This window comes from Elephas maximus, chromosome X, assembly GCF_024166365.1.
Source record: "Elephas maximus indicus isolate mEleMax1 chromosome X, mEleMax1 primary haplotype, whole genome shotgun sequence".
NCBI classification, from domain to species: domain Eukaryota; kingdom Metazoa; phylum Chordata; class Mammalia; order Proboscidea; family Elephantidae; genus Elephas; species Elephas maximus.
In genome coordinates, this window is record NC_064846.1 from 48,116,038 (window position 1) to 48,260,216 (window position 144,179).

Consider the following 144,179-nt stretch of genomic DNA (forward strand, 5'->3'; position numbering starts at 1 on the left):
CACTTAGGTCCCCCACGGCACTCTTGGAGCTCAGAATCCCAGAAAGTCCTTCATGAAAATGGTTCCTTCAGCTTTTGGCTCTATCCTTCTCCCCACTGGGACTCAAATGGAAAGAGCCAATCAGTTCTCTCTCTTCTTCCATGTGCCCCAGCAAAAAACAACAAACTAAAACTAAATTATCACTCCTGCTTCAGCCCAGATCCCAAAGTCTCCTTGGATATAGACTTATGCAAATATGTAGAGGAAGGGATAGGGGAAATTGTCATTTAATTTCTCTCAGACACAGTTCTGGCACTAGCTCCAGCCCGGCTAAGACAACCTCATACACATATAATAACACATAGGCTATATTTTTGTGGAGACTGGCAGCATAGTGGTTAAGATCTCAGCTGCTATACAAAAGGTCAGCAATTTGAATCCACCAGCTGCTTCTTGGGAACCCCATGGTGCAGTTCTTCTCTGTCCTATAGGGTCACTAGGAGTTGGAATTGACTTGACGGCAATGGTTTGTTTGTTTGTTTGTTTTTAATTTCTATTAGGCTCCAAAAAAAAAAAGTTTTTTTCTTTTTTTTCTGGGGTGAGAATAGGAAGAGCATATCAGAGGAATGAAACAGTGGTATAAAGAGAACCTACATTTCAGGAGAATTAAATGTCTGAAGAGTCAATGACTCCCTTTATTTTTCTTTCTTACTGCTATCTTTCATTTTTTTTCAGGTTTAATTTCAATACTGAGCCAACCTCTCTTGTTCTTTCCTTTTTAAGACTCAGAAGAGGATAGAAATTAGTATTCATGGCTGAACAACCACTAGGTAAGATGGTTTTTCATCATAAGATGATATGGAAAATGATTGATGACGTTGAGTTTGGCAAACCTCTTTGCCTTAAATTAATTCTATTTCATATCTGCAACTGAAGCCTTCTGTTCCATAAATCAGTGGAATATCTTTCCAGGGCACAACAGCCTTAATATGAACACAGTATCACTCTCAGACTATTATTACTGCAACAGTGATGAAGTGCAAGTAACCCTCAGTCATCTCAGTATGTAGATTTTCAAACTTTCTTTTTTTAAAGGAAAAAAAAAAGGTCAAATTACTCTCCAAGTCTTGAAGAATTTAGAGACTTGATTTGTTTGATAGTGTTACCCACAGGAGAAATGATATCAAACCCCACTGCAATTGGTATGCTGTGACTGGTCAGGCAAAAGTGGAGAGGAGGAAAGTTCTGGAAGCTGTAGGTGAGGACTCAGGAGATCTTAAAGTCATAAGAAGTATTCTTGAATGCCAAGAGTTGCTGACCACACAAAGGAGAGCCTGGAGATGTGAAAATATTGTAAAAGGTGGAAAGTGCTATAATGAAAAATCAAATGGCTAGACTGGCCAATAGCAGTGGCTCTCGATTGAGGGAGATTTTGCCACCTAGGGAACATTTGGCAATGTCTGCAGATATTTTTCTGAAATAAAGTTTTTATCTTAGAATAATATTTTAGAGTTAACAGAAAAAGTTGCAAACATAGAAAAGAGTTTCATATGCCTCTACTTAGTATCCCCTATTGTTAACATCGTACATTCATACAATACACTTGTTACAATTAAGGTATCAATATTGATACATTATTATTAACCAAAGTTCATACTTTATTCAGATTTCCTTAGTCTTTACCTAATGTCTTTTTTCTGTTCCAGGATCCATCCAGGATATCACATGTCATTTAGTCATCATGTCTCTTCAGTTTCCTCTGGGCTGTGCCAGTTTCTCAGACTTTCATTGTTTTTGACAACCTTGACACTTTTGAGGAGTACTGGTCAGTATTTTGTAGAATGTCTCTCAATTGGAACATGATGTTATTCACATGATTAGACTGGAGTTATACTTTTTTTTGGTATAATGGGGTAGACCATAGAGGTCAAGTGCCATTTTCATTGTATCATATCAAGGATACATGCAACCAACATGACTTATCACTGATAACGTTAACCTTGATCATCTTTCCAAAATAGCGTTTGTGAGGTTTCTCCACTCTTTGAAAGCAAGTCACTATGTGCAGCCCCCATTTGAAGGGTGGGGAATTATGCTCCAGTTCCTTGACTGGGGAGTATCTACATAAAATTATTTGGAATTCTTTTGTATGGGACATTTGTCTCTTCTCCCCCATTTATTCATTTATCCAATCATTTATCTACATCAGTATGGACTCATGGATATTTATTGCAGACATTTTTGATTGTCACGAGGGGGCAGGGAAGGCCACTACTGCTCAACATCCTACCATGCACAAGACAGCCCCCCACAACAATAGAATTATCTGGCCCAAAATGTAAATAGTGCTGAGATTGAGAAACCCTGTTCTAGAGCCTCTGATGTTCTATTCTTTTAGGAGATATTACAACTGGAAATGCAGGTCTAATTTTATAACTGAAGTAAGTGAATAAATGTGTTTTCAGAAAACTTTGTTAGAATGAGTAATTCCTTTGGTGTTCTGTAGACATACCATAGGTTTAGTTTCTCTAAGGCTTGGTATAAACAAAATGAGCTGGAAAGTCGAGGCCGCTACCCAGACAATTCTAATCCAGTGGTATCCTCTACCCACAACCCTCTTATTGAAGCAAATTTTGGCTCGATGTCTACAGATTGGCAGTCTGCAGTGAATGAATTTACTGAATATTTACTTAGCACCAATGTATAAGTTCCAGAGGCAGAGAAATCAAGGGAGGCTTTGGAATGAGCATGGAGGTAGGGAAGAGGAATGTAAAAAGAAAACACCATTTCTTCCAAGGTCTACCTTCTCTACATCATGCCCTTTCACTTCCTTGCCTTGTATTATAATAATGATTCTCAACCAAGGTCAATTTTGCCCCCAGAAGATATTTAGAAATGTCAGGATATATTTGTGGTTGTCACAACTGGGGTTGGGTGGGCTACTATTGATTGGCATTTAGTGGACAGAGGCCAGGGTTGTTGTTAAACACCCTACAAAGGCATAGGACAGTTGCCCACAATAAAGAATTATCTGACTCAAAATGTCAATAGTCTGAGGTTGAGAAACCTTGGACTAGAGGGAAGGAAAACAATCTTCTGGGTTGACCAAATTAATTTCTCACAGCCAAATTAATTTCTAGATGAAGTCAGAAAACCAGTCTTGTATATCCCCTTTTAACTGTGCGTGTATTTTACCAATGCTTTTAATCTACTGCTTTGGCCAGATTATTGTTGGTCTGCAAAGACATTTCAGCATATAGGTACACTTTGAATAAAAGCAAGCTCCTTAACATGGCTTATAAAATCCTAAAAAATTGGACCCCCCTACCCCACACCTCTCTTGACTTCTTTCCATACCTCTCCACCCTTGGCTCTCTATGATGCTTCCAGTCCCACAAGGCCCAAGCCCAGAGTGGCTTTATGACTTTTGCACTTGATTATTCTTCTGCCTGGACCACTCTTCCCCTAAATCTGGGTATCATTGGCTCCCTTTCATCATTCACGTCTCTGCTTAAACGTCAGCTTCTCAGAAAGGCCTTTCCTAATCACCCTAGCTAAAGTAAACCTCCACACAAAATACACTCTTGAGATCTTATGTTGTCCATAGCACTTATCCCTTCTGGTGTTATCTTATTTATTTGTCTTCTACATTAACATAAAACTCCCTGAGAGCAGTGACCATGTCTCTTTAGCTGAACTCTCTCTCTGTAGTGCCCCACACCTAGTCTGGCACAGAGTCAGAGCTAAATAAATGTTTGTTGGATGAATGAATGAGTGGATAAATGAGCTTTGGAGTAATACTTTTTAAATTCTGGAAATTCTGAATTTGTAGGAAACATTTTCTGCTTCTTTAGCTTCTTAAGGATAAAAGGAATAAAATTTCTTTTTAAAGAACCACTTATAGTTTAATGCCACACCATTCAAGAGCACACTGCCAGTTACTGTCCAGTCAATTCTGACTCATGTTGACCCCATGTGTGTCAGAGTAGAACTGTGCGCCATAATTTTCAATGACTGATTTTTTGGAAGTAGATCACCAGGCCTTTCTTCTGAGGCACCTCTGGATGGACTCGAACAACTAACTTTTCAATTAGCAGCTAAGTGTGTTGTTTGCACCGTCCAGGGACTCTTAGGAGTGCACTGTGTATTATATAAATTTGGTTAGATCATAAAACGATTTTGTTATTTTGCATGTAAATGAATAATTTATTCAAGTAATTAGGAATTTATTTAGATTTTTTTTTTAAATAATGAAAATCTTTATCCTAGTTTTTGCCCATTTGAGAAAAACAGGAAAACCCTTAAGGACAGATGAAAGCATCACTGCTATAGTAAAAGAAATGAAGCTCTTAAGACTTAGGTGTTAAGACTTAGGGTCATAAGCAGAAAAAGAAAACATTCATTCTTAAAAAATGAGTGAAAAGAAATGAGTATGAAAACCTTACTGAACATAAATGTTACCCCAAGGGAACTCGGTCTACTCAGTTTTATTTTCTGAGAGATGACTGTCAGCAGTTCCATCTTTGACACTTTGTTTCACCAGCTTCTAAAAATTGAAAGTTTACGATCTTTGGTTTTGAACTTTCAATGTAGATTATTTCTTATTTTAGGAAATTTGCAAACTTTCAGAGTTCCTTTTACATAGGGCAGAAGATGGAAGGATCAGAAGCAATCAAGAATGAAAGCCTGAGCTATTCTTACAAAATTATATTCCGCAGTGCCCCAAATGCCTTCCTGGCCCCAACCCCTAAGGGTGTTGCATGTTATGCAACACTGGAAAAATACCTTTCTGATATGTCTTAAAATTGCCTTGATTATTTTCTTTTTTCTTTGAACATTTTGTTGTGATTTAGGTAGAAGTTTACACAGCAAATTAATTTTCTATACTATAATTCACACACGAAATTTTCCATGACATTGGTTGCAATCCCTGCAATGTATCAGTACTCTCCCCATTTCTGCCCTGGGTTCCCTGCTTCCCTTCCTCCTGTTTCCCTGTCCCTTCCTGCCTTCTCACCTTTGCTTTTGGGAGAATGTTGCCCTTTTAGTCTCCTATAGTTGATTGTTGGAGCCTTGGTGGTGCAGTGGTTAAGAGCTATGGCTACTAACCAAAAGGGTGGCAGTTCGAATCCACCAGCTGCTCCTGGGAAACCCTACGGGGGCAGTTCTACTCTGTCCTACAGGGTCGCCATGAGTCGGAATTGACCAGTCAGCAACGGGTTTGGGTTTTGTTGATTCTTCTATGAAGCACACGCCTCACTGGTGGTATTGTTTATTTTACAGGCCAGTCTATTATTTGGCTGAAAGATGGACTCTGGGAATGGCTTTAGTTCCAAGTTTGAAGGGTGTTTCAGAGCAGTAGTCTCAGGGGTTCCTCCAATCTCTATTAGACCTGTAAGTCTGGTCTTTTTTATTAATTTGAACTTTGTTGTACGTTTTTCACCCATTCTAACCGGGACCTTCTATTGTGTTCCTGGTCAGAGCGGTTGGAAGTGGTAGCCGGGAACCATCTAGCTCTTCTGGTCTCAGGCTAGAGGAGGCTTATAGTTCATGTGGGCCATCAGTGCTTTGGATTAATTGCTTCCTTGAGTCAGGGCCTTGATTATTTTCTAATACAGTTAAATGAAATAGCAGGAATGTCAAAAGTGGCAGGTGGGAAAAAATGGCAGACAGGAAGTAAGGGACACACCTGTAAATGGAGCAAGCCTACTATCAACTCCGTGCATTCCTTGAGTAAGGAGGAGGTTACAACCTGGAATGGACCTTAGTGGAGGGGTAGATTGAGCACATGCAGATAACCAAAAATACACTGGAAATGTTTCCTTTTTTTTTCTTTCAAGAATTACGTAAAAGAAAAGAAATCATCTTTCCCCTCAAAAAATCCACATGCTTCCTCAGGCACATTCCGCATAAATTGAGTAGACCATATTTTCCTGTTTTCCTTAGATACTCCTGATATTTTTTATCCAAACAATTCAAAGCACTTTCATAATTGTGGTTATGAACTTGCAGTTAGATTATAAAACCTCTGGGAAGTTAGTATGAGGTAGGTAATGTGGCAAAATAGGATGAGTATTGAACCAGAGGTCAAGGAATCTGTATTTTAGTCCCAGTTCTAAAATAATTTGTTTTGTAACCCTGGACAAATGACTTAACTTTTTGGAGGCCCAATTTCCTCATTCGTAAATAAATAGTTGGACTCTAAATGATCTTTAAAGTCCAAGTCGCTTACAGCTCTAAAATTCTATTTGAGAAGTTCGTGTTACATGTGCAGAAATTAAAACTGTTACCTCAGTTCAAACCTGGATCAACAGAACCAGTTTAAAAAAAGGGCGGGGGGGGGGCCCAGGGACATATGCTTCTAAGTGCTGAAGCCATGTTCCTCTTTGTATACTGGCTAAGTGCCTCATTACACTTGTACGTATGATGCTTTGCCCTCTGCCCAGAGGTTTCTTAATCTATGTTTTGCAATGTGTGTCATAGATGTTTGTTTATCAAACATAGTACAACTGATTCATACAGGACACAGCGCTATTTTCTACTCAATGCCTAAACATTTTTCTTCTCCTGAACTTTTCCAGCCTTTCACCCCATAACTTCTGTGACCTCAAATGAGGAAACTTTGATTCTCACTTATTCTGATATATTTCCTTTTCTGTGGGAAGATACTAGATTTTGAAACACCCTTTCCTCTCCCCCTTTCACTTCTAAGAATAGTTAAGTTGTAACTAATGGTGAGGTGATTCTGGCCTGCTATCATAGGAGTGCCCCTCTATGCCTTCTAACATAGGCCTCCAACTAGCTCTGAGTCATCTCATTTGTCTTTAATGAGGAGTCAAGACCACAATATCTACCTGGGAAGGGTTATATTACATTTAAGTATAGCATAGCATGAGTTTGTAGGATTAATCACGGGATTTAAATAAAAAGTCAGTGGAAAGGGTGAGGCTGGTCATCTCAGTTGAGTGTAGCTGACATGGCCATCACCTTGTTATTTATTCCCAGTTTTAGAGCTTTTCTCATTTTAAGAACTGTAGCGGATAAAAACTCTGTTGAAATTCACTATTGCAGAACTTTATCAGGGAACAGATCTGATCATTATCTGAAGACCTGTTTTGATATTTTTATTACCTCTTGGCTATTTATTTTCTGTTAATTTACAAGTATACTTTGCATTAGTACACACAGATTTATGTTCAAGGATCATCATAACAACATCATTTATAATACCAGAAATATTTAGGAACCAACCTAAATGTCCCACAGACAATAGGTTGCTGTTAGTTGACATAGAGTTGGTTCAAACAATAGGGGACAGGTTAAATAGATTACATGATATCTACATACTAGAATATTATGCAGCCTTAAATTTTATGTTTTTAAAGAATATTTAATACCATGGGAGAGAGCACATGATAAAATGTTAGGTTAAAAGAACCACACAAAACTATTATATAAAATGGCCAATTTGTGGGAAAATATACGTAAGAAAAAACTGGTAAGCCTGTATTTGTCCTACTTAAGGATAGCCTGTGCATACCTTTTTTACTGGTTAATTCATCCCTGGGTAGAACTACGGATTTAAAAAATTCTTTATATACTTTTGGTGTTTTTTATATTTTCTGCAATGAATAGTTGTTGCATTTAGAAAAAGATATCAAAGCTCATTAAATTTTTTAAATGAAAGCAAATTAAACAAAATGAGATAGCATTTTTGTTTGTCAGATTGGAAAGATTATAAAAGATTAATACTATTCAATGTTGGCAAGGATGTGAGGAAGCTGGCACTACTATACACTCTGAGTAGGAGTGTAAATTGATTTGGCCCTCTTAAAAAATAATTTGGCAGTAACTTTTAAAATTTAAAATGCACAGACTGACCCAGCATCATTTTCACTTACAGGGCTCTGCTGTAGAGGAATGCTTGAACAAATACACAAAGATATACACACAGGGATATTCATTAGAACACTATTTGTATAAGTGAAAAATTGAGGGAAAATCCTGAATGTTCACCAGGAGGGATATAGTAAATACATTATGATATATACATACTATGGAATACTGTGTTGTTGTAAGGTGTCATCAAGTCAGTTCTGACTCATAGTGACCCTATATACAACAGAACGAAACACTGCCCAGCTCTATGCCATCCTCACAATTGTTGCTATGTTTGAGCCATGGTTGCAGCCACTGTGTCAATCTATCTCATTGAAGATCTTCCTCTTTTTGCTGATCCTCTACTTTACCAAGCATGATGTCTTTCTCCACGGACTGTTCCCTTCTAATGTTTCCAAAGTACCTGAGATGAAGTCTTGTCATTCTCTCTTCTAAGGAACATTCTGGCTGTACTTCTTCCAAGGCAGATTTGTTCATTCTTCTGGCAGTCCATGGTATATTCAATATTCTTCACCAACACCATAATTTGATGGCATCAATTCTTCTTTGGTCTTCCTTATTCATTGTCCAGCTTTCGCACGCGTATGAGGAAACTGAAAATACCATAACTTGGGTCAAGTGCACTTTAGTCCTCAAAGTGACATCTTTCCTTTTCAACATTTTAAAGAGGTATTTTTGAGATTTGCCCAATGCAATATGTCATTTGATTTTTTGACTGCTGAGTCAGTCGGTGTTGGTTGTGAATTCAAGTAAAATGCGATCCCTTGACAACTTCAATATCTTCTTCATTTATCATGATGTTGCTTATTGGTCCAGTTGTGAAGACTTTTGTTTTCTCTATGTTGAGGTATTATCCATACTGAAAGCTTTGATCTTCATCAGTAAGTGCTTCAAGTCCTCTTAGCTTTCAGCAAGCAAGGTTGTGTCATCTGCATATTGTAAGTTGTTAAAGAGTCTCCCTCCAAACATAAGATTGTTAATGAGTCTTATTCCAATCCTAATGCCAAATTCCTCTTCATATAATAGAGCTCCTCGGATTATTTTTTGTCTGATAGCCAATACCAGTCCATTTCAGCTCACTAATACCAAAGATATCGATCTTTATGCATTCCATTTCATTTTTGAGGACTTCCAATTTTCCTAGATTCATACTTTGTACATTCCACATTCTGAATATTAGATGTTTACAGCTGTTTCTTCTCATTTTGAGTTTTGCCATATCCACAAATGAAGCTCCCAAAAGCTCTATTCCATCCATGTCATTAAGGCTGACTCTATTTTGAGGAGGCAGCTCTTCCCCAGTCATATTTTGAGTGCATTCAAACCTGAGGGACTCATCTTCAGGCGCTATGTCAGACAATGTTCCCCTGCTATTCATAAGGTTTTCACTGGCCATTTTTTTCAGAAGTAGACTGCCAGGTCCTTCTTCCTAGTTGGTCTTAGCTCAGCTGAAGCCTTTCCACCATGGTTGACTGTGCTAGCATTTGAAATATCAGTGACATAGCTTCCAGCATCACAGCAACACACAAGCCACCGGAGTATGATAAACTGATAGACATGTGGTGGATTAAAAAAAGGCAATAAGAGCCAAAACACGACCTTGAGTACATGCTACCTGAATTTGGAGACCATCTCAAGAAGAGATTTGACACATTGAACACTAACGACCTAAGACTAGACGAGTTGTGGAATGACGTCAAGGACATGGCACATCAAGAAAGCAAAAGGCCATTAAAAAGACAGGAAAGAAATAAAAAAAACAAAACGGATGTCAAAAGAGACTCTGAAATTTGCTCTTTAATGTAAAGTAGCTAAAGCAAACGAAAGAAATGATGAAGTAAGAGTTGAACAAAAGATTTCAAAGGGCAGCTCAAGAAGACAAAGTATTATAATGAAATGTACAAAGACCTGCTAGTTAGAAAACCAAAACGGAAGAACATGCTCAGCATTTCTCAAGCTGAAAGAACGGAAGAAAAAGTTCAAGCCTCGAGTTGCAATTTTGAAGGATTCCGTGGGCAAAATATTGAATGATGCATGAAGCTTCAAAAGAAGATGGAAGGAATACACAGAGTTATCGTACCAAAAAGAATTGGTCGATATTCAACCATTTCAGGAGGTAGCATATGATCAAGAACTGATGGTACTGAAGGAAAAAGTCCAAGCTGTAATAAAGACATCAGAGAAAAAACAAGGCTCCAGGAGTTGACCAAATACTAATTGAGACGTTTCAACAAATGGATGTAGTGCTAGAAGTGCTCACTTGTCTACATCAAGAAATTTAGAAGTCAGCTACCTGGTCAACCAACTGGAAGAGATCCATATTTGTGCCCATTGCAAAGAAAGGTGATCCAACAGAATGTGGAAATTATCAAACGATATCATTAATATTACACGCAAGTAAAATTTTGCTGACAATAATTCAAAAGTAGTTGCAGCAGTACATTGACACGGAACTGACGGAGGGTCAAGCTGGATTCAGAAGAGGACGTGAAATGGAAGGTATCGTTGCTGATTTCAGATGGATCTTGGCTGAAAGCAGAGAATATGAGAAAGGTGTTTAACTGTGTTTTATTGACTATGCAAAGGCATTTGACTCTGTGGTTCATAACAAATTATGGATAACATTGCAAAGAATGGGAACTCCAGAACACTTAATTGTGCTACTGAGGAACCTGTACATAGACCAAGAGACATTTGTTTGAACACAAAAAGGGGATACTGCAGGCTTTAATCTCAGGAAAGATGCGCATCAGGGTTGTAATCTCCTCCTACACTTATTCAGCCTGTATGCTGAGCAAATAATTTGAGAAGCTCGACTATATGAAGATGAATATGGCAGCAGGATTGGTAGAAGGCTCATTAACAACCTGCAATATGCAGATGACACAACCTTGCTTGTTGAAAGTGATGAGGACTTGAAGCACTTACTGATAAAGATCAAAGACTACAGCCTTCATGGATTACACCTCAATATGAAGAAAACAAAAATCCTCACAACTCAAACCAATAAGCAACATCATGATTAACGGAGAAAGACTGAAGTTAAAGATTTCACTTTACTTGGATCCACAATCAACACCCATGGAAGCAGCAGTCAAGAAATCAAAGGACATACTGCATTGGGCAAATCTGCTGCAAAATACCTCTTTAAAGTGTTAAAAAGGTGTCACTTTGAGGACTAAGGTCCGCTTGACCCAAGCCATAGTATTTTTAATCACCTTATATGTATGGAAAAGCTAGACAGTGAATAAGGAAGGCCAAAGAAGAATTGATGCCCTTGAAATATGGTTTTGGTGATGAATACTGTATATACCATGGACTGCCAGAAGAATGAATAAATCTGTCTTGGAAGAAGTACAACCAGAACGTTCCTTAGAAGCAAGGACGGCGAGACTGTGTCTTACATACTTTGGACATGTTGTCAGGAGGGATCAGTCTCTGGAGAAGGACATCATGCTTGCCAGAGTACAGGGTCAGAGGAAAAGAGGAAGACCCTCAACGAGGTAGATTGACACAGTGGCTTCAACAATGAGCTCAAGCATAACAGCAATTGTAAGGATGGCACAGGACCGGGCAGTGTTTCATTCTGTTTTACATAGGGTCACTATTAAGTTGGAACAAATCTGTCTTGGAAGAAGTACAGCCAGTGCTTCTTGGAAGCAAGGATGGCGAGACTTAGTCTCATGTACTTCAGACAAGTTATCAGGAGGGACCATTCCCTGGAGAAGAACATCATGCTTGGTAAAGCAGAGGATCTGCAAAAGAGAGGAAGACCCTCAAACGAGACAGACTGACACAGTAGTTGCAACATGGGCTCAAACACAGCAACAAATGTGAGAATGGCGCAGGACTGGGCAGTGTTTCGTTCTGTTGCATATAGGGTTGCTATGAGTCAGCACCAACTCAACTGTACCTAAAACAACAACAGATTGAATAAGTATAGAGAAAGGATACAATTCTGACCCACACCTTTCCTGCGTTTAAACCACGCAGTATCCTCTTTTTCTGTTCAAACAACTGTCTCTTGGTCTACGTACAGGTTCTTCATTAGCACAATTAAGTGTTCTGGAATTCCCATTCTTCATAATGTATCCATAATTTGTTATGATCCACACAGTAGAATGCCTTTGCATAGTCAATAAAACACAGGTAAACATCTCTCTGGTATTCTCTGCTTTCAGTCAAGAACCACCTAACATCAGCAATGATACCTCGCATTCCACATCCTCTTCAGAATCCAGCTGGACTTTCTGGCAGTCCCCTGTTGATTTCTGCTGCAAACATTTTAGAGTTATCTTCTGCAAAATTTTACTTTCATGTGATATTAATGATATTGTTTGATAATTTTGCATTCTGTTGGATTCCCATTCTTTGGAATGGTCACAAATATGGATCTCTTCCAGTCAGTTGGCCAGGTAGCTGTTTTCTAAATTTCTTGGCATAGGCAAGTGAGTGCTTCCAGTGAATCTGTTTGTTGAAACATCTCAATTGGTATTCTGTGAATTCCTAGAGCCTTGTTTTTCTCCAATGCCTTCAGTGCAGTTTGAACTTCTTCCTTCAATACCATTGATTTTTTTTCATATGGAACCTCCTGAAATGGTTAAGCTGTCAAACAATTCATTTGGTATAGTGGCTGTGTAGTCCTTTCATCTTCTTTTGATATTTCATGTGTCATTCAATATTTTGCCTACAGAATCCTTCAACATTGCCACTTGAGGGTTGAATTTTTTCTTCAGTTCTTTCAGCTTGATAAATGTCAAGTGTATTCTTCTGTTTTTGTTTTCTAACTCCAGGTCTTTGCACATTTCATTATAATACTTTGTCTTCTCAAGCTGCCCTTTGAAATCGTCTGTTCAGCTCTTTTACATCATCCTTTCTTCCATTTGCTTTAGCTACCCTACTTTCAAGAGCAAGTTTCATAGCCTTTTCTAACATTCATTTTGGTCTTTTCTTTCTTTCCTGTCTTTAAAATGACGTTTTGCTTTCTTCACGTACGATATCCTTGAGGTCTTCCCACAACTTGTCTAGTCTTTGATCATTAGTGTTCAGTGTACCAAATCTATTCTTGAGAAGGTCTCCAAATTCAGGTGGGATATACTTGAGGTATTATTTTGGCTCTTCATGGGCTCGTTTTAATTTTCTTCAGTTTCAACTTGAATTTGCATGTGAGCAATTGATAGTCTGTTCTGCAGTTGGCCCCTGGCCTTGTTCTGATTGATGATATGGAGCTTCTCCATTGTCTCTTTCCACAGATATAGTCGATTTGATTCCTGTGTATTCCATCCAGTGTGGTCCACATACATAGTCGTCACTTATGTTGTTGAAAAAAGATAAGTCATTTGTCTTGCAAAATTCAATCATGTGATCTCCAGTGTCATTTCTATCACCAAGGCCATATTTTCCAACTACCAATCCTTCTTTGTTTCCAACTTTTGCTTTCCAAAACCAAAAAACAAACAAACAAACCAACCCATCACTGTAGAGCCAATTCTGACTCATAGCAACCCTATAGGACAGAGTAGAACTGCTCCATAGGGTTTCCATGGAGCGCCTTGTGGATTCAAATGCCGTAGTTTTGGTTAGCACCCGAATCCTTAAGCACTATTCCACCAGGGTTTCCTTCGCATTCCAGTCACCAGTAATTATCAATGCATTTTGAATGTGTGTTTGATCAATTTCAGACTGCAGAAGTTGGTAAAAATCTTGAATTTCTTCATCTGTGGCATTAGTGGTTGGTTCGTAAATTTGAATAATAGTCTTATTAGCTGGTTGTCCTTGTAGGTATATGGGTATTTTCTTATCACTGATAGCGTACTTCAGGATAGAACTTGAAATGTTCTTTTTCATGATGAAGATGATGTCATTCCTCTCCCATTTGGCATTCCCAGCATAGTAGACCATATGATTGTCTGATTCAAAATGGCCAATACCAGTCCATTTCAGCTCATTAAATGCGTAAGATACTGATCTTTATGTGTTCCATTTCATTTTTAACAACCTCCAGTTCTCCTAGATTCATACTTTGTACATTCCACGTTCCGATAATTAGTGGACGTTTGCAGCTGTTTCTTCTCATTTTGAGTCATGCCACATCAGCAAACGAAGGTCCCGAAAGCTCGACTCCATGCGTGTCATTAAGGTCGACTCTACTTTGAGGAGGCAACTCTTCCCCAGTCGTCTTTTGAGTGCTTCCAACCTGGGGGCTCATCTTCCGGCACTATATCAATGTTCTGCTACTATTCATAAGGTTTTCACTGGCCAATTTTTTCAGAAGCATACCACCAGGTCCTTCTTTCTAGTCTGTTTTAGTCTGGAAGCTTAGCTGAAACCTGTCCACCATGGGTGACCTGCTGATATTTGAAATACCCAGTGGCATGGCTTCCAGCATGACAGCAACACACCAGCCACTATGGTACCACAAACTGACAGGTGTGTGGTGACATCAATGAACAGATGATATTAAAACTATGAACTAGAACCCGTGTTTCTCTTAAAATGCTAGAGATACTTCTGGAATACTATGTAGCAGTAAAAAGAAAAAAAAAGAGTGAGGTATAATTAGATAGCTACATAAACACACAATGACATGGGATGACGTTTGTGGCATATTATTAGGTGAATAAAGTAGTTTTGTAGAGCAATATGTATACTATATTCTCATTTAGAAAAAATAACTACAGGCATACAGATGAGGAGGCTCAGGTTCAGAACGAGATGCTGTAACTTCGTCTGTGGTTTTCTAAGTCCAAAGCCCATGTGGTTTTCTAAGTCCAAAGCCCATGTGGTTTCCATCCTGCTACTCTGCACTAAGCGGCCTCCCAGTGGCTCTAATAGTTGAAGATTCTGAGTAAATGGCATGTAAAAATTTTGTTGTTATTTTACTTGTCCTTTAAGAATCGGAAATAACTGAATATTCTTGTATGTGAAAAGGAAAGAGTAATAAAACGCGATTTAAGGTGAGCTATTTTGCTGGTAACCCATCCTCTTTCCTAACAGTACCAAGCTGGAATTACTACAGAGCATGTGCAAAAAATGTGCCAAGGATAACTTTATTGCAGATTTAATGGCAACCACAGCCCATTTTACTTGCCTCTGACCTATAAAACCTGGAATCCTGTATAATATGAATATTTTGTTCTTTTTTTCCCCCTTTTGGGAAGGTTGCTAAGGAAATTTACAAGGATAATGCTGGAGGATTTTATTTAGAGGGGAGAGGAGTTAGGTTTATAAAGGACTAAAAATGAGTTTAAAGAGAGAAGCTGAAATTAAGTTCCATTAAAATCCTGCTGGGTTTTGATCTGGATCACACTGATTTCATAGATAATTTGGAGACGAATCGACTCTTTACAATACTGTGTCTTCCCATCCAGAAGTGTTATGTGCCTATATGCTTTCCATTTGTTTTGGTCTGTCAATTAATTTAAAAACCTGTAAGCTGTGCTGGAATTAAAAGAAAGATTTGAAAAGATTAAAGAATCATTTCTCCAAAACTAACATTTAGATCTAGCAACTATGCCTTTGACCATTTTTGAAAGGACTGGCTTAGGTTATTATTTATGTTCACAGTGAGATCATCTTGTGCCTAGGTTTCTGATTTCAGCAGTTGTTTCAGACACACCACTGAAGACAATATTTGGCCTGATTATTGGGTCTACAAAAAATAAAGTTTTGTTAATAACAAAACCTAACATAACTTGTCTATGCAAATATTATTATAAAGTCCTGCTGCTTGTAGTTGGACCACAGGAGGAAATTATTATTGTACAAACCTGTGAAGTATGTTTAACATGAAAAGGCTTATTACACAGTCAATGAAGAACAGTTGTTTTCTGCCCTTCCATAAATAACTAATGCCAAGAGCCAGTCTGGCTATCTGTTTCGGCTTCTAGTTACCAGAGAGTGAAAGGGGTGAGGCCTAAATATCAGTGCCTGCTTAACAGAGCTGTATTTAGCTTTGAACAGTTTAATTGTCACGCTTTCAGTAAGTTCTAGGGTTGTACTTTGAATTTTTCAACTGCATTGCACGTTTCCCTAACTTTTCCATTTCTGTGTTTATATACCGTTTCCAATTGGATTGGCAGTTCTGGGTAGGACGTATTACCAAGGGAACATCATGCTGTGGCAAGCGTCCTGGTCTAGGAAGAGTCATGAGTAGGAGATACAGGTTCTGCTACTAGTGAATTGTGTTGAGTGGACAAGTCCTTTAACCTGCATCTGTTTAGTCTTCTGTAAAAAAAAAAAAAAAAGGGAGGACAATCCCCTGTCTTCCTAACTAGTAAACAATGATGCAAATGTTCTCTCTAAAATGTCAAACAGCTGGCTGGGGGAATGTTTTGCTCCGGGGTAGTAGTTCTGGGAGGAGCCCTGGTGGCACAGTGGTGAAGCCTTGGCTGCTAACTGAAAGGTCAGCAGTTCAAACCCTCCAACCACTCCTTGGAAGAAAGATGTGGCAATCTGTTTCCATAAAGATTTATAGCCTCGGAAACTCTAGGGGGCAGTTCTCCTCTGTCCTATAGGGTTGCTATGAGCTGGAGTTGACTCGATGGCAGTGGGTTTGGTTTTTCGGCAGTAGTTCTGGAGGGTTTCTGATGATGGGAAACTAAACGAGGTTTGTTTGGACCCTGAAAAAGAGAAAAAGGAGAAGCTGGAAATAGTGTAGATACACTTGGTTTCCTTTTTGAAGATGTGGTTCTTCTTTCCTCTTCTACCTGGGTGTGGTTAAATGTGGAGGAAAAGGTGAGATGTGGTAGGTGATAAAGGCAGCCAGAACGGTGCGCATTAATGAGTAGCTTATGGGATAAAGATCTGGAAAATTCAAGTAGTTTCTTATCTGATTAAAAATACACACACAAACAAAAACAGCTTCAGGCTCTAGTGATTTCTTTCCTTTGTTGTTGCTGTCTTGTGCCAACCAGTTCAATTAGACTCCTGGCGACCCTGTATCTGTTGAGCAGAACTGCTCCACAGGGATTTCTTGGCTGTAGTCTATTTTAGTCCTTACAGAAACAGATTGCCAGGCCTTTTCTTCCTTGGTGTGGCTGGGTGGGTTCGAACTGCCAACCTTTCGGTTACCTGCCAAGTGCAAACCGTCTGCACCACCCAGGGACCTTTTCTTTTCTTTATACTTTGTAAAGTCAGGGAAACTTCAGTAAGACGAGGACTCCGTGTTCGGAAGAAATTATCTAACTGAAAACGTTTGGGCTAAGAGACTGATGGTAAAGGGAATTGACAAAAGTACTCTTGATTTACAAGTTTTTTTCATTTTGATCCAACAAACTGATATATGTGCTACACTGGTCATTTGTCTCTGTTTTATTCCACAACTAGATGCTAAGTTTGCTTATGGCAAGGATGATCACCGCTTCAATTTCTTTTGTATTATCCTACTAGACATGGTGGAGGGCAGTGGTGCTCTGTATTCTGTAGGTACCCAGTGAATTATAGCTGACAAATGATTACTTATTTCTGGTATTACAGCAAGATCTCATAAAATAAGTATAACAATTAAACTTGTTGTTTGAAGTCCTGAACTTTCTGGGTCAGTCCTGAAAAAGGATGTTGCATGATTGCCACAGCAATATTTATAGACATACTATATGCAGATGTGTGGGCCCTGTTGGCAATTGGATGAGTAATCCAACTTCAGAGTAGTAACACACAAAAAGCTATAGCTCTGTGCTCTTAAATTGTGGGCTTCAACCACTAAAGTGTCACCTGGGATGATTATTAAAAATCAAATTTCTGAGCCCCACTCAGACCCGAATTAAAATATCTGGGGGTCATGGCTCCAGGGACCCACATTACAACAAACACTCCAGAAGATTCTGACACATACTAACGTTTAAGAATTTCCTAATTTAAGAATCAAATCTGAGGTATACACACAAACACACACAAATACACATATTGTTGTGTGCTGTTGGGTTGAGTATGACTCACAGTGACCCCATGTGACAGAGAAGAACTTCCCCATAGGGTTTCCTAGGCTGTTATCTTTAAGGAAGCAGATGGCCAGGTCTTTTCTCCTGAGGAGCCACTGGTGGGTTCAAACTGTCCACCTTTCAATTAGTAACCTAACGCTTAAGCATTGTGCCACCAGGGCTCATTCATATGCTATACATATATACATATGTTATAGTTGTTGTGTGCCGTGGAGTTGATTCCGACTCATAACAACCCTATAGGACAGAGTAGAACTGCTCCATAGTGTTTCCCCGGCTGTAATCTTTATGGCAGTACATCACCAGGTCTTTTTTTAAGAGGAGCACCATGGGTTCAAACCACCCACCTTTCGGTTAGCAGCCAAACGGAACTGACTGGACAGCAACGAGTTATATATGTACACACATATACTGTATGTACATATGCACATATTTGTTGTTGTTTCCTCTGGTAATTCTATGGGAAAATGGAAAATAGCAAGTTATTAAATAATGCAATAATAAAGAAATTTTCATAGAAAAAAAAGAGGCATCCGAGGTAAAGTGAAATGAAATGTCCATTACCAGCAGGAAGCAGCAGCTAGTCCACCATTATGCATCAGGGCACTGGAGTGTGACTTCTTTTGGTAATATATTCTTGGCAGCTTGTAGTGGGTCATTTGCAATTATGGTCCCTTTTGAAGTCCTGAGGCAGTTCGCTGGAATTTAATTTTTAACAGAGCAATTTCTTGAATCTTGGGAACAGTATTTGTAGGACCGGTTCATAAGCAACAATCAGGGCCAGTAAGATGTCACAATTCTGCTTTGACTTTTCCTTTTGAACTGTAGGCTCTTTTTACCAATCCACCACCGTGGAAATGTAAGGCATGAAGTAAAAACTCTGCATCGTTGTGATATTTCATTAGTGGAAGGGACCGGGGTCTTAACGCAGGGAGAGGCAAGATAAATGGCTCAGATGCAACAGCTCGGTCTTCAAGGAGCAGGATGCCTTTCTTTGGTCAAAGAGTGTTAAGATCTCTCTCTAAAGGAAGAGCAATGAAATCCAAAGATGAGTATCTATAAAGGGCGGCTGGAGGATTACCCGAGGGTAAGTTTCATCCTGGGGTGGAGTCCTGGGAACCCAGTACAGGTGCGGGATTGAGGCCGTTTTGCGCCTCACTGAAATGAGAGACAAGCGTGAGAGATTCCGAAAACACCCTTGATAACATTGCAAGCAGACCAGCTGAGGCGGCTCCAAAGCCGGACAACAACCTGCGGCGGCGAGCCCGCGGGGAGCCGTTAGTCGCCTGGGCTCCACCGCAAGGCGCCCCTCCCTGGCCGCTCGAAGGGGGCTGGGCCCCGGCTTTTCGGGGGGTGACGTAGCCGGGAAAGCGGGGGCGGGCGCGTGGGTGGGCCGAGTCCCAGTCCGCCAGCGATTCGGCGGGCGCAGCCACACCACCGCGCGCCCCCGCTCCGCCCGCCCCTCCGGGCGCGTCTTTTCCGGGCTCGCGCTGCGCCTCGCCCCGCCTCTGCCGGCTGCCGGGTGCGTGCGCGCTGCTGCGGCTTTTTCTCCGGCCTCCGCGGCGCGCCCCACCTCGCCCCAGCGATAGCGGGCACGCGGATCCTTTTCGGCAGCTTCCCGAGTGCAGGCGCCGGCTGGCTGGGAAGACGTGGTAGGCAGCGCCTGCGGTGAGTAACCCCAGCTGGTGAGGCTGTGGCCCCGGCATCCTTGCCCTGTAGCTTTCGGGGCCCCGCAGGGGCCATCGTCTTACACCTGAGCCGGGAGGAGGTTGAGTGGGCATTCCTGTTCCCCAAATCGGCTCGCTTTCTTCTTAAGCCCGGGCGGTCTGCCCGCCTGCCTCAGCCAGGGCCGGAAAGAACCCCGAGGTCATCCTACCTTTTCCTTTGCTGGGTTCTGGGCTCCTTTAGACCCTGGCCTCCCTCTTCCTGCCGCTCCCCGATGGTCCTGATTGGGGTACTGTGCTTTGCCAGGACCCTTTCAAGAGGAGCACCTCAAGTGCTTGCCAGACCTCCAAACGACCTTTAGGGCGCCCCTGGACCTCAACTCCATTTTGTCCCCTCCCAGTCTCTATCTGAGGGATAAGTGGTCGCTCTTGTCCTAGAAGCATCTGCCCTCGACTTTGAGGGATGCTCTGCCTTCCTTATCATCTTCGCTTCCATACGTTTAGGTATGTTAGAAAACGGCTGGGTTCTAGCAGAAGCATGGTCTTATTTTTTCCTGTTCTTTCCATCTACATCCTTGCCTTCAATGGGTGCTGTATATTCAGTATTAGCTTTATTCACTTCCTCTTCCTTTCATTTGAGTGCCTGAGAAGAATTGTGGCTGATGTCTATAGCACATAGAAAAATCTAGGAGAATATGATTCATTGCTTAACCCTATCAAGGGGTTACATATTTTAAATAAGACGTCATATCTCCTCATCACTCCAGTATCTCCTCCAAAGGCATTTTTTTAACCCTCTTGAAATTAATTTGCTCTTTTCACTTAAAAAGAAAAGTCAACGATTGCTCAAAGAAATGGCAGCGAGATGCAGAATAAGAGTAAAATGGTATTTGAGTGAATTCTTTTGAAAAAGTAAGCATTTTGCTTTATTGGTTAATGGTTTAATCAACGCCTCAGTTTCTTCATCTGCAAAAATGAGGATGTTGGGCTAGAGCACCACTAAGATTCCTTGTAGTGTTCTGATTCTAGAACCTCTAAATTAACGCTTTGTAACGTGTTGCAACATAACGGAGGTTTAACCTCATTAAAGTTTTATTTCCAGATTGTCGCTTGAAGTTTTTCTGTAATTTTGCTTCTAACAAGAAATAGTTTTAACTGTTCTTGATTGGCAAATGGAGGACAGAACGCCTCGAAGTACCCTTAGTGAGCATATCAACTCAAGATTTTGATAAGACTAAGGCTGCTTAAATTATAAAACAGCTCCTTTTTGATTGAGCTGCTAAAGGGTAAGGCATGTAAGACTCATCTTAGAATTAAAGCCTTCTCAGCCACTTAGATGGGGATGAAACAGTAGACTGCCATTTTAGTTGCATGATACAATCAAGTATCTTATTGTCCTGCTATGAGAAGTAATTTAACATCTACCAAAAAAATCCATGGAAGGTGTAATGCCACAATCGAAAGCTTAAGTAAATTCAGTTTATTTAGAAAAAGAAATCCCTATTTAAAACACAAACACACAAGTGTTTTAGATTAAAAGGTATATTTCTTTGCTTGAGTGTTTGGGTAGGGGCGGGGTAGATGAAGAAAGGAGAGCCTTACCCAATTCACTGAGAAGAGAAATGGATTGGGACTCTGGAGAGGCTCAGGTTCCAGTCCCAGCTCTAGCTAGTTGTGTAACCTTGAAAGACTCACTTTACCTGTCTTAGTTTTTGAATCTGTAAAGTAAGCGTCTTGATGGTTGGACAGAATGATCCAGAAATCCCCCAATTACAAATGTTATATTCTTATACTGCTTTTATATTGTTAACTTTTGCTTGAAAGTGAAATGTGTGCATTACCATGTGGTTTTTAAGGTTCATGACGTTTAGAAATTTGTAAGGGAATGTGTATGTACCGCCTTATAACTAATTGGCTAGGCACTTTAAACGAATATGCAGGCATCATTCATTCATTGACTCTCATTCAGCTTGTTCCTTTACCAAGTGCCAGGCCTTTGGGATATCACCATTAGTAAGACTGTCCCTACCCTATGAATTTATAGTCTGGGATGGTGGTGATGGAGGTGGTGGTATTGTGGAGAAACAGATATATATACAGTTTATTAACAACAACAACAGTCAAATCAGAGACATAAACAACATCCTGGGGAAGTTAAGGCTCCATAAGGGAGGGGGAGATGATTTTCATTAATTACAGCCTGTAAATTCTGTTTTTGGTATTACTTTTTTTTTTTCTTCTTCCTTGACTTCTCAATTGTTGAGCCTTTAACACAAAATTTCCACTCCTGCCACTGGCTGGTCTTATCTACCTTTTTTTTTTCTTTTTGCTTTAATTTTTTTTGTTATGAGATTGTAGATCCTAACCCTCCTGCCCCCTCCCCCATGGTAACATCTTGCATAACAGTAGTACAGTATCACAACCCGGATATGGAAATTAATCCATCCATCCACTTTATGCAAATTTCACCAGGTTTACATGCACTCGTTTGCATGTGTGTATTTAGTTCAATGCATTTTTGTCGAGTATGCAGACTTATATGACCACCACCACAGCCAAGTTATAGAATAGTTCCATCACCACAAAGATCCCTGGTGGGTTGCCCTTCTATAGCCACGGCTATCGCCCTCCCTCTCTGACTCCTAGCAACCACTAATCTATTCTCCATCTCTATAATTTTATCATTTCAAGAATGCTACGTAAATGGAATCATATACTATGTAACGTTTTGAAACTAGATTTTTAAACTCAGCATAATTCCCTAGAGATTTGTCCAGGGAACATCCTGTATCAATAGTTTATTCCTTTTTATTGCTGAGTAGTCTATGGTATGGGATATACCACAGTTTGATTAACTATTCACCCTTTGAAAGACATCTGGGCTCTTTCCAGTTTTATGACTATTATAAATAAAAGTCCTAGAAATAATTGTGCAGGTTTTTGTGTGAACGTAAATTTCTACTTCTCTGGGGTAAATCCCCAAGAGTTCAGCTTCAGGGATGTATGATAGTTGCATGTAAGGGACCACCAAACTGTTTCCCAGAGTGGATTATACCATTTTATATTCCCACCTGCAATGAATGAATGATCCATTTTCTCTGCATCTTTGCCATCAGTTGGTTTTGTGACTTGTTTTTGTTTGTTTGTTGTGACTCATTGTGATAGGTATATAGTGATATCTCCTTGTGGTTGTAATGTGCATTTCCCTGATGGCTAATGATGTTGGGCATGTTTTCACATGCTTATTTGCCATCTGTATATCCTTTTCAGTGAAATGTATCTTCATATCTTTACCTATTTTCTAATTGGGTGGTTTTCTAACTGTTGAGTTTTGAGAATTCTTTTTTTTTAGTATATCTATTTTGGGTTATATCTGTTTTTATTCTATATTTGGTAATAATGTTAATTTTAGTGATGGAAAATTCAAAACTGTTGTCCTTCACATCCAACACAATTTTTTTTTCTTAAAATGAGGTATCATTTATGTACCATAAAATTCACCAATTTTCAGTGTACATTTTTTTAAACTCCCTTTTCCCTTCCCTCTCTCTTATCCTCTGGTAACCACTAATCTTTTTTTGTCTCAACGGGTTCACCTATTCTAGATATTTCATGTAAGTGGGATGCTATGGTATTTGTCCTTTTGTATCTGGCTTATGTCACTTAGCATAATGTTTTCAAGGTTAATCCATGTAGTGGCATGTATCCGAACTTCATTACACTGTGTATCTGTATAATACTCCACTAAATGTACATACAGTCATCCCTCGGTATCTTCATGGGATTGATTCCAAGACCTCCACGTATACCGTGATTTGCGCATGCTCAAGTCCCTTATATAAAATGGCGTAGTGTTTGCGTATAACCTACACACATCCTCCTGTATGCTTTAAATCATCTCTAGATTACTTATACCTAATACAATGTAAATGCTATGTAAATAGTTGTTACAGTGTATTGTTTAGGGAATAATAACAAAAAGAAAGTCTGTACACGTTCAATACAGACTCAACCACCGTAGGCCTAACTACATAGTACACATCATATGTGATGCAAACAATGCTCAAACAACGAGTGCTGGAGAGATACTGAGGATATGTGAAATGGTGGGAGGCTACAGCTGGGTGCGCCTATATATTACGTTCTTTTAAATTTTCTGAATATTTTCAACCCGAGGTTGGTTGAGTGGTTGGTAGGATGTGGAACTCGCAGATATGGAGGGCTAACTGCATCACATTTTGCTTATCCATTTATCTGTTGATGGCACTTGGGTCGTTTCCACCTTTTGGCTATTGTGAATAATACTGCCATGAACATTGGTGTACATGTGTCTGAGTCACTGCTTTTAATGCATTTTGAGAATTCTTTATATATAATTCTAGATATTAGTCCTTTGTTCGATATGTGGTTTGCAAATATTTTCTCCCAGTCTGTTGCCTGTCTTTCTATCCTTTTCACAGGGTCTTTCGCAGAGCAAAAGTTTTAAATTTTGATGAGGTACAGCTTATCTGTTTTTTTTTTTTTTTTCATGGATCATGCTTTTGGAATCAAGGGGTGTTATGTACTTTTTAAATTTTAATTTTACTCCCTTCTGCTCTGTATAACACCCAGTGTTTCTGTAAACAATGTTAACATCCCTCACAGAAGTATTTTCTCTTTCAACAATCCTGGACCTCAAATGTATCCTGTGAACAAGTAACCTTGATGGTTTAGAGTGTGAGTACATACTTATACATGGTCTAACTACATTAAAATGGCTGCCGTTCTTTTGTGCCTTTAAAATATAATGTCTGTCTTATCAGGCTGTCAAAATAGAACATTCAAATTAATATTTTAAAATTAAAGAGACAAATACTGTGCCAAGGAAGTTTTTGGTTTCACTTTCTAAATTAAACAATATTTTGGCAAAACTGTGTAGTGGTTTAAAGAGATTTCTGGTAACTAATCCAAGGTACAAATTTGTGTTCTCGTGTAAGTATACTTTTAAAAAGTCTATTTCTGTATTTTGAGTAATGAAGTTATGAATCGTGACCATGTATTCAGTGGGCTTTTTCTACTTGGTTTTGATTGTCAGAATAATGAATAAAAGATTGTTGAATTTGACTGGGTAGATGGCATATTTTTTTTTTACAGTAGTTACTTAATGTTCATTTTAACTCTTTTAAAATGTTAGCTTTAAGGTGACTTCCAGTTTTATATTTTGAGAAGCATCTGTGCTTATAACATGAGAAGAACTTAGAGACAAAGGCTAGTGGTTAATTTTGAGAGTATTCATTTCTGTAATGTGGTCAAGTACCACATTATAGAAATTTTTTCTTCTCCAGGGAGTGTGACAGAGACCTTAGGCCTGCAAAGCCTCTTTACTACTGGGCTCTTTTAAAAAGTTCACTGACCTCTGAGATGAGGCAACCTATTGTGACAAAGGAAACTTCAACTTTACTTTGATATTTAGTACCATTTAGTTACATTTCCATGGGATATTTTGTTTTAGAAGAGTATATTCATATTCTTACCTAAGTCATTCATTCAGTAATTGTGTCTATAAGACCCTGTAGTCTAGGAGCAGTATTAAGGAATGGATGGAGACTTGGGAATGTTGTTGGGTTTTTTTTTTTTTTTTTGGTTAAGTGTGGGTTATTTCAGTGTGAGTGCAAATTTACAGGTATGACAAGTTGTAAGATTCAGAAACAGACCTATGCAGTTGTGATGACAGTTCTTTGGAGATCCAATTTTGAGCCCGAATGATAAGAGAGCCAAGCATAGCAACATTATTGTTCCTACTCCTGGAACTGCTATGTGATCTTTAAATACATGGTAGGGTGGCAGCTACCCTTTTCTAAAGTTAATACCTTCGAAAGTAAGAAGTGTTGTATGATCCTATCAAGCTGAACTGAGACTCTTAATTTATTATTCTGTTGGCACAGCTTCCTTTTTTTGTAAGTTAGAGGTTGACACTTTGGTTCTTTTAAATGCTTAAGTGTAATGTCTAAGTGGAAATTGAACTAGGATAGTTGACTATACATTTGGAAAGAAGTGGATCCCCACCTCACATCATACAAAAAAATAAATTACAAATGCATTTTTGAAAATCTAAATACATGTATTTTTAAATGTCTGGAAAACACAGGATACCATAATAAAGTTAAAAATTCAAGTAACAGACTGGGGGAAAATAGCTTCTACATATGCAGTAGAAGCTTGAATTGACTTCTACTTAACTGACTCACACGATTAAATGATATTCTTCATTTCCTTTGTAAAATACACTTTGTACTGAACACTTGTTATTAGTAGGATGTTCTCCAGTATGCCAGTGTTCCTGTGTACCCACCAGTAGAACAGATGTTTTTTATTACCATCTTAGTTATCTAGTGCTGCTATAACAGAAATACCACAAGTGGATGGCTTTAACAAACAAGAATTTATTCTCTCAAGCTTAGGAGGCTAGAAGTTCGAATTCATGGTGCCAGCTCCAGGGGATGACTCTTTCTCTCTCTTTCAGCTCTGGGAGGAGGTTCTTGTCATCAGTCTTCCCCTGGTTTAGGAGCTTTTAATTGCAGGGACCGCAGGTCCAAAGGACACGCACGCGCTCATGGCTCTTCTTGATTGGTGATAATGAGATCCCCCTGTCTCTCTGCTTGCTTCCCTTTTTTATATCTCAAAAGAGATTGACTCAAGATATAACCTAATATTGTAGATTGAGTCATGCCTTATTAACATAACTGCCCCTAATCTTGCCTGATTAATATCATAGAAGTAGGATATACAACACATAGGAAAATCACATCAGATGACAAAATGGTGGGCAGTCACACAATACTGGGAATCGTAGCCTAGCCAAGTTGACACACATTTTTGGAGGCACAGTTCAATCCATAACAATTAATAAACTTGTATGTATATGCTGGTTGTACCTGTCTTTGTGAATAAGTAATTTCATATTTTGTAACCTGATTAAATATGAGTAGGGGAGAATTAGAGGCCTTCTGTACTGAAAATTTACAGGTGAAATGATATGTCTGGGATTTGCTTCAAAATAATACTGAGGGGATGGAGGTATGGTGTGAGTAGGGATATTGAAGAAACAAAATTCAGTATGTATGGATAACTGTAGAGCCTGGGTGGTAGATCCATTAGGTTCATAATAACAAAACAAACAGTGTTTTAGAGAATTGATGAATGCTAGTTGCTAAAAAAGTTAGTATTGTCCAATTAGATGCGGGTAAGACAATTATAAAAGATTTGTGTAAAAGAAATATAAAAATCTAGAAGGACCCTGCACTCACATTGCTTTGCAAAGTTCTTTTAATTTCTTTTCCACTTTGAAGTCCTATCCTAAGAAATTTCTTTATAATCAGTGGGCCTTGAGTCAAAGAAAAAGGTTATGACCTTTTGGCTGTATACCAAAAGTTTGGTGAATGAGTGTACATTTATAACATTGAACATCAAATGAAATGTTTAAGTCATGCACATATTTTTTATGATTGTTCACCTTAATTGACCTTTTCAATTAACCAGCAGTTCCAAATTACATTACGAAAAAGGGCTTCACTGTATAACAAAAAGACTAGTATATAACAATACATGATGAAGCTCCTACAAATCAGTAAGAAAAAGATACTTATTAGAAAAAGTGCCAACACTACCTGATTTTAGAACCTGTTATACCACCACAGTAGTCGAAACAGCCTGGTACTGGTATGACAACATATACATAGGCCAATGGAACAGAATTGAGAACCCAGATGTAAATCCATCCACCTATGAACAGCTGATGTTTGGCAAAGGCCCAAAGTTCATTAAATGGGGGAAAAGACAGTCTCTTTAGCAAATGGTGCTGGTATAACTGGATATCCATCTGCCAAAAAATGAAACAGGACCCATACCTTACACCATACACCAAAACTAACTCAAAATGGATCAAAGACCTAAATATAAAATCTAAAACGATAAAGATCATGAAAGAAAAAATAGGGACAATGCTAGGAGCCCATGGTATAAATAGTATGTAAAGTGTAAATAACGATGCAGAAGCACCAGAAGAGAAACTAGATAACTGGGAGCTCCTAAAAATCAAACACACTCATCAAAAGACTTCACCAAAAGAGTAAAAAGAGAACCCACAGACTGGGAAAAAATTTTGGCTATGACATATCCAATAGGGGTCTAATCTCTAAAATCTACAAAATACTGCAACATCTGAACAATAAAATGTCAAATAATCTAATTAAAATGGGCAAAGGATGTGAACAGAAAACTTCTGTTCGCTGAAGAAGACATTCAGGTGGCTAACGGACACATGAGGAAATGGTCACAATAATTAACCATTAGAGAAATGCAGATCAAAACTAAAATGAGATACCATCTCACCCCAACAAGGCTGGCACTAATCCAAAAAACAAAGTAATAAATGTTGGAGAGGTTGTGGGGAGACTGGAACACTTATGCACTACTGATGGGAATGTAAAATGGTACGATCACTTTGGAAAACAATTTGGCACTTCCTTAAAAAGCTAGAAGTAGAAGTACCATACTATCCAGCAATCCCACTCCTGGGAATATATCCTAGAGAAATAAGAGCCATCACATGAATACACATATGCACACCCATCTTCATTGTAGCACTATTCACAATAGCAAAAAGATGAAAGCAACCTAGGTGCCCATCAACAGACGAATGGGTAAACTATGGTACATGCAATGGAATACTACGCAATGATAAAAAGCAATGATGAATTCTTGAAACATCTCAGCACATGGATGAATCTGAAGGGCATTATGCTGAGTGAGACTAGTCAGTTACAAAAGGACAAACATACGAGACCATTATAGTAAAAACTCAAGAAGAGGTTTAAACACAGAAAAAATGTTATTTGATGGTTACGAGCATGGGGAGGGGAAATCACAAACTAGATAGTAGACAAGGATCAACTTTCATGAAGGGAAGGACAACGCACAATACAGGGGAAGTCAGCACAACTGGACCAAATCAAAAGCTAAGAAGTTTCCTGGATACATCCAAACACTTTGGAGGACAGAGTAGCTGGGGCCTGGGGACCATAGTTTTGGGGGCATCTAGGTCGATTGGCATAACAAAAGTTTATTAAGAAAATTTTCTGCATTCCACTTCGGTGAGTGGCGTCTGGGGTCTTAAAAGCTTGCAAGCGGCCATCTAAGCTGCATCAATTGGTCCCATCCCACTTGGAGCAAAGGAGAATGAAGAAACCCAAAGCTATAAGGAAAATATTAGCCCAAGAGATTAAAGGGCCACATAAACCAGAGACCCCACCCTTCTGGGACCAGAAGAGCTAGATGGTGCCTGGCTACCACCAATGACAGCCCTAACAGGGAACACAACAGAGAGTCTTGGACAGAGTGGGAGAAAAGTGTGGAGCAGAACTCAAATTCACATAAAAAGACCAGACTTAATGGTCTGACAGAGACTGGAGGAGCCCCCAAAACTATGGCCCCTGGACGCTCTGTTAACCCAGAACTGAAACCATTACTACAGCCCATCTTCACACAAGGAATAGACAAGACTATAAAACAAAAAATAACGTACATGAGAAGTGTGCTTCTTAGTTCAGTCAGATACACGAGATCAAATGGGCGGCTCCTGTCTGAAGACAGGATGAGAAGGCAGGAAGGAACAGGAACTGGTTGAATGGACACAGGGAACCCGGGGTGGAAAGGGGGGGGTGTTGTCACATTGTGGGGATTGCAACTGATGTCACAAAACAACGCATATAAATGTATGAGAAATTAATTTGAGATGTAAACTTTCACCTAAAGCACAATAAAAAATAAAAAGTGCCAAAGGGTTATGAACTGGTATTTTCCAGAAAAAAAATGCAAATGGTAAATTCACATGAAAAGATGCCCAAATTCACTCTAGTCATCAGGGAAATGCATACCATTTTTTACGTGATATATTGATGAAAACTATAATATCAACTGTTAGCAAAGAAATAGGCACTTTTATACATTGTTAAGGAGCATGTAAATTTCTATATAACTTTTTCATAGAGAATACTAAATCCTCTCATTTTCAAATGTGCATGTATTTTGGCCCGGCAATTAGGAAACTATCCTAGGGAAATAGCTGCACACTTGTGTAAAGGTGTGTACAAGGCTACGCTGCAGCATCGTTTATAATAGTGAGAAGTTGGCAGCAACCTAAATGTCCATCAGTAGGGGACTGATTTAAATAATAGGCTGTATTATGGAATACCTTGGCGCTATTAAAGGAAAAAAGAAAAAACTTCAAATTGACTTATATATACTAATGTAAGAATTCCAAAGCATGATATTAAGTGGAGGGAAGGAGAAGTCGGAGAATAGTATGTATATCATGATTCCACTTATCTGAAAGACCAAAAACTATTGTGTTTATGGATGATACAGAAAAGTCTGATACACAGCAAGAGTAGTTATCTCTAGGGGAAAAGGGAATGCTGTTAGAAAAAGGGAGTGTAGGGATACTTTTATTTCTTACCTTACAGTATTTTATAGTATATTTTTAAATTTATAATTTTTGTTTTGATAGTAATTATGCAGAATAACATGAAACATTTGCACACTGGAAGATACTTAAAATAGGAATTCTTCACTGTGCATTACACAGTGGTACTGTGCTAGAAATCTAGTGTCTTGTGCTTAGTAAGCACTCAGGACTTTTTTAAAATAACTTTTTCCCCCATTGTCAAAGTACTCTATAGTTTCTAAATTTTCTATATTGGAAATATAAGTATAAAGGAGAATAAAAGCACCATAATCCCACACCCAGAGAGATCTATTGTCAACCTTTTGGTATGTATGCTTTGTGCACGTGTTTGCACGTATATGTACACACGTGTATACACATATATCTTTCTACAAAAATGGGATCTTACTGTGCACACTGATTTGCAGCTTGTTTAACACTGTATTGTGAGTATCTTCCTTGATCAGTAATTCTGAAAAAGTGGAAAAAGACATCTAGTGGGAAAAGAGCAACACTGCACCATGTAAATATAGTGCTCTGGTTAAAATAACTGGTTTCTAGGGCAAAGTATAATCTTTAAAGGAAAAAAAAAGTCATGGTCACCAACAATAAATAACCAAGGAATTTTTAAGTTCTTAATGTTGAATCATCTCAGTACTGCTTTGACTTTAACTATGAGTGTATTATTTAAATTATAGTTACTAGTATAAATACAATGTCTTAAAGTGTCATTAGGAATCATTTTGGGTGAAATTTGGTTTTAATGAAGATTTAAAAACAACCTGTTTTTTTTTAAATTTACTATAAAAAAAACATTTCCAGTGTTCTTACTGTACATCTGAATTTCCATCTTGTATCATTTTCCTTCAGCCTGGAAAACCTTCCTTATCATTTTCATAGGGTACACATACTGAGAACACATTTTCTCAGCTTATATAAAAGACAACCTTTTTTTCATTAATACTTTAAAAGCAAATTGAATGTTGAAATAAAAAATAATAACAATGTATTTTGGGGCTTATAACTTATGTAAAAGTAAAATATATGACAATGAGAGCACTAAGGACAGGAGGGGTGTAAATGGGACTACATATTTTGAGATTCATATGCGTTAAATGGTATGATATTACTCTGTGTAATGTGTTTAATCTTTACAACTAAAAAATGATAGTATAAAAAGCTATCATTAAAAATGTTAAGAAGGAAATAGAATGAAATTAAAAAAATACTCAACCCCCCCCCAAAAAAAAGGGATGGGATAAAAGGAACAATGTAACAAAAAACAGAGGGAAAAAATATAAAGCAAATAGAAAGAGAGTAGACTTAAACACAACCAGATAAATAATTCCGTTAAATATAAATCAATTAAATGCTCCAATGAAAAGACAGATTATCAGACTGGGTAAAAACTGTGAACACCCAACTATACGCTCTTAAAAAAACATTAAAAGAAAAAAAAAACAACCTGTACAGTGCAGTGACTTCCTATAATATGGCCCTTCTAGCCATGGTCTTGTAACTCCCACAAAGTGTTTGGGTGAGACTATGCAAAAATAAGGTGCTTGTGGCCCACCAAGGGGATTGGACTACCTGCTAATTCAAATAGGGTACATGGAACCCTTGTGGGGGTAGGGCTAAGCAGATAGAGTGTATGGAATCTTTGTAGGGGATTTTCCAGTTTTGCGATCAGCTAGGCTTAAGGGCAGCCAATCCCAGAGGTTATGGGGGGAGCCTGACTACCATCAAGAAGAGCCAAAAGTAGATCACATCCTTTGGACCCAGGGTCCCTGCACTGAGAACCTCCTAGACCGAAGAGACAGAAGGAGCTGCAACATTGGAGAAAGCACAACGTGGTAAGAAGTGGTGGTAAGCATGGCAGAGCCCAATGGCAGAGAAAAAGCAGAACCAGGAGAGTGGCATTAGATGGCACAATGGGCTTACTGGTCTGTGGAGCGAGGCAGCTACAGTGGGCTTGCTGACCCATGGGGTAAGAGAGCTTGAGTGCCTTTGGGCAGAAGACTTGCTGGTGGAGTGGGGTGCCCCCAGTCACTTGTTGGTGGAGCTAAAAAGCTTTCTAACACTTGCCCAAGCAGGGTAAACCCGTTAAAAAAAAAAAAACTGTTGCCATCGAGTCGATTTTGACTCATAGCAACCCTATAGGACAGAGTAGAACTGCCTCATAGAGTTTCCAAGGAGCGCCTGGCGGGTTTGAACTGCTGACCTTTAGGTTAACAGCCGTAGCACTTAGCCATAGCCGAGTAGCGTAGAGCCCGAGAACTAGGGCCCGGCGGCAGCAGGCAAGAAGTTGTCCTAATCAAAGAACTGTATCCTGAGTTGTTCTTGTGACTTCCAAGTTGATCCTGATCCTGAATCATAAGCTAATACTTCCCTAATAAACCACATAATCATGAGTATAGACTGTGAGTTCTTTGTGGCAACTGAATTATTGAACGAAGCAGAGAAGTAGAAAGTGCTGTGGGAGGGACAGTGGCAGAATTGGTTAAAAAAAATGGTTGGAGGGTATATCTGTATATCTGACCTCCACCTCATAGGAATCTGCCTTAGGCTGATGTTGGTGGTAATTCTCCTCCCCCTGAAATTAGGTGAGGAGGTCTGATGCTGCCATTTGTACAACCTGAATGTTTTTTTTTTTTATTGTACTTTAGGTGAAGGTTTACAGAACAAACTAGTTTCTCATTAAACAGTACACATATTGTTTTATGACATTGGTTAAAAGCCCCATGACATGTCAACACTCTCCCTTCTCAAACTTGGGTTCCCTATTACCACCTTTCCTGTTCCCTCCTGCCTTCTATTCCTTGTCCCCTGGGCTGGTGTGTCCCTTTAGTCCACTTTTGTTTTATGGGCCTGTCCAGTCTTTCGCTGAAGGGTGAACCTCAGGAGTGACTTCATTACTGAGCTGAAAGGGTGTCCAGGGGCCATACTCTCCGGGTTTCTCCAGCCTCTGTCAGGCCAGCAAGCCTGGTCTTTTCTTTTTGAGTTAGAATTCTACATTTTTCTCCAGCTCTGTCCAGGACCCTCTATTGTGATCCCTGTCAGAGCAGTCAGTAGTGGTAGCCAGGCACCATCTAGTTGTATTGAACTCAGTCTAGTGGAGGCCATGGTAGATGTGGGCCATTAGTCCTTTGGACTAATCTTTCCCTTGTGCTTTTAGTTTTCTTCATTCTTCCTTGCTCCCCAAGGGGTGAGACCAGTTGAGTATCTTAGATGACCGCACACAGGCTTTTAAGACCCCAGACACTGCTCACCAAAGTAGAATATAGAACATTTTCATTATAACTGTGTTATGCCAATTGAGCTAGATGTTCCCTGAGACCATAGTCCCCACAGCCCTCAGCCCAGCAGTTGGGTCCCTCAGGGAGTTTGGATGTGCCTATGCAGCTTCAATGCCTTTGCCTTATACAAGTTGTGCTGGCTTCCCCAGTATTGTCTACTGTCTTACCCTTCACCAGAGTTACCAGATATCTGTCTATGTAGTGTTTTTCCATCCCCACCCTTCCCATCCCTCTTAGCCATCAAAGATTGTTTCTCTCTGTGTGTTAACCTTTTCATGAGGTTTTACAGTAGTAGTCTCATACCATACTTGTCCTTCTGTGATTGACTTATTTCATTCACCATAATGCCCTCCAAATTCATCCATGTTATGAGATGCTTCACAGATTTATCATTTTTTATCGTTGTGTAATACTCCATTGTGTGTATGTACCACAGTTTGTTTGTCCATTCGTCTGTTGATGAGAATCTAGGTTGTTTCCATATTCTTGCTATTGTGAACAATGCTGCAGTGAACATGGTGTGCATATTTCTATTCGTGTGACAACTCATTTCTCTAGGATGTATTCTTAGGAGTGTAATTGCTGGATCATATGGTATCTCTATTTCTAGCTTTCTAAGGAAGCGCCATGTCATTTTCCAAAATGGTTGTATCATTTTGCATTCCCACCAGCAGTGCATAAGAGCTCTGATCTCCCCGTGGCCTCTCCAGGATTTGTTATTTCCTGTTTTTTTTTTTTTTGATTCTTGCCAGTAATGGTGGGGCGAGATGGTATCTCACTGTGGTTTTGATTTGCATTTCTGTAATGGCTAGTGTCACAAGGATTTCCTCATGTGTCTGTTGGCCACTTGAATTCTTCTTTGATGAAGTGTCTGTTCATTTCCTTTGCCCATTTTTTAATTGGATTATTTGTCTTTTTGTTGTAGAGGTGTTGAATTTTATTGTAGATTTTAGAATTAGACCTTTGTTTGATTTGTAATAGCCAAATTTTTTTCCCAGTCTGTAGGTTCTCTTTTTACTCTTTTGGTGAAGTCTTTTGCTGAGGATAAGTGTTTAATTTTTAGAAGATCCCAGTTATCTAGCTTGTCTTCTGGAGTTTGTGTGTTGTTGGTTGTGGTTTGTATCCTGTTAATGCTGTGTATTAGGGCCTCTAGTGTTGATCCTGTTTTTTCTTTTATGAACTTCATAGTTTTTGGCTTTATATTTAGGTCTTTGATCAATTTTGAATTAGTTTTTGTGTATGGTGTGTGAGGTATGGGTCGTGTTTCATTTTTTTGCAGATGGACATCCAGTTTTGCCAGCACCATTTGTTAAAAAGACTGCCTTTTCCCACATTTGATGGACTTTGGGCCCTTGTGGAAGATCAGGTGACCATAGGTGGATGGATTTACATCTGGGTTCTCAGTTTTGTTCCATTAGTCAATGTATCTGTTGTTATACCAGTACCAGGCTGTTTTGTCTACCGTAGCTGTATAGTAAGTTCTGAGGTTAGGTAGTGTGAGTCCTCCTACTTTATTTTTCTTCAGTATTGCTTCACTTATCCAGGGCTGCTTCCCTTTCCGTATAAAGTTAATGATAAGTTTTCCATCTCTTTAAAGAATGTTGTCAGTGTTTGGATCAGGATTTCATTGTATTTGTAAATTGCTTTGGGCACAATTGTCATTTTCACAATGTTAAGTCTACCTATCCATGATATCCATGGTATGTTTTTCCATTTATGTAGATCTCTTTTGGTTTCTTGCAATAGTGTTTTGTAGTTTTCTTTTTATAGGTCCTCTACATCCCTGGTTAGATTTATTCCTAAGTATTTTATTTATTGTGCTTTAAGTGAAAGTTTACAAATCAAGTCTCATACAAAAATTTATGTACATCTTGCTATGTAATCCTGCCTGCTCTACCCCTAATGAGACAGCACACTCCTCCTCTAGTGTTTTATTTTTTTAGGGGCTATTATAAATGGTATTGTTTTTATGATTTCCTTTTCGTCGTCTCTTTATTGGTGTATAGGAATCCAACTGATTTTTGTATATTTATCTTTTATTCTGCTGCTCTGCTGAATCTTTCTATTAGTTCCAGTAGTTTTCTTGTAGAGTCTTTTGGGTTTTCTATGTATAGTATCATATCATCTGCAAATAGTGTCAGTTTAACTTCTTCATTACCAATTTGAATGCCCTTTATTTCTTTTTCTTGCCTTATTCCTCTAGCTAGAACTTCCAGCACGATGTTAAATAGGAGTGGTAATAAAGGGCATCCTTGTCTTGTTCCTGTTCTCAAGGGGAATGTTTTCAGCCTCTCTCCATTAAGAATGATGTTGGCCATGGATTTTGCATAGATGCCCTTTACTATGTTGAGAAATTTCCTTTTTTATTGTGAGTTTTTATCAGGAATGGGTGTTGGACTTGTTGAATGCCTTTTCTGTGTCAATTGAGATGACCGTGTGATTCTTTTTTTTTTCCTTTTATTTGTGTAGTGGATTATGTTGATTGATTTTCTGATGTTGAACCATCCTGGCGTACCTGGTATGAATCCCACTTGGTCATGGTATATTATTTTTTTGATAAGATGCTGAATTCTGTTGGCTAGAGTTTTGTTGATAATTTTTGCATCTATATTTATGAGAGATATTGGTCTGTAATTTTTTTTTGGTGACTTTGCCTGGTTTTGGTATCAGGGTTATGCTGGCTTCATAGAATGAATTCGGCAGTATCGCTTCCTTTCCTATGTTCTGAAATAGTTTGAGTAGTATTGATGTAAGCACTTCTCCAAATGTTTGGTAGAATTCTCCAGTGAAGCCATTTGGGCCTGGGCTTTTTTTTGGTTGGGATTTTTTTTTATTACCTTTTCAGTCTCTTCTCTTGTTATGGGTCTGTTCAGATTTTCAACATCATTTTGAGTTAGTTTGAGTAGGTAGTGTGTTTTTAGAAATTTGTCCATTTTTTCTGGGTTTTTAAACTTGTTGGAGTATAGTTTTCCATAATACTCTGTTATGATCCTTATTTCAGGTGGGTCAGTTGTAGTAGCCCCCATTTCATTTCTTATTTGGGTTATTTGCATCCTCTCGTGTTATTCTTTTGTCAATTTGGCCACTGGTTTGTCGATTTTGTTGATCCTTTCAAAGAACCAACTTTTGGTTTTTGTGATTCTTTCTATTGTTTTTCTATTCTCTATTTCATTTGTTTCTGCTCTGATCTTTATTATTAACTTTCTTCTGGTGGCTGTGGGCTTCTTTTGCTGTTCTCTTTCTGTTTGTTCAAGCTGTGTAGCTAATGTTTTGATTTTGTCCCTTTTTTGATGTGTGCGTCTATTGCTATAAATTGACCTCTGCACACTGCCCTTGCTGTGTCCTAAAGGTTTTGGTATGATGTGTTTTCGTTCTCATGTGATTCTAGGAATTTTTTGATTCTGTCTCTGATTTCTTCTATTACCCAGTGGTTTTTAAGCATGGTGTTATTCAGTTTCCATACAATTGATTTTTTTTTCTTTGCTCTTTCTGTTGTTAATTTCTGCTTTGATAGCATTGTGGTCAGAGAATATACTTTGTATTATCTCAGTGTTTGGGATTTTGTTGAGGGTTCTCTGTGGCTTAAGATGCGGTCTATTCTGCAGAAAGTTCCATGTGCTTTGGAAAAGAATGTACTTTGCAGCTGTCGGGTGGAGTGTTCTATATATGTCTATGGGGTCAAGTTGGCTGATTGTGCCCTTTAGCTCTTCTATATCCTTGTTGAGTTTCTTTTTAGATGTTCTGTCCTTTACGGAGAGCGGTGTGTCGAAATCTCCTACTATTATTGTGGAACTGACAGTTTCTCTTTTCAGTGCTGTTAGTTTGCTTTATGTATTTTGGAGCCCTGTCATCGCGTCCGTAGATGTTTATTATGCTTAAGTCTTCCTGTTGGATCATCCCTTTTATCATTATATAGTGCTCTTCTTTGTCTTTTAAGGTGGGTTTTGTTTTAAAGTCTGTTTTATCTGAGATTAGTATTGCCACTCCTAATCTTTTTTGGTAGTTATTTACATGATATATATATTTTCCATCCTTTGATTTTTAATAAAATTACATCTTTGTTTCTAAGGTGTGTTTCTTGTAGACAGCATATTGATGGATCCTTTTTTTAATCCATTCTGTCACTCTCTGTCTCTTTATGGGTGCATTTAGGCCACTTAAATTCAGTGTAATTATTGATAGGTGTGAGTTTATTGCTATCATTTTGTAGTGCTTTTTTTTGTGGTGCTGACATTTTCTTTGTTCCTCTTACTCCCCTATGCTGAATTCCTTTTGTTGTGGATTTCTTTTGTTTTTGTAGATTTTGCTTTAATTTAGATTTTATGTTTTTCTTCTTTATTTTGATAGATAGTTTTGTTAACTTTCTTTGCGGTTACCTTGAAATTTACCCATATCTTCCTAGGTTTAAACCAGTCTATTATTACTGGGTATTGCCTTGCCTTCCTCTCCATTAGAAAAGTTCTATACCTATGCCGTTTATTCCCTCTTTTATTGTTCTGATGTTGTCATTTACAGGTTAAACTCTGGTTCCCTGTTGCAATTGTTTTGGTTTTGGATAGTCCTTGAGAGTTCATTTCCTAGGTTGGTATCTGGCTGGTACAATCTTGCATCCTAGATTCAGGCTGTGGTCTGATGTTGTTTGTTCTCAGAACAAAGGACTCCTCCCTTTAATAATTCTTGTAAGTTTGGTTTGGTTTTTACATATTCCCTTAATTTCTGTTTATCTGGCAGTGTCCTAATTTCACCATCATATTTGTACGAAAGTTTTGCAGGGTATTTTATTCTTGGTTGACAGGTGTTTTCTTTCAAGGTTTTATATATGTCATCTGATTGCCTTCTTGCCTTCACGGTTTCTGCCAAATAATCAGAGCTTAGCCTTATTGCTTCTCCTCTGTATGTGACTTTTTGTTTTTCTCGAGCTGCTCTCAGGACTTTTTCTGTCTTTGGTTTTCACAAGTGTGATTATGATATGCCTTGGTGATTTTCTTTTGGAGTCTGTCCTATATGGGGTTCGTTAAGCTTCTTGGATGGTCACCTTTTCATTTTTTATGGTATTAGGGAAGTTTTGCGTCAAGAATTCTTCAGTGATCCTCTCTGTTTACTGTTTTCTCCCCGTTCTGGAACTCGGATCACTCGCAAATTTTTGCTTTTCATTGTATCCCACATAATTCTCAGGGTTTCTTCATTTCTCTTCGTTCTTTTTTCTGATTTTTCCTCAGAGTTATATCCAAGTGTTTATCTTCAATTTCATTGATCCTGTCTTCCATCATTTCAAACCTCCTCCTCAGCCCTTCTGTGACACTGCCCATTTCTGAAATCTTGTTATTTATCTTTTGGATTTCTAATTGTTGTTTTTGTATGATTTCTAGTTGTGAATTTATTTTGGCATTTTCTTCCTGTATTTTCCTGAATTCTTCCTTTTTTTTTTTTTTTGGTCTGTATTTTCTATGAATTTGCTGGCCTATTCCTTGAATTTATGTATTTTTTCCTCATTTTTGTTGCTTTTTGCTTCAACCCTTGGACAGCTCTGAATATTAGAGATTTGAATTCCCCATCAGGTAGTTCTATTGCCTTTTACTGGAAAGTCATCTCGTGTTTTATTTTGGATGTCTACTGGAACCATTCTGTCCTGTTTTTTTTAAAATATGTTTTGATATTGTCTGCTGTCTTCAGGACATTCTGTAGTTAATTTTTTTGTTATTGATTGTAGATTTCTTTGTTTCGTCCTGCTTTTTCATTTTATTTGGTTATGTCTGAGCAGGCGGGCTGTGTGTACTTTGTTGTTTACTCATCTGTGGTCATGATACTTTTCACCTCCTTGTCCAATGGGCAGGGCCAGTCACTCAGCTGTGGTGCAACAAGGCAGGTCCAGCTGAAGGGGAGGGGCTGGGATGGGTTGTTTTGGCATGTACTAGGGCTGACAGGGTGGGCAGGGAGTCAGTGCTGGGCAAGTTCCAGTAGCCCATGCCTGCGCTGCTCAGGGTTGTGAAGTTCAGTGCATGGTGCATCAGGCAGGAAGGAGGAGGGGGGAAGTTTTGATGTGTGGAGCTGATATAGATACGGGAAAGAGGAGAGAGAGGAGAGAGAAATAGGAGCCAAAAACAAACAAAAAAAAGTGTGTTAAGGGAGCTAGCTGTTGGAGTGGAGAGATGAGAAACCGAGAAATGGAGAAAACAAAAAGAAAAAAGTGAAAAAGAAAAAAATATCTAGATAAAAACTTGGAAGGAAAAAAAAAAAGAAAAGCCCCCAGTGTTCCCACCAGTGCAGCTGTAAAAACCAGGGATGTGGCTCCCAGGCTGCACAATATAGCCTGGCTAGAGGGAGTATAGCTGTCACACAGCACCATGTATTCAGGATACAGGAAAAGAATGTAAGTCAGAGAGACGAGAACTGAGAAATGAAAAGAGTCAGGAAGGAAAAAGGAGGGAAAAAAAGGTCCCCAGGGATCCCACCTACGCAGCTGTGCAGATTAGGGGAGTGGCTCCTAAGTCTTGCAGTGCAGCCTGGCTAGCAGGGGCTCCCAGGCCCTGGAAAAAAAAAAAAGTGAACGAAACAAAACAAAGCAAAAAAAAAAAAAAAGCCTTGGGGATCCCATCAGTGTGGTGTCACAGACTTTGAAGAGGAAGCAAAGATGGGACGTGGAGCCAGGTATTAGGTGGTGGGAGGCAGGGAAGAAACCAAAAGAAACGGAGTAAAGCAACAGCAGCAACAGACAAATGACTGTCAGGTAGCTGGCCAGTGTGGGTGGGGCGAATCCAAGTGGCTGGGGGCCAAAGCAGTTGCCTCTGGGCCAAGAGACTGTGGCCAGTGGGAAGCAGTGGAAGCCGTGGGGGGAAGGGTGGGGGTTAGGAAAGAGTATATCACTGGTTGCAGTGATAATGCAGTGGAGGGGGGAAGCATGGGAAAATAACTGTTTTCTCTTAGATATTCTATTTATTACCTTTAGTATATGCTTGAAGTATTCTTAATACTATAAAAAAAGCAATGATATGGTTTTAAAGGCCCATTCTCCTGGGGATACCTGAGTGAGGAGTCATCAAAGAAAACCTGGAGAAATGGTCAGAGCTGGTACTGCTGAGATGGTGATCATCTTCTGTGCTCAGAATATGTTAGTCATTTCTGCTTCTCAAATCAACTGAGAGCTGAAAACTTCCTCCAGACAGATATCACGAACTTGGTAAATGAGCTTAAAACTCAGTTGTGACTTTGAAAAGGAAAATGAGCACTAATATCACATGGAATGTACACAAAAGCTAACTCAAAATGGATCAAAGACCTAAATATAAAATCTTAAATGATAAAGATCATGTCAGAAAAATAGGGACAATGGTAGGAGCCCTTATACATTGCATAAATAGTATACAAACCATAAGTAACGATGCACAAATACCAGAAGAGAAGCTGGATAACTGGGAGCTCCTAAAAAACAAACACTTATGCTCATCAAAAGACTTCACCAAACGAGTAAAAATAGAACCTGGGAAAAAAATTTTGGCTATGACATATCTGATAAGGGTCTGTCTAATCTCAAAAATCTACAAGATACTGCAACACCTCAACAACAAAAAGACAAATAATCCAATTAAAAAATGGGCAACGTGTATGAACAGACACTTCACCAAAGAAGACATTCAGACAGCTAACAGACACATGAGGAAATGCTCACGACAATTAGCCATTAGAGAAATGTAAATCAAAACTACAATGAGATGCCATCTCACCCCAGTAAGGTTGGCACTAATCCAAAAAACAAACTAACAAATGTTGGAGAAGTTGTGGAGAGATTGGAAGTTTTATGGACTGCTGGTGGGAGGGTATTATGCTAAGTGAAATTAGTCAGTCACAAAAGGACAAATATTGTATGAGACTACTATAGTAAGAACTCAAGAAAAAGTTTAAACAGAAAAAAAGCATTTTTTGATGGTTATGAGGGTGGGGAGGGGAAATCACAAACTAGATAGTAGGCAGGGATCAACTTTGGTGAAGTTGATCCTTGTCTCCTGGACCAAAGCAAAAGCCAAGAAGTTTCCTAGAAAAAACATCCACACACTTCGAGGGACAGAGTAGCTGGGGCCTGGGGACCACGGTTTTCGGGGACATCTAGGTCAATTGGTGTAACAAAGTTAATTAAGGAAATATTCTACATCCCACTTGGTGAGTGACTTCTGGGGTCTTAAAAACTTGTGAGTGGCTGTCTGAGATACATCGATTGGTCCCATCCCACTTGGAGCAAAGGAGAATTAAGAAAACCAGTGACACAAAGAAAATATTAGCCTATAGGACTAAAGGAACGCATGAACCAGTGATGCCACCAGCCTGAGAGCAGAGGAACTAGATGGTGCCTGCTACTACCAAAGACCGCCCTAACAGGGAGCATAACAGAGAGTCCCAGACAGAGCAGGAGAAAAATGTAGAATAGAACTCAATTTCGTGTAAAAAGACCAGATTTAATGGTCTGACAGAGACTGGAGGAACTCCTGAAACTGTGGTCCCCAAATGCACTGTTAATCCAGAATTGAAGACATTCCCGAGGCCCACTCTTCAGACAAAGATTAGGCAGGATTATAAAACAAAAAATAATACATATAAGGAACGTGCTTCTTAGTTCAGTCAGATATACGAGGCCAAATGGGCAGCTCCTGTCCAAAAACAGGATGAGAAGGCAAGAAAGGACAGTAACTGGTTGAATGGACACAGGGAACTGGGCGGGGGGGGGGGGGAGGGAATGGAGGAGTGTGCTGTCACATTGTGGGGATTGCAACTAATGAGACAAAATATTATGTGTATAAATGTTAGTATGAGAAATTAACTTGAGCTGTAAACTTTCATCTAAGGCACAATTAAAAAATATATATATCACAGGATAAATCCAAGTAAAAAGGTGCTATGTTCCACATGACCACTGAGGATACTAAGTTGAAGAAGTAGTTTTAAAGAATAGTTCAAAAATCCTAACTTTACTGAACTGTAGGACTGGACAGAACTAGCCGTTACAATTGTCAGATGAATATGTTTCCAACAAATACAGTAAAGGAGAGAAAAGCTGACCAGAGATAATGGTGTTTCTACACCTGGAACCATAGAGACCTGTAGGGTTTGGTCAAAGGTAATTTGCAAGGTTAGTGTGTTGTTAGATGCCATCCAGTTGGCCCTACTCATGGTGACCCCATGCAAAACAGAATGAAATGGTACCCAGTCCTGCACCATTATTCACATGACCAGTTGGGGATCAGACTGTTGTGATCCATAGGGTTTTCATTGCCTGATTTTTGGAAGTAGATTGCTAGGCCTTTTTGCCTAGTCCTCTTAGCCTGGAAGCTCCACTGAAACCTGTTCACCATCATAGCAACATGCAAGCCTGAATTTACAGACTGGTGTGCAGGAAGTGCCTTGGCTGAGAATCGATCTCAGGTCTCCTGCATGGAAGGCGAGAATTCTACCGCTGAATCACCAATGTCCCCTAGGATGGCCTAAAGTCTTTGGAAGAATATTTGGAGTTCAGAAAGTATCAGGAACCAAGGCAAGACCCAAAAGGCTTTCAAAGGCATCAGGGTCCCCTCTGTACTCAGGCGGTTCCTCACTGGACTACGTTAGAATTTCTGTGACACAAGTAGTTTCCTTAACCTAGAAACTTGAAAAGGCAAGGTTCAGACCCACTGAGGAGTTCCATGTTGGTGAATAATTACAACAAACTGCAGATGGGATGCTATGTAGTGTTTATGTCCTCAAATAAAAAGAAATGGCAGCATTAGCATATTCATTCAAATTTAGTTTCAAGTTACATATTTTTAAGCAAAATGACCCAACTCCTAAGGATGTTATGCAACTCAAATTCACCACAGAATTTTTGGGACTGCTTTACTTGGATTTTGTTTTTAGTGTCAAGTATAAAGGCCAATCATTTTATTTGGAAGCAGGTTTTTAACATTCATGTATGTGTGTGTGTTTACAGTAATTTTGATCATCAAGATATTAAGCATTAAAATGTTTATAAGCAAGTAAAGGAGCCCTGGTGGCACACAGTTTAAGTGTTCAGTTTCTAACTGAAAGGTCAGCAGTCTCTCCACAGGAGAAAGATGTGGCAGTCTGCTTGCATAAGGATTGACAGCCTTGGGAACCCTAAGGGGCAGTTCTACTCTGTCCTGTAGGTTCGCTGTGAGTTGGAATCCACTCAACGGCAATGGGGTTAATAGGCAAGTAATTTCCTTTAGGAAATATCCCCCAAATAAATTACTTCTTTACAGGTAGTATCCCTTGAAGTACAGACTGTTTTAGAGGAGATAACTGCAAAATGAAAATCTTCATGATGAATCCACCTCCTCCTTTTTTATTTTGAAATGGAGCCCACTTTTACAGCTCAGCCATATCTTTGTATTCTTTTGGGGACTGAGTGGGTAGAGCTGAATGAGGGATGATCCTTGGTCCCAGGAGTACAAAATATTCAGTGGAGTTAAAAAGATACACCAGCCCTGCCAGCAATCTTGAATCCTAACTCCGTGGGGTCACCCTTGAGCTGCTGCAAGCGGAAGTACTCCTGGGAGAACATCTCAGGGCTAGGATAGCTCCCCAATCCCTGTCTCATCATTGTGGGAACCTACATTTATGTCATTGTTGTTTGGTGACATGAAATGTTTTTGTGGAGTAATTGCTCTGTGATTGCAAGGATAACATTTAGTAAGATGGAAGATGTGTTCCTGACACAAGTTTCAGACAGCTAATCTTTTCCTGAAAACTCCCCTAACCAATCCTAAAGATCTTAGTTTTTTGATGTTGTTGTTTTAACTTCAAAGGGAGAAAGTGCTGGCTTACAATATTATTTCTAATTGTCTTCAACTGAGGAAGACCACTAACCCTCCCCCTTTTAATTGAGCTTCCCCTTGCTTAGGGAACTGCCAGCAGGAAAGAGGAGGTAGATGCTATATTAGGACATTACCAAAGGTGAGGGAAGTGGCAGTTGAATTTATGGTGCATAGCCAGAGTGTACCTTGAATTTTGAAAACTAGGACTCTCAAGTCCAGTCTGTGTTTAAAACATATAGTGTCAAAACAAATTGTAGCCTATGAGTAATCCTTAAGCTAAGTAGTATATCAAGAAGCCCTGCAGTGTTTAATTTGATAACATCAGTCTAAAAAAAAATCTGCAAAATTGAGTAAAAATTCAACTTGTCTTTCTTTTCAAAGCTGGGATCATTGTTATATAACACTTAAATGTTAATGACTAATGAAATGTAAGCAACTCATTTTTGAAATAGCTGATTTTTCTTGAAATATTTTTTTCAACCTAAAATCAGTTTCTCTAATTTGAATCATCCCCAGCTAATATAACACTGAGGTCATTTTATTTGCTCATTCTAGATGTTGTAACATTTTGTCAGGAACTCATGGCAAAATGTTTCTTTTGCATTGGGAGGAGTAAATAGGAATGTGTTTAGAATGGAACATCATCAGTTCTTAAGTATGTTGACTCTTCTGATGACCATTACTTCTTGTATTAAAGGAAATCAACGACATTTCAAAGTTGCACAGTTATTATTTGGGTTGCATAAGATTGTTCTGTGCAACTCTCCTCTGAAAGTTTAGAATTTGTGTTGAGTTAGGCACTTGGCCAGGGCTGGGGCTCTGTTCTGCTATCGTTAGACCTTTCTTTTCCCTTGCTTTCACTGGCACTGCCTCATTGCTGCTGAAAAGATCAGGATGTTGCCTGGCCCTGCCACCAGGCTCTGAACCTCAGTGCCTTTCCCTTCTACTTTTAGACATAGCAGCCCTGGCAACCATAAGACGGGAATGTTGAAGCCATTTTATAATACCTTTTCTTATTATTCTTTTTTTTAAAAATTGTGCTTTAAGTGAAAGTTTACAGCTCAAGTTAATTTCTCACAAACATTTATATACATATTGTTTTGTGACATTAGTTGCAATCTCGACAATGTGACAGCACACTCCCCTTTTCACCTCAGGTTCCCTGTGTCCACTCAACCAATTCTTGTCCCTTCCTGTCTTTTCATTCTGCCTCCGGATAGGAGCCGCCCCTTTGGTCTCATGTATCTGATTGAACTAAGAAGCACACTCCTCACATGTATCATTTTTCGTTTTATAGTCCTGTCTATTCTTTGTCTGATGAGTGGGCTTCGGGGTTTTAGTTCTGGGTTAACAGAGCGTCCAGGGGCCATAGTTTTGGGGGTTTATCCAGTCTCAGTCAGACCATTAAATCTGGTCTTTTTACGTGAACTTGAGTTCTGCTCTGTCCGGGACTCTCTGTTGTGTTCCCTGTTAGGGCTGTCATTGGTGGTAGCCAGGCACCATCTAGTTCTTCTGGTCTCAGCCAGATTTTTTAAGAGTAATAAGAACAAAGACACAAGGAAAATATTATTCTTAAACAAAAAAATCTGGCCAGACACTGACACATAACCATCAGAGTTCAAGATGTATGGTGAGAGAGAGTATTGCTTTCAAAACTGTCATCTGTGTTGACCTTAATTTTGCTTCTGAAGAAGAGTAAGCCACAGATTGCTCCCATATATATGAAAAAAACAAACCACCTTCTTACCTTGTTCAGATTGGTTTCGGATGCTTCAAGGAGGATTGAATTATAGCCTAGTTTGAAGATGATGTATTTTAGGCTAAAAAAAAAAATTTTTTTTTTAATTCACAGACGAGGAAACCCTGGTGGCGTAGTGGTTAAGTGCTATGACTGCTAACTGAAGGGCCGGCAGTTCGAATCCGCCAGGCGCTCCTTGGAAACTCTATGGGTCAGTTCTACTCTGTCCTATGGGGTTGCTATGAGTCGGAATCGACTTGACGGCACTGGGTTTGGTTTTTGATTTATTCACAGAAGAAACTGCGAAGGGATGTCTTAAGTGAGTGCAGCAGAAGTGAAATGCATTAGGGATACATGGGCAGTATCTACTAGTAGGAAATACCAGTGCTATTAAATTTGCTTCAAGTTTATTGGCTGACCTTTGTATTGGGATACATAACTTCCCTTCCTGAAACAGTATTTCATAGAGATGGAAAAAAGACTTCTGCTCTGCTTGGGCTTTTTTAGAACTCTGGTGCTTCTCTTAAAATCTGTTCTTGCAGCTCATGTTTTGTATTCCATCCTATGCAGAAAAAAGTACTGTATGGTGAGGCATTTTAAACACGTAAATAATGAAACCTCTCTTGGGTGTTTTCTGCAGTGAACTAACTTATTCCAAAGTTTATACTTTATGGATTAGTATTATAACCAGATAGCAGTGTTGTTTGTGACAGCTGTCTAGTTTGGAGATGAAATTCATCAAGATGTTTAATTTTTCTGTTAGCGTTTATGGCTATTTCCCTTTCCTCTAGTCTTCTCTGTAAACCCTGGTGGCGTAGTGCTTAAGTGCTACGGCTGCTAACCAAAGGGTCGGCAGTTCAAATCCACCAGGCGCTCCTTGGAAACTCATGGGGCAGTTCTACCCTGTCCTATAGGGTCGCTATGAGTCGGAATCCACTCAACAGCACTGGGTTTGGTTTTTGGTTGTCTAGTCTTCTCTTTCAGAATCTCACTTTAATACTTTGCCTCTGAATACATTTCTTGCTCTAATCAATTTCTCCAGAACTTGAAGGACGTTAAAATAAAATCCTTTTTTTTTAGGCAGGACAGCTTTTACCTAAGCATTAACAGGTATAACTGGATAATCCCGGAGCATAGCTATTACTATTAACATTTTAAACAAAATATATAATCATCTGGCTAGGGTTATACTATTGATAGTTGCCTCATGGGTGACCTTCCTTTCCTATTCTACTTATGTGTATAGCTCTCTGTGTTAGTATGCAGTCCATTTAAAATAATATTGATTAAACAGTAAACTCAGTGAGGGCAGGACTTTGATACCTGGTGTATAGTATATGTTCACTGAATTTTTCTTGAATGAATACATGCGTACACACCTGTAACTACCCAGAATTTCGGAAACTAGACCGTTAAAAATATTATGGAGGAAAAAAGTTGTTACTGGCTATATAGATAACTTAGTTTTAATTCCTTCTCTCCTGAAATAAAGATGTTATTTTGGTGGTTAGTCTTCACCAATGGCATTTACCAAACCCAATAAAATAGGGATTTAAGTGTTCTCTACTTCATTGAGGCTGTGCCCAAGAGCATGGCATCACTTTCATATTTAATAGAGGCCATATTATATGACTATCTTTACAACTTCCTGTTGTAATGTTAGACAGCATAGTGGCTTACTACCACAGTTTTATTCCAACGTATTCTTGTTTATATGTAGGGATCTCTTACTCAAATGGATTATTTGTTTTAGATTTTTAAAATGTGATCTTAAGTGAAGTGTCTGCTTTGACAGGGCTCAAAATAGAGAGTTCCAGACAGAGTGGGAGAAAAATGTAGAACAGAATTCAACTTCACGTAAAAAGACCAGACTTACTGGTCTGACAGAGACTGGAGGAACCCCCCAAGACTATGGCTCCCGGACACTCTGCTAACCCAGAACTGAAACCATTCCCAAAGCCCAGTTTTAAGGCAAAGATTAGACAGGCCTATAAAACAAAAAATAACACACGTGAGGAATGTGCTTCTTAGTTCAATCAGATACACAAGACCAAATGGGCAGCTTCTGTCCAGAGGCAGGATGAGAAGGCAGGGACAGGAACTGGTTGAATGGACACTGGGAACCTGGGGTGGAAAGGGGGAGTGTGCTGTCACGTTGTGGGGATGGCAACTAATGTCACAAAACAATATGTATTAATTTTTGTATGAGAAATTAACTTCAGCTGTAAACTTCACCTAAAGCACAATAAATTAAAAAAAATGTGATCTTAATACATGGTTTATTTTTCTAATAAACATTTTATTTTGGAGTAATTTTAGATTAGTAGAAAATTTGCAAAGATAGTTCAGAGCCTCCCCCACTCAAGCCATACCCTTCACCCAGCTTCTCTTAATTTTCAACTCTTGGCAATTTCCTGTGCCTCAGCCTAATAGTTTGAAAAAGCTTTCCAGGTTATTCAGCCCCCACTCTCACTCCACTGAGAATCCTTGGCCTATATTCTATTTAGAATGGCAACCTGACTCTGAAATACTTTTGGCTAGGCAAAAATGCTGACAAACTCAACTTCCAGATGTCTCTGATAAATACATCCTTAAGGCCTATCCCTGTGTTGACGTACACAGGAACTTCAAGTCCAGTGGCATTGTACCCGCCCATCAATATACTGCAGATAGACTCCTCAGCGTTCAACCTAAGCCAGTCTCCTGGCTTCATATCTGCATTGGCTAGCCAGTGGCACTGGTGCCACCCAGTGGTAACTTGTAGACAGACAAGCTTCTGATGCTCCACTACTCTCCACTATATCAAATACTTTAACTGTGTGGTTCCCCCCGCCCCCTTTCTTTCTTTATGTGCTTCTGTGTTCATGATCTCACGTTCCTTTTCTTCTCCCCATCTAGGCCAGTGGCACTTGGGGTTTCATTTAGTCCAGCTGGTAATATTCTGGGAACTACCCTAACCATTTAATTTTGCTGTGCTTTATCCTTATTTTAATAAAGGTTTTGGAATATGGGACATGAAATAATAAGCATAAACAGACTGTTATTCTCTGTTTACAAAGTCATGGTTCCTATCCAAAATGGGCTTAAAGTTGTACTGTGGTAGAACATGGCGCTTCCCATGTTTATTTTCAAGCCTCTCAATTTCTGAGAGGACGCGCACCTTTATATTTCAGATATAAAGAGGTGTAAGCGTCTACACAGGGTCTTCGTGAGTCAGAATCCACTCGACAACAATTAGTTTGGCATTTCTGGTTTAAACTTCTGCCTCTGGTGAAAGATTTAACTTGCCAATCATTCTTTGGTTTCCTTTCTCCTCAGTAGCTTGTCATTTCATTCCATATTCGTCCAGGAAGTATTTATTGAACACCTAAAGGTGATCCAACCGAATGTGGAAATTATAGAACAAAATCATTAATATCACGCGCAAGCAAAGTTTTGCTGAAGATCATTCAAAAATGGCTGCAGCAGTATATCCACAGGGAACTGCCAGAAATTCAGGCCAGTTTCAGAAGAGGACGTGGAACCAGGGATATCATTACTGATGTCAGATGGGTCCTGGCTGAAAGCAGAGAATACCAGAAGGATGTTTACCTGTGTTTTATTGACTATGCAAAGGCATTCGACTCTGTGGATCATAACAAACTATGGATAACACTGCGAAGGATGGGAATTCCAGAACACTTAATTGTGCTCATTAGGAACCTTTACATAGATCAAGAGGTAGTTGTTCAGACAGAACAAGGGGATACTGATTGGGTTAAAGTCAGGAAAGGTGTGCATCAGGGCTGTATTCTTTCACCATACCTATTTAATCTGTATGCTGAACAAATAAGCCGAGAAGCTGGACTATATGAAGAAGAACGGGGCATCAGGATTGGAGGAAGACTCGTTAACAACCTGTGTTATGCAGATGACACAACCTTGCTTGCTGAAAGTGAAGAGGACTTGAAGCACTTACTGATGAAATCAAAGACCACAGCCTTCAGTATGGATTACACCTCAACATAAAGAAAACAAAAGTCCTCACAATTGGACCAGTCAACAACATCATGATAAACAAAGAAAAGATTGAAGTTTTCGAGGATTTCATTTTACTTGGATCCACAATCAACAGCCATGGAAGCAGCAGACAAGAAATCAAAAGACACGTTGCATTGGGCAAATCTGCTGCAAAGGACCTCTTCAAAGTGTTGAAGAGCAAAGATGTCACCTTGAAGACTAAGGTGCGCCTGACCCAAGCCATGGTATTTTCAGTCACATCATATGCATGTGAAAGCTGGACAATGAATAAGGAAGACCGAAGAAGAGTTGACGCCCTTGAATTGTGATGCTGGCAAAGAATATTGAATATACCATGGACTGCCAAAAGAACGAACAAAACCGTCTTGGAAGAAGTACGGCCAGAATGCTCCTTAGAGGCAAGGATGGTGAGACTGCGTCTTACATACTTTGGACATGTTGTCAGGAGGGATCAGTCCCTGGAGAAGGACATCATGCCTGGCAGAGTACAGGGTCAGCAGAAAAGAGGAAGACCCTCAACAAGGTGGATTGACACAGCGGCTGCAACGATGAGCTCAAGCATAACAACAATTGTAAGGATGGCGCAGGACAGGGCAGCGTTTCGTTCTGTTGTGCATAGGGTCGCTATGAGTCGGAACCGACTCGACGGCACCTAACGACAACAACACTGTGTGCCAATACTGGGGATTACAGAGGTTATTGAGAGAGACATGACCTCTGCCTTTAAGAAGCTTACTGCCTAGCAGGGGAACAGAAACTTAAGTTTAAGGTTGGCTTCTTGCCTTGTTCTCTGTAGAACCAGAGTTAGGGTTATAACTAGGGTAATCACTAGGGATGTTTTTGCAAAAGAAAGGGGACTCTACTAATAATTATGCTGGGATACCAGGCATAAAGCATAAACCAAATCCTTGGCAAGCTGGAAAATGTCATCATCCTCATTTTAACCCATTCATATAGGGATCGAGTTTATAAGCTTAGCTTAAGAAACCGTGGCTCCACCCGGTTAACCAACAACGACAGATAGATTGCCCTTTATTTCGGAGTAAAAACATTATTTTTGAGTGTATATATTATTGTATATTGTATTGAAGGGTATGTGCAGCAGCTGTGTTCTTTTTATAATTCTTAGAATTGTGAACTTCGTGCTGCTAAGCCCAGTAGAGGGTATTGCAGAACATTCCTAGATATGCGGACCTTACAGGAAGTGAGATTACTTAATGGATACTTTACCATTGCCTAAAACATTTTGAAATGAAAAACTTGGAAGGAAAGAAATGATTCAGCCTTATCTGCCTCCTACTTCTTTCTGCTAGTATACACTTGTAATGTGATATCACAGATGATTGGAATGTCTGAAGCAGGGCAGCATGAGGTAAGGTGATATCCTTTGAAGTTTGAGTATTTGGTCCCAGAGTTCAGGTTGTAAACAGGATATGGGTACTTCGGTCCCAGGGTTCAGGTTGTAAACAGGATATGGGTACTTCTGAAGTCCCTGCTCTCCACCACCCACCCGTCTGATCACCTGTGTGGAAAGCAGCACTCTGGATATGTTAATCACAGACATTAATGAGGTGATCCCCATTTTGGTGCCTTTAGTGTGATACCTTTTCCTGGGTGGAGGCAAGCCTCTTTCCCCCTAGGGGCTGACTCTGGTCAGCTGAAAAACGTTTTCATTGTGAGGGAGAAGAGTGTGAAGTGGTACCTATTAAATCTTATGCAAATATCATCTGGCATTTGGGTTCCTGCTTGTTTAAATAGGATAAGCGAGTGCAACTGTGGGCTTTAAAGAAATTGGATTTTCATCTGAGAGGAACCCCTTGTGATTGTACACCTATTCCCTTCCTGGTAATAGTTTTTGCCACAGGGGACCACAAAGATGCCCAGCTTCAGGAAACATTTAACATTGTGGCTAACAGTGGGAAAAAAGAATCTTCATTTTATTTAGCCCATAGATTATATTACATGAGAGTTTATTTTACTTTGAGTCCAGTTCAAAAACAGAAGTGTCTAATCTGTTGCCCTTAGTGCAGTTAAAATCAACTTTTGGCTCTTTTTACAGCATCACTTTGCCACTTGTGCAGGGCCAGACACCTTAGGGGCCATATTCAGTTCACTGGTCAGCACACACATACACAGATACACACTAGAATTAATTGAAAGGCTAGTGCTACATGTTCTGCTTTGTTTTTATGTGGTAAAAGTAATATATTCACTGTAGAAGTTTTAGAAAATGCAGGAAAACTATAAGGATAAAACTAAAAAATACCTGTAATTCCACGACTCTGAGATTAACCTTTTGGTTTATAGCCTACATAGATTTTAAAAGTTAGTATTATATTGATAATTGTGTATTCATATAGGTTTCATCTTATAACCCATTTCACTTCATTGATCTTCAACATTGTCCCATATCCTTAAATATTCTTTAAAAATGCTATACTTGGTGGCTGTATAGTATTTGATCATACGGATACAGTATTTTGCCAGTTCCCTAATTGTTGAACATTTGAAGTTGTTTCTAATTTTTCTCTGTTATCTATAATACAACGAAGACTATCCTGTATACTTTTTTATGTGCATCTCTGATTATTGCCTTAGGATATTCCTAGAAGTTCTTGTTTGGTGCCATCGAGTCAGTTCTGACTCATAGCAACCCTATGTACTATAGAACAAAACACTGCCCAGTCTTACACCATCCTCACAATCATTGCGATGTTTGAGCTCATTGTTGCAGCCAGTGTGTCAGTCCATCTCGTTGAGGGACTTCCTCTTTATCACTCACCCCTCTACCAAGCACGATGTCCTTCAGGGACTGGTCCCTCCTGATAGCATGTCCAAAGTACGTGAGATGAAGTCTGGCCATTCTGGCTTCTAAGGAGCATTCTGGATGTACTTCTTCCAAGACAGATTTGTCCGTTCTTCTGGAAGACCATGGTATATTCAGTATTTTTCACCAACAAGGTAATTTAGAGGCATCTTCCTTACTCATTGTTCAGCTTTCTCATGCATATGAGACAAATGCAAATACCAGGGCTTGAGTCAAGCACACCTGAGTCCTCAAAGTGACATATTTGCTTTTTAACACTTTAAAGAGGTCTTTTGCAATAGATTTGCCTGATGTAATACGTTGTTTTTGATTTCTTCCCATGCTTCCATGGGCATTGATTGTGGATCCAAGTAAAATGAAATCCTTGACAACTTCAATCTTTTCTCCATTTATCATGATATTGCTTATCAGTCCAGTTGTGAGGATTTTTATTTTCTTTATGTTGAGGCGTAATCCATACTGAAGGCTTTGGTCTTTGATCTTCATCAGTAAGCACTTCAAGTCCTCCTCACTTTCTGCAAGCAAAGTAGTGTCATCTGCATATCGCAGGTTGTTAATGATTCTCCCTCCAATCCTGATGCCATGTTCTTCATATTGTCCAGCTTCTCGGATTATTTGCTCAGCATACAGATTGAATAAGTATGGTGAAGTAGAAAGTGAAATTGCCAGATTACTTTCTATAAAGCTTCTACCAATTTACATCTCAGTCAGCAGTATATAAAAATGTATTTTGTATACCTTTGGCAACACCAGGTAATTTATTTTTTCTTAATTGGCACTATTGATGGAACCCCAGAGCATTGCTTTATGTTTTAATAAAATATAAATTATTCATGACAGAAGTGAAACGGTGGATGTAATATTATAAACTAGTACTGCAAAGAACTAGTGGCTCTAGATGATACTTTGGCAAACATTGGAACAGACCATATTTTACCCCTAAGGGTTGATACGTTCTATAAATATAAAAAAATTCTCAGTCTCAATTTTATTATAGAGAAAGTGCTAATTCTTTTTCCTAACGATATTGCTCTTTGAGTGCTTATTAATCAAAATGTTAGCCATTTCTGTGTGTATGTTTATCAGGACTCATTTTTTTTTTGTTCATTTTTAAAAATAAAACTTAACTTCTGGCAAAAATTACACAAATTTTGTGGAAATTTTTGATTGTTACTCAGGAGTACTTTCTCATCAGGATCACTTGAAGTAGCAAAAACTACAAGTATTGTTCAGGTCTTTGATATTGTCATTAAAACCTTGTAAATTTGGATACATCCATGTATCAAGATCTTGAATAAACTTGGAAGAAAAGGATTTGGTAAGTTCATTATTTGATATTATATAATCTCTTTTTTTGCAAAATATTTACAAAACCAGTATTGTACGATTTTTGATCCCCCGAGTAAAGAATTAACCAATGTGAAGGCAGTTCGCATACACTGAAACTTGTTTCCCACCAGTGGTTTATCATAATAGTCAAGCTACATCTTAAAAAACCCCAGTCTTAGCTGACTAATAAAGTATGATCTCTTGATACTTATGACTTAAAATCTTATTTAATGCAATCGATATATTGAAGGTTTTAAAGAGAGTGTGTTGTTCACTCTTGATACTGTTGTTTAGTTTCATCCTAGGTAACCAAGAGATTAGGAGTGCTTCTATGGTTTTTTTGTTTTATTATATTCTCACATTCTTCACTTATCTAGTCTCTCATGATGGTCTTAAGAGTAAAGCTATAATCAAAACCAGTTAGAAAGAAATTCTTCATTTTACTGTACAAGGAGGCACATAGAGTGCTTTCCTAATGTTCTAGAAAGCAGTCCTTATTTTAGCTTCTTTGGTAACACTAGTTGACTACCCTCATTTTGAAGCCTAATTCAGCTCTGAAACCCTACAACTTTGTAAGTGAGGAGTGGAATCTGTACGCATGTAGTTTATTTTCCTGCCCCTGGTGAAGTCTGGTATTCACATAGGTTAGGTCACTTGTTATATATTTTTCTTATTTATCACACTAATTCTAGGGCCTGTAAGAAGTTATATAGCCAAATGGGTGATAATAGAATTATTAGCTAGGTTGCAATGTGTCTTAGTTATCTTGGGCTGCTATAACAGAAGTACCACAAGTGGATGGCTTTAATAAAGAGAAATTTATTCTCTCACAGTCTGGGAGGCTAGAAGTCCAAATTCAGCTCCAGGGGAAAGCTTTCTCTCTCTGTGGGCTCTAGAGGACGGTCCTTGTCTTCAGTCTTCCCCTGTTCTAGGAGCTTCTCAGCACAAGTATCCTGGGTCCAGAGAATTCACTCTGCTCCTGGCACTACTTTCTTGGTGGTAAGAGGTCCCCCTGTCTTTGTTGGCTTCTCTTTAATATCTCAAAAGAGATCGACTCAAGGTAGATTGAGTCCTGCCTCATTAACATAACTACCTCTAATCCTGCCTCGTTTACAACAGATAGGAAAATTGCAAGAGATGGACAATCACACAATACTGGGAAACATGGCCTAGCCAAGTTCACACACATTTTTGGGGGACGCTATTCAATCCATAACAGAATGTTTCTCTTGGCATGCAAACTGGACTGACTGTCTTTGAGCCAGGGCTTCTAACAGTTTCTTCTGGTTTGAACCTGTGGTGAGAACTTGCATTTCTAACAAGTTCCCGGGAAGTTATGCATAAGAATCACCTGAGGATCTTGTTAAAAGGTAGATTCTGATTCAGTATTTCTGGAGTAGAAATGGAAATTCTCAGCAGGGAGTTGGTTAGAAAGGCAGATTCTCAGCAGGGGTTCAAACATGAATAAACAGGTTGGAAGCCCTGCTTTTTAGCTTTGGTAAAGACTATGGGTCTAGTATAAATAAGCATTGCTTCAAAATGATAAAACAAAACTTAAAGAACTGTACCCCAAGAATGCTGCACATTTAACTATACCTACTGTTGTCAGTGATACACGATTTAAGGTATGTTATCCTGGCACTGAAAAGTAATTTAGGGGCTATGATTAGAACCAAGGATTTTCTGTTTGTCTAAAATAGATTATCATCATTCTAAAAATTCTTTAAAAAAAGGTAGCTTTGTGTAATAAGTACTTTCCCAAAATATATATTGAACGTGATAACCTAAAACAATCCTAGCTTAAAAATAGTTACAAGCAAATGAAATGAAGACCGATATTAATTGTGAGGGAAAAACTAATGGCATAAACCAGCTGATTCTTTGACAAGTGTTAATTTATTTCTCTTATCCATTCCAACAAATATTTGATGCCTCCTATTTATAAGCCAAAGTGGGATACAGAGATAAGTAAGACACAATCCTTGCTCTGAATGAGTTTATAGTTTAAATAAGTAAGAGAAATTGAATGATACAGGGGGTAATAGCTATTAGAGAAGTACTAAAGGAAACTCTGTAGTAGTTCAAAAAAAGGCAGGAAATTTTAGCTAGAAATATTAGTGAAGGCATTCCAGAAAAGGTGGCTTTTGAACAGAATGCTGGGTAGTTAGCAGGGCATGAATAAAGTCTCTGAAGCAAGAAAACTTGAGAGAATGTGAGTATGAAATAGTTTTTATTTAAGATATTAAGTGGTTTCTTTTGAATAGCGCACAGATAACATACTTTTGCCTATTAAATTAATGAAGTTATTTTATAGTAAAATATTTAGTGCTGCTGATGAGAGTATAACTAGGTATATTCTTTCTTGAAAGTAATTTTGTAGTATATATCAAGAGTCCCCCCCCCAACCCCCCATAATCAAACCAAATCAAACCCAGTGCTGTCGAGTCAATTCCGACTCATAGCAACCCTACAGGACAGAGTAGAACTGCCCCATAGAGTTTCCAAGGAGTGCCTGGCAGATTCGAACTGCCGACCCTTTGGTTAGCAGCCGTAGCACTTAACCACTACACCACCAGCAAAAAGATGTATCTTTGACCTGCAATCACACTTGCAGGATATCTGACAGAATAATTTATATTTTTGAAGTGGGAAAATGACCCAGAAAGCACAAAGGAGAATATTGACACACTTTACACTTAAAATTTAAAAACCAATATTTGACCAAAAGAAATACCCAAGACAAAGAGAAATGGCATACTAGGAAAAATATTTGCAATACATCAGATGAAGCACTTATTTCCTGAATATACAAAGGGCCCTTATAAATCAATAATTAAAAAAAAAAAGTAAAAAAATGGGCAAAGGACTTGAACAAGTCATTCATAGAAGAAATTCAGTTATGTTGTTACGAGTTGATTCTGACTCATAGTGACCCTATAGGACAGAGTGGAACTGCCCCGTAGGGTTTCCTAGGATCCGCTGGTGGATTTGAACAGCCGACCTTTTGGTTACCAGTCAGGCTCTTAATCACTACACCACCAGGGCTCCATTGTTAATAGTAAAAAAAAGTCGAATTGAAAGTGTTGTTTTTTTTTTCTTTTTTTGACACCTATGAAACAGTTAAATCCAGTGTCGAGAGGATGTGGGGAAGTAGGCCCATAAATATACTCCTGGTGGCAATGTGAAATGGGTACATTCATTCTTTTTTAGAAGGCATTTTTAACTTTTTATTTTGAAATAATTTCAGACTTTTATAAAAGACTTGCAAAAATAGTATACCGTTTCCATAGACCCTTCATTCAGTTTTCCTTAATGTTGACATCTTACATTATTACAATGATCAAAACTAATTAATATTGACACAATACTATTAACTAGGGACTTCATTTGAACTTCACTGTCTTTTCCACCAGCGTCGTTTTTCCGTTCCAGTATGTAATCCAGAATCCCTCATTGTTTTAGTTGTCATGGTTCCTTAGTTTCTTCCAATCTGTGACAGTTCCTCAGTCTTCGTCTTTCATGACCTTGACAGTTTTGAAGAGTATTTATTGATCAGTTATTTTGTAGAATGTCCCTGATTTAAGCTTATGTTTTCTCATGTTTAAATTAAGGTTATATATTTTTGGCAAGAATATCGTGGTCGTGATGTCGTGCCCTTCTTGGTGCATCGTATCGGTGGTACCTTATAGCCATATGCCTTATTACTGGTAATATTAACTTTGGTCACTTGGTTAAGGTGGTGTCAACCATGTTTCTCCATATTAATGTTATTAAATTTTCTTTTGTAATTAATATTATTAATACTATATTAATATTTCAGGGGAGATACTTTCAAACCATGAAGACATACAGTTTCAACCTTAAACTATTTTCACTAATGTTAGCATTCACTGATGGATTTTGTTTATAGCAGTTATTACTGTGGTGTTCTAATTGAAATTTTCTGTTTCCCTCATAGGAGCCCTGGTGGCACAGTGGTTAAAGCACTCGGCTGCTAATTAAAAGGTTGGCAGTTCAAACTCATCAGTGGCTCCACAGGAGAAAAGACCTGGTAATCTGCTCCCATAAAGATTACAGCCTAGGAAACCCTATGGGGCAATTCTACTCTGTCTGGTAGGGTTGCTATGAGTCAGAATTGACTCAACGGCACACAACAACAAATTCCCATTATTTCTTCTACATTTATTAATTATAATTTTTCTGTTAGGGAGATTTGCCCGTTTTCCCCCATTTATTTATTTTTTGAACCATTTATTTATATTAGTATGGAATCGTGGGTATTCATTCTTTGAGGTATAATCTAATACCTTTGTTATTTCTTTCTGTTACTCCAGTTTTAACCATTGAGAGTTCTTTCAGGTTGGTTCCTGTGTCCTTTTGACGTGTCTTTATCTTTTTTTTTTAATTTTTATAAGTAGTTCCTTACTTTTCTGGCACCAGAAAATGCCAGATTCATCTTGTGTTTTTCCTGTCCCAGCACTGGAATCAACCACTACTCCAAGGAGCCCTGGTTCCTTTTATCAGAGAATGGTATCTGGAAACTCAAGATTGGGGTGCTGAGCGTGTTCATTGCTACTGGTGTGTCACTCTAGACCTGGAGAACAGATTTTAATAGATTAAAATCTAAATGGCAGTACTCTTTTGACTTAGCAAGTCTGCTAGAAATATATCCTATAGAAGCACTGGCATAAGTGTGTTGATTAGGATGTTTATTATTATATTTTTAATGGTGAAAAAAATTAAAAAATCCATCATGTCCATCAGTATGAAAGATTGTTATCAGTTGGATACCGTTGAGTCAATTCCGACTCATAGAGACCCCATGTAACAGTAAAACTGCCCCAGAGGGTTTTTTGGCTATAGTCCTTGCAGAAGCAGATCGCCAAGTCTTTCTCCCAAAGAGCCGCCGAGTGGATTCAAACCGTCAGCCTTTCCGTTAGCAGCTGAGCACTTAACTCATGTGCCACCAGGGCTGGTTAGACTTATTTGTGATATGGTCATGCAATAGAATACCATAGAACTGTTAAAAAGTATTGGGTAGATCTATGCGTTCTGGCATAGAAAGACATGTTAAGAGAGTCAGTCTTTATTTTTTAAAAAAAAAAAGCAAATTGCAAAGCAGTTTAGATTAGTATGGTTCAGTTTCTGCTTAAAATTGTGTGTGTGTTAGAATATGCTTAGAAAAAAGTTCACAAGGGTACTGTCTTAGTTATCTAATTCTGCTGTAACAGAAATATCACAAGTGGATGGTTTTAACAGAAATTTATTCTCTAATATTTTAGGAGGCTAAAAGTCCAAATTCAGGGTACCAGCTCCAGGGGAAGGCTTTCTCTCTCTGTCAGCTCTGGGGAAAGGTCCTTGTCATCAATTTTCCCCTGGTCTAAGAGCTCCTCAGTACAGGGACATTGGGTCCAAAGGATGCACTCCGCTCCTGGCTCCTCCCGCAAGGTGGTACTGAGGGTCCCTCTCTCTGCTTGCTTTTCTCTCCTTTTATCTCTTATAAGATAGAAGGTGATGCTAGCCAGGAAAACTCGCCTTATATCAGATCAGGGTTGTGGCCTGAGTAAGGGTGTTACATCCCACCCTAATCCTCTTGCCTCATTAACCACAGGCAGAGATTAGAATTTACAACATGTAGAAAAATTACCTCAGATCACACAGTGGAGAACAACCACACAATAGTGGGAATCATGGCCCAGTCAAGTTGACACATATTTTTGGGGACACTATTTTTTTTATTCGATCCATGACAGGTACCCGCCTGTCTAGGGGCTTGGATAATTTAGAAAGGGTACTTTGACTTCTCGTATTATATATCCTGTAATATTTGATTATTTTTTAAATACTTCTTTAAAAATTATCTAACTTTTCCATTTGGCTTCATTCTAGACTATGATAGGCTGGAATTATCTCTATACAATGTGTGTGTGTACAGAAACACATGTATAGTATACAGTGTACACAAAGGTTTGTGGTGGTTTTACTTAGGTTGTGACAGTTTTTACATATAATTTAATATTTCTGAATCAAGTCACCTAAAATCTTACGACCATTTAAGTCTCCTGTACCAGCCATACTCATTCACATACATTCTTGAGGGGAAAAAAGATTTTGCCAGAGTTTAGATTCTGAGCAGTAACTTCCAGTAGCTTGACTGACTTTACAACAGTTGTATAATCATGTTTTAAATGAGTCATTTTGTTGTTCCTTTGTAATTTCTTTGGTCAAATTTTAAAGTGTACCTTTTTTCTTTGTGGAAATTTTGGAAAATACTTCTCAGCACAAGGAATATAAAAATCTATTTAAAAAATTAAAAATAGATAAATCACCTGTATTCCTCTCACCTACAATAACCAACATAATACTTAAAAAAAAAAAAAAAAAGGTAGCTGTCGAGTCCATTCCGACTCATAGAGACCCAATAGGACAGAGTAGAACTGCTCCATAGGGTTTCCAAGGAGCAGCTGGTAGATTTGAACTTTTGGTTAGCAGCCAAGCTCTCAACCACTGCACCGCCAGGGTACCAGTTATATCTACTAGCACTTGCCAGTATATGATGTATGTTATATTTATCTAAAACAAGACCAGTAAAAGACCATTGCTTAGGAAAATTATTTTGAAAGGTGCTCACCAGAACTGACTTTCATTTAGATTTGAAGACGAAATGCTAAGGACTTGGTTAATATTTTCCACTCTTTTCTCAAACATTCTATTTTAAACTTACTAAGTTTGGTCCTCGAGACAGTAAGTACTACATAAAGATGCATCATGCTTGAAACATTTCCAGCAGATTGCTATCACAAGTTTAGTGTAGACTTTATTTCTAGAATAATGTTTTCCAAATATTGGTTAACAGACTAACTTAACTTATTTGCAGAGAAAGGAAAAAAAAAAAACCACATTTATGGTTTGTTTTAAGTCTGTCCCCAAATACGAGGGTTGTCTGAAGTTGAATGACAGTGCCTTGTATTTGGATGACCTTTTACTTAATCTCCCATGAGCTGCATGGACACAGTTTTGCTCCCTTGCATTCTGTGAGCCAGGCTTTCTCAGTGCTGCTTTATTCCCTAATCATAAGATGACGAACTCTTAAAGCTGCGTAATCTTTTTTTCATGCCACCAGATTACAGTTAAGTAATAAGAATCTGTAATGCCTCAGTCTGTTAAAAAATCTGCCAAGCTAAGGCTTTCCCATTTCCTTATGTTACAAAAAGATGGCATTATAATTTTAACAAATTCATCTCTCTTCCTGCTCATCTGTGTGGTGGTAATCTACTTATTTCTCTTACATTAAATTATTTCTTCAATTTATTTTAATAGAATGACTTTAGGAGAAGGGTGCTGTTTGTAGGGAGGATGCTAGGCGAGAGGCGAATGCACGGTCCATTTTTCTATTGTGTAAAAAAAACTCAATTAGGTTAGGTTAGAAAATGTAATTTGGTTATCTTTCATCTACTGGATAGTCATTTTTTTCTTTTTTTTTATAATGAAAGAAATGTCCTTTAAGATTTCGGGCACAGAGAAAAATTATACCTTTCTTTTGTATTAAAGCTCCTCTGAGAATAGGCTTCCAACTGACTTGGGGCTATGAGAGTAGAGATGAGTAGAAGATTGAAGCTGGTGTTCTCATCTAGTTGAGTGAATTCTCTGACACCTTTGATCATCCTTTCCAACTTCTCCATACCTAGTGCGAAGAGTCAAGTGTTGACTATCCTTTGCAAATATTTATTGATGAAATTATCTTCCAAATTATGCAAACTAGTGGGTAGTTTGGAAACCCTGAAGGCGTAGTGGTTAAGTGCTGTGGCTGCTAACCAAAAGGTCAGCAGTTCAGATCTGCCAGGTGCTACTTGGAAACTCTATGGGGAAGCTCTACTCTGCTCCTATAGCGTCACTATGAGTCAGAATTGACTCGATGGCAATGGGTTTAGTGGGTAGTTTTGTATTCTCCCTACCCCCTGCCACCTGTAGGTCTTTAAATGATTTTACGGAAGGTTGCTGTTCATTGAATTTTATGTATATATATAGAGAGAGAAGTTTTTCTTCTCCAAAATTCTCCTTGTGAGCTCTTTGAATGTTATTTTAATATGGATATTGAGAGTTTTTTCCCTCTTCTTTGTGTTAATATCAAATGTTAGCCCTTTGGGAGAAAAATAAGACAATCTTATAGTATGCCTTCTATTGATAATTAGCCTTAACCATTTGTGTTTAGACACGTGCGGATAGTCTTCAGCACCTCCTCCCCGAAGGTGGGCTGTTAAAGATTATTAACTTGAAGTTGAAAAGTAATTCCATTAAAAAAAAAAAAAGAGGGGGCATACTCTTGTTAGTTAGTGGTAAATCTGGGTATAAATTGTTCTTTCCTTCTAATAGTATCAAAGGGGAAAATTAACTGTCAAAATTAACACCAGCTAGTCAAACATACCAACGACCGTGAAGATGGTGCAGGACCAGGCAACGCTTTGTTCTATTATGTATAAAGTCGCTGTGAGTCAGAGTTGACTCAACGGCAACTAACAACAACAACAAAGTTGGTGTGGTGACTACAGTTATGTGGATATTTGTTTTTATGTCTCCCATTGAGGTGTCTAGATTAAAAAAAAACACTTTAAAAGTTCTTTTTATAACACAATCATATGTAAGTGGTACTGAATGCTGCAGGATGGAACTAAAACCTTAGTTCTTCAGAATCATGGCATTGCGTCCAGTCCACCCTCAAAAAACCAAAACCAAAACCAAACTGATTGCCATCTAGTCAATTCCAACTCAAAGTGACCCTATAGGACAAAATAGAACTGCCCCATAGTGTTTCCAAGGCTGTAAATCCTTACGGAAGCAGACTGCCGGATCTTTCTCCCTCGGAGCAGCTGGTGGGTTCAAATCACCGACCTTTCAGTGAGCAGCTGAGCGCTTAACCAGTGAGCCACCAGTATACCCTCAGTGCTGGTGAAATGTAAGAAAGCAGTGTGTTTACTGAAGGTCCTGTTTTGAGTATTTGGATCTCCTGCATAGGTCAACCTTGACTGTAAACTGACCCTAAACCTCCTTGGTGCATATATCTTGAAGAACTGATCTGTACATAAATTGAGGGAAGATGAAAATATCTAGGTTTCTACTTAGACCAGTGCTGTATTTTGAATTTGGCATTGTTGAAAGGAAATTATTCATTTTTGGTTTTGAAGGGAAGATAGCTAGATGCCTGCAGGCATTTGGGGGTGGGGATGCCTGCCCTGGTAGATTGACTAGTTTTGCTGTGGTCAGACATTGATTGTCTCTGAATTTGCTCCTCTCCTGATGGTGGAGGAGTGGTGGGGTAAAAGGTACAAATAAAACCATTAAGAACATGACTCCTTTTTCTTGATATTTTCCCATAGAGTTTCAACTACTGTGTCCTGTGTCTTAGAGTCTTGCCGACTTTATTGAGATCATAATAGCACTACCTCTAGTTAGACACTCACCTTCAGGCACTTCTTGTTTTTCCTTTGGTACCTAGCTTATCATATGCACGGGTAATGTGAAACCACATTTGAGGGTTGTTTTTTTTTCTCACGTCGCTGTACTCATAAATGTTGGTGTCTCTTTCTGCAGATTGAAATCACAGAAGATATACTTGTTCTTCTTAAGAAAAAAAGAAGAAATCTGTAAGTATTTGTCCTTTAAAAATTGTAAATTTGTCATTTTATCAGCTTTTGAGGAAAAAAAAAATTAAGCACGCTGACCATATTAACAGGCATCTTGACTCTTTATAGTGGAAAAACCCTACCAATATTCGTTTGTGTTAAAAAGGCAATATATGAAAAAGTAATATAGAAAAACTTTTTACCCTGTGCAACTTCTAAAGTTTCAATCATTTGCCACTCATATATAAAGGAAGTGATAATTAAAATCTAAATATCATCCTTTTCTTTGAATTATGCCAAAAAAATGGAATCACAGATTGTGATTCCAGTTCCAAGTCCTGAGGCTTATCAGCTGTGTGATCTTTGGCAAGCTACTTCGCTCCCCTTCACCTCAGTTTCCGCGTATATAAAATGGGTTTTTTGTAAGGATTAACGGCGATAGTGTATGTAAGTGTTTAGCATCGTGTCTGGCACAGTAACTGCACAATAAATAGTTCATTATTGTTGATGAAGTTAAATCGGTAACAATTTATACTTGCCTCAATAAATTGAAGCTTATTCAGATTTAGAGATTATTTCTCAAGCTGATTATATTTCTGATCTTTAAAAATTTAAGTATTAGCATTATCCTTTATTGAGGCATCTGCTGTGTACCATAACATAGGCTAAAAGAAATGCAACAAAGCACCCTAAAATTAGAATATAGTGTTTGAGTCTTGGACCTTGAATATTATCTACTTCAGTGGTTCCCAAACATTGATTTTTAGACCAATGCTGATCAGTGAAAAAGTTTATACTGGTCTGTAGTGAAGTGAGGAAAATATGCTGAACTTTTTCAATTTAAAGGATGACTTTTTATTGTAAGATATAGCCTTCTGATTTCGGGGAGTTAAACGTGTCCTTTATTTTATGAAATGAAGGTGATGGTAAATTGTAGGGTTTGTTGTTGCTGTGTTTGGGATTTTTTGGGGGGGTGTGGGTGGGTATCCATACCTGACAAAAAATTGGTTAACCCTGTGGCAGTACCCCTACCATCTTTTTTTCTTTTTAAAAATTTTGCTGATCTGCGATATCTTAAAACCTGGATCCTATTTTTTCATTTTACAGATGAGGAAACAGAAGTTGATAGGTTATTTAATTTTCCTCACATCTTACAGGCATCAGAATGCTGTTTACACACACACGCTCATTCACATGCACTCTCTCTCACAACACACACACACATGCACGCACACACGCATGCACACACACACACAGAGCAATAGGCCCGAAGCTTATCTAGACTTGGAAGGGAAAAAATGTACAAAGGTGAAGAGTAGGAGTAGTCAGAAGTATTGTCAGGAACATTTAGCCAGTTGTTCAGGATGATACCCTTTGGCATTTTGGAAATGGGTCTTGCAGCTGGCACAGCTTTGCCTCAGGTATTCCGAAATACACCTGAAAACAGAAATACTTAATTCTCTTGTCATCTGTGCCTTACTCATCTTAGTGAAGTATGGGTCAGGTAAACAAATTAACAGAGAGAGAACATCATGGAGATGTTAACTCGGGGGGGGAGGGTACTTTTCCATGGCTTCTTGTAGTTGGCCATTGTGTGGCTTTATTATTTAGTTATAAATTCTATAATTTCTGAAATGTTAAGGATAAAAGCACATTTTGAATGACCTGCTGTCTTTGGAATACCTGTGCCACTGTTGTTCTATACTAAAAAAAAAGAAAAAAATCTTTTTTTTTTGTTCTATACTAGTGGTGATTTTTTTTTATTTCACTTTTCAACAAATTTATCTGTCTTTGAATTCTTTTATTAGTCTCACTTGTAAGATAATTAATACTGAAGAGCAGAGTGGGTTTTTTGTTTGTTTAAACCACAATACATTTTCACATTATGGTGACCAGGTGCTACATTGTGGTGACTTATTTAGCCATTTTCTAAGAAGTGGTTTAAGACTACACTGATGCATGAACAAAGAAATAACCTATCAAACTGGCTTCTCCTCCAGCAAATGTGGTAGGTGGGTCATGTGGTACAAAGGGACAGTTGCCAAATAATTCCTATAAAACAAAGATACCTCTGGGAAATACTACTGCTGGGTATAGTTTTTTAGTTATTCTCATGGTTGGCAGCATTCATGGTTGCCAGCCCTCAGTCCTATTACTTTATTATAATAAGCATGTAAGATGACAGGAGATAGATATGTATGTAACCTCTAGATATAGTCTGTATATTCCTCACTTAAAACACACTTGCTGTAACTATGAGTTAGCCTTAAAGTTAAATTTTGTAACCCAATTTTTTTTTTAGTTGTGTTAAAATCATAAATGTGTTCCCTTAGAGAAAAAAACACCCAATAAGTATAAGACTTTACAGACAAATTTGGAGTTAAACACCATGGTGTAAAGTCTAATTTAGTAGTAGGGTTTTATCTATAGGGACTTGTAGCAGTTACTGTTTAGAAGCATTTGTAGAACTTTGAAGTTCTACAAATTATTCTGCCACCCTCCCACAGCACTAAACCATTCATATTTCTCCCCAAGCATTCAACTCCCAGAACTTAGTTTTTTTTTTTTTTTTCCATGATGTCTAATAAAGTTGAACTGTAATATCATACTTTGCCAGTAGGTGCTACTTACTAGCATAATTTACACTCAAAAACCCTTAAATGTAAGATTTGGATTAAATTATAAAAAATGAATTTCCAACTTTAGAAATCTACATACTTAAAAGCCACTGTTCTTGTGATCACTTACAATGAAGAATAGCTATATGTAATTATACCTGGTGTCCGTGAAATGTATAGGCAGCAACACTGACTCCCAGATATCCTCATTTCAACATATATAGATAGGATTCCAGTTATAGCATTCTATGACCTAGTAAAAGCATTATGTGATGCATGCTGGGGGATGTTTTTAAGGCATTATGGGCGGGAACTCAATGCTAGATCATGAAAGAGCATCTTCAACATGGCTGCTGGGGTGCTTTCTTTGCTGGCAAAAGCTGGAAAAAGTCTGGCAGGATGGCGACTTCAGGCGTCAGTACCTCTTCAGGTGATGAACTAAACAGGTTCTGCTAATCTTGTGAGAGACACACCCAAAGATCGGTCATAGCTGTGAAATGTTTTCAGTCAAACTAGCTAAGTGCAGGTGTAATGTGTTGGTGTAGGGTTTTGATATAGTCATCTTAGGTTTTTGTTTTGTTTTGCTTTTTTAGCTTTTAAATGTATTGTAATTATTGCATAGCTGGGTTTAAAGTTTGATTGTACAAGGTATTTCATGCAGTATAACAGTTTTGAGTCAGATGAGACTTCCAAGCGACAGATTGATACATATTTCACACGATTTAGTCTTACAGCCTGTCAGATAGCAAAAAACCCTGCTAGTCTTAATGCCCTTATTTTCTTGAAATATTAATATTTTGTCAGTTTTAATATTAGAATATTAAGTTAATTACTTTGTAATATATCATGTCAAGTTGGCTTTCTTTAACCGAGTGCAACTGTTCTTTCTTAGCATAGTATTTCAGCTTTCTCCATATGTTTTAAAATCATTTAGAAGTTATAATAGTGCATGAATTAAAGTAAGATTTTTTTAAAAGTACCCCACCGCTTCACAAAAGTCTTGGTAATGCAACATGTATTTAGAAATAGGATCTTTTAAAGTACAAGATGTATTCTTATCTGTTTAATCTCTTGGTGCTTTTCTTCTTGAAACTTATTATAATTGTTTTCTGATTGAATATTTAGTAGATACAGATGAAATCCTTTTGGAAGACAGATTTCCTGCTTATTTGCCAATTCAATTACCCTTAAATAATGTGTGACTTGAAAATGTGTTTTCTTAAAGCAGCACTTATATATTTGTTGATTTTCAAAATGATATTTGTTACATTTTCATAAGCTCGTGTGTCAAGGGCAGATGAAGCTAATTTGTCACTACTATGTGTTTCAACTTGGCAGATGCATGGATCCTTGCTTGGTTTAGTCTATTTTCTAAAACTTTTTTGAAAAAAAAAAATGTCTCGGCATTAACCAAGTTCAGTATATTAATTTTTCTCTTTTATTCTTTAATTGGTGTTGGGTCACAAACTTCTGGGAAAATTTCTTTTTTTAAATTCAGACTTTAATCAGTGTGTAGTATTTGTTTACTTTGTGTATTAGAGCTTAATGTATCACTAATGCTTTTTGTCTTTAACCTAACTGTCTCAGAAGGTTTGAAGTAACTGGAATGAAATACTTGATCATTAAATTTTACCTAAAAACAAAAAATAAAATTGCACCTCATTTCCACTTCAACTTCTAAGATTTACTAGACATCTAAAGGTTTCTTGTTTTTTGTTTTTGTTTTCCCTTCTATAAAAAATGCCTTAGGATGTAGAACAGAGATCAGTGCTCAAAATTGTTACCAGGATGTCTTCATACACAAAGTTTGCCACTCTCACCTATTGCAATTATACCAGTATGACCAGGGTCATAAGAAATATACATGAAAGCATAGTCCTTAAAATCAGATAGACCTGGGTACAAGCCAGGCCTTAGCTGTGTTATTGTGAGCAGGTTATTTACTTTGTTTCTTCATTGTTTTTAATTGGGGTGAAATTGCATAACAAAATTCGTCATTTGAAAGTGTACATTTCAGTGGCATTTAGTACATTCACAGTGTTGTGCAACCACCACCTATATCAACTTCTAGGACATTTTCTTTACTCCAAAAGAAACCGCACACCCATTAAGCAGTCACTCCTCAATATCTGTTTCCCCCAGGTCCTGGCAACCACCAGTCTGCTTTTTGTGTCTATGCATTTGCCTGTTCTGGATCTTTCCTAAGATGGAATCATACAATATGTGACCTTTTGTGTCTGACTTCTTTTACTTAGCATAAGATTTTCAAGGTTCATCCATGTTGCAGCATGTATCAGTATTTCATTCATTTTATGGCTGAATAATATTCCATTGTTTGGATGTACCACGTTTTGTTTCTCTCTTTATCCGTTGATAGACATTTGCGTTGTTTCTCCCTTTTGGCTCTTATGGATAGTGCTGCTGTGAGCAGTCGTGTATAAATATTTGTTTGAGTACCCTTTTTTTCATCTTTGTTGAGTATATACGTAGGGGTAGAATTGCTGGGTCACGTGATAATTTTATATCTAGCTTTTTGAGAAATCACTGGGCAAATTATTTAATCTCTCTGAGTCTGTTACATCATCTGTAAAATGAGGGTACTACCTCAGAGTGGTTTCTGTGAGGGATTAAATGAGATAATGTATCTGAAGGACTTAGCACAGTGCCTCAAAAATGGCTGTTAATGTGATTCCCAAGGAGCCTTGGTGGCGCAATGGTTAAAGCACTTGGCCACGAACCAAAAGGTCGGCGGTTTGAACCCAGCAGCCACTCCGTGGGAGAAAGATGTAGCAGTCTGCTCCTGTAAAGATTACAACCTAGGAAACCCTGGGGGGCAGTTCTGCTCTGTCTGATAAGGTCACTCTGGGTTAGAATTGACTCAGTGGCACACAACACTGAAACACAGTGTGATTCCCATATGGAATAGTAAACTTCAGCAGGTGTGAGTGACTTCCATAACTAAAGATGATACCCCACCTTTTTCTGACTGACATACAAATTGATCTCAAGGAGTTTATGCCCTGCTAATGGTGGGACAGCAGTATCCCTCTTCATACATAGAAGGACAGCATATCAGCATAAAAGGCATCAGTGAAAACGCACATAGCACAAATTGTGTAACCTTCATGCTTTTATAGCATCAAGTTTTCCCTCTGTGCAGCAGGCAGTTTTTCCAGTTTTATATTTTCTATTAAGCAACTAACATGTTCAAATTTATTTTAATTATCAGTGATCTTAAGAGCATACTATTTCCTAGGTCATTGGCATGGACAAGTTTGTTTTAAGATGACTAAGGTTGCTTGCCTTCAGGCTGTTGTACTGGTATACATTTTTACTTTATAGTTTCAGAGTAATTTCATGTATATTCTTATTTTCATGCAACCAATTTGCTGAACAGTTAACACGTGCAGGTACAAGCAGTTCCTGGGTTATGAATGAGATCTGTTCTTAAGTCTGGCTTTAAGTCGAATTTGTAGGTAAATCAGAACAGGTGTATAAGTTCTTATATAAGCCTAACTTTGGAGCCCTGGTGGCACGGTGGTTAAGAGCTTGGGAGCTAACCAAAAGGTTGGCAGTTCAAGTCCACCAGCCACTTCTTGGAAACCCTGTGGGGCAGCTCTGTTCTGTCCTACAGGATCACTATGAGTTGGGATCAACTTGACAATGGGTTTGGTTTTCTTGTTTGTTTTGTTAGTGCAAGAAAAGCCTGGAAGCCTCAGTGATTTAAAAGCTGCATGTGCAGCAAGTGAAGGTGATTGTGATGAAGATTGTGTTGAGAGTAGGGGTTGGTTCAGTCCTTTCAAAATGAGGGCAGATTACGTAAGATTAAAGGGCTAGTACAAGTTGACCATAAACCAGACGTTTGTAACCCAAAAGTTTACTGTACTCGGGTGGATTAACCCGCAGCAAGGTTCTCAGGATCTTCCTTGTGTTTACTTACTAATCTGTAGTACAGGATCTCACATGAGTTTCAAGCCTGAGCATACCTTGCTTATTGAGTAATCCGCCCCCAACTGTACTGTTCTTGTTAATGAGACACAGCAGCAAACATAAACTCTGCCTCCTGGAGCATATGTTCTAATGAAGACATAGGCAATAAACATGAAAAATAAAACATATACTATATTAGTGTTAAGTGCTAAGGAGAAAAATAAAGCAGGAAAGGGATGGGAAGTGTTGGAGGAGCAGTTTTAGAGAGTGTGGCTGGAGAAGGCCTCACAGGGAAGGTGATACTGAGTAAAGAGAAAAAAGGACGTGGGTGAGGTATCTTGGAAGAACATTCTAGGCAGCTAGAATAGGAAGTGCAAAGTCCCTGAGAAAGGATCTTCTTGGTATATTCCAGGGAGCCTCAGGGAACAAATGGGACTACAACATAAGGAGCAAGGGGAAAGCATAGTAAGAGATAAAGTCAGAATATTAAGGGGTACAGGAAAAATCATGTAGTCTTGTAGATCACAGTAGGGACTTTAGCCTTTATTCTGAGTAATGTGGGGATTCTTTGAAAGGTTTTGAGCAGAGGACTGAATAGTTTAACGTATATTTTAACTAGATCACTCTGACTACTGAGTTTAGAACTTATTATAGGGGTGTAAATTAAAACTTTGAGATTAAATGAGATCACCAGGTGAGTGGGTATAGATACAGAAGAGATTCGAGAACTGAGCACTAGGGCACTATAGATCAGAGGTCAAGGAGATAAGGAAGAATCGGCAAAGAAGACTGAAAGGAATGGCCAGAGAAGTATGAAGAAAACCTGAAGAATGTGGTGTACTGGAAGCAAAGTGAAGATGAGGACTGAGATTTAATTGACCTTTAGATTTAACAACATGGAAATCATTGATGACCTTGATTAGAGCAATTTGTGGAGTGGTGGTGGTAGGGTGATAAAAGCCCGGGTATAGTGGGTTCAGGAGAAATTAGGAACAGAGAACGGGGAGACAGCACAGATAACTCTTTCAAGGAGTCCTAAAAGGGAAGGGAGAATAAATGAGGCTATAGCTGGAGGAGAGGGTGGGATCAAGAGAGGGAATTTTTTATTATGATGAAAGAAATAATGACCTATTATGATGCTGATAGGAGCCCTGGTGGCACAGTGGTTAAGCGCTCAGCTGCTAGCCAAGAGGCCAGAGGTTCAAAACCACCAGCTGCTCTGCAGTAGAAAGATGTGGCAGCCTGCTTCCGTAAATATTTACAACCTTGGAAACCCTATGGTTTCTGTCCTGTAGGGTCACTATGATTCCGAATAGACTCAGCGGCAGCGGGTGGGTTCAGTTATGGTGCTGATGGGAAGGATTTAGTAGAACGGGAAAAATTGGTAGAGTGGTATTGTGACATCCTTGTATAGGGAAGGGTGTAGTGCACAAGGGAAGGGATTGGCCCCATCAGGAGCATCCATGGTTTATCCATAGCCCCAGGAGAGAAAAAACTAATGGCTGCAGATGCAGGTAGAGAAGGTAGATAGAATGGTAGGAGCCCATGGAAGTTCTCTTTGGATTGTTTCAGTTTTCCCATCACAACAGAAAGCCAGATCAGTAGCTGAGAATAAGGATGAAGAGCATTGGTGATCTGAAGAGAATAAATTATGTCAGCCGGGAGAGCAGACCAACGAATAGACTAGTGAAATACAGTGTATTTTCCGCACAGCACTAAGGACCCACTTAAGGTAGCAATCATGAATTTAGAGTGAGACATTCTGCACAGTCATGCTTTCCTCCAGTCAGCCTCGTGTGTACAGGTGCTGATTAGGTAGAGAACTGGATTTAACCAGACTGTGGTTTGGCTGAGTAAATGCAATAAAGTGAGAGGCAAGAGAGTTGGAGATGTATGCCAGAGACTGATTATAATGATTGCCCATGAAATTTAGGCTGGGTAAGATGAAAGAGTCTCACAGCAACAATATGAAGTAGATAATACAAACAGTATCCCCATCTTACAGATGAAACCACTGTGATATAGAGCCTTGAAGTGAGAGGTTATATAACTTGTTCTAAGTAACACTTAACAGCAGACAAAGAGGTTAGAACCCAGATCTCCTAACTTAGTTTAGCACTGCCCCCCCCCACCCCAGGATACCAGACTTCTTTAGAGAACAATTTATTTTCCCTTACTACATCAGCAGGGTGTTTAAACTCTAGTTGCCAAATTATCAAATAAATGCATGTGTCTTTTATGATATAGCTGTATTCTAGTGCAGTTGACTATGAAATAATACAATTTTCCCTTTGATTTCCATCATAAAAGTGGAGCGGCACTTTACACAGAAAGCATTGAACTATTTTGCTAGACTACTTGCTGTCGTTCAAATACATCCTTTACTGTTCTGTTTCCCTCCATTTATTTTCTCTGATAGGACTGTGCTCATTTCCCAATCTTTGTCCCCTCCTTTTGAAAGCATACCCATCCTTCTTGCCTAGCTTAATATTGTGGGTTTTTTTGTGTGTGTGTGAAACCTTTCCTGATCCTTGTACTTCCTCCCTCACCAGTCCCCCCCACAACTGGATACAATTTCCTCTCATGAATTCCCTTAGCCTTTTGTTCTTGTGTCTCTTATCATATTCTGTCTTGTAATTATTTGTGAACTCATTTCCTTACCCGTATCACACATATGAACGTGCATATAACAGATTGAGGGTATATTTTCTCATCTTTATATTACGTGCACACCACCATACCCCCTGCACATAGTAGGTGTTCAGATCTTTTTTGAAATGAACTTATCAATAGGTTAAGTATAACCCCCAAAAATATTTTGACAAGGAAGGATTTTAAGATGATAGGAACAACTGGGCAGAGGCTGGCTGATGTCCTTAAAAGAGCACTGGATATGGAGACTGGCCTGTTAAAATTTGCGCTCTGAGAATTTGAAATGCTGTTTTGCATTTCACCCTTTTAAATAGGGTTCTTCTTTAGAATCTTTGATCAAAATGTTCATTAATGGTAGCGGGGCACCATCTAGTTCTTCTGATCTCTTGGCAAAGGAGGTGATTTGTTCATGAAGACAATTAGCCATACATTCCATTTCTTCCTCCTATACCTGACTAAAGAGCTAGAAGCCATTGAGGCTGGATGAACCCCCAAAACCCTGAGATAACTTTAAACATTAAACCAAAAATATTCCATGAAGTCTTCTTCTTTAAACAAAGGAATTAAAAAAAAAAAAGCAATAGTTTAGGTTAGTCAGTAAAAAATGTCTGCCTTGAGCATTGTGCTGTTTTAAAGGACTATATGGGATCAAATTGACAGCAGCAACTCGAAAAGTTAGATAGGAAACTTGGGAGGGGGTGGGTTTATGTTAGTGGGAAGAAACAGTTTGGTAAAAGAGGGCAAGAATGATTGCACAACTTGAAGAATGTGACCAATATCATTAAATTGTGCAGGCAGGAAATTGTTGAATTTGTGTATGTTCTGTTGGGTATATTTTCAACAACAAAAATAAAATAATTTTAAAAAACTTCTTAAAAATGTATACTCTGCCTCTGATTCACTTCTCTGTAAGTTGAAGGATGAGACAATATCAGTGGTTCAAATATTCAGCTAAACTGGAGGTTCCAAGGAGTCCCTTCAGGACCTGTCACAGCCTCCCCCACCAGAGCAGTTCTGCCTTTGCTTTCATTTATATTTGTGTTTTCACACCCTTATAAGATCTTATGCAAAAGGAAGGTCCACGCCTCCCCGACTACTTCCACTCTGGACTAAATGTTCTCTTTAGTCTTTTCTTACCTGAGTCTTCTTTACAGCTGCTGTGGTGCATCAGAAGTAGTCTGTTTGCCTGCAGCTAGTGCCTTCCCAGACTTCTCCAATGTGCTGCTTTACCATGTCCACTCCCTCACCCCTACCTTTCTCAAACTGTAGGGATTTAGCCTGTGTTTGACATTTATCCCAGCTACATACCTGATTCTAGGAGTTTTACATTTTCTGGTAGTATCCTTCCTCTGCAGCGTCCACGCCTTAGCTACAAAAGATAAACAGTTTGATGATGCTAATTGGAAAGGATAGAAATCAAGTCAGACTTAAAAAAAAATTTCTTGCTCTGTGTGTGTGTGTGCATGCCTCTACTGAGCACTATGAGGATTATGAAGGCATTTCCCTAGTGAAATGGGAAATATGTCTAAAAGATTAAATGTATATAACAACATGAATAACTAAAAAAAAAATACAGTTTAAATCCAATTAAATTAATATCCCTTCTAAAACTGCCTTCTACTTCTTTATGTATCCTCAGCCCTAAGTCTGACAGTTTGTCAATTAGGAATAGGGTGGTACTTACCCCTAGCAGCGTTTATGAATTGGAAGGCATTTTTTTTTTGTCTAATAATAAAGCCCCTGAGAATTCATATATTGAAGTAAGTATTTTCTTTTTAATTAATTACCTTTTGGTACTCCTTTATATTACCATTGAAGCCCTATTGGCATAGTGGTTAAAAGCTCGGCAACTAACCAAAAGTTGGCAGTTTGAATCCACCAGTCACTCCATGGAAACTCTATGGGGGGCAGTTCTTTTCTGTCCTGTAGGGTTGCTATGAGTCGGAATCGACTCAATGGCAATGGGCTTGGGCTTATATTACCATTAAGGCATTCTGTTATTTAAAAAATTTATGCATGCAGGGTATCACCTATGTCTTTCCTTTAAGGCTTATAAGGGCGTATTACAAAATATTCGTTTTAAGAGGTGTTGGGTTTAATAGGGTTGAGAACTCTTGGTCTGTACTCTATAAGTAGCGCCTGTAAGTAGGTGTTTAGATGTTTGGAAATGATGGTAATAAAATCAAGTATCAGAGTGAGTGTAGGTATTTCAAGTGATGTAGGAAATTAGAAAAAAGGGAAGATTTTTGTAGACTTGAAATAGTGAGGAAATATCCCACGGAGAAAACCTTTGTTATGGGGAATCTTGCACATTAAGCCCTGGGCACTGTTATTGGCGCTTGACATATGTTGTCTTGAAGAAACTAATGACCAGGCTCATCAGAAAGATTAGTATGGTAAATCATAGAACTTTGAGTTGGAAGAGTCCTACGAAATCATTTAGGTCAGAAATTCTTAGCTCAGGGTTGATGTCACCCTTTGGGATTTGTGGATGGACTTCAGGGTACTTATGAATTCCCCAAAATTGTATATATAATTTTGCATATTTTTGAAGGGAATTGGGTTCATAGTTCTCACTGGATTCTGAAAGAGGTCTATCATCTCTAAACAGCTAAGGGCCACTGATCTAATCCTGGCCCAGGCAGATGGTTCGCCCAAGGTCACATAACCAATTAAGTGACAGAAATGGGCACTAAAAGTCAGGTCTTTTAACTTGTAGTTTCTTGCTCATTTCACCATACTCAGCTAAAGGACGTGAACAAAGGAATAAGCATGTTTAAGCTACCTTTTTGTAGCAAATGGTATAAAAACGAACAACTAGTCTGAGGTCAGATGTGTAAGGTGGCATCAATTGAATTAAGTCTGTAAGTCTATTTACACAAGAGCAGTAGAAGGATGGGTTTCAGTTCGTCTCTTCAATGTGAACTAATATTTTTTTTATTTTTGTAGTTGAAATATGCTGCCACTTACCAAAAGAGTATCAGAGCCCAGCTTTCTCAGCTGAAGGCAAACTCCCTTAGAGAAATTATTATCCTTGAGGTTGTCTCTGCAGTTCCCTTTCTAATTGGCACTATTTTCCTGACCTTCAGTGACTCGCCCCCCCCCCCCCCCGCAATCTTCTGCCTAATCAGATCAAAATTACTTTGCCTGACTTATCAGATCTTATACTACCGTAGCCTCTTTAGCCAGCGTGCCTCCTATGCCCCAGTCAGGCTAGTGTCCTCATTTATTGACACTTCCCACTCTCCCAAAGTTCATTTATTCCTACCTCTGTATCCTTTTTCACATGGTTCCCCATCTCCTGGAATGTCTTCCTTTTCAGATGCACATGGTAAGGTCCAGCTTAAGTCTTATCTCCTATCAAAGCCTCTCCTAGTTACTCTTGACCATTTTGCTCTTCCTCTTAACTCCTATTATGGAGCCCTGGTGGTGCGCAATGGTTAAGAGCTCAGCTGCTAACCGAAAGGTCGTCAGTTCAGATCTACCAGTTGCTTCCTGGAAACCCTCTGGAGGCAGCTCTACTCTGTCCTATAGGGTTGCTATGGGTCGGAATCAACTCAACAGCAACCGGTTATGTACTCAGTGATTTTCATTGGAAATGGTTCAGTGGCCACCTTGGGAGTGTATGTAGTTGAAGGAAGCCTGGGATGGGACTCTGGACAGTGCCCAATCCATGTTTCAGCCAGAGTAACTCCACTTTAGTTTTTTATATTAGCAATCTGCATGAGTTTTTATATGAAGAAACAGTTTAACTGCAAAATGAAAGTTTGAAAACACTGGCTCTATCTTGTGTGCTGGTTGCTTCATAAGTGTTAACTCCTAATGGGCAGGGGCCATGACTTAACACTACTTCAGACTTCTGCTATTACTCCCCAGGCAACTGGTACAATTTTGAGCACAAAGTGGACAAATAAGAAATGATTTTAGTGATTGCATTGTTCCAGTTTTGACGGTAGGAGATAGTGAACAACATCACATCAGAAATTTACCTTAATGAAGAATGCAGAATGGTATTTCTGATTGATCTTTGAGAAATGGACATACATTGTTGTGGTTTTCTTCCCATTTGGATAAAAAATCTGATCTAAAAGCTGTTTGGTTTTCATACACATTTGAGAGAAACAGTGTTTGGCCATACTTAAATATCATATTTATTCATTCACCTAATCATTAAAGTGTGTTACTCAACTGACTTACAGAATAATGTGCAGCGTACCGTATACCTAAAAATCCAGAAACAAAATTAAATTTAGAAGTTGGTGCATTAAAACACATTAATGGCGATAACAATTAAAAATAGAAAATGCCGGTCTTTCAGACCAGTTATTTCAACTTTCTGTATCAAATCAATTATATAAACTAATAAGGACCTGAGTATTGAAATCAATGGTGCTGTCAACTTGTTAACACTCTCTTGTTTTGTTTTTTTCCCTGCCCTCTGCCTGGTTCATTGTCTTTACCTACAGGTGTACTTTATTGTCGGCTTCCAAAGATTACTAACATTTATATATATCATTAAAATTGAACTGCCTTGGCTATACTGCTACTCTTATTACTGCTGCTTCCATTATTGCCTTCTTCAGCAAAATAAGGCTTTCAGAAGCCAAAGAATAACGAGAAATAAACACCATTTTAGAAGCCTTTCCACTATGAAACTTAAACTAAATGTGCTCACCATTATTTTGCTGCCTATCCACTTGTTAATAACAATATACAGTGCCCTTATGTTTATTCCATGGTATTTTCTTACCAATGCCAAGAAGAAAAACGCCATGGCAAAGAGAATAAAAGCTAAGCCCACTTCAGACAAACCTGGAAGTCCGTATCGCTCTGTCACGCACTTCGACTCGCTAGCTGTCATAGATGTCCCTGGAGCAGACACCTTGGATAAATTATTTGATTATGCTGTATCCAAGTTTGGGAAGAAGGACAGCCTTGGGACCAGGGAAATTCTAAATGAAGAAAATGAAATGCAGCCAAATGGAAAGGTTTTTAAGAAGGTAAAGCCTTTTTGTGTTTTGTTTAATTTTCAAGAGAAAGGTACATTTTGTTGTATCGTAAATTTGGGTGCATTTTAAATATGCTGGCATTCTATTACTTTGCTATGTAATTAATTCTCAGAAGATGCTCACAGCTTCTGTATATTCACTTAAGGAATTTTTAGAGTTCTGTACTTTGAATGGTATTTTGTTTGTGTGAATAAATATACTAATATTAGAGGCTATCTCATTTTAACAGTTAATTCTTGGGAATTATAAATGGATGAACTATCTCGAAGTGAACTGCAGAGTGAATAACTTTGGTAGTGGACTCACTGCATTGGGACTAAAACCAAAGAGCACTATTGCCATTTTCTGTGAGACCAGGGCTGAATGGATGATCGCAGCACAGACCTGCTTTAAGTACAGCTTTCCTCGTAAGTCCCTCATGTTCTGGAAGTGGGAGAAGGGCTTGTACGTGTAAAAATCGTCCTGAGTTGCTCTTGCTTTCAAAGTAGGTGTTAGCCATTTTTCTGCATGAATTATGTCTGTAAACCAGTATGTAATGTTGTGGTTAAAAGGTACCCAATAATTCCTGGTCAAGATAGCAACATGTAATATGGAAGCAGATGGCCACATCTTTTTCCCATGGAGCAGCTGGTGGGTTCAAACCACTGACATTTTGGTTTGCAGCTGAGTGCTTAACCACTGCACCACCAGGGCTCCTTAATACTAGTATGGTAATTGGCAGTTTAATGGATATAATGTAGAATTTTGTTTTCAATTGGGAGTGAATTATGCCTCAAAGATTTGGGTTTGGGGGTATTTCTCGGGAGGCAATATACAAAATAACGATTAAAACATTAAAAAACAATATTGCTTAGGATAATTCTAGTTCATTGCTTCACTTCGAGGCCTCTTATTTGACTTAATTCCATTTTACATGTGAAATAAGCATGTGACTGCTTGAACTGACATTTAGATATGTTAGAGAGAAAGTAAAATTTGGTGTATTTCTGATTCCTAAGAGTTCATTTTATAAATATGCAAGAAATAATTTCTTTAAAATTAAGAGCCCAGAGCAGTGCCGCACACATACTAAGCACTCAATTATTTGTTCAATGAAACAGTGCAGCATAGGTTTAATGTAGGAATCGAGAGAGTAGCTGAAGTTTCTAAATTATAGAAAATTTCAAACAAACATAAATAATATGAAAATTATTCTTGTCATCCAGTTTCAACCATCAACAGCTTATGAAAAGTGACTGTTCATTAACCATGTTGCTGTTTCTGGTTACCATCTTAGAGCTGAATTTCTAAGTCTATTCTAAGTTTAGCAGATGTCCTTTGGTTCTAAGGGGTCTTGGTTTTAGTTTTTATCTTTGGTGGCATCTAAGGAGATCTCCTTGGCCTTTCCAGTTAAGGCATGGAAGTTCCAAATCAGATTGGACAATGGACCCACTAAAAATCTTCTTGGCAAATATTATATGACAAATATTAATATATCTACTGGCAAGAATATAGAGACCCAAGTTTATTAGTGGTTGCCAAGGGTAGGCGGGAGGGAGAGGAAAATGGGGACTTGTTGCTTAGGGACACTGAACTTCTGTTAAAGGTGATGGAAAAAATTAGCAATGGATAGTGGAGATGGTTGAACAACATGATGAATCCAATTAATGTCATTGAGTCGCACATGTAAAAAATACGAAGTGGCAAATGTTTTGATATATATATATATATTACAATTAACTATATATACCACAATTAAAAAAAAAAACTTTTAGGAAGGAGTGAGAACGTGATTTACAACTAAACTTCAGACTTGAAATCCTCAAAATTTGAGGATTTTCAGGGACGTATCCATTCTTTGGTGCTATAACCAATGAAAGTAGGTGCCACAAGAGAATCCTAGCTTCACTAGCTCTTTCTCAAATTAAGAGTTCAGCTAGAACCTGTTGACCTTGAGAGTCTTAATTGGCTGATGTTTGACTAGTTATAGCACTTCCCTTATGTCTGGGTTTCTCCAGGTTTAGACAGAATTCTGAGAACTTTTAAGGAAAATTTTGGGCCAACAGAGTTTGAGACAAGTTTGAAGGGTAATGGCAAAGACAATGAAATTATAAAATGTCTTTGTGTCAGTGTACCTATCATTAAAAGCTGTATCAGAGGGCTGTGGGGACCATGGTCTTGGGGAACATCTAGCTCAGTTGGCATAACATAGTTTATAAAGAAAATGTTCTACATTCTACTTTGATGAGTAGCGTCTGGGGTCTTAAAAAAGTCTTCAAGCGGCCATATAGGACACTTCAGTGGCCTCACCCCTTTGGGAGCAAGAAGAGTGAAGAAAACTAAACATACAAGGGAAAGATTAGTCCATAGGACTAATGGACCACAAGTACCACAGCCTACACCAGACTGAGTCCAGCACAATTAGATGGTGCCCAGCTAGCTACCACCATCGACTGATCTGACAGGGATCACATGAGAGCGTCCTGGACAGAGCTGGAGAAAAATGTAGAACAAAGTTCTAACTCACACACACACACACACACACACAAAAAGCCAGACTTAACTGGTCTGACAGAGACTGGAGAAACCCTGAGCGTACGGCCCCTGGACATCTTTGTAGTTCAGTAATGAAGTCATTCCTGAGGTTCACCCTTCAGCCCAAAATTAGACAGGCCCACAAAACAAAACAAGACTAAATGGGCCCTCCAGCCCAGGGGCAAGGACCGGAAGGCAGGAAGGGACAGGAAAGCTGGTAATGGGGAGCCCAAGGTTGAGAAGGGAAGAGTATTGACATGTCATGGGATTGGCAACCAATGTCACAAAACAATATATGTAAAAAAAAAGCCATTTTAAATAATATGCCATTCTAATAAATATTTACTTTTTGTGTTTCATTTTTCTTATGTAGTTGTGACTTTATATGCCACACTTGGCAAAGACGCAGTAGTTCACGGGCTAAATGAATCTGAGGCTTCCTATCTGATTACTAGTGTTGAACTTCTAGAAAGTAAACTTAAGGTAAATATGAAATGTACTTCTCTTAATTCATGGTAGTGTTATCTGGCAGGAAAGAAAAACGTTGAATAATTTAGTTTTTATTACAGGCCCAGATTAATAGCTGGGTTTTCTTTCTGCCCAACAGACTGCATTGTTAGAGGTCAACTGTGTCAAACATATCATTTATGTGGACGATAAGACTATCAATAAAACAGAATACCCTGAAGGATTTGAGATTCACAGCATGCAATCAGTAGAAGAGTTGGGATCTAAGCCAGAAAATGGTAAGTAAAACAGTTAAAATGAGTTTATTAATTTATTCGAAGATTATTATTTTGGTAGGTTAGAAAAAGAATGGCCCAAGTGAACACTCTAAGTTCTTTGATTTAAAAAAAAAAAGCTTTAAAATGTTTATAAAACTATCAAGACCATATATGATGACCTCTTTTTCCCTTCTTTCTCTGCAACAAGGTAACCACAGTTTAAAATTTACTGAGTAGGTGAGATGTACTTGGTGGTTCAGACTCGATGGTAGTTGCTGCCAAAATTTTCTTTTTTAAAATAACCTGCTATAACCATCCAATTTGAGCCTCATGTAGGGAAAAGATCTTAGGCCTTTCATTTGGTCAACTTTTTTTTTTTTTTTTTTAATGTTAGTGATGTTTCAGAGGGATGCAAAGCTGGTTACCAAGATTCATGTTTGGATTTATTCTACCAGTGACTTGGTAGAATGTATTTCATTTGATACAAGTAAAAGCACCTCGCAGCAAAGTTGAGCAGCAAAGTTGATCCTCGGGACAGAGGGTTGAGGAAATAATACCCCATTTGAATAGCTCCTTTCTCATGTTAATGGAAGGGCCACAATATCCTGCTAGATGAGGAAAGGTTTCATCTTGGCAGGAGAACATGTTAGTTGAAACTCTGCTGAGCTTCTGCATATTTTACCATCAGAGACTGAACACCTGTTTACAATAACAGGTATAGATATAGCTCTCAACTGGGAGTTAAGAATGGAAGACAAGTCTGAGATTTTACCCTACTTCCAAGCTAACAAGTGAGCCTGCCGCAGTTTCAGGGAGACACAAGACTCCTGAATCAGAGATGAAGGACAATTTTTTACTCAAAGCAATAGTGGTAGCCAGAGCATCAGCATTTGTGTTGACTCCCTGCACCCCAGTTTCCACAGGCTAATGTGAAGAGGACCAGATGATACCTGTGCATGTACTGGCTTGTGTAACAGGAGAGGGAATCTGAATCTCTTCTGATGGGCAGTAAGCATGCCTATCCTTTACTCTGTAGGGAGACTCTCTTTTTTCCAAAGCCGTTCACTGTGCAAACATCCTTGAAAAGATAGTCCAGAGCAGAGGGCAGTCAGTGCCTCTACTTGCATAATGTACAAAAATGCAAGAGACCCATGAAGAATTGTCTCCTAATATCAAATTGACCTTACAAGATTAGGGAAAACTTGACTGTGAGGTCCTGGTTGGTAGGGATCTGTGGCTAATTCTGATGATTGACCAAAGAGTGTTTGCAGAAAACGAAGGGGGTAGCAGCCCTCGTGATTTTGTGTAAGCAATAACATCGTAGGCTGTGTATTCCACCTACTTCCACTCATCTGTATAGTAGAGAGAGAATATATATATATATATACATACACACACACACATTTGTTTGTGGTACTTTACTTGAGTAGACAATTATTATGATGACACTTTTTTACGTATTTATCCAAAAATGAGCAGAAGCCAAATGTCACATTGTCAGCTTAGCCTTGAAAGAGCTTAACATATCTACTGTTACTGCTTTGATTAGTCCTCAGAGGAGGGATGCAATCCCTATTTGCTTGGTTTATAAATTATGACAGTGGATATCTTTGGTTATTTCATTAGTAATAGTGCTCTTTAAAATTTTCATTTTAACTGTTTTATATATAAAAATGTAATTTGTTTTGTAAACTGATTTTTTTTTTACCCAGTAATCTTGTTAAGCTCTCATTTCATTCTGATAGTATATCTGTGGATTTTTAGCCATTTTGGTGTATCCTGGGAAGGAAAGGCATTTGCTAGGTTAGCACAACACACTCTCAAAAGTGGAAGCTTTGGTGTGCTGTTTAAAACTTAGCGTCTTAGAATTTTAACGTTGAAGTCACCTTAGAGAGCTAGTCCAGTGGTTTCCAATCAGGAGCGGTGTACATGAGTCACCTGTGGAGTCTTTGATCCATCATCGGACATACTGAATCAGAATTTTCAGAAACAGGGTCCAGGAATAGTGGTTTTTAAGCTCTGCGGGTGATTCTGATGCCCACCATTGGTTAAGAACCACAGCCTACTTCAACCGTCTCGTTTCTGAGGTGAGGAAACTGAGGCCTGAGGAGCTTACACACAACACAGTAGCCTCCTGATTCTCCAAAGTCTGAGAGATCTTTCCACAGAGTGCTGGATGTATAGTGTATAATACTGTGGAGAGGCATGAGCAGACAGGGAGTAGGCTAAACATCTAGAAAATGAGCCAAATTGAGTTTGAAATTCTCCTTGCCATTAACCAGAATTTGATGACCATTTTTGTTTTGATTATCAAGAGAGAATATTTGTTTTACATAGTGTATCACTAGGCCAAAATCTAAATATATTGTCTTTGTTTAGTAATTTAACTTTTAAACTAAAGAAAATGTGGTGCTTTTTCATTCATTTAGCAGACGCCCCTCCAACTCGACCAACTCCTTCAGACATGGCTATCATAATGTATACTAGTGGTTCTACTGGCCGACCCAAGGGAGTGATGATGCATCATAGAAATCTGATAGCTGGAATGACAGGCCAGTGTGAAAGAATACCTGGACTGGGGTAAGAGAGAATTTTTCAACTTTCTAAGAAGTCTGTAATCAGAGCTTATGCTTGTCATTCTCTAAACTCAAGCCATATTAAAGTATAAAAGTTATTGATGTATTTAATTTAAAACGCCTTTTTAAGAATGATTAAAATGTTTCTCTTAATGTCTGCCTTGACCACTCTACTCTTTTAAGAACTACCTATATGGGATCAAATTGATAGCAGCAACTTGAAAGAGTAGATAGGAAACTTAGGGGGCAGTGAGTTTATGTTAATCAGAGAGGGACAACTCAGAAAAGAAGGGTAAGAATGGTCGCACGACTCAAAGAATGTAATCAGTGTCACTGAATTATACACGTAGAAATTGTTGAATTGGTGTATGTTCTGCTATGTATATTCTTAACAACAAAAAATAAAATTAAAAAAAAGTTTCTTTTTTATTTCAGACCAAAGGATACATATATTGGTTACTTGCCTTTGGCCCACGTACTAGAATTGACAGCAGAGATATCTTGCTTTACCTACGGCTGTAGGATTGGATATTCTTCTCCACTTACACTCTCAGACCAGGTGACAAACTTTTCAATACATTGACATGGTTATATTAAGTTACTTTTGTTTGGCTGAGAACATATTAACTCATTCAATATTTTGATCTGGCTAGAACTTTCTCCTTGACTTCAAAAATAGCTTCTATGGACAATATGTAGTTGTCATAAGTAACTGTGGATTTGTTAGCATTACTTTATCTATATATTTAAAAATTATTTTGAAACTAGTAATTACCTTCATCTTACTTTTGTCTACCAGATTTTTACTCTGAAGAGTTAAGACAGAATACGTTGAGCCTTTTCTGGTATATTACTCGTGAACATTGGGTGGGTTTTAATTTTTTTTTTTGGAAGGAGATACAGTAGGTAGGATTTTTGTCCTAGTTTTTCTCTGAGTTTTCTGTAGAACTTCTGTCCAATATAGTAGCCACTAACCACATATTTAATTTAAACTAATTAAAATGAAATAAAATTAAAAATTGAGTTTCTCAGTCACTCTAGCCACATTTGAAGTTCTCAGTAGACACCTGTGACTGATGACTACAATATTGGGCAGCAAAAGTAGAGAACATTTCCAGCATCACAGAAAGTTCCATTAGACAGTGCTGCAGGATCTCCAAAGGCATTCCTCAGCTTACTGTACCAAGCCAGGGTTCTCCCTGCTTCTCTCTGTTGTTCACACTAGGAAGCCCAACAATTGGTAGGCTACCTCATGTATTTTAAGCCCACTTGAAATCACACATTTAATACCTGTTGTCCAAAATCTATTTTATTTCTTCTTTGGAAAAGCCTGAACCAGGCGTAAAAACCACAAAAACCAAACCCGTTGCCATTGAGTCGATTCTGACTCATAGCAACCCTATAGGACAAAGTAGAACTGCCCCATATGGGTTTCCAAGGAGCGGCTGGTGGATTCCAACTGCCAACCTTTTGGTTAGTAGCCGAGCTCTTAACCACTGTACCATCAGGGCTCCAAACCAGGCATGGGGGAGGGAAGAGCTACTAAGGGAGCTGTGAGATTCAGGATGCTGAAAAATAAGCTAAATATAGGTAGGGATCACTTGATGATATGTGTAGTTTCTGCCACTGCCATCACTGGAGGCCTAGCTGTAAGTTTTGCAGAACGCAAGTCAATACTGCCTTTTGTATGGGAGTCTTGATGGAGCATGCAGTCGGCAAAAAAATGTATCCTTGGTTCTCAAAAATTGTAATTGTTTTTTTTTGGTGTGTGTATGGAAACACCATTTTAGGTAGAGGTAAATTAGGCTGTGTAGTATTAAGAGAAAAAAAAGTTGAATAGATTTTTGTGGATTTATTTGACATCCCACCCACCTTTTTAACGTAAATTGCACAAATCTTAAGTGTACTGCTGTATGAACTTAATATATGCACACATATACACATACATCCATGTACCTCCTCTGTGATCATCACCACCCAGATCAAGAAAAAAGAACGTTTTCAGAACCCCAGAAGGGTGCTTTGTGTCCCCTTCTTGTAATTGCCACTCCCCAAGGGTAATCTGGAGCCCTGGTAGGTAGTGTAGTGATTAAGAGTTTGGCTGTTAACCGAAAGGTTGATAATTCGAATCCACCAGCTGTTCCTTGGAAACTGATGGGGTCGCCATGAGTCGGAATCGACTCAACAGCAACGGATTTTGAAGGGTAGTCCAACCACCTTGGAAAGTGGCTTTTCTATGAGAAAATGTTGTGTTCCAAACAACTGACCACTTTGGAACTTTGAAGAACACAACCTCTTTGTAAGATGGGGTGCTGCTGTATTTAACTGTGCCACTCAGCTAAAAGTTCACATTTAAAATCTGCTGGAATAATAATTGAAAGAAAAAGTAAACTATCAAGAGAACAGAACTTGATCTTGTAAAGTCAAGATAGACTTAGGAAAAGACTGAGATTCAAATTGTGATTTTTTTTTTTTAAAGAAAATCTGTGATGATTATGTTTTGAGACATTCTAGTGGATTTTTCTTCGGTTCAGAGGTGTTATCAAAATGTGAAAAACATTTTAATAAGCTCTGAGTATGCTTTTTTCTCCTTTGGACAAGTTTAGAAGCCTGCAATTAGCACTGCTTCCCCTCCCCCCACTGCCTTTCTGAAAACAATAGCCTCAGTTTGGGGAGGGAGGGACAGTGGGGGTCTGTTTCTAGTCTGACTTAATTCTTGCTGTCTCCTAGGCTAAGTTTTAAGTAGCACATTCAAAGCCTGTCACACCTACCTTTTTAATTAACTTTATTATAAGGAATCTCAATCTTCGTAGGAATCTAAAACCCAGGCATCTCCCTAACATAGAAAATCAGAAAAACATAGGAGACCAGAGCCACCCCATTTGAAGCCAGCAGATAGCTTTGTTGTCATAACTAGGGTGACTGTCATCATAATAAGACAAAAGAACTGAAAGTATTACTAAGAATAATAAAGGAAACCAGGAAGGGTTCCTTGTGGCTACTCTGGAACTGGCCTCTATAGCAAAAATTGGTCAGCAGTACTTGGAGGGTAGCTCTGATTTGAAGGAGATAAGAACATGTCTTTCTTTCTACACAGCAACCCTCGCAAGTGTGGTGTGTGTGTGTGCCTAGGTAGGCTTACATTCGCAGATGTGCACATACTTAAACGTACATAAAATACAAGTCATTATATTATCTCCTTTACGTATCCTTGTGAAGAAAATTATAATTCTACCAGCAGAATTCTTCTATGTGACAAAGCTGGTAGTTCTGGTTGATTACACTCCCTCTTAAGAGCTGGTTTTCTTCTTTCCTGTATGGCTAACCCCTGAGGAACATTGCTTGAAGTTTGATATATCTAAATTTATAGACTAATGAATTTCATTACAGTAGATTATTTTTATCTACCTTTTCCGGTGGATGACTATCAATTTTTCTACTTACTGATTTCTGACACTTGGCTAATCAAAGAAAGTTAAAATCTTCAATTTTGTTTTAGCATTCAGTCTACCTCACTCAATTTTTTTTTTTGAAATTGGAAGTGGGTAGTTTGTGCTATATTTGATGAAAAGTTATTAGTAAGAATGTTGATTCACCAGAATATTCCGCTAAAACACGCTTCTGACTTGTGGGTTATAATAGTTGTAGCAGATAAGTCACAGAGCAGTAGAAGATCAAATATTACGTATATTTTCTGTCTTTGGAAAAGGTCACATTAGTGTACATTTCTGAATGCATTATTGTTCATACTTGAACGATAATGTTTTTGCTAAGGTTGGTTTCCATGTGTTTACTTTTTCTTTAATATAGTCCAGCAAAATTAAAAAAGGAAGCAAAGGAGATTGTACTGTACTGAAGCCTACACTTATGGCAGCTGTTCCGGTGAGTATATGATAACGAATATGAACAGAAGAGAACCATTCAAATCATCTGTTGCTTGCACTTGGACTTTAAAAAAAAAAAGTAACACTCTTAGATGCTTGCTTGTGTGTTCGAAAATGATTTTCCTTTGCTGAAATTATGGCAGATGTGTTCCTTAAAGTCTTAGATGAGTATTGGGAAAGATGAAATGACAAACTTCTGAAATGTATGCCTGCTAGTGTTTACAGATCCCTGGAAATTAGGTGATGAAGTAACAGTTCATATTGTTTTAAAGTAGAATATACTTAAAAGGTCATCTTGTTTAATTGCTTAACTTTTAAAAGTGAGGAAACCTTAGGCCATCTTAAAGAGCTGAGGTCGCATATCCAAGGCTGCAGTGCTGGTTAGTGGCAGAGAGTTGAGTCTAGAATCCAAGCCATTTGACTTTCATGTGGTGACAGAGAATAACTGTCAATTTGAGAGAGCTCCCAAAGGAAAAGTATTATTCTAGATATTTGCAATCCTTACGTGAAATACTGCCTTAGAAAAATCCCAGGATATTACATTTTATAACCTTGCAATGATACATTCTGAAGTATTTAACACAGTATTTTGAACTTGTGTAATAAAGTATATCCTAGAACTTTGACACTTCTAAAAACCCCGGTGGAACTGTGTATCATTACTGCTTATATTACGATCCCACTTTAAATCTTAATCCAGTATCTTTCACAAAATTATTTTTACATGTGAAATGTTTGAGATCATGAAGTTTTAAGTCCAAGTTTTCCTAAGAGTTACAAATGAAAGGTATTTATGGTCTTTTTATTAGCTAATAACAAAATTAACCAAATGACCTAAGAATTAGAACGGGTCAGAGTAGCCATTGCCTTTTTATTTAGAGATGCTGTAGAAACTAAAAGAAATAGAAAGTTTACAAGCTGAAAGGAAGGGTTTCTAACTGAAAAAATAATAAAATGATGCTAATATAGTGAGCCTAGTGCTTACTATGTTCTTACATAGATTTTACTATGTGGTATGTGCTTTAGGTGAATCAGCTCACTTAATTCTTCCTAAGACTCTAGGTCCTATTAGCCCCATTTTTTAAAGAAACTTGATCCATAGGTGATAGAGCCAAAACTTGAGCTCTACCAATCTGATTCTAGAGTCGTCTTAACCACTGTGGTATAAACAAGCAAAAAAAAACCCATTGCTGTGGAGGCGGTTCCTCCTCATGGCAACCCTGTGTGTTTCAGAGTAGAACTGTGTTCCATAGGGTTTTCAATGGCTCTGATCTCATGTGGATCACCAGGACTTTCTTCTGCAGCACTGCTAGGTGGGTTTGAACTGCCAGTTTTTTGGGTAGTAGTACATACACTCCTCCCTTGTTGTCGTGGATTGAATTGTGATTCCCAATATCGTGTGGTTGTCTACCATTTTGTGATCTGATGTGATTTTCCTATGTGTTATAAATCCTACCTCTATAATGTTAATGAGGCAGAATGAGAGGCAGTTATGGTAATGAGATTGTGTTTAAGTCAATCCAGTTTGAAATATAAAAGAAAGAAGTGAACAGAGAGACAGGCAGACCTCATACCACCAAGAATGAAGAACCAGAAGAATAGCACGTCCTTTGGACCCAGGGTCCCTGTGCTGAAAATCTCCTAGTTTGACGACAAGGACCCTCCCCCAGAGTCAACAGAGAGAGAAAGCCTTCCCCTGGAGCTGGCACCCTCATTTTGGACTTCTAGCCCCTTAGGTTGTGAGAGAATAAATTTCTCTTTGTGAAAGCCATCCACTTGTGGTATTTCTGTTATAGCAGCACTAGATGACCAAGACACATGTCGGCATGGTTAGGTTTCAAAGACCGGGTCGTTATGCAAAAATGGATGATTTTTTTTTCTGTTTTCAGGCCATCCATTTGTCTGATTTTTTTTTTAATTTAGAAAATATCATAGAAACAGCTAAGATTTACTGACGTGCTCATCACTGTGATAGTCCAGTTATGAATTATTCCTCTGTAGAGGAGGAGGCTTGGAGGAGAAAAAGCTGGATAAAGCCAGGCTGTGTGACTGGAGGTCCTGAGGCTTAACCATTTCACCTTCCTCCTGTGCTGGGTCAGAACTTCCCTTGCAGAGCTGCCTCCATGGCTCTGCTCCCACCCCTGCAAGCCCTGCATTCACCATCTGGTAGCCTGCTCTGCACCCTGGGGTTGGCAAGTCACCGAGGCTGTGGACTTCCTGCAGGGGCGCTGTGAGCCTGGCCACACACCCTGCCCTACCTAGGCAGAGGCCTCAGGCCCAGTGCAGCTCACTTTGGGATGTCATTAAACTTGCATGTATTTTTTCCAAACACCCTCACCGATGCGTCTTTCTTCCTCCCTTTCCACCCAATGGCAATTCTGAACTGCAGGGTCTCAAGCCTCATAGGACTGGGAACCAAGAACAGGTGCCTGCTGGCTCAGTGCTGCGTGTGTGTATGCCAGGAGGCCGTGGCCACCGAGGAGGCCAGGGCCACCGAGGAGGCCGGCTCCTAGTGGCAGCTAGACACAACGCCCCTACCAACAGCAGGAGAGAGTGGAGAGCCCCGGAGACCCTCCTCAAGGGAGGGGATGCTCCCCAGCCATTGCTGCCATGCCCACCACCTCATTAATGTGCAAAATAGTCAGATTTTTTTTTACTGTTGTCGTAAATGCCAAATGTTGGATAATGACATAGGCCCAATAAGTGAAGAGCAAGTGTATACTGACTGTTTAGAATTTATTTTTTTTAAATAATATATAGGTTTTACTACCCAAAGTACTGGGCTCCCTGATAAACTGTGTCAAAGAACACAGAGAGGGGGAAAGGCTAAGGCCTCAAGGAAGTAGTATCTGAATTTCATCTTCAAAGATGAGCAGAGGTTAGCAGAGGTGGTGTTTGTCCTTCATTTGTCTGCCATTGTCCATTCTCTGCCCTACTTTGTGCCTTGGAAGCTGACTTCTATGAGCGAATCACCAGGGTTTCCTTTCCTTCTTATTTTTGATTAGATTCAGCCAATTTGGAGGTACTCAGGGGACTATAGGGTCGCTATGAGTCAGAATCGACTCCATGGCAGTGGTCAGTGGGTAGGGGAGACCAGAGAGCAGGAAAATAGAGAGGTCTGCAAACTGATTACCTCTGCTCCTTCCTGTAGGGCTGCAGTTTTTCACAGTTGCCATGGCACCTGTTAGACAGTCGCTTTCCCATGGCTACTGACCTCATCCAGGTTCCAATAACATTGTCCCCTCCTCTTATCCCTTCACATTTAGGAATAGTAAATGGTGTCCCATGTTGCTAGTCCCTTGGTTACTTCATTAAACCTCATTGGTTCCCTTAACATCACCTGTACCTCTGTAAATAGGCCTTAAAAAAATTTTTTTTTGAGAATTTTTTGGATAGATTCTATTTTTTGAGTTAGTTTCCTGGGTCAGAATAAAAGATCAATTTCCTGTTGCCCTCGGGTCAATTCTGACTGATACCCACCCTATAGGACAGAGTAGAATTGCCCCATAGGGTTTCCAAGGCTATAATCTTTTACTGCCACATCTTTCTCCTGTGGAGCAGCTGGTGGGTTCAAACCACCAAACTTTTGGTTAGCAGCCAAGCACTTAACCACCACAGCACCAGGGCTCCTTGGGAATCACATCGATAGCCATTTATTGAGGCACTGTGCTAAGTCCTTCAGTTATAGTATCATTTAATCCCTCACAAAACCATTCGGAGGTAGTCCCCTCATTTTGCAGGTGGTGTAACAGACTCAGAGAGATTAAATAACTTGCCCAATTTAATACTGTAATACCCACAGTGTGAAAATTCAGAATAACTATTTTTATAAGCAGTGACTCAACTGAACCTCTAGTAATGTTAGGTTGAGATAAAGGGTGACTTGAATAATCCTGCAAATTTGTTGCAACTGTATTGCATTCCTTACTCATTGAGGCCTTTCTATGACTGTGATTAGTATCTAGTGTTGGGAGGAGTAGTGGGAGTAGTTCTCACACATCTGTCTCCCATATGCTTAAAAAAAAAATCATATGCTTAAGAGGGATGATTATAGAAGTCCTTTTAGGGAACTATTGGGATGTCTCAGTCATGTTGTTAGGTGCTGTGGAGTTGATTCCAACTCATAGCAACCCTGTGTACAAGAGAACGAAACACTGCCCGGTCCAGCATCATCCTCACAATCGTTATGCGTGAACCCATTATTGCAGCCACTGTGTCAGGCCATCTCATTGAGGGTCTTCCTCTTTGTTGCTAACTCTCTACCAAGCATGATGTCCTTCCCCAGGCACCGGTCCCTCCTGATAACGTGTACCAAGTATGTGAAATGAAGTCATAGATCTAGGCAAATATTTCAGTCATACAATGGTGGTTCGTTTTGTGGAACTAGAAAAGACAGCACGGTACCATGCTTAAATGCCTGGTAGCCTTTTAAAGGGATGGTTATACTGTCCTCATTTGTGAATGGTTCTATTCTAATTACGTTTACACACTGTAGCAGAACTTAATAGTGTAAACTGATAATTAGTATTTTAAATGTTTTCAGTTAAGTATTTCTAAATAAGGAGCCCCTGGGTGGTGCAAAGGGTTAAGCACTCAGCTAGTAACAAAAAGGTGGTACTTGAACCCACCCAGAGGCACCTCAGAAGAAGGGCCTGGTGATCTGCTTCTAAAAACTCAGCCATTGAAAACCCCATGGAGTACATTTCTACTCTGAAACACATGGGGTTACTGTGAATCTGAATCAACTCAATGGCAACTGTTTCTTTCCCCCACTCAGGAAAACATAATGATAATCTAGAGTTGGTTTGATTTTTGCTTTGTAAGTAGTAGCCTGGGAGTCAGGCTAATCCCAACCCTGATCCTACCTCTGATTTCCCACATAGCTATGAGTGAGAACCCTGTTATTTTTTTTTTTTTCTTTTGTCATCTTTGCTTCTACTGAAAATGAAATAGAAATGCCTAAACTACAGGGATGTAAGATTTTTAAGAAATGGTAAACCTCTTTACCATGTTGTAGGAGAGCCACATGGTAGTTGTAATAAAAAGAAGCATCAACATATTTGAGTAGTGTTTAGTACTGTTTGAGGATAAGTATATTTGAGATAAGAAAAACATTTTAAAGTTGTTTTTCTGTGACAGCTGAGTAAATTTTATATACTCTGGTTGAACATTTCTTAAAATTTTAAATAAACTTAGTATATAGAACTGAAAAAAATCTATACTTTTTAAAGTCTTTTTAAAATAGTGAACAAGTAAAGTCAATGAAATGAGTTATATAATAAAGGAAATAAAACATTAAACCAAAGACTTTTATCTGAAACGTTGTAAAAAATAAGGTATCTTCAAGTAAAGACTGTCTCAGTGCTGGTGTAATTATTTTCAGGTTATTAAATATTTTGCTTACCTTTTAGGAAATCATGGATAGAATTTATAAGAATGTTATGAGCAAAGTCCAAGAGATGAACTATATTCAGAAAACTCTGTTCAAAATAGGGTACGATTACAAATTGGAACAGATCCAAAAGGGATATGATGCACCTCTTTGCAATCTGTAAGTACATTTTGTAGGCTCTGTAGTTTCAGCTTTTAAATCTGGGAGATGAATAAGTAAATAGCAAGTCTAATTCAGTTTGAGTGTCACCGCCATGATGATAAGATCGAATTTCTCTTTTATCCAGTAATTTAACAAATGAGTAAATATTTAAGATTTGACTATAAAACTTGGTCACAGGAAGACAAACTAGAATTGATTTTTGAAGTAAGGCATTTGAGTTAAAAAACAGGGCTATTATTTCCAACTTAAAAAAGTGAGTTATACTTCAGAATTTATTATGCATGAAGGTTTCTGATGGATTGTATTCCCAAAACAGCATAGTAAGCATATGGCTATGTTATTTTAAATGTGGTGCTGGGGGATGGAGAAGTATTTTTCATTGGAAGGAAGATAAGACAGGTGATGACATGTTTCAAAGATTAAATTTTATTTTTTTTATGTCATCATTTTCTTTCATTTACTGTGTGACAAAGCAATGTCCAGACACTGCGCATTTTCCTGCATTTTAAAGAAACTTCCAGGCGTTTTTTCAAGGTGTTACTAGTCGTTGCTTTGTTAACCTGATCATCCACATGATTCTGAAATGTTGAATCAAAGCAAAGTTGAAAAATCTTTCCCAGAGCTTATAAATTAGCGCATTAGCAGGAATGATGTGTGTATGTATTAAAATCATTTATTCCCCTCTTTATCAAGGATACTGTTTAAAAAGGTGAAAGCCCTGCTAGGCGGGAATGTCCGTATGATGCTGTGTGGTGGAGCGCCACTGTCTCCTCAGACACACCGGTTCATGAATGTCTGCTTCTGCTGCCCAGTGGGCCAGGGTTATGGATTGACAGAATCATGTGGGGCTGGGACAGTTACTGAAGGTAAGCATTTTTAAAGTGGCAAGTAATTCTGCATTAGCTGCAGCTATTAAAATCCCTGTGCATGACCTTCGGAAAGCATGGTACCTCTGTATTCAGCCTCCTAAGTAATATCAGATTCTATGGGCACCTATATAATTTTAGTTTTATGGGCTTTAAATGAGAGTATTATGCATACCCATTATTTTTAATCTTTGTAATTATTTATACCACAGTGTTTGTCCTCAAAATTCTGTCCTCTTTGGTTCTTTAATCTTTCTTAATGATCACTTTCTTGAAAAACTGCACTCTCGGGATCAAGTATCACTTTTATGCAACCTCTTAAATCTACATCTTTCTTGCTCTCCTTTTATTTTTAATAACCTATAGCAGGATTTCTGCAACCCTGGCAGTCGTGAGATTTTGAACCAGATAATTCTTTGTTGTTTGGGGCTCTTCTGTGCATTGTAGGATGTTTAGCAGCTAGATGCCAGTTGGAACAATGAAACGTATCTCCAAATATTACCACCCTGGGTTGAGAACCACTGGGCTATAGGAATTTTTTTTTTGATTATCCCACTTTCACCTTAAACATATTATATCTAAAATCAGTTTGTTATCCCAAATTGTCTTTCTATTGCCAGATTATTTGTTTGTGTCGGTGGCACTGCCATCCTTAAAGTCATTCAGGGTATTAGCTTTGAAGTCACCTGATTGCCTATTTTTTAATATCTTTAAATTTCCTCAAGCTTTGCCATTTCTTCATTAGGTTGCTCCTTTGCCCTCATGCTTCCTTTATCATCCAACCTTTTATTACCTCACACTGCTCTGTGTCTGCATATATCCTGTCATTTCTAATTCCTCCTGTATACTTCTATTAGACAAACTCACCTCAAACTCTTCTTGATACCTGGTATATCAAATCTAAACTTGCTTCACCTAGCTTTTGAGACCTGTCTAATCTGGCACCATTTTACCTATTCATCATTATTTTCCTTTTTTTTTTTGTACGCACACACGCACGCACGCACACACACACGTATTCACCTGGCTTCCCTATCCAGACAAGCCAGTCTTCTCTCTTTCTCATATAAGCATTCTCGGTCTCTTAAATCTGCATTTTTGTTCTCTTCCCCTGTAAGGCCCTCCTTGCTAACTATTCACAACCATCCTTTAAGGCCCAACTTTTTAATAAAGTCTTTCCCAACTACTTTTTACATTGATCTTTCTGGTCTTTAAGGTACTATTGTGCTTACCGTACCATGTAGTTTAGTATTTAAATGTTCTCTAAGTAAATTTCATGTGCATTTCTTTCTAAGTAGTTTGTGTGTAAGCTCATTGAAGGCAGGGTCTCCTTATCTTTTATGCATTTTTCTCATAATACTTAATGCGGTGCTAGGCATGTAATAAAAAAAAAAACATAGCCGTCCATAAATACTCGGTTAGTGCTAGCAGTAATCACAGATTTCAAAAGGGTAATATTATTATCATCATCATTATGTTTGATAATAGCAACTAACATTGATTGAACACTTAGTTTCTGCCAGGAAATGTTAAGCACTGTCTATGTATTATCTCATTTAATCCTCATATGCCTACATGAAGTAGGTTCTGTTACTGTCCCCATTTGGTACATGAGGAAATTGAGGCTTACATAGGTTAAGTAACATGCCTAAGTTACACAGCCAGTAAGTGGTAGAGCTGGAATTCCAGCCAAGTCTGTCTTATCAGAATCTTAGGTAGATAATGGTGGAGCCAGCTCTCTTTCAACAGAGATTTTTGTACTTAATTATCCAAAATCATGAGAAGCAAAAATGATATAACAACACTGGAATCAGTTGGCGCTGTCAAAACGTTGAAAGATGATTACACCTTGCACTCCCTCTCGCTATTGCCTCTTCTGTCATCCTTCACACTCTGACTCAGTCCAGTATTATTGGTCTCACGTTGGTGCTGATCTGAAATGTGCTATGCTAATATCTTTGCCTCATTTTCCCTCATAGTTACTGACTATACTACTGGCCGAGTTGGAGCCCCTCTTATTTGCTGTGAAATTAAACTAAAAGATTGGCAGGAAGGTAAGAATTTTATGACAAGCTCTAGTGATTCTAGATACACCGAAAACCACCGTGAGTCTCAAGACTTCCATTTCTTGAAAATGCTGGGTTGTCTGAGGTAGGGAATGATTCTTTGCCATTGTTTCCTGTGCTTGCTTTTTTCCCAGTAAAACTCTTATCTTTAGGTTACAGAGAGGAAAGGAAAATCTGCCAAATCCAGGTATAATGATTCTGAACTTGGAAATACTTGATAAAGAGGAAAAACTTAGTGGGATTTCCCTAGGTTTAGAGAATATTTTTTCCCTATCCTTGGAAGCTCTGCTTTGCTAGTGAGGATGTTTGGGTTGGGAAGCGAAACCTCGGATTTTCAAGGGATGGAGTGATTGATTACAGACACTCACACACACAGAGAGACTTCTTAGGTCTTGACCCCACAGATATTTCATAGTTGAGACTCAACTGTCCAGCTATTTAAATAGTTGACTTTTTGTTTTCCTTTTTTTACTGTGGTAAATTTAAATATATATGTATGAATAGGTGAGTTTTGCTATTTGACTGCAGAGATGAGCCACTCAGAAGAAACCTGTGTCTCATATTGAAATTGGTGGCAAAGTAAACCAGTCTTCCTGTAATGAACTTATGAAAGTTACTAAGTAAATAGATGTGCTGTAATAAAATAGAGTGTTCAATAAACAGTTAACAGCCAGCCATGCCAAATAAAGGAGGACTTATTAAAAAGCTTAAGACTTAAAAGAGAATGTTTACCTTGGGGTGGAGCCATAGACTGAAAATGTAAAGGACCAGTTACCTCAGAAGACCTGTTCCTTAGGTTGTTCAAATCACAAGAAAATGAATGGATTGTATCTGACATAAACTTTAAGTTTCTAAAAGTGTATCTACTTTGTGACTCTCTTATTATATGCATTGTTGCCAGTGCTTTATGAGCAAACTACCATTTCTTTTTAAAGTCACATTTAAAAGCCAATTGCATTCCCGAGAGTTTTACGTCTTAGAACTAAATCTTCTTTCTCCTTTCTCCCATGGTGCAGCCTTTCTAATTTTATAATGAAAATCCAAAGAAAAAATGGGTAGAATTCTGTGTGTTGGGTATGAGCATCAAAATTGTTTATAATATGGGTTATTTGTTGGGCAGTGGAGTCAGAGAGACAACAATTATACAAAACATGATAAGGAGAATTTCTGGTGTTGTGCTTTACTGTCAGTTTTTGAGAGAGGGTCCATTTTGGACATGTATTTGGCCTTTTAATTACTATGAAGGATGTTTTGCTTCATACAACAGGAATGATCTTAATACTTTGCATACAGTGGACTTTTTACAGTGAAATGTTAAATAGTGTTAAATTTATAAGAGCAGCTAACAGCTGGAAGGAACTCTTAATCATTTTATAATATAAGATCTAATCGGTATCTCAGTTTATAAAATCAGATTTTGGTATATTTTTTTGTAAAGTAAGCTTTATTCAGTACTAAAGAGGTAATGATAAAATATCGTAATAGTTATTGTCTGTTAGTGTTTTGGAAACCCTGGTGCGTAGTGATTAAGTGCTATGGCTGCTGACCCAAGAGGTCGGCTGTTCAGATCCGCCAGGCGCTCCTTAGAAACTCTATGGGGCACTTCTACTCTGTCCTATAGAGTCGCTATGAGTCAGAATTGACTCGATGGCAGTGGGTTTGGTTTTGGTTTTGTTAGTGTTTTACAGTCGTGATAGGCCATAGGCAGAAACTAAGAATATAAGTGACCCTCTTGTTTCCCCTAGTGTCCTTTTTCTATCACTTAATAGTGTTGCCTTCTTCAGGCACATACTACTGGAAATAATCTGAAATGCATTGATATCAACATATTGGTAATTTACTTATAACAGCTTTAAGTATTACCTTTGTTGGGGATAATTTTATCTTAAGAGTTAGATAAAGCCCCTATACGGTTGCTGTGAGTGGGAACCGACTCGACGACAGCTAACAACAACAACAATGCTTGATGGTGTTCTAAGTGTGGGTTTTATTTCTCGGTATCATGGTCACGGGAAGGTTTGGAATAGGTGGTTGGTAAACCAAAAACCCACTGCTCTCGAGTTGATTCTGACTCATGGCAACCCTATAGGATAGGGTAGAACTGTCCCATAGGGTTTCCAAGGCTGTGAACCTTTATAAAAGCAGACCGCCACATCTTTTTCCCATAGAGCAGTTGGTGGGTTTTAACCGCCAAGTGCTTTTAACCACTGCGCCACTAGGGCTTCTCAGGAATTGGTAGTGATGATTATTGTTGAATCTTCCCTGCTATTCCTGAAATCACACCAAATGAGCAGCCACCCACTATCCTCAGGTAAAAAACCACCAAAAACCCATTGCCGCTGAGTTGATTGCAACTCACAGCGACCCTATAGAACAGAGTAGAACTGCCCCATATGGTTTCCAAGGAGCGCCTGGTGGATTTGAACTGCCGACCTTTTGATTAGCAGCTACAGCTCTCAACCACTATACCACCAGGGTTTCCATCCTCAGGTAAATCTGATATAAGCTAATATTCTCACATAAAGTGTCATAAATATTTGACCAGCAGAAAGATAGTAGTAGCAAAGGAGCTTTAAGAATTAATGAAAGGCAATTTTGTTTTAGAACCATAAGGGATTTACTTTTATGATTTCCAGGCGGTTATACAGTTCATGACAAGCCAAACCCCAGAGGAGAAATCGTAATTGGTGGACAGAATATCTCCATGGGATATTTTAAAAATGAAGAGAAAACAGCAGAGGACTATTATGTGGATCATCGTGGACAACGGTGGTTTTGCACTGGTGATATTGGAGAATTTCATCCTGATGGATGCTTACAGATTATTGGTCAGTGTATTCTTATTGTGTGTGTGTGTGTGTGTATGTGTTTAACTTGTTGCAACTTCAACACATGTGAAAGGTAATATTGGTCAGGTCATTAATAGGGTGGACAGTTCCATTGGTTCTAACTTTGGGCAAGTTAATTAACTTATTTCTTAGCTTCTCCATCTGTAAAATAGAGATAACAATACCAACCTGATAAGGTTCTCGTGAGAATTAAATGAGTTGATATATCTAAAATGTTTAGAATAGTGCCTGAACCTTAGAAAGTAGTGGCAGCAGTAGCAACAACAATAGTAGCAGCAGTGGGATTGGAGGACTGAACAGGAAAATAGCAAGTTGATAATGAGAAAAGGGAAGGAGCTCAAAGAAGTATTTTTAGTCAGCTACGTGTGGTTCTGTGTAATCATCTACCGTAACAAACTCTGTTCTAGGCCTCCTTCATCCTCTTGTCTCACACGACTTACTTGGTCAGTTTACCTTCCCACCCAAGGGGTGGCATAGGCATATTTTGTTCCTGATGGCCATTTACATGGCATTAACTAGCCTTGACCAGTAAAAAAAAAAAGGATGATGTCAATTCTCAACACTAATCTGATCTTCTAAGAATGTCACTTGCTTTGCGTCACCCTTATTGAGCCAACTAAAGTTGAGTCTACCATTAATTTAAAAAAAGCAACTCCAAAACAGCCCCTTAAGTGGTTCACTTTCATCAGGCAAAAGTTAAAATAAAAAATGCCTAGCTGATAAGGACCTCAGTCCTTACTGCAGGATCTCAGTGAGGTCCTTTTCAAGGCATAAAGTTTCTTCCATCATATCTCTAGTGATCCATTTCAATCTGGTCCTGGGCCTCACAATATCTGATCTGAATATAGTTAGAGATCCCCTGGGAAAGTTGTTTCTAAGGCCCTTTTAGAAGTTTCATCTGGAGAAATTTCCAGGCAGAACCAATAAGTCTTTTCTTCCTTGGTCCCTAATTGCCCTGCAATCAAGGGTGGTTTCTGCAGGCAGAGCTACCATTCAAACCTAATGCTCCGAAGTCTTTGTTCCTTCTGTTAACTGCATTATAGTATTTGAGATTATAATTTTTAAGATGTTAAAGGTTTGGGTATCCTGTTGCCACCCAGTTGATTCCGACTCATAGCTACCCTGTAGGAGAGAGTAGTATTGCCCCATAGGGTTTCCAAGGCTGTAAATATTTTCAGAAGCAAACTGCCGCATCTTTCTCACAGGGAGCATTTGGTGGGCTCAAACCGCCTACCTTTTGCTGTAACCACCGCGCCACCAGGGCTCCTTAGCTTGTATCATGTTAGCCAGTACTTCTTTACCTGGGTATTTTCTTTTTAACTGATGTGCATGCGCGAACAGTATGTAGAGCAAGATTTCAAAAGAAGTGTCTTTGTAAATAAAGCCAAAGAGACTGAAAGATACCAGAATTGTGTACACGTTAATAAAATGGACTGTGGACAACAACCTTCTTTATAATTTATAGATCGTAAGAAAGATCTGGTGAAGTTGCAAGCAGGAGAATACGTATCTCTCGGGAAAGTAGAGGCTGCACTGAAGAACTGTCCACTTATTGACAATATCTGTGCTTTTGCCAAAAGGTAACTTTCAAAAGTTGCATTTTATATTTCACATACATACAGTAAAAGGGTAGGTAGAAACCAGTTTGATTATATATAATCTTAAGGGTAACATCAAACTCCCCTTAGAAATTTCATCAGAGTTGGGAAATGTTATACATTTCTGGAAGTTCTTGAATTCAATAGCTTGAAGATCATTTGAGTCAATCCAGACATTTTTAACTAGCTACTGAACACCTACTATGTCTTGCTAAATACCTAGCTTCTTGTTGTTGTTTCTGTGTGCAGCAAAGTCGATTCTGACTCAGAGTAACCCTGTATGGCAGAGCAGAACTGCCCCATAGGGTTTTTTAGCCTATAATCTTGACGGGAGCAGATCTCCAGGGCTTTTCTCCTGTGGAGCGCTAGTGGGTTTGAACCACTGACCTTCTGGTTAGCAGCTGAGTACTTCACCATCATGCCACAAAGGCTCCTTAAATACTTAGCTGTGCTACAAAAATTATTTCATTTAATATCTGTAACTGATTCTGAACATAAGTAATTTTCCCAAGAAGGTAACACAACTAGAAGAGTTTTGAACACAAGTTTTTCTAAATCAAGGGCCTGACAGATTGAACTCTTTTTTTTTTTTTTAATACATCAATATATTTTATTTTTATGGGCTTTATTACTTTTTAACTTTAACAAATAAGAGAAATATATATTTGGAATTCTCTTTACTGTTTTAATGACTAATTTATGAATAACTGTTCTCCATGTTTTAATCTCTATTTTGTTTTCTTTTCTGAATTTTTAGTGACCAGTCCTATGTGATCAGTTTTGTGGTTCCTAATCAGAAAAAGTTGACTCTTTTAGCACAACAGAAAGGGGTAGAAGGAACTTGGGTTGATATCTGCAATAACCCTGCCATGGAAGCTGAAATACTGAAAGAAATTAGAGAAGCTGCAAATACCAGTAAGTAAAAAATTGCTTCTCTGTTGAAGTCCCTAAAAGTCATTTAATGAAGTCTTGTGCATTAGGCTTTTCAAGATGTTTGGTTGGCTGGTTGATTGGTTATTTTAATAATAAAACACAGGGTTTTTATAAAAAACCTGTTATATATATTATCTAGATGTCTAGTATATATCAGTGAATTTCCATGTTGGAAATACCTTTCAGGGTCATATAGTAGAATAACCTATCAAGTTCTTTACTCTATGTTGCAATATCCCTGCCAAGTGGTCATCTAACCTGTGCTTGGAATGGAATTTATAGCTCCCCAGGGTCCATCTTTGGATAGATGTGTTATGAAAAACCCAAAAATCCCATTGCCATCAAGTTGATTCCAACCCATAGCAACACTATAGGACAGAGTAGAACTGCTCCGTAGGGTTTCCAAGGAGTGGCTGGTAGTTTTAAACTGCCTACCTTTTGGTTAACAGCTGTATCACTTAACTACTATGCTACCAGGGCTCTGATTTATGTATACCTTAAGAAATACAAAATGAGTTTATGAGGTAGTGTGGTATCATTAATAAACTATTTAATATAGCATTGAATAAGTTTGCCTCATTACCTGTATCATCTAGGTCCAGCCTTGCAAAAGCCATTTAATTTATTCATTGTTTTTCTCTCTCTCTCTCTTTTTTTTTTTTTTCCATTTCATTTCAGTGAAATTGGAGCGATTTGAAATTCCAATCAAGGTTCGCTTAAGCCCAGAACCGTGGACCCCTGAAACTGGTTTGGTAACTGATGCTTTCAAGCTGAAAAGGAAGGAACTGAAGAACCATTACCTCAAAGACATCGAGCGAATGTATGGGGGCAAATGAAAGGCGGCTCTCTTATTTACAGTTGTGCAGGAGGTGGCCTGGTGGTTTCTCAGTTCTAGAGCTTTAAGCCTTTGTTGAGCTGTCTGTTAGAATGCAGATACATCATTATAAAGACATGGTAATAAAAGAAAAAACCAAAATCGATTAAAATAATTGTTGAATCTACTTTCACTTAGTTATGCGTAGTTCTAGTGACACTGAAATTGAAAAGTGATTTCCCTTTAGCTGTGTTATTTTTAGAACAATCCTGTTTTTAAAATTTAGCCTAAGATATACTTGTTTCCTTAAAGAAAAATATTTGATGATGAGCAAAATAAGTTGGAGTAGAATGTAGTTTGATGAGATTTGCAGCTTCCAACGTCTGTTGTCTTCCAATTTCAGAAGAAGCTTAAATATTAAGCATGACAGAAAATGTACGTTAACACTAGTCAAAGCAGGAGTGCTGCAGGGCTTTACAATTCTCTTCCAACTATCTTGAAAGGGAAATTCAGTTGTGTTATAATATACAGAATCAAATAATACCTTGGAAGCCATTTTACGATTCATAATTGTGGTATAAATTAGACATAGAATCATTGTAATATTGTGAATAATTACAGTGCTTAAAGTAAGAATAAAACAACATATACACACCAAATAATACCTAGTAATACTTAGAAATAAAGGAAGATTGAACCGTTTTTTTGAAACTTTGAGGTCTAAAATCAGCAACTATAATTATTTTAAAGAGAAAAGTACATTTTTTTTAATGTAGAAAATTGCCTTTCTATGTTTGTTCAAAATGAAAGCCCGAGACCAAGAGTAAAATGATAGAAAGTTAAACAAAATTAAACAGGACGCATTTTCTCTGTTTTAATAAGTGATAAAATCTTACATAATTGGAATTGTGACCATTGCAAAGCACTGAACTTGGGAAAGAGGTTTTGACTCTGAATTTATCTTTGGTAGCAGCGATTGGTTTTGTCATTATTAAATTGCAGGTGTAGTTTACTGTCTGTTGGCCGTTGCTGATTTGATTCTCAATCAGTAGTTTGGATGTCAGAAAGCCTTTTATTTTGCTTTAATTTTAGCAAAGCGGGTTATGATGAACGACTTCCCTAGTATCTTGTTTGAACCTATGAGTGATTAACTTGAGTGAGTTTTGGGAAGTTAAAGGGTAGATAACAGTGTTATCATTTTTTCCTATTTATGCAGAGTTTAGAAACTGGAAATGTTAGATTTGGGAAAAGGGAAGAGTTACTTGATAAGGGACTGATGCTTGTGCAGTAACTTCGAGTGCGGGTTTCTTTTTGAATCTTTAATTAAAATCTGGGATTATATATCCCTGATTGTCACATTTAAACCATAGTTACTGTAAAAAGCAGAAATTCTTAATACTGTCATTCTTTGCACTTTTTTCTTAATCGTTTTATATATATATACACGTATATATATATATATGTTGCTTACATTGCTTTGTACAGATGTGGGCCACCACTGCAACAAAATTCTTTTTGCTCAAATATTTATAAAGAAAATAATTTAAATGTTATGTATATGGTGGTAAAAAGGAAAAATGTCATCTGGTATTATTATAAACAAGAATGAAGGTTTTTGTGAAGATTTCTGTTCAGTGTTCTGCAATGTAAAAATCTAGACAGGTTTTCACTGTTGTTACATGTATGAGTATTCTCATTCTTCCCAACTTCCCTTTGAGGAGTGAAAAAATGGTTATGATCAAATAGGACTACTGTTGAGCTTCTACTGTTCCTGGCCCGCTGTTTATCCTTTCAGGATAATCTTAGACTTTCCCAATGTGTGATTTTTATTTCTTTTTGCAATGGTGATTTTAAATGTGTGAGTGCATGCATTACTATCTTAGATATCTGCAGCCCTACCCACCGGCAGACATCCTACACCCCACCTTCCCCATCTCCCAAGAGCTAGGACACTGCCAACTAATCTGCTGTATAGGCCCTTTAGAAACACGTAAGAAACACTTAAGGTTGGGTGCTGCTAATTCTTTGCGAAAATCCAAATATTGTCAAGGGACCAGGGAGATGCCACTGCCCCCTGATTTTTCATCTGAAAGAAGTCATGTTTATGTACACAGAAATCTTTCCATATTCATAGTACTTTTCAAGTTTTTGAGCATAAAGATTTTGATCTCACATTTTTATACCTGTTTAAATCGTTCACTGTTAAATATTATTACAACATGTCAACCATCAAATAAAGTTGTATTTAAAAAATTTACTACAGATACATTTGTAAGTCCAACACTTGTGACTTTTGCTTTAATTACATGAAATGTGTCTTTTTACCTCCTTGATATTTTTATTCATTTTTATTTTCTAGAGTGGAAGTATAATTGTATGGTTTATCAGAGCTGAAATACAGATGAATGATTCAAAAAGTCAGAAGTTAAGGAGAGTAATGTTTCTTCAAGTGTAGTAAACTGATTAATGATCCTTGCCTGTATTTTCCTGATTGCATATGACAAATATTTCTAAGGTAATTAAATGAGAATAGGTTAAAGATTGTGTAGTATTTTGAATTCGGAGAGAAATGTTTTGATTTTCAAATGTAGTTACACATTAGAATGTATTCATATTTGTACTCTGGTTAAACGCACGATTTCAGGGTTGTTAACTAGATTTTTTTGTTTCTTCTGAATGGAAAGCTTTGTTTTTGTTTTTAAGTTTGCACTCAAATCTTAATAAATCCACCCATGTTATATCAAGCTAATTTGTGCTTAATTATGTGTCAAGATAAAATCTGCAAGTTTGAAGAACGTTAGCCAAACTTTTAAACATATATCTTTTAAGTACTCATCTCTAGGTTTATGGAATTGCATTAAGCAGTTAACCTGGTTTGTTTAAGTTCCATCCATTAGTTTGGAGTGTTTAAACCCAAAGCTGATACTTTAATACAGTTAATAGATGTACCCCTTTATAACACTGATACTGTGGGACAAAACGTGGATTAGTAGTAGGTTCTAATACATTGTTACTATTACTTTTAGGCTAATTACAATTTAGGGAGAAATTACCTTATCTGAGGTTGATGCAATGGGTTTCTCTTATTTGGCCTTTCTGGCCCTGAATTTCACTTCTCCAAAAATGATTGATTGGGCCACAGTCTGCCAAAGGATTGATTGGCTTGCTATCCGCATACGAAGCTTGTCAGGACTGATCAGTTTACAACCCACTTAAGGGATTGGCTGGGGGTCCTGCCAGTCTGACCTTTACCTGGATTGGTTAGGGAGCCTGCCTTTTAATTGACAAGAAGGTGATGCGCTAGCCTATAAAAACCCAGGAACTTGAGGGCAGAGTGGTTCTGATTGAGAGGAGAGCGGCCCGGAGAGTCACCCTGAGAAAGTACCAGTGGGGAGCTCGTCTGAAGCTGTCCTGGTTGAGGGAAGAAGTACTCTCTTCCTCAGAGACCTTCCCAGACCTTGCCTGTATATCTTTTCCTCAGTTGTATCATGCGTTTCCTGATGTTGACCCTGAATTGCATCCTATTAAACTTCTCCGTTTTTACCCTAATAAACCGTGTAGCTGTGAGCATAGTCTTTCTCATGAGTTCTCTGTGACTGTCGCAGCGAATTATCGCACCCAGCAGAGAAATAGGGAGTGAAATAATGGAGAAGTGGGAAAGCAGAGGTATATTTGACCTCAACCTCATAGGAACCAACCTTATACTGATTCTAGTTCATAACGTTGTTCTTACACTGAGTAATAAAATACTGTATTTTTATACAGATACTGCACACCACCTATGTTTGTTTGCCAACCACGACCTTCCCTCACAAGGTATTTTTGTAAGCATGCTATGCTAATTTTTTTATAGCATCATTTAAAAAAAATTGGCATGGCAGCGCTTATGAAAATACCTCACAGGGGGAGGGCGCAGTTGCCAAACAAACGCAGAGGGCGCATGTTATTTGTGTAAAAATACAGCATACAAAATAGTGCTAAGAGCTCTGGAACCAGACTGTCTCATCTCTGTTTCCTGGCTTTCCCACTTAGCTGCATGTCTTCGGGCAAGTTAACATCCCTGAGCTGCATTTCTCCATCTGGAAAAATGGAGTTGACTATTGATAATAGTATGTACCTCATAGGATTGTTGTGAGGGTTAAAATGAGTTGATCCATATAAGGTGTTTACAGCATAGTATACTTAAGTTTGCTATCATCATCATCATTATTGTATCCAGACAATATTTATCAGTCAGGTTGTTTCAAGTATTGGCTAGCAGACTTGGGGCCTTAAAGGACTGTCTTCCTCTGAAGATTTCATGGGAAGAGTTTTGAATTTGGAGGTCAGGATACTAGCTTTGTAACCATGGCCAAATCTTGTAATGCTTTCTTAGCCTTAGTTTCTTCCTGTTTTTTTTTTTTTAAAAGCACTAGACTCTTCAAAAAAGATGCCCTTTGAAAAAAGGGAAAGACGAGTGACAGAAGAAATAGGGAATGTGATAGGTCATAAAACCCAACACATCTAGCTTTAATATTGTGGTTTTGCTGTCTGAAGGTGTTTTTTTGTGTTGTTGTGTTTTTCTTTCTTTTAATGATGTCAAAGGTTCCCAAGTTTGCTACAGGGATATAAGACTTTGGATGATGCCATCAAAAAAAGTGAGGAGTCTACTAGGTACAAGGTGTTTCTGCTATTCTCATAATTCTCTTTTTTGAAGAAGAAAAAAATCAGAGTTGTAGACACACATAATTTAATGCAATGCTTTCAGGTTTTTAACTGTGATTCACAATGCTGTGAACACACTTATGTGTGTGTATATAAAACAGTATTTTATGAAAATGTTTTTGTGCAAAATGATGCTACACGAGATACACACTTACTTTCTGTTCTATTTCACTTACTTAAATGCAAGTTGTGACCCACTAAATTGATTTCATGTAAAATGGTGCTGTCCAATAGAACTTCCTGTTCATTATAGTAGCCACTAGCCACATGGTGCTATTGAGCGCTTGAAATGTGGTATGACTAAGGAAATGAATTTTTAATTTTGTTGCGTTTCAATTTTAATTTAGAGTTAAATAGCCACTTGTGGATAGACAGCACGATTCTAGAGAGATTGCATCCCCAGTTTGAAAAACACAGGTTTAAACACCTAGTTCTGCAACGTCTATATCCTTTCCCCTCATCCTCCTCACTTCCTCTACCTCAGAGACAACCACTTTCAACTCTTAGTTGATTGTTTCGGTATTTATTGACTTGTATCTAAATAACATGTTTGTATTTCTGCTTCTTGACATTGTCACTGTTTATTGGCCTTTTACTATACAAAGTCACATTGCCAATCCTCCCAATATAGATGTTTAGTTAGACCAATATTAAGCATTTACATTTTTCTTGGATTATTACCTGTGTTTTGATGGAACACATCCTGTAAGCAGCTAACTGAGAAAGGATATATGCAAAGTAAATTTGAGGCCTGAATAATTTGGCTGGGTGTAGAATTCTAAAGTAAAAATTTCTGCTCAGTGTTAAAAGCATTATTCCATTGTCATCTAGCTTTTGGTATTGCTTTTGGCAGTTGAAAGACATTGTTATTTCTCTGCTCTTTTCTATAGGGTTTATTCCTCTTGGAATTGCATAGAATCTTCTGTATTATCTGCAAGTTCATGATTATGTGCATTGATGTGGGTATATTTCCATTCATTGTGCTAGGCCATTTCAGTCTGGAAACTCAAATTCATCTGTTCTGGGAAATTTTCTTGAATCGTTTAAATGATTTCTTCCCCTCCATTTTCTTTGATCTCACTTTCTATAACTCCTATTATTCAAATGATGTTAATACTCTTATCTTTTTGTTCCTGTTTTTCATCTTCTACTTTCTGGGAGTTATTCTCAAATTGCTTGTCCACATTTATAATATCCAAGAGTTTTTTTTTTTTTTTTTGCAGTTTTCTGTTGTTCCATGGTAGTTTTTTAAAAAAAGCTTTCTTTCCCTGCATAGTCTTATTCACTCCAATTTCACCTCCGCCCCCCTTTCCTTTTTTTATTTTGGTCTCTGGTTCTACAAAGGTTTAGTAATCCCTGTATGCTCATTTAAGAAGAAATACTAGAAAGCTGACTGGAAAGTCTGAGAGTTTGGGTGGAACTTGGTAAAAGAACTTCACTGTAAGGTGATTTTTCCTCTACGTTCTGTCAGATTCCCCTGAGAAGTCTCTTCCAATCCCTTATTTGGAAGGTAATTATATAACTGCCAGTCTTCTGGGAGCCGCATGGAAGAAGAGGGCTAGGGACAGGGGACGTTTCTGCACTCAGCATGAATGTTGTTGTTGTTGTTAGGTGCCGTCGAGTCAGTTTCAACTCAGAGCGACCCTATGTACAACAGAACAAAACACTGACTGATCCTGTGCCATCCTCACAATTGTTGCTATACTTGAGCACATTTTTGCAGCCACTATGTCTGTCCATCTCATTGAGGATCTTCCTCTATTTCACTGACCCGCTACTTTACCAAACACGATGTCCATCTCCAGGGACTGATCCCTCCTGATAACATGTCCAAAGTACATGAGACGGAGTCTTGCCATCCTTGCTTCCAAGGAGCACTCTGGCTGTACTTATTTCAAGAAAGACTTGTTCGATCTTTTGGCAGTCCATGGTATTTTTAATATTATTTGCCAACACCATAACTCAAAGGTATTAATTCTTTGGTCATCCTTATTCTTGTCTCAGCTTTTGTATGCATATGAGGCAATGAAAATATCACGGCTTGGGTCAGGCTCATCTTATTCCTCAAAGTGACATCTTTGCTTTTCAACACTTTAAAGAGGTATTTTGCACCAGATTCACCCAGTGCAATACGTTGTTTGATTTCTTGACTGCTGCTTCCATGGGTGTTGATTATGGATCCAAGTAAAATGAAATCCTTGACAACTTCAGTATTTTCTCCATTTATCATGATATTGCTTATTGGTCCAGTTGTGAGGATTTTTGCTTTGTGCTGAGGTGTAATCTATACCAAAGGCTGAGTCTTTGATCTTCTGTCATTAAGTGATTCAAGTCCTCTTTGCTTTCAGCAGCAAGATTGTTTCATCTGCGTATCACAGGTTGTTAATGAGCCCCCCCCCCCCCCGCCCAATCCTGATGCCATGTTCTTCATATAGTCCAGATTCTGGGATTATTTGCTCAACATACAGATTGAATACCCGTTGCCATTGAGTCAATTTCAACTCATAGAGACCCTATAGGTCAGAGTAGAACTGCCCCATGTGTTTTCCAAGGAGTGCCTGGTGGATTCAAACTGCCAACCTTTTGGTCAGCAGCCGTAGCTCTTAACCACTATGCCACCAGGGTTTCCTTATGGTGAAAGGGTACAACTGTGACACACACCTTTCCTGAGTTTAAACCACGCACTATCCCCTTGTTCTATTAGAAAGACCGCCTCTCGGTATTTGTAAAGGTTCCACTTGAGAACAATTAAGTGTTGTGGAATTCCCATTCTTCGCAATGTTATCTATAATTTGTTATGATCCACACAGTTGAATGCCTTTGCATAGTCAGTAAAACACAGGTAAACATCTTGTACTCTTTGCTTTCAGCCACGATCCATCTGACATCAGCCAGTGATATCCCTCGTTCCATGTCCTCTCTTGAATCTGGCTTGAAATTCTGGCAGTTCTGTGTTCATATACTGCTGCAACCGCTTTTGAATGATCTTCAGCAAAATTTTACATGTGTGTAATATTAATGATACTGTTCGATAATTTCTGCATTCTCTTGGATTGACTTTCTTTGGAATGGGCAAAAATGTGGATTTCTTCCATTTGGTTGGCCAGGAAGCTGTCTCCCAAATTTCTTGAAATAGACAAGTGATCACCTTCAGTGCTGCATCTGTTTGTTGAAACATCTCGGTTGGTACTCCATCAATCCTTAGAGCCTTGCTTTTTGCCATTCCCTTCAGTATAGCTTGGACTTCTTCCGTCAGTGCCATTGGTTCTTGATCATATGCTACCTCCTGAAATGGACTAATCTTGCCCTTGTATCTTTAGTTTTCTTCATTCTCCCTTGCCCCCGAAGGGGTGAGACCAGTGGAGTATCTTAGATGGCTGCTCTCAGGCTTTCAAAACCCCTCATTTCATTTTCGACGACTTCTAATTTTGCTGGATTCGTACTTCATATTGGAGCCCTGGTGGCACAGTGGTTAAGAGCTTGGCTGCTAACCAAAAGGTCGGCATTTTGAATCCACCAGCTTCTCCCTGGAAATCCTGTGGGGCAGTTCTATTCTGTCCTGTAGGGTCGCTATGAGTGGGAATCGACTCGACGGCAATGGGTTGTTGTTTTTTAATACTTTGTACTTTCCACGTTCCGATTATTAATGGATGTTTGCAGCTGTTTCTTCTCATTTTGAGTCATGCCACACCAGCAAATGAAGGTCTAGAAAGCTTTACTCCATCCACATCTATTCAGCATGCATACATTTGCTTAATTCCCTTGTTTTCTGTACATCTCCCCTGTCCTATGCCCAATATCTCCTCATTTCTACTTGCTTCAGTTTTCTGCCGGGGTGGGAAGAGGGCGAAGTAGATGAGGGAGGTGGTCTATGGATCTGTTTTATTTTTTTAACATCTTTCAGTCGAGCCTTATTTTAGCCTCAACTCCTTCACCTCCACTTTTAGAGGGCCCTGCCATTTCCATATAGCCTTTTGTACATTCTGCACAATATAAATTCGGTTGGTTCTGTTTTTCCAACTTTCAGCTTAGGATTCTGTTAAGATTCAACTCTTCATCTGTTGTTCAGATTCCAAAGTGTTGTTAATATTGTTACTTCTTTTTCTCTGTTCTTGTGGGTTTACAGCTTAAAAAAAAGTACTGTAGTTTTAGTGGGTTTTCTTTCTTTCTGGAACTCCTTTGTTATTTACCCAGAAATCACCCCAAGATTTATTTATCAAATGTGAAGAGGACTGTCTCTAAGTTATTAAGAGGTGCTTAGCTACATACCCGGAGCCCTGGGGGCATAGTGGTTAGGAGCTTGGCTGTCAACCAAAAGGTCAGCAGTTCAAATCCACCAGCCTCTCCTTGGAAACCCAACGGGGCAAGCAGTTCTACTCTGTCCTATAGGCTTGCTATGAGTTGGAATCGACTCAGCGGCAAAGGGTTTAACAGGTAGCTACACATCCACCAGAATGGCTGAAATTAGAAAGACAATACCAAGTGCTGATGAGAATGTAGAACAATGTATGCGAACTCTCACACATTGCTGGAGAGAGTGGAAACTGGTACAAACGTTTTGGAAAGCTGTTTGACTGTACATAAAATTAACATACTCTGTGACTTAGCAGGAAACCCTGGTGGCATAGTGGTTAAGTGCCGTGGCTGCTAACCAAAAGGTCAGCAGTTCGAATCCACTAGGTGCTCCTTGGAAGCTCTATGGGGGGGCAGTTCTACTCTGTCTTACAGGACCGCTATGAGCCAGAAATAACTTGACGGCAACGGGTTTGGTTTGTTTTCGTTTTTTTTCTTAATGACTTAGCAGTCTCACTCCTAAGTGGGATTCCAAGAGAAATGAGTACTTCTGTCCACCAAAAGACCTATATAAGAATGATCATAGCACTATTCATAAAAAAAGCAAAATTGGAAACAACAAAAATGCCCATCAATAGAGGAATTATAAATAAATTAATAAAAAATAAATTATGGTGTATCATACCAAAAAATACTACATAGCAAATTAAAAGGCCTACAGCTATATGCAAGACGTGGATGAATCTCACAGATACTATGTTGTACAAAAAAATTAGTCTCAGGAGAATAATTGTGATTCCGTTGTGACAACAGGCAAAACAGATCTATGATGATAGAAGCTAGAAGAGTGGTTCTCTTTGAAGAGGATGGTGGTATTGCCAGGAAAGTTTGCGCTGAAAGTGTCCTGTATCTTTTTTAGGGGAGTGTCCTGGGTTGAACTAAACATGTCTAGGAAAGTGAGACTGGTAGTATTGAGGAGTTGCAGGATGAGTCTATTTCAATGTATTAGAAGAGGATGAATCAAAACGTTCCAAAATACTTAACCGTTTTCTGTCCAACCAAAAAAAAACCCATTGCCTTCGAGTCGATTCTGACTTGTAGTGACCCTATAGGACCGAGTAGAACTACCCCACAGAGTTTCCAGGGAGTACCTGGTGGATTCGAACTTCTGACCTTTTGATTGAGAGCCGTAGCTCTTAACCGCTATGCCACCAGGATTTTCCATATTCTGTCCAACATGTGCTAATCCTCAAATGGATCAGTCATTGGGATAGGTGTGCCTAATTAAGGGTATGGGAGAACCTGAAAGGGACATCTGATAAAGGGCATCTTTGTGGGCCTGATTGGGAGGAAGCAAACCTAGGCAGCTATGTACTAAGGGTCCCAGGCAACTTGGGTGAACTTAAAATATCTGTACGTAAGCCAATATATTTCAGTGTTTGTACCAACACTTTGGAAGCTGGACAACAGATGAAAAGTCGAATCTTAGCAGGAACCTAAGCTGGCAGTTGGGCTTAGTTTTTGAGAGACATGACGTCTGCATGTACATTAAGTTCACCTGTTACCTCTTCCCACTATTAACACCCTAGTTCAGACCCTTACCCCCTTTCACCTATAACTACTACACCAACTTCCTTGCTGGCGAGTCTTTTCTTACCATCACTGCACAATGCTATGTGCATAAAGCTGCCAAACTTACCTACTTGTTGATGCTAAACAGAAAACAAAACAAACAACAACAACAAAAAAAAACCATTGCTGTCAAGTCGATTCTGACTCATAAAAACCCTGTAGGACAGAATAGAACCTACTCAAAATGTCAGCTTGACATTCAAGTCCCTGAATCAAAAGAGCTCTCCATTACCCATCTTAACCTTTCTCTCCAGCAGGAACCTTCTATTCTGTTTCAGTTCCATGTTCTTCAGTATGCCAATTTTGTCCCTTCCAGTGGCTCCACACCCTGGCTACACATTAGAGTCACATGGGAGGCTAATAGTAACAAAACAAAAGCAGTGCCCGTGCCGCTTCTTCCTTCATTGGCCAATGGTGGCCTTCCAGCTAGATCTGTAAATCCCTTTATTAGGGCCTCTCTTTAGGATTGTTGTTGTTAGTTGCTGAACAGCTAACTAACAGTCGATTCTGACTCATGATGGCCCCATATGTGGAGAGTAGAACTGCTTCATACAGTTTTTCAAGGCTCTGATCTTTTGGAAGCAGACTACCAGGCGTGTCTTCTGAGGTACTTCTTGGTGGGTTCAAACTGCCAATCTTTCAGCTAGTAGTCAAGTACTTAACCATTCGTGCCACCCAGGGACTTCTTTAGGATTAAACCACAACAAATAACAACAAGGGACAATCTTCACAGATTATCAAGGAAGAAGGTTCCTGGTTAAATGTTGGCTCCTTTAAAGCTCTCCCATTTGTATAGGATCATATTTTCTTTTGCTTTATCAGGTTAGCTAGCTATTTCCTTCAACACTAGAAAGACTGAGAGATCCTGAAAGGATGAGATAGAGGACCAGCACGTTTCTTGGAAGACACTCCTGAGCTTAGTAGTTAAGCGTATTAAGAACCAGAAATGGGCTCTAGTGATGGAGCCACTTGGGGGTGCTAAAAACCAACTTTGCCCAATTCATGTTTTGGCCTTGGAGGTGTAACAGATCAATCAAACAAGAAGGTATCAAGAGACTCCTAACCAAAAGCCCCTTGCTGACGAGTCGATTCCAACTCATAGTGACCCTATAGAACAGAATAGAACTGCCCCGTAGGGTTTCCAGTGAGCAGCTGGTGGATTCGAACTGCTGTCCTTTTGGTTAGCTCTTAACCACTGCACCACCAGAGCTCCAAGAGACTCCTAGGGACAAAGAAAAAAGGAAAAGAAAAGAGAATATGGTTAATTCTACTACCCATGTGTCTCTCTCCAGTGACTTATGCAGTAAAATCCAAAAAAGAGCCTTTTGAAGTTAAGTATTTATTCTTATGCCTTCGGAGTTAGAAGAAGCTCAGCATCAGATACATGCATTGCATACATATATATTGCATACATGCACACATATCCTTTCTTCTTCATGGCCAACAGCTCTTATAAATACCTTTCTCACCTCAGCTTCAACATTTAACATTCCTTAGGATAGAGGGCATTCCAATCCCAACATTAACTTCAGGAGGTGAAGAAGCACACATGTACATAGGTAAGGAACAATGTAGCTCCCCAAGAATGGGTGAGGGGCAGGGCCAGACAGAGAAACAGGAAGCGTTCCTGCCCAGGCAGTGACTGAGTCACGAACTATTTGAGGGAGTACAGCTACTCCTGACTTATTGACTATCTCCTCATTATCCAAAATTTTGCATTTATAACAATAGTAAAAAATGTACTATCCGACTATTTTGTGCGTTGACAACATACATTTGGCAGTAATGAATGTCGAGGTGTGAGGTAAGAGTAATGCTGGCTGTGATGGTTAAGGTTATGTGTCAGTTTGGCTGGGTCATGATTCTCAGCAGTGTGGCAGTTATGTGAGGATGTCGTCATCCTCCATTTTTGCATAATGCTAATTTTTGCATAATGACCTGGTCTTTGGAAACTAACCATGTCAGTAAGTGAGGAGTGGGTGTAATGTAAAGAGACACAAGCTAAAATCTGTCAAATCTGATCCTCAGCCTTCCTCTAGGTCACCTCGTTTCTCATCCAGATCTGCATTTTATTAGCCATCAAGATTGATGTTGGTGAGAGGATTAACCTTTCTCAGGGAGTCCAAGTGCAGAAAAGGGTATGAAGGCTTCCGTTTCACTTCACCAGGAGTCTTTGTTTTCTCTGCAAGTGGCCCCTGGGCTCTCTTTGCTTGTGAACTCTTCCCTTTTGCTGATGATATAAACAATAGCTCTCTCAACCCTATCTCCTGGGGTTGTGGGATATCTTGGTTGGCCTTTGGTTTTGCTCAGAGAAGAAAAACTCCAAAACTGGCCTGGAGCCGCAGGGACTCAGCATCCTGTCTCCAGAAGCAAGACTGCACAAATAATGTTAGCTTGAGCTGTTGACTTCATTCTCTTTCTTCAAGCTCTGGGAAAGTTTTAGTTAGTAAAGAGTTGGCACTGGACTTTCTTAGATAGCAAAGCCATGTCTGTTTTACTCATTGCTGACGAGTTGATTCCAACTCATAGTGACCCTATAGGACAGAGTAGAACTGCCCTGTAGGGTTTCCAATGCTGTAATCTTTAAGGCTCTCTTAAATTCTAATACTGTTAGATTCCCTTTGTCTTAAACATGACACTTAACAAGAAGTACTTCTGATTTCTCTCTTGCTTAGTATCACTGGATGCCATAAAAAATAGGGGAGGCAAAAGAGGGTCCTATGCAATCAGCACACAATATCAGACTATGGGAATAAGTTAGAAGCTGAACTGTGAGCGAACGACTCCAAGTATGTAGAAATTTGGAAAAGACAGATCATTTTAGGCTTCATTTGTCTGGGAAGGCTTCCTTGGGGCCTCCAGCCTGAGCCTAATGTTAAAGGGGCAAGCATGACTCTTTGCAAATTCCAGCTAATAGCAAGGTGTGTGCATTCATCTGCAGCAGCACCCCCTCTGTGCCCCATCAGCCCTCAAGAACTAAGTACGGTGAGAGCAGTAGGAATCTCGTGGGCCATAGATTGAGGATCTAGACCAGAGGTCACCATGAGATTCCAGGTGTGCCTGAAATATTGATGCCCTCTGCCCTTGGGGTGGCCAGAGCTTCCCGGCAGGTTGCTTTCTTGTCCTTTTATCCCAGTGGGTCACGTATATTATCTCTCTGTGCTATGAGGTGAAAACTGTTGGGAAGTGCTGTTCTAGATGTACCCCTCTTCTTGGAGAGCACTGGTAACACATGATCACAGTGATTTGTTTCCGTGTCTGTAGTCCCAGGCAGACTGTAGGCCCTATGAAGGTAGAGACTATGTCTGACTCATTCACTCTTATAGCTTTAGTGCTAATCATTGTGCCTGGCAGATAGTACTTGCTCCAAAAGTGTTTGCTGATTGAATGAATGATTGAATAAAAGAGAAAGTCTAGGCCTTGAAGGATGAGTAAAAATTGGATAACCTGGAGGAGTTAAGAGTTTGCAGGGGAGAGGAACAATATGGAATACAGTCAGACATGATCATGGTGTGTGCTAGGCACAATCTGGCAGGCAACTGAGGGGCCCAGGACTGTTCATGTTTCTGGAGCAGTGGGAAATTATCAGGCCCCATCATGCCTATTTAACATACTGCTGGAGGAATGAAGAGCCATTGAAGCATTGTTGCCCAGGAACAAAGTCAAAATTAAAACAAACAGATGGGAGTTGACACAACTGGTATTGATTTTTCTCTTGGCATCTAATTTCAAGTCAAGCTCTACCCGCTATGGGAATTTTCTCACATGGTCTGTGTCCTGATTCCAATAATTCCTAAATGTTCCCATATCATCTTCCAGCTCAGAAACCTTCATTGAAACCCCTGGCACCGCCAAAGGAAAAGACACTATGCCATATCTTATGATGGGGTGAGGGGAGGTGAACCCTGTTGTTTTCTTTACTCGCATGTTGCTGACATTGCTTTCCACATAGATAAAGGCTCTGAGTAGCTATTTCCCACTCAAAACTCATCTCAGGTGTCACATTCCCAGGGAAACCCTCCCTGAGCTCTGAAAGGTTGAGTTCAATACTCCTCCTCTAGTTCCCACAGCACCATTTGCTTTTTGTTAATGATGGAATTACAACCACAGCTAACATTATTGAGCATTTAATGTGTTACAGGCACCAGGCTAAATCCTTTACAAACATCATCTTATTCAATCTTTGCCACAAAATCCTTTTGGTAAAAACTTTTATCACCATCTCCATTTTGTTGTTGTTGTTGTTAGGTGCCATCAAGTTGATTCTGACTCATAGCGACCCTAATGTATAACAGAACAAAACACTACCCGGTCCTGCGCCATACTCACAATCGTTGCTATGCTTGAGCCCATTGTTGCAGCCACTGTGTCAATCCATCTTGTTGAGGGTCTTCCTCTTTTTTGCTGACCCTCTAATTACCAAGGATGATGTCCTTCTCCAGGAACTGGTCCCTCCTGATAACATGTCCAAAGAACGTGAGACATAGTCTTGCCATCCTTGCTTCTAAGGAGCATTCAGGTTGTACTTCTTCCAAGACAGATTTGTTCGTTCTTTCGGCAGTCCATGGTATATTCAATATTCTTCACCAACACCACAATTCAAAGGCATCAATTCTTCTTTGGTCTTCCTTATTCATCGTCCAGCTTTCATATGCAATCTCCATTTTACAGATGAGGAAACTGGAGCACAGAGAAGGCAAGTGACTTTGTTCAACGCAATACAGCTGATAAGCGGCCAAGCCAGAACTAAAACACAAGTTTGTCTGGGGCTGGGGCTGCTGCTCTTAAGCACTGTTATTGTTGGGTGCCATCGAGTTGATTTTGACTCACAGCGACCCCATGTGACAGAATAGGACTTCCTTAGGCTATAGTCTCAACGAGATGGATTGACACAGTGGCTGCAACAATGGGCTCAAATGCAGCAATGATTGTGAGGATGGAGCAGGAGTGGGCAGTATTTCATTCTGTTCTTGTACACAGGGTCGCTGTGACTCGGAACAGACTCACCTAACAACAACGATCTTTATGGAAGCAGATCACCAGGTCTTTCTCCCATGGACCCGCTGGGTGGGTTTGAACTGCCAACCTTCTGGTTAGCCACAGAACGCTTAACCAACGCACCGCCAGGGCTCCTTCTGTTAAGCACTATGTTCTATTATTTACCTCTAACATGGCCTTTACCACACCTTGTAATGATCTGAGTTGCAGCTGCCTACCCCACCCCCCACCCCCACACACACACCTCCGCTAGAATGTTAGCTCCATCACTGCAGGTTCCAAGTCTCATTTGGATGCTCAGCACCTAACAGAGGGCCTGGCAAAAGGGCAGTAAACAATTGGCTGAAACGCATTCTGAATGAAAAGAAACAAAAATCCCAGGCCTCCACCAGGTGGTGCTGTGGGAGTCCAATCTTCCTTTCTCACGTCTTTCCCACAGAATACGCCAAGTAACCGCATTGTTTACTTTCCTTGTCCAGATAAAACTGAGTGAGAGAAACGTTTTCAAAATAATGTCTAGGCAGGAATTGACATAAGCTTGACAATTTAATTGATGATCTATATCCTGGCCCAAAAGGAGAAGGTTACTTCATCCTTTTAGGTTCATCCTCTTTTTTTCAAAGATCTCAAAGTGGTTTTCCAGCCCTTGTCACCGTTAGAAAGCCATAAACAAAATCTGCATTGCCAGAAGCATTGAAGGAGACCTTGGAGTAGAGTAGAAATATTTCCCAACTGGGAGGGGGAGAGTTGGATTTGGATGGCTCTGCCATTAACTTCTTGGGTGACTCGACTTGGTTAAACTTGAATGACTTCAGGCAAGTCCCTTCCCCTCTCTAGACCCCAGGATCCTCAGCTGTACAATAAGGGGGTTAAATGAACCTTCCATTTTGGAAACATTGTTTTTTTGTTTTGTTTTTTTCTGCTCCCCTCTGTACAAAGAACATCATACAGCAACACTGTAGCACGGTGTGTGGTTCAAGTCTCAGCTTGGCCATCTACTAGCTGCATGACTTTGGGCAATTTAACCCCTCTGGGCCTCGATTTCCTCATCCGCAAATGCTATCATATAATATACAATTGTATGATGATATAATGGTAATGAATGATATTGTACTCACCTCACAGGGTTGTTGTGAGGGTTAAGTGAGATAATGCACCCAAAGTGCTTAACACAGTGCTTGGCCCACATAAGCTTTCAGTGAAAGCTATAATTACATAGAGCTGACTCGCATGTTTTAGCAACTTTCCAGACTTTGGATGTACATTTAGTAGTCAGAAGAATAGGGGGAGGCTTCAAGTAATAAACTAAAAACAGTTAGGCTTGGCTCTTTTGTAAGTACAATGGTAAATGCATTTCATGGGTGCCAAACAAAAAACAAGGCTAAGCCTGTGATTGAAGCAGAATGCTGCAAAAGTAACCACAAACAATTGGAATCCTCATACATTGTTGATGGGAGTGTAAAATGATACAACCACTTTAGAATAAGGTCTGGCAGTTTCTTATAAAACTAAACTGCGTCTTCCCTATGACCCAGCATTTCCATTCCTAGGTATTTACTCAAGAAAAGTGAAAACATATGTCCGCAAAAAGATTTCTCTGAGAATATTAATAGCAACTTTATTTATAATAGCCAGAAACTGGAAACAGCCCAAGTGTCCATCAGTAGGAGAATGGATAAACAAATTGTGATGTAGTCCTACAATGGTGTGCTACTCAGCAATAAAAAGGAACAAATTACCGATACATGCAACGACATGGATGTTTCTCAAAAACAGTATGCAGAGTAAAAGAAGTCTTATACTAAAAGAGTTCATACTATATGATTCTATTTAAATGAAGTTCTGTAACAGGCAAAACTAATGAATGGTGGAAAAAAATCAAAACAGCCGTTGCCTCTGGGGGTGGCCAGAGGGATTGTCTGGAAGGAGCATGAGGAAACTTTCTGGAGTGGTGATAAGAGATTTACAGTTAAGGTTTGTATATCTCATTGTATGTAAATTTTACCTCAAAAGAAAAAAGAACAGTAAGCAGGTATCCAACTCCAGTTAATGACGGGCATGCTGAAATTGCTTAAGAGTGAAGTATACTGATGTCTGTAACATATTTTGAAATAACTTTAAAAAGAGAGAGAGAATGGACAGAGAGAGGGATGGATGGGTGAACAGATATGTGATAAATCCAGTATAGTAAAATATTAATGGTAGAATGTAGGTCATCAGAACAAAGTATCCACTGTAAAATTCTTTCAATTTTGAAGTATGTTTGAAATTTTCCTTAATAAAATTTTGGGGACAAAAGAAGTAAACACAAAGTTCCATATCCTGCATAGAGCGAATCTTTTTCTATATTCAAATTTGGAAGGCTTCATCGAAAGAAAGCAGACCTCAGACCTAAGTAAATATTTCCTGAGCATTTACTATGTGCCAGGCACTCTACCAGGCTAGCCGAGGGATACTAAGAGAAAGAATATAGCACTTGCCCTCGAAAGGATAGTAGAAACCATAGGACAAGCACACACATCACTGTTATCGTGCTGTGGGGTTGCTAAAGAGAGTGAAATTGCATTCAGGTTGAGAAAGTGGTATTGAAGACATGTTGAGTAGTTACTGCGGCAAATATGGTTGGAAGGCATCTTCGAGCCAGAGCACAGAGAGTCCTGAAGATTGCATCAAGGCGATCATTTGTTAGTCCAATGGGGCCCGTTCAAGAATTTTGAGCCAAGAGGTGGCATCCTTAGGAAATTGCTAGGAGAAAAGGGCAGCTGCAATAGATATCATTGCTTTCGGGGCATTGGCAGGCAGGGGAGATTTTCATGCACCTGGGAGGAGCACAGGGAGCAGAGAAAACACCCATAGGAAGGAGGAGAGGTTCAGAATGATGCAGGAACAACTCTGAAGCCCAAAGAGATGAGATCTTGGTTTGATCCATTGGAAAATGAAGGCTATTTAGTCAGTGTCCCTCTCCTACTTCTTTGCTCCATGATGATGTAGCTTTGTAAGTCCACAGCGATTGTTTACAGTTAGCACGTATTCTGAGTGTCTGTTTCTCTTTCTGATTGGTCAGTCCGCAAGTAATACTGCTGTTAATTTTTTAAAAAATAATATTTCATTGTGTTTCCGGTGAAGATCTACACAGTAGTTTTTAGGTCCCCATCCAACAATTTCTACACGAATTGTTTCGTGACATTGGTTACCTTCTTCACAATTCATAAACATTCTCAGTATTTCCATTCTGGTTGTTCTGTTTCCATTAATCTAGTTTCCTTGCCCCCTTACATTCCCATCTTTGTTTTAAAGTAATCATTGACTGTTTGGTCTTATACAGTTGATTCTTTACGCACAATAGTTATGGGTGATATTCATTACTTTGTGACCCTGTTATTTAGCTACAAGGTGACCTCAGGGCTTAGTTTTTGCTCAAAATTGAACAGTATCTCCATCCATTGTTTGTTTTTTTTTTTTTAAGAGAAGAATGCAATGTGACATTTATTCTTAAAACAGACTTAGGAGTTACACTTACATTGGTAAAGTAGAGGGTCAGTGAAAAAGAGAGAGACCCTTAATGAGATGGATTAACACAATGGCTGCAACAATGGGATCAAACAAAGCAACAGTTGTGAGGATGGCGCAGGACTGGGCAGTGTTCTGTTCAGTTACATAGCACACAGGGTCGCTATGAGTAGCAGGCAACTTGTAGCAACCTTACAATAGCAACATGTACGTGGTATTTAATTTACCATTAAGAACAATGTTGTCTCTGTTTGGAGGAGGGATAACTGACCTTACCTCTGGACATTCAGAAGTCAGAGTCTAGGGGATCATTTGGACATTTAAAACTAGTTGTTCCTTTTGAGTTGCTTCACAGTCACGGCGACCTTATGTGACCCTATGCATTTTAATAGGCCCGGCCAAATATGTTACAAAAGGTGATTTTAAAGTTGAAATCATAGCGCTATAGCTCATGTTCAAAATGATTGCCTTTTTGAAATAGAAATTTTCAAAATATGAGAGATTCCGCTGTTCTATAAGGAGATCTAAGAAGTGTAGGTAAGAGATCCATCTGCTTCTCTGTTTCTCCATTGGTTTAGATCTTCTGCCGAGAAACATAGTTGATTATTTTTTCTTGGGGACAAAATTGAAATTTTTCCTTATGAAGAATAGCAGTATAATCAATGGCCCTAAGTTGTTGGGTCACTGGTCAAAACAGGTTGGTATGATTTGGGTTCAGGCTCAAGACATAGTGATTATTTTCCAAAATACTCTAGGCTTGGACTTCTGTATGCTTTTTTTTTTTTTTTTACTTAGGTTTTTGTTTTGTTTTGTTTTTTAGGAATTTAAGGTTCAGTTTCACATTTTTCTCCCATTTTATCTGGGTCCATCTATTGTGGCCCTGATCAGAATGGTCAGTAGTGGTAGCCGGGCACCATTTGGCTCTTCTGGTCTCAGAGAAGATAAGGCCATTGTTTGTGTAGACTATTAGTCCTGTAGACTAGTTTCTCCTCTGAGTCTTTGGTTTCCAGTTAAATATTTTTAATACCACCCTTGCCTACCTCATAGGGTTGTTGTAAGTTTAATGAAGATAATGTACGTAATGTGCCTGGTACATGCTAGGTATTTGATAAAATGAGATCAGAGACTATATTTGATACTCCAGTATGTGGTCTGGACAAGCCTACCAAGACCCTCAAGAAGTCTCTAAGAGAAAATTTTTTTTTTCTCTTAGAGACTTCTTGAGGGTCTTAGTGTTACCCAATTAGGGTCCGTGCCCTGGAGAGTTGAGCCAATGAAACATTCTCCAAGTCAGAAGGAGTGAGAAAGCTTATTAAGGAGATGCATACATCACTGGCTGTCTCTATGGAGTCCCAAAGAGCAGTTTTACATTAGAGTTTATATAAAATCTTACAAGGGTTACAAGAGTCTTTGTAGTCCCCTGCCAGACATTTCTTTATTAGGCTAAAGACATACATATCCGATACCTGGGCTCCAACTCTCCTGTGGGGGTTGTATGCCACAGGTAGTTCCGCCAGAACAAAAGATTATTTGCATCAGTTTAAAAGAAAGAACAAAGTCATTAACATTTGGTCAAAACAAAGTCATTAACAGAGGTATGTGAGGAGGCAGGCAGAGGAAGAACAACTCATAGGTTTATTTTTTTTTAGTTAAAACAATTTTTTTTTTTTTTTAAGTTCTCAGTTGCCCGTTTTGAAAAAGGAGAAAACATGCTGGGTGGTATTGGGGTCACAGAAGCACTTGAAGTTTCTGAAGTCCATTTCAATCCACAAATACCATTATCTTTATCAAACCCTCTTCTCCCACAATACTGCACATACTGCCATGGAACAACTGAAAAGGCCCAGCTGGACCTAGGAAATCTCCCGTTTATTTTCCTCCTCCTTTTCAGAACAGATCTCCTGCGGTGGCTAGTGGCAAGCTACACATTTAAGATGATACTGCTAAGAGCAGATAGGGTGGGTTGCAACGTAGCAGAACACTGTGAGCTCAGACCACCTGAGGTCTTCCTATTTCAAATAGGCTGGGGACTAGTGCTTAGAGCTTGGGTCCAGAGTTAAAATTCTCCACAAACCAGAATTCTGCCTGGCCTTCCTGCCCGCTGCTCATTCCCCCCAAAGATCCTGGCAGTATTTTGGGTACAAAGGAGTGGCTCTGAGAGTTATGAAGGCACAGTCTCTGTCTTGTTTTTGTCTCTAGAACCCGGCACAGTGCCTTGCACAAAGTAGACATGCAATAAATATTTGTTGAATAAATGAATGATTTTTTCTCAGTCTGTACTTGGTGCTTCAGGAAGCCTTCTTTTCCCCTCCCTCAAAGCTCACTGTGGCTATGCCAGCCTCCTGGACTCCAACAGTCCTTACCATCTATGCTCGCCTTTTGGCATCTAGCCAAATTCAATTCAGTTCAATTCAACCAACTTCCATGGAGCTGCACTGTTGGCAGGAAGCATTCACAGTCTCAAGGAATGGCGAAAGCATTTCCTAGTCCGTGGCGCCTCAATTGTACTTCTTAAACAAACTTGGCATGGTACAGAACCTTTCCCAAGACTTTTTGAAAGTCTAAATACATGATAATAAATTACTTCCCTTTGTCCATACTTTTTTTTTTTTCTAGTGCCATCGAGTCGTGGCGACCACTCAGGAAATAAGTGAGTTCTAGATGATAGATAAACAGATGGTTATTTCACAGGTATGGGGCAGGTGTGGAAGGGTGAGGAGGAATGGGACTCAATCCCTGTCTCATGGATCTGCAATTACACTAGGTGTGGTGGGGAGAGGGGTTGGTATCTCAGCCATTCAGGGCTGGCAAGGGGCTGGGATTTAAAGCGAAGCCCAGTAGCCCCTCGTGGGAAAAAGTACCCCCCTCCCCCATCAACACACACACATCTGTTGTTCTTTTTCTAAGGGTTGGGCTTTTTTAAATTTTATGACTATTTCTTATTCCTGTCTCCATCCCCTTCTACACATCTCCCCCTCCCAACGCCAGTCCTCTGCCAATTAGTCATTTTCTTTCTCCCTGGTAATTATTTCTTTTAATGGAACTAGAATTAGCCTTGTATGTGTTCATTAAAACATTATTTTTAAAAGCAAAAACATGGAGATAACTGAAATCTTACAATAAGGGCTAGTTTAAGTAAATTATGGTACATCTGTATTCTGGAATACTGTGTATACAGTACATTGCTGTTGTGGAAAGATAGTAATTGACATGGGAAAAATGCACAGTATGTTAAGTGGAAAAAATAGGCTACAAAGCTTAAGAGCGTGCACATGTGAATGTGTGCTATTAATAATCTTTTTCTTGGTGCCTTTCTGTGTTTTCTAAGTTTTCTGCATTGAACACTGCAATCTGAGTTAGGGTAGCCCTGGGGCAGTAGGGGACTGCATTTTGAAGAATCAGAGAGCACAAACAAGAGTATCAAGTAAGCCTTCCTCAAATCAGTGAACTTCGAGGAAGGCAAAAGGCACAGAGCATTGGAGAGGAACTCTAGCAATATGCTAATTATCAAGTGCAAAGATGGAGAGGAACTCCAGCAATATGCTAATTATCAAATGCAAAGATGAAGAGATGGTGTCTGTTAGTAGAGAGGACTTAAGGTCCACCAAAGAAGTTTGGATTCCATTAAGGAACCAATGGACAACAACTCTAAGTTTCTGAACATAAAGGGTGAATTGACAGAAGTGGTATTGATGGAGAATTATTCTAGCCATAGCATAATGGATTGCATTGTAGGCAGGGAGAGCTGCCAGAAAACTCAGTTTGCTTATTTGATCTGAGGTAATGAGAGCTTGGATTAGGCTTGTGGCAATAAAACTAGAATGGAAGGAACGGGTGGATCTGAGAGACGCTACCAAGAAAAAATCAGAGGTGGAAATTCAAATTTGGCTAAGTATACGCCAAGGTGGTAGTTGGAACCCCGTAAGAAGACACTTTCCAAGGAAATGGGCGTTAAAAGAGAATAGCTGAGGATTGAGTCTTCAGGGATTCCAACAGTTAATGGAACAAGGGAAGAAGAGGAGCCAGCAAAAGAGACAGAGAATGATGGGTCAGAGAGATAAGATGAGAAACTTGAGAATGCAATGCCATGAGAGCCAAGGGTATGACAGTTACAGGAAGGAGTGGGTGGTTGATGGTATCAAATTCATCCCCGAGGTCAAAGATGCGCACTGAGCAGAGACCCTTGAATTTGGCCAGGAGGTCACTGGTAAATTTACAAAGAGAGATCTTGGCAGAAAGTTTTGGACTCTAGAAGGTTCCAGGGGAAGGAGAGGTGAGAAAATGGATGCAGCTCATGGACATCACCCTTGTAACTAGAGTAATATATTAGGACTGAGAAGAATAAAGTCAAACTTTATAATTTTAGCTCTGCTACTTAACCACTCTGAACCTCAGTTTCTTCTTCTGAAAATGGGAGTAATCCTAATCATAAGGCTGTTGGAAAGTACCAGTTTAAATGATTAGTTTTATGTTATAGTGAAGGGGCTTCTTCCTCTACCTTCCCCCCAAGAAACTAGGTATTTCTGGGAAAGTTTAAGCATTGATAAGGGACTCTTTTAGCTCAACAGTCACGTCCCTAGGTTGGTACACTGCTTTGAAAATTCCCTAGCTGTATTCTCTTGCATTCATCATGCCAACTTACTTTAACAATTCTTCTCTGAGGCCCTCTGAAGTGAGAATATGGAGGGAAGATGATTAGAAGGGAATCAGTAGTCAGGTCATGTGGAATGTTTCTGAAGCGTGTGTAAAGGCTGCTGAGCAAAGCTCTGTTTGAGACACTGGATATAGTTAGATGCCGGTCTCATCCCAAAACACACAGATGGCTACATCACCTGAGTGGATGGTAGGATGGAATGTGGCTGGGGCCAAGGTACCAGAAAACCATCCCTTTTTACCCATGGCACCTGCGGATTGAATGGCCCCTGGACAGAATGGTCTAGAACAGGCAGCTTGATTTTCAAGGTGTTCATGAGTGCACATACTTTTCTCTCTTTCTATTCTCATTTGGCAACTATATACAAGACCTGATCACATTTTTTTCTACCACACTATCTACAAATCAACACTTTGAGCCCTTTTCCTTTATGAAGCAGTCTGTTTCCAGTTTGCCTTACACTGGACTGATCTTTGTCTTAGTCCCTTACCCTAGTGAGAAAAAGTGGCTGCCCCACAAGCGGTCAGGGCCTAGACCTGTTACCAAGCCCTGGAGGGGCACACATCTGTGTGCCCACCTACTCAGGGGTGGGCTGGGCTGGGGGAGGGGTGAGCACATTCTCTAGAACTGGCATTTTTGAGACCTTGAGACATCAAGAGTGTTCCTGATCCTCTTAATGGTGGAACTTGGCTTCACTTCTGGGAAGATGGTCTAAGAAGGGAAACAGGGCCACATCATATTAAGATGCTCTCACACTCACATACTAAGATGCACAGGCCTCTCCAAAAGTGTGATAGGAGATCAGTGCAAGAGTACTTTCCAAGGAGGCTGGTTTATTACCAGAAAGCTTTTTGGAAGACTTGTGCTGTGGTCTTCTAGCAAGTGCCCAGTCTTTCAGCCACCAAACTTGGCCGGAGCTTCTTTTGAATTAAGATGCTCTCCTTGAGCCAGCAGAAGGAATAGGGCTAGAAAGATAGGCCAACGTCTTTGTCTATGGGAGTAACTACCATAACATGTGGACAAGGGGTCTTGTCTGTCATGTCACGGGAAAGCTGAGGAAAGGCTTCGCCGGTCTCGCTTGAGCGCCCTTGGGCAGGGCCTGCCTTGGGGGACAAGATGCTGCATATGGGCCAAAGCGGGGCCTGCAGGGCAGGTGGCCAGAACTTGGAAGGAATTCTCTTCCGCAGCCCAGGGTCCAAGCTTGGCCCCAACAAACTGCCCTGCCAGCCTCTGCCGCCTGAGGCCTCGAGCATTCCGAGCCCCCGCCCCCTTCTCCCCTCCCCCGGACTCGCCCCCTCCCTTGTCCTCTTCTCCTCCCCCCACCAGCTGTCCCCTTTCCCCAGAGCTGGGAGACAGCCGGAGCCTGGGAAGAGGCAGACGCGGGCCGGAGGGGGCGTGGTGGGGAAGGCGAGGAGGGGCGGGGGTAAGGGGATAAGGAGGCCTCAGCGGCAGGCGCCCCCAGCCACTACGCCGCCTGCCCGAGAGTTGGGTGCTGCCGCCGTCGCTTTGCGGCGCCCCGAACCCGGCTCCCCTCTCGCTCACTCGCTCGTTCGCTCGCTTCCCTCGCCAGGGGGGGAAAGGTCAGCAGCGTCCTGGAGCCACCGTGTCACTCCCCGACAGCCATGAACTGCAGCGAGAGCCAGCGGCTGCGCACCCTCCTGAGCCGCCTACTGCTCGAGCTGCACCACAGGGGCAACGCCAGCCGCCTGGGCGCGGAACCGGGCCCGAGCATGGGCATGGGGGTCGTGCCTGACCCCTTCGTGGGCCGCGAGGTGACCAGCGCCAGGGGCGACGACGCCTATCTCTACATCCTGCTCATCATGGTCTTTTACGCCTGCCTGGCCGGAGGCCTCATCCTGGCCTACACTCGCTCCCGCAAGCTTGTCGAGGCCAAGAACGAGCCGGCCCAGGCCTGCTCCGAGCACCAGTGGGCCCCGGGAGGCGCCTCGGCCGAAGCCGAGACAGCCGCCGGCTCCCCGGCAGACAGCCGCCGCCAGCTCGCCCTCGGGGGGCTGCCTGCACTCGCTCAGGGCACCGAGGGGGTCTAGAGCAGCAGACCCAGCTGACTAGCTCGCGCCCTTCTCATCTGGCTTATCCTTGGGCGCGGCTCCTGCCCTTTCCTCCCCTTCCTGGCTTCGCCTCACCTGAGGCCCAAGCAATGATGAGAGGCCAGGAGACCTTGCCGGGAAGGAGAAGCGCAACCCTACCCACTCCTGGCCATTTTCTCCTTTCTTTCCCCTTCCTCCACCCCCATCCTGCACATCCAACTGCACTAAACTGCCTCTGCTCTCTTTTCTTCAGACAGCCCTGACACCACGCTCCAGCCCTCTGGGAACTGAATCCTACAAATCCAACACTTGGCATTGAACTGAGCCACTGAAGTCTATCAGAACTCTGGGCCTTCTAATTGGCAGCTGCTCCAGCGGCTGCAAGGGACTGCTCATTCTGCAGAGCCAACGGGCTTGCCATCACTGCCAGGCCTGCAGCAGCAGCTCCAGCTTCCTGTTGCCTTAGGGACAGAAACAAAGAAAATGAAGAGACCTCAGACATCTTTTTCCTTCCTCCCTCTTGCAGCAGGGAGCTAGCTGGACACTAGGACATGTCTGTGGCATAGAATGGACTTAATGGGGACTGAGAGGGAGGGGGACTCAACAGGGGGGGAAGACCTATGACCTCAACTCTATGGTTTTCTTGCATCCCCAGTTGTCATCCCAAAGGTAACTTGTCTGATTTTTAGTAGCTCTGCCATCTTCTGCTGTGGGTAGCCATTACTGGGTGTATCACCCCAATACCTTCAAATGCCTCTTCTATATTGTTCAGTTGTTACCCCAGCTGTTGGCTTCATTGATGGAACATGAGGGTCAGATGTCCCCTGCTCTATAACCATGGAGACTGTCAGAGGCAGGTAATAAAGGCTGATTAAACAATACCCTAAGACTCTTCTCTCAAAGATCCTGGCCTTGAGACCCAATACAATACAGAGAAGGAATCCTATTTGCTTTTGGAAATGATGTTTGGATTTGGGGATCAGGTGTTTTGATATCTATATACGTATCTTATATCATGTTCCGATACAATAGTTGTGATTGTGGGGGAAGAAAAGATTAATATGGCTAAATGGATTATTTTTGTCAAGCGTTTCAAAAAGTATACCAGCATCATTACTTTTCCCTCAATTCTGGAGCACTTGCAAATATCATAATGCTAATAAGGATTTTCCACTTCCCTTTTGCAGTTTTTCAGGATGCATTAAAAAAAAAAAAAAACTCATACCAACCACTATTTTGTTTTTATCACTGTCAAATCAATTCTGACTCATAGGGACCCTGTAGGACAGAGTAGAACTAACCCATAGGGTTTCCAAGGAGCAGCTTGTGGTTAGCAGCCAAACTCTTAACCACTTCACCACCAGGGCTCCAGCTATTATCAACGCTAATTTTTAGAAGTCACCTTAGTAATTCTCTCAAAAAAAATGACTTCTTAGAAAAGAAAAAAAGCCACCAAATAGTATAAATTTGAAGTCAGAGGGAAGAATGCTTGTACTAGGCAATCCTAACTAAATTAGAGGTGTGCATTTATTGATTTATTCTCCTTATCTCAAGAAGGTTGTCAGAAATTTTTAGGGCCGAAATGACAATGACGGTTTCTGCTTTGTCTGACACATAAAAGCACCTCTTAGCATTAGAGTCAATTTGCTTAAATACAGCTGATTCATAATAATAGCAGGACAAAGATATTATGGGTCACTTAAATGCGTGGATAATACACAAGCCTCATTCAAGGCATTTCTCTTGACCTTCTAGCCCATCTGCTATTTTATTGGAACTAGTAATAAGTTAAATGAACTTAATGTTCATTCTCAGAATTTAGTCCATGAAGATATACTGGCCTCGCGCCACTGCCTCCTCTTCTGTCTTAGCTCCAGCCCTAAGGTCGGCCCCCTCCTTGCAGGCGGAGGCCAGGGATTGGACAGCTGTCCAAGATAATGAGGGGAAGAGAGAGGGGATGCTGTGAGAGCCACCCTGGCCAGGCAGGGAGCCTAAGGGGGATGTGGAGGGAGGACACAGATATACAGCCATTCCAGGGGTAAGTGGGATGTCAGTCCCGAGCCCCGTATTTCAAGGACAATTAAAAATAATAAACTTATTGCCATCGAGTTGATTCTGACTCACGGCAGTCCTACAGGAAGAACAGAGTAATGCCCCTCACTTATCAGGCATAGCTGGGGACACAAGGTTGTTTGATGACGGAAGCATTATCACTGCTTTAGGTGTTGCAACTTTGTAAACATATTTGTACCATTTTTTTCATAGACATCTTTTAAAACAATGTTGCCCCCCCCCAAAAAAAAAGGGCTGGGAACAGTTGGGAAAATGCCCATAATAAACATTAATGTGCCAGTTGTGGAAAAATATCTCCGCTTTTAAAAATGTTTTAACCTTTTTGTGATAACTTAGGGTACTTATTAAGAACATTTAGCAACAGTAACTACAGAAAGCTCCTTGGGAGAAAAGTGAACTGGCCTTGGGTAAGCTGTTTGCTTTACTGCCCAGTTGCTTTTTTTCAAACACTTTCAAGGTTGCAACTGTGTCCCAGATTAGGAAATTTCCCAGAAGTCTGGACACTTGACTGTCTATTAGCCAGTGGGGGGTGTCAACTGCCTTGAAGTAACCAAAGTGTGACCAGCTAAAGAAAGAGAGAAGAAAGAAAAACTAGGTGCTTGGCTAACCCCCAGTTTTGATAATGAATCCCTGAAGAGCATGATCTGACTTTACAAATTGGAAAATGGTTAGCCTGGTCCTCAATGTGATTTCAAAGATGTTAAACATTCTAGTAAAACAGAGCGAGTTCTTTTTCAACCCACCCAGCAGTCTATTTCTCCCCCTGCGTAAGCAGATCCTGTTGCAGTTTGGGTTCAGCTCATTGCTCCCTAATAATAATGAAGCCAAAGACCCACACGTTATTACTTGTAACTTGAGGCTTTCAACAAAGTGGGACTAGGAGATGTTTTGAGTTCCAATGTCTGGAAGTGCTCATTGACAGTACAAAAATAAACGGAAGCTTTTCTTCCATTACAGACATCATTCTGTGTTGTTGATTTTACTTTTCCAGAGGGATATAAATGGGGGTTTTCAGTTGTTTGTAGTGACCATCTTCTTTTCAATTTGCAATTGCTCTTAAACTCAAGATCTGCACATGATTTACATCAACAAAGAGAAAAGAGACTGGGCTGCTTTCCAAACAATCTTGCCTGCCCACTAAAGCAAATGCACCCTGGTGTCTTGGAGAGAGCACAGGACCAGAAATCAGGAGAGCTGGAGTCCAGCCCTGGCTTTGCTAATGGACTCCGTTTCTTAGGGTGAGATGTTTAACCTTTCTGGGCCCCAGTCTCCACACCTGTGGGGATTTGAGGCTCAAGTGAGATAACGTATGGGAAAAGACTAGGAAAGTATAGCAGCTATACACGTATAAAGTGTTAGGTTCGTATTTTTCTTTTCCTTCCTTGGGGGAGTGCCCTTGGGAAGCTATGGGGGGTGGGAGGAGGGAGAAGGAGGAAAGTGAAAAATTCTCCCTATGTAGAGTCTACCTTTATTGCTCAAAGAAGAGGACTGCTGGCACTTGGCCACTAGCTCCCAGATTGCTGAGCTTATCTATCGCTTTCATTCTAAGAATCTTGGATGACTAGGAAACTGTGCGTAAATATCTCACCATCCTACTCTAAAACTTTTTACCTGCAGGCCCACAGTGCCTTTTAAGTCAGAGAATAAGGCAAGCAGCTAAATAACTTTATATATAAGATGTATAGGGCTTAATCATACTTGAAGATGACTCCTGCTCCAAGCGTATTTGCATTTTATAATAGATCGCTTAGGACAATGTAAAGATGAAACCCAAGGAGAGAGTCTGCAAATTGTGGATTTCAGTGGAATCTGGAAAGAGAGAGATTTTGAAATGTTTATGTGTGTTGAGGAGAGTGCGGGGGTGGGGGTGTACTTCCTACAACTTCTCAAGTCACATTCCACTCAGTGTCAGGTGCTCTTGGAACCTTTTTTAAAGTCTGGGGAGGACTAAGGTGGCCGTGAATGACTGGATTTCAATACCAATTTACGGAATCCTCACATACCTGACTTATAAGACGTCCATTCATGAAAGCACCTGAGGTCTCTGGAAGGACGCAGGGCCACCCCTTGGCTCTTTTTAGGATCTACATGTGACTCATAGTTGCTGTAGCTGCAATAGTCTTGGCCAGAGAAAGAATGGAGACATGGGGCCTGTTAACTTTGGTCCTCTTCTCATGAGGCCATCAACCATACCCCACTTTTCTCGGGCACCGTGGTCAGGGCTAGCCGTTGGCAACTGTGGAACTGTTATTTATCTCATTTTTCTCCTTCCTGTTCCAAGGTTCCCCCCACCACCCCCAATCTCAGTTCTCCAAAACTGTCCCTTCCCTCCAACCAGGATCTTATGATCATTTTCATTTACATATAATCTACTACTCATCCCAAGGAGGATCCAAAGGAATGCATCTTAAGGGTGGGCTTTCAGACACTGGATGAGAGAGAGGTATGAAGGGGAGTTTGTCCTAGGACTTTTAGATCTGAGATTAGTAAGGCTGGCTCTAGCTATCACACCATTGGTAAGGTAAGCTCCTTAAGAACGGAGCTTTTTCTTTATCCCCACTACCGCTGCAGGAGTTCAGAAGACTGCAACCCTCAGCCAGCTAGGAGGGCACCTGCATTTCCATGTGAGTCTCCCAGCGGGGAGGATGGCATCTACATTCTGGCTTCACGTCCTCACCTTCCAATCTCCCTAATCCATTGCAGTAGGGTTGTCACCTCTACCATGCCGGTGAAACTACCTTGTTATGGTTACTAATGACCTGCATGTTGCCACATCTAATGCTTGATTCTCAGACTTCGTTTCCTGTGACTATTTAGCAGCATTTGATGTGGCTGATCAATCCTTCTTCCTTGGAATGCTTCTCTTAGCTTCTATAACACCTCACTACCCAGTTTTCCCCCTTCTTCACCAGCCTTTTTTCTTCTCAGCCTCTTTGCTGGTTCCTCCTCATTTCCTCCCCTCACTTCTAAATGTTCAACTGTCTAGGGCTCCATCTTGGGACCTCTCCTCTTCTGTATCTACTCTCTCTCTCTCTGGAATGTCAGATAGTCCCAACATGCTAAATATCACGTTTACGTGTAAGTACCATCTTTACAATGATGACTCCAAATTTGTGTGCCTTTTCACCCTGAAATCCCTAATCTGAGCTCCAGACTTGTATATCTGATTACCCACTTGACATCTCTACTTGGATATCTAAACCTGTCTCGGAGTTCACATGCCCAAAACAAAATTTACTCTTCCACTTGACAAAGGAAAAGCAGCCCTTGACATCCAGGATCTGCTTTGACATTTGAGCTAGGCCTCAGTGTTGTTAGGAGCTGGCCTGGCACTCACAGGTAGGACATGCTATTGTATACAATCTCATGGGGCACCAACAACAGACCAGATCACTCAGCAACTATCGTGAAATAGACAAGACTATTTCATAATTTTCTCTAAGCACAGACAAAAACAAGATTACTGTGAAACCCACAAAATACCAAACATCCTTCTTTCCCAGCTAATCTTTGAGTGACAGCTCTTTCTTTACCAATTATGGCCTCACTCACTCTAGTTTTCCCTCCTTCTAGATAAGATTTATTAAGATACCAAATCATAGAATTAGCCTGGCTTCCTGATAGCGTCCAATCCATAGCAAACACTCACTTCCTTGGACCCTCTCTAAAATCACCTACCATAAGCCTCAGTTCAATGATAAGTCCTTTCTAGCACCCTCTTGCTGAGATACCCGTGGTTTCCCGTGGCATGTGTTCTCTCTTGCTGCAATGAGTAATAAACTCCATTAGTTCAGCTACAGGTGTGTTCCTGGTGTCTGTCTGGAGGGCAGGACACACCCTAATCCTCCCCACTTTTGCAAATGATACCACCATCTATCCAGTTGCTTCGGCCAAAACAGGAGTCATTCTGCTCTTTCTCCCACCCTCCCACATTCAATCTTGGAATCAAGTCCTGTCATTTCTACCTCCAAAAGGAATTCTGCATATGACCACTTCTCATGATCCCTACTTCTGCCATGCTAGTCAACAACCCCATCATTTCTTACCTAAACTGGCACAACATTTCTAACTGGTCTTCCTGCTTTTACCCTTGCCTCTCTGAAGTCAGTTCTTTATACAACATCCAGAGCTATATTAAAGTATAAAGCAGATCATGTCCAACCTCTACATAAAGCCCACTATTGGATTGCTCACTCAGTTAGAATACAATCCAGGCTCCTTACCACGGTCTGCAAGGCGCTACATGATCTGACCTTGTCAATGTCTCTAAACCTCATCTCCTGATTCTCTCCCTCTTGTTCAATAGACTTAAGTCACACTAGCCTTCTTGCTATTCCTTGAGCACATCAAGCTCATTCCTGCCCACGAGCCTTTGCATGATCTGTCTCCTCTGCCTGGAATATTCCTCCCCGTATATTCTCATGGCTGTTTCCTTCTCATCATTCCGTTCTCAGCTCAAATGCCACTTCCCCAGATGCCTTCCTTAACCATCTTATCTATAGTTCCTTCTCTGTCTCTGCCCCTCACCCTCTCCCATTGCTCTGTTTATTTGCTTTATTAGCATGAAGCACTGTCTAAAATTATCATGTGTGCTTGTGTATTTACTAGTTTATTGTCAGCCTTTTCCATGCAAGCTGAGAATTCCATGAAGGTGGAGAGCTTCTTAGATCGAATTTTTAGATTCTATTATTTTTTTAATAACTTTTATTGAGGTATAATTGACTCACAACAAACTGCACATCTTTAAAGTGTACAATTTGATTAGCTTTGACATAATCTATATTAATATAAAATACATAGATGTATATCCCTGGCTGGTGCGAATGGTTAACATGCTCAGCTGCTAACCAAAAGGTTAGAGGTTTGAGTTCACCCAGAGGCACCTCAGAAGAAAGGTCTGGTAATCTACTTCCAAAAAATCAGCCATGAAAATCCAATGGAGCACGGTTCTATTCTCACACACATGGGATCACCATGAATTGGAATTGACTCAATGGCAACAGGTAACCCTATTACTGTTGTGTGTATATACATATACGATGGCAACAGGTATATATATACACACACACACACACACACACATATATATATATGGAGGAGCCCTGGTGGCACAGTGGTTAAGTGCTTGACTGCTAACCAAAAGGTCAGAAGTTCGAACTCACCACCCTCTCTGTGGGAGAAAGATGTGGCAGTCTGCTTCGGTAAGGCTTTACAACCTTGAAGACCCTATGGGGCAGTTCTACTCTGTCCTATAGGGTTGCTATGAGTCAGAATAGACTCAACAGGAATGAGTTTTGTTTTTTTGGTTTTATGTACACACACACACACACACATATATATATATATACCCACTCCTCACTTATCGACATGGTTAGGTTTCAAAGACGAGGTTGTTATGTGATATCTGGTGTTATGTGAAAATGGAGAGTGGCCACATCAGATCACAAAATGGTGGATGACTGCATCATTATATAACTGCCAAATTACATCATTACTTAACTGCCAAACCACTGAGAATCATGGCCCAGCCAAGTGGACATACAACCTTAACCATCACAGCCAGCGTTACTCTCCCTGGCACTTCGACGTTTGTTACTTCCAGACATACATCACTAATGCACAAAATAGTCGGTTAGTAGATTTTTTACTATTGTTGTAAGTGCAAAATGTTGGATAACGAGATAGTCAATAAATGAAGAGCAGATATATAAATATACCATCACCACAATCAAGGTAATGAACATATACTTCACCCCCAAAAGTTTCCATGTGATCCTTTGTGCCTCAACCCCAGACGATGAGTGATCTGCTTTTTATTACTATAGGTTAGTTTGAATTTTCTAAAAATGAAAACATACTGCATGTACTTCTTTTACTTAGCATACTGATTTTGAGATTCATCCATGCTGTTGTGTTTATCAGTAGTTTGTTTCTCTATTGTTGAGTCATATTCCTTCTGTAGGGATGTACCACGATTTATTTATCTAATCACCTGTTGAAGGACATCCGAGCTGTTTCCTGTTTTTAGCAATTATGAATAAAGCTTCTATGACGATTAGTGTGCAAGTCTTTCTCTGAACATATGTTGAATGCAGGGATTTTTTTCCATCCAGTTCACTGCAGCATCCCTCATGCTTGGTTAAGTATCTGATGGATAGAATGAATGAGCCTTCCGTTTTAGCCCAGGCCCATGGATATTTCCACTGTTCCTGTTCCCTCCCTATAATCTTTCACCACACTACCTTTATCCCTTTTCTTCCTTTCCAATCTACTGCCCTGGGTCACCCCTTGAAGGTGGCTGCTTCCACTCTTGGCTTGTTCGAGAAACCCTGCTCATCGGGTTCACTGCCAGTGAGTGCTCTCTACCCTAAGCTGGCCCCTCTGGCTGTTCAACAATCCTTTCATTCCTTGCTTGCTGACTCCCTATCACATTCCCCACAGCAGCTGCTCCAAACTTCCTGCCCTCTCTTCAAGCCCCCAGCCCCATCCCTCCCCCTCATTCTCAGGAGATGACTTCACCTCCTTCATTACTGAGAAGATTGATGCCAACTGACAAGAGTTTCCTCGGCTTCGGTCTGAGCCATCTCCACACAGCCGTCTCAAACGCTTCCGACTCTCAGGCGTGTTCCTTCTCCTTGCAAAGGTTAAGCCGTCTGCCAGTGTGCAGGACCCTAGTTCCAGCTTCAATAACATTAGTAATAACAACAGCAAAATAGAAAATGTATTTAGCCCTGTTTTTTTTTTATGCTCCATACGGAAACCCTAGTGGCATAATGGTTAAGTGCTACGGCTGCTTACCAAAGAGTCGGCAGTTCGAATCCACCAGGCGCTCCTTGGAAACTCTATGGGGCAGTTCTGCTCTGTCCTATAGGGTCTCTATGAGTCGGAATCGACTCAACAGCACTGGGTTTTGGGTTTGGATGCTCCATATGCTGGGCTAAGCATTGAGAAAACTCTTATCGAAATAGGTTATTAACATATATCATTCCCCCTATTTTTTAGCTTAATTTTTTTTTTACAAAAGTATTGCAAATACATAAATAATAAGCACTTTGCATGTTTTAGCTAATTTAATCTTCACAGCAAGACTGTGGGGTAGTACTTTCTTTTTTAACAGATTAGGAAACTGAGGATCAGATAGGTGAAGTAAATTACTTTGGTAAGTAAGTGGTGAAGCTAGGATTTTTAAGGTCTAAATCCAGAGATCTCTCATTCCTTCTCTCCTCTCCCTCTACCTCTTGAATTCTCTCTCTCTTTTTTTTTCCTTGAAGTTCAGAGTGTTGTCTTAATCTTATTCCTCAAGTTATGGCAAGTTATCATCCTTGGCTAAAATATAAGGCAATTGTAGGAAAAAGTAAAATAAAGGAGAAGAGAGACACTCTAGGTGCAGACCTGAAAGACCTTGCCAGACTAAGGAATTTGAACTTCATCCCGTAGGCAGTGATTCCCAAACATTAGTAAGCATTTTCTGCGGTACTTGTTAATACTGCAGATTCCCAGTCTCAGCCCTCAGGCCTACTGAATCAGTGCCTCTGCGGGTAGGCAAAAGTGGAAGCATAAAAGACCAGCTAGGAGGCTATGACAGTAGTTCAGAGAGATGGCAGTGACCTGGACTATGATGGTGGCAGTGAAGATGGAGAGACATGGACAGATTGAAGACCGTTTAAAGGTAAAATTGACAGGGCTATTTAACCGATAAAAAGCCCTGGTCAAGTGCTCAGTTGCTAATGGGAAGGTTGGAAGTTCTAACCCACCCAGCGGCTCCCTGGGAGAAAAGACCTGGCGATCTGCTCCTGTAAAGATTACAGCCTAGGAAATCCTATAGGGGTTCTACTCTTTCACATGCAGTTGCCATGCGTTAGAATCTACTCAATGGCACAAAACAACAACATGCAACCAATGGAATATAGGAGGTGAGCGAGAGGGAAGAGACAAGCTCATTAGGTTTGATGGAATGCTGACTGGGATAGTGGTGATGACCCATGAAGGCAGTTACGGACATGTGAAGTTTCTTAGAGACCCTTGGGGAGAGATGTCAATCAACCAGTTGGAGTGGACATGGAGCGCAGGTGAAAGTTAGAGCTTGGCGGGCCAGACTATAATAGCAAACACTTGTGTGGGGTTTACTACTTGCCAGGCAGTGGTCCAAGTACTCTGTAAATCAGGGCTTCAAACCAGTTCATTCCGGTTTGAGCCCCTGCTGAAAATTTGCCTTCCCACCCCAGATATACTGAGTCAGAATCTATAGTTTAACAAGATCCCCACGTGATTCTTATGTATGATAAATTTTGAGACCCACTGCTCTACTAGTGGAAACCCTGGTGGCGTAGTGGTTAAGAGGTATGGCTGCTAACTAAAGGGTCAGCAGTTCGACTCCATCAGGTGCTTCTTGGAAACTCTATGGGGCAGTTCTACTCTGTCCTATGGGGTTGCTATGAGTCGGCATCGACTCGACGGCACTGCGTTTGGTTTTGGTTTTTGCTCTACTAGTGGTTCTAAGAATTGGTCCCTAACCAGGAGCATTAGCATCACCTGGGAACTTGTTAGAAAAGCAAATTCTCAGCAGGAGTTTGAACCTGAACAAACCGATTCTAAGCCCTGCTATAAACATGATCTCAATAAAGTCTCATTTTGTAGATGACTAAACAGAGGCACAGACTAACTTGCCAAAGTTATAGCATGTGACAGAGGAGAGATTGGAACTCAGGCAGACTGATTCTAGAGGCTGGGCTGCCTCTCACAGAAGGCCATCTTCAGAGGGATAATACTTGACTCTAGGAGAGTGAAGACAAGGCTGAGGGCAGAACCTTAAGGAAAATTTACATGTATGGGGAGAGAAGAGCATTAGAGGAATCCACTGCAGAAGGCAGAGAAGGAGGTAACAGAGAAGTAACAGAAGAAGGGGAAAATTGTAGAGGCCAAAGGAGAGGAGAGTTTCAAGGAGGAAATATCTGATGCTGCAAATGTGTTCCAACTGAAGGCTGCAGAGAGGCCATTTGATTTGATGGTGACTGTCACTGGACACCTTTCAGATGGCTGGTTAGTGGGGAAAAGGGAAAGCCAGAAAAAAGTGTTAACAGGAGTGAGTTGGTGGTAGGAACAGAAGGCAGCTAGTATGAGCTATTCTTTTGAGAATGCTGGAAATGAAATGAAGGAGAAAAGATTGATAAATCTTTGGAAGGAGTCAACATAGTATCTTGGATCATGCAGACCAGTTTTCCTGCTCTGCCACTTACTCGTTGAGCGACCTTGGGTAAGAGATTTAACTTCTAGGAGCCTCTATTTCCTCATGATAATGGGCCTGCCTACCTTAGAAGAGCCGTGGAGTGAGATGATGCATGTAAAATGTCTAGCACACCAAGGAAGTCAGTGCATGATAGTTATTGTTGTTAGTTGCTCAAGAAATGCCAGTGAATCTAATTCAGTGATCTTGAGTATCCAGGAAACTCTCCAACCGGCCTAGCCTCCTCAGGTTCTTTGAACTCAGTGATGGCTGGACTGGACTCACCAACTGCTGCCAATGGGAGTGGTCCCCTTGGGATCACCTCAAACTGAAGCCAAGTCATGGGGGTTAAACTCAAACCAGAGCAGCTTAAGATAGATGAACCTTCAACTCTTTACCTCTCCATGCAGAGAAATGGATGCTGCTCGCTTAAACTCCGTGTATGGGTGATTAGGTAGAGAACCAGAGCTTTCCCTTGAGAAAGGAATGACTTAATCACAGACCTTTCTCTGGCCTCATTTCTCTAAGCACCTAAGGAAGCAAATAAAGCCCATGGAACCTTGGCATTATGGGGAACCAATCTCTCTCTCTTTCCCCTGTAGTTATCTCTCTGTCTTTCTCTCCTCCATAAACACCATACAAACGTTATGTATGGTTTTTTTTTAAACGAGAATATTATGAAATGTATGCAATGCCAAAACGCTCCTAAACATTACTGATTTTTAATTCCAGGATTCAGAATGCATTTAAGGGTCTTGCAAGGTCAGAAGAATCTATTGTCCAGGTCTGTAGCTCTAGGAACTGTAGGAAAATTTCCAGAACCTGTATCAACCCTGAAAGTTGTTTTGCTTTTTATAAAATAAATCTCTCTCTCACTACCTGCTTCTCCTCAGACTTCAGTGTATAATGACCCAAAGACAGACTTGTGGTTATTTGAGATTCCCAAGTTCAGGATCAACAGGAGTTTATCAAAGACATTTTCCCTGGGGAAAATTCTGCTTGGTGCTTAAGGCATAAAGCAAGCAGTGCTCGCAAACCCAATCTACTGGGGCTTGCAACCAATTTCAATGCCCACTTTGCTACAAATGCTGACTGGAGTATTCTCTGCGCAATATCAAAGACGCCGGCTCCCAGGAGCTTCCGTCCAAAATCAGCATGCACGGAAAGGGATAGGTTTCTCTTCTGTACTTTTCCTCTCTATTCCAACCCAGATTCTTTATCTTCCTTGTCTTCGTGCTGATCCTCCCTTCTCTTTCGTCTTTGGAGTAATCACCCACAATTACATTCTTTGCTGCTGCCTTGGTTTGAACCCACCTCACAACAATGCCAAAAAAAGGCCTGGTGATATGCTTCCGTAAAGATCATAGCCCTAAGTAGCAGTTCTACATTGTAACACATGGGGTCACCATGAGTCAGAATTGACTTGACGGGATTGGGTTAATGGGTTCTTACCCGTGGATGGAGTTGCTGCCTGTGTGTGTCAGGTAATACCGACCAGAGCTTTACGAAGGGGGAATTTGTTTCAGCAGAGATTCAAACAAAATGTCTGGAAGGGGAGATGTGGAGGCAAGCAGTCTCTGTAGCAGACTCAGGGAAGCCTACCACTGAGCCCTATCAGCCGATCAGAAGGGCGTCCCAGGCTGAAATGAAGCATGCCTACTCTCATCTATCTATGGGAAGGCACCATTTCTCCTCCATGCCTGGGCTCCAATCCACATACAATATGACAGAGCCTATTTCTCATCTTGTCCATCCTAGTGGGAACAGAAAGTCCACTCCATAGGCTGCTGGGGCCCTGTCTTCTATGTGCTCATCACATTTTCTGAAATAGCAAAGTACGTCTCAGAGAACTAGAGCTCTGGATTTTGAGTGTAATGTGGGTTCTGCCATTGAAGATTCTCTGAGTGATTGTGCATTGTTCTATAAGACACAAAGGCCTCCCAGCCCCTCCAGCCTGTGACAATGGGTCACATTTATAGTTACGCTCAGGTTTCTATGCTTCCCCATCCCTTACCTGCTCCAGGTAGGAAGTTGCCCCCACTCAAGGAGTCTCCCACTTATTTCTGAGAATTCCCCAAAGTGATGCCTTCTATGTGCCTATAAACCAGTCTGTCAACTGTCATCACCACCCTGTTCTTTTTCTCCTGCTCCAGAACCCATTGTCCATATCTGCACCATTGCTGATCTTGGCCATCATGAGCATGCTGATATCCACGCCTACGGCTGGCACCACGTGCTCCTCTGGGAGCCACTGGAGAACTGAGTTATGTGCAGAGGCAGGGCAAAGTATTCTTTCTCAAATTCTTTTCCACACTAGGTCAGTGGGGTCCAAAGCTAGGCATGCTTATGCCTAGAATCTCATAAGTCAATTGCGAATTTTTCCATCAGCTTCTAAGACTCAGGGCTCACCTGACCTGAAACCAAACCTGTTGCTGTGGAGTCAATTCTGACTCATGGCAACCGTTGTGCTACAGGGCAGAACTTAGCTCCATAGGGTTTTATTGGCAGCAGTCTTTAAGGAAGCAGGTTGCCAGGGCTTTCTTTTGCAGTGCCACTAGGGTGGATTCAAACTGCCAACATTTTGGTTAGTAGTTGAGGGCAAACCACTTGCGCCACTGAGGAACCTTCAGTGCTTACCTAGAATCTGACAAAGTCTCTATTGGTTTCTGGCTACTACGCTCACCAGAAGTGCTTAAGCCCAGTCCAGTGAGCCAGATGGGGCTCAAGAGCCAGTTCAGTTTCTCTATCAGTCTCCTCTCTCGACAGCTAAAACCAAAAAGTAGTCCTATCTACCCAAATGCAAGCCTCCCCTACTATGTGCACTATATATATTTTTTCTCTTACCTTCAGGGAAGGTTTGTAGCAGCTTGGTACCACAGACGCAGCATCTTAGACATCTTCATTCTGAGGCAGAGTGTTTGCTTTTATTAGAACGAACAACTTGGAGGAGAACCTAGGGTAAAAAAAAGGGTGTTTATGTTTACTTTTTTTTTAATTTTTATTGTGCTTTAAGTGAAAGTTTACAAATCAAGTCAGTCTCTCATACAAAAATTTATATACACCTTGCTATATACTCCTAGCTGCTCTCCCCGTAATAAGACAGCCCGCTCCTTCCCTCTGCTCTCTCTTTTTGTGTCCATTCCGCCAGCTTCTAACCTGTTCACATTTACTTTTATCTCTTAAAAAAGGGAGAGGTTTGCACATGTTTAAATGCTTATAGGAAACCCAGTAGAGCTGGAGAAGTTGAAGACACAGGAAAGAGAGGGGATAACAGCAGGAACTGGGTCCTAGAGGGAAAGGCAAATAGTGGGACCCCTCCCCACACTGGGTGGAGCATTTAACATTAAAGAGAAAAGAATCTTCCCTCTTTGTGATGTGGGGAGGGAGGGAGAAGATGGGGACCTACCTATTAGACAAGTTAGAAGTGCTGGGGTAGGAAGCTGAATGTTCCTACCTGTTAGTTTCTATTTTCTCTGTGAAACGAGACAGCGGGGAGATGGAGAGTGGTGATTAGAGGTTTGAGTAAAGTGAAGAATATTTAAAATTGTCCTTGTGGAGGAGTATTGCAGAAGCTAATTGTGGGACAGCAGTAAGTGTTCAGATGAGATTGGTAGTCATGACTTTATCATGTATAAGTCTAGCCGGTTGTGTATTTTTCCAGCAGGGCTTAGTAACAGGCATGGAGAAAGAAGTTTTCCCTTCTTTTAAGTGGCAATAACTATTTCTGCCCTTCCCTGGTAACGAAGAAGGCACTAGACTAGAAGTGAAGAGATCTGGGCTAATGTGATCTTTTTACATTCCTCATCTTATCCACTCAAAGGGCTGTTAAGTGAAAGGTGATAAAGAATGGCAAAAGGCATATGCAAGGTATGAAAATAGCAAAACCAAAGAAAACGAAAAACAACTCCACCATAGACACTTTAAAATATAAATTGTGGGAAAATTAAAAAAAGAAAAGAAAATATTTGCAACACATACTGCAAAGGGATTAATATACAAAGAAATCTTACAAATCAAAAAGAGTAGAAAAATGGGCAAAAGGAATGAATAGGCAATTAACGGAAGAAGAAATACAAAGAACCAACAGACATAGAAACAAAGTCCAATCTTGATAACACAGAAATTAAATTAAAACAATTACTTCTCATCTTTCACCTCCCAGATTTACAAAAATTAAAACAATATCAGTAGTAATTAGTGTTGGAGAAAGTTTGGGGACCCAAGCATTCTCATACACTAGTGGTGGGAATGCAAACTGGCACAATATTTTTAACCCAGGAATTCCATTTCTCACAAATTATCCCACAGATAGACTCATACAAGTACACAAAAATGTATGCGTAACGATATCCATTGCCTCAAAGTTTGTAATAGTAAAAAAAAAAAAAAAAGACAAAAACCCTTGTACATAACTAAAATTTCATTCAATAGAATCTCAATTGAATTGTTATATAAATAATTTATAACATATTATAAGACATATGATGGTATATTATGCAGCCACATTAAAAAGAATGTCACAGAAAACACCCAAGATAAATGCTTAAGTGAAAATAGTGAGTACAGAATGATATGTATGTAGTCGTATCCCATTTAAGAATACGTGTATATGGTAGAAAATTATGTGGAGGAATATACAACTAACTTAACCATGGTTATTATTGGGAGGCAGGATTATAAAGACTTTCTGCCTTATATCCATCTGTATTTTTTCCAAAATTTTACCATTAAAATTTTTTTAAAATGCAGAAAGGTAGAAAGAATTGTAGTGTGAGCATCCATATTCCTACCACCTAGTTTCCGCCATTAACATTTTACTTGACTTGCTTTATCACACAGCTCTTCAACTATCCCTTCAATC

At 39.6% G+C, this 144,179-nt stretch overlaps 2 protein-coding genes across 5 annotated transcripts; both read left to right on the forward strand.

The window, feature by feature from the left end:
- Positions 1-19,307: 19,307 nt before the first annotated feature.
- Positions 19,308-102,827, forward strand: ACSL4 (acyl-CoA synthetase long chain family member 4). 4 transcript variants are annotated; one of them, XM_049872059.1, is made up of 16 exons: positions 19,308-19,487; positions 63,564-63,616; positions 77,262-77,795; positions 78,034-78,211; positions 80,692-80,801; positions 80,926-81,064; positions 83,473-83,623; positions 84,055-84,178; positions 87,430-87,501; positions 92,915-93,054; positions 93,751-93,923; positions 95,903-95,977; positions 98,626-98,817; positions 100,304-100,418; positions 101,194-101,351; positions 102,048-102,827. In XM_049872059.1, the coding sequence occupies exons 3-16, from the start codon at positions 77,445-77,447 to the stop codon at positions 102,203-102,205; spliced, it is 2,136 nt and encodes a 711-aa protein (XP_049728016.1). In that variant the 5' UTR covers positions 19,308-19,487; positions 63,564-63,616; positions 77,262-77,444; the 3' UTR covers positions 102,206-102,827. The 4 variants fall into 4 exon arrangements, with proteins under 4 accessions (XP_049728016.1, XP_049728018.1, XP_049728019.1 ...); XM_049872061.1 differs by having other exon boundaries at positions 19,309-19,487; positions 77,556-77,795; XM_049872062.1 differs by having other exon boundaries at positions 19,309-19,487; positions 77,559-77,795.
- Positions 102,828-127,459: 24,632 nt separating this feature from the next.
- Positions 127,460-128,884, forward strand: KCNE5 (potassium voltage-gated channel subfamily E regulatory subunit 5). Its single transcript, XM_049872088.1, has one exon. The coding sequence runs from the start codon at positions 127,597-127,599 to the stop codon at positions 128,020-128,022; it is 426 nt and encodes a 141-aa protein (XP_049728045.1). The 5' UTR covers positions 127,460-127,596; the 3' UTR covers positions 128,023-128,884.
- The last annotated feature ends 15,295 nt before the right edge of the window (positions 128,885-144,179 follow it).

Bases quoted from the DNA above. Each gene is read 5' to 3' on its own strand.
- KCNE5 (XM_049872088.1), top strand. From the start codon at position 127,597: ATGAACTGCAGCGAGAGCCAGCGGCTGCGCACCCTCCTGAGCCGCCTA.
- ACSL4 (XM_049872059.1), top strand. From the start codon at position 77,445: ATGAAACTTAAACTAAATGTGCTCACCATTATTTTGCTGCCTATCCAC. The intron at 81,065-83,472 runs GTAAGTAAAACA...TCATTCATTTAG, and splicing joins GGGATCTAAGCCAGAAAATG to CAGACGCCCCTCCAACTCGA. The intron at 98,818-100,303 runs GTCAGTGTATTC...TATAATTTATAG, and splicing joins TGGATGCTTACAGATTATTG to ATCGTAAGAAAGATCTGGTG.